The 141,434-nt window shown below is 54.3% G+C and overlaps 1 protein-coding gene across 1 annotated transcript; it reads left to right on the top strand.

Moving 5' to 3' along the window:
- Positions 1-41,377: 41,377 nt before the first annotated feature.
- On the top strand, positions 41,378-128,333 carry BMP7 (bone morphogenetic protein 7). Its single transcript, XM_070589620.1, has 7 exons — positions 41,378-42,347; positions 73,953-74,145; positions 98,244-98,392; positions 115,177-115,374; positions 121,999-122,075; positions 123,554-123,664; positions 126,313-128,333. Exons 1-7 carry the CDS (start codon positions 41,930-41,932, stop codon positions 126,460-126,462), a joined length of 1,296 nt encoding a protein of 431 aa, XP_070445721.1. The 5' UTR covers positions 41,378-41,929; the 3' UTR covers positions 126,463-128,333.
- The last annotated feature ends 13,101 nt before the right edge of the window (positions 128,334-141,434 follow it).

The raw sequence follows: 141,434 nt of genomic DNA, 5'->3' as shown, positions 1-141,434 counted from the left end.
ACGTTTTCCTATACACAGTAGGAAACTCTGCAAGCTGATGTGGCGAACAGAGTCCTGCCCCGGACACTGTGGGTGAAAAGCCCGGTGTCACATGAGCTCCCTTTAGTAGATCACATCTGGAGGGACTTCACCTTCTATCATGTATATTTCTGAAATGTGTGAATTGTTTGATAAGGCAGGGGATTATTTCGTAATCAGGAAAAAGGGAAAGAGAATTGAATCTCATGTAACGGAAGTCAACGGGGACATTCGTGTTTCTGTGACTTTGTCTCCCCCCACCCCGACTCAGCTTCGGAGAGTTTTGGGGTTCTTAAAGTGCAGGTCCCCATTCCTGGTGTTTTTTTGGAACTCTTGAGTGAAAACAGCTGCTGAGTGAAAGCAGAGTGGATGGGTCCTGTAGGTTTCGTTACGGCCGCCTTGTGAGCGTCGCCCATTTCTCTTCTCTCGCCCTGTGCCTTGCTCAGCCCCCTGTCTTTAAACAAGGTTAGGTGCCGCCTTATTTGGTCGGATAAGTGGGAGTCATCCCCTGGCCCCTGGTGGAGGTGGCAGCGCACAAGGACGTACCCTCTCTGCCTCGAAGACTGCTGACTCCGGGCTCCCTCGGAAAGCACCCCCACACGCTCTGGAACTGCGGCATGGGGCTGCATGTGGAGGCGGTGCTGGCAGCTGGACAACCCCTTGAACTAAATTATCCCAATGCCTCTTGTCACCCCTGCACCGTCCTGTCCCTCGGGTTCATTCACCAGTGCCAGCTTTTCTATCCAGCAAGTGCATTTCCTTAAGAAAGACCACCAGCAACTCAGACCTTCTCAGTTAACTCAGTAGCGTGTTGTCCAGGTGAGGTAAATCCTGAAAAGAAAAGAGCAGGGAGGCAGGCAGGCAGAGGGGACCAGTAACCCAGTCTGTGCTTGGGGAACCTCGAAGGTGACTGTCCCACCATCATGGGGCTCCCAATGGCCAATGGCTTCTATTTCCACTGCGTCTGAAGGGGAGTGGGTTTGGCATCTCTTTCAAGAGGTTGGTTCAGGGCTTAGTGGCCAGGACCAGAAGCAAGACAACCTCCCTGTGAGGAGCCCAGCCCCAGCTACAGGCTTCCGTGGTGGCTGTAGCATGTGCTCTATGGCCAGAATCCCTGGGTTCACACCCCAATTCTGCCAGTTATGTACTGTGTGAGCATGGGCCAATTATCAGTCTCTCTGGGCCTCAGTTTCTCTGTCTTTAAGATGGGGATGGTAAAGTACATTCCTCAGGTTGTCAGGATTAAATCAGTTAATACAAGTAAAGAGCTTAGAACAGGTCTTGGCACATGCGAGGCACTCAGTAAGTTTTAACCATCATCATTACTACCACTGCTTTTATTATGATGATAATGACCTTTCAGTTGTGATGAAAACGTAGGCCGATACAAGCACACGCTCAAACTCCGGTCACATCCTTTCTGCATCCATTTCCATAGATTTGATCACAAGATGTGTCTTTATTGGCTGAAGCTTGTATTCTGGCCTCCTTCAAGATCCTGAATTTTGCTGGCTGGAAAATCAGTCTTGCCTCCCGAGAATTCAGGAATCCCATGCGTTGATTTTGCTCCAACCATCCTGCGGTCTCCCCCATGGGGCTATTTCATCCTCACTCGGAGTGCACCTTGCTCCTCTGTTGGGCGTCACTGTCACCACTTCCTGGGCACAAGCTCCTCCAGGCGTCTTCCTTGCCCGCCCACCCCGCCCCACCCCGCTTCTCACTCCTGCAGCTCCCCGGGCCTCAGCACCACTCCTGTGGGGCTTAGATGGGGTCTTCTACAGAGACCCAACCACCTGCCCAGTCTCTGCTTTGTAAGTGGGGCCATCAGATCAGAGAACTTCTAAGATCCTTTTTACTCCAATGTGGATTTTTGGAATACAGCTAAGAAAATATTGGTGAGACCTTTACAGAGAAAATTACAAAACGTTATTTAAGGACATGAAAGAAGACCAGAATAGATGGAGATATATGGCATATTTGTGGATGGAAGATTCACTGTTATAAAGATAAGAACGTGTCCAAATTAACCTAAATCCAATGAAATTCCAATAATTATTTTTGGATTTCGCATTCTTTTTTTTGTGAGGAAGATTGGCCCTGAGCTAACATCTGTTGCCAATCTTCCTCTATTTTTTTTCTGTGGGACACCACGACAGCGTGGTCTGAAGAGTGATGCTAGGTCCAAGCCTGGAACCCAAACCTGTGAACCCTGGGCCACCAAAGCAGAGCACACCAACTTAACCGCTATGCCACTAGGCCGGCCCCTGGATTTTGCGGTCTTAATGGAACTTTACAAATTGGTTCTAAAACTCATGTGGAGAAGCAAAGGGCTAAGAGTAATTTAGACAATTTGGAAGAAGAAGTTGGGGGGACCTACCTTACGAGACATTGAGACATGTTACAAAGCTCTAGTTCTTGGGAGAGGCTGATTTTGAAACAGTGACGGAGACATTGGTGAACGAAACTTGCTCCGTGACTCAGGTGACCGTGAAGATGAGGGGAGAGGAGGAGCCGGCAAAAACACAGAGCTATGATGACCGTTTTTCCATATGTTAAAAGAAATTTGATTCCTCCCGTAGATCATACCCAAGACTCAATCCAAGATGGATTAGAGACCCGCGTATGAAAAACGAAACTTCGAAAAGAAGACGTTGGAGAAGCGGACTTCGGGTAGGGAGAGATTTCTTAAATACTCTGGGTGGGAAAGGTAAGAAAGACAAGCGGTTAGGCTGTGGGTCTGGAGTCCCCCCAGCTCTGCCACCTACCAGCAGTGTGACCCTGGGCACGTTGCTTGATCTCTCTGTGCCTCGATTTGCCCCTCCCGGAGGTGGCTGAGCACTTCCACAGGTGCTGTGAGCCTCCCCCCCCCCCCCCCCCCCGGCCCCGAGCTCTTCTCCTTGCTGGCAAAGCCCGGCCCCCAGCATGGAAGATGAGCGCTCTGGCTAACTCCTTGCTCGTGAATTGTGGGGCCAAGTGGAGGGCTTGTGCCCCAGTCCCGGCAGGTGAGACCCAGGGGCCCATGTGCTGTTGGCTTGGGGGAAAGGCCTCCCTCCCTACTACAGAGGTGGGCAGGAACAAACACCGTTCGTCAGGATGCTGTCACATCTGTGTGTGATGCCTGGAGCTGCAGCAGCATCTCGTGACTGTGAGGGGACACGCTGGTCTGCAATGATGGAGAAGAGCAAGAAGAGGGAAAGAGCCTGGGTCCTGGGATGCGGATCCCACCTGGGGCCACCTGCCAGTGGATGTCACCTGCTGAGAGAAAATCCATTTTCTTTATTTTTCAACCCACTTTTAACTGACTGACCTGTGACCCACTGTCAGATGTATTCTGACTGATGGAACTATTGTCCCTGTGTCCTGGGTTTGCTGTGAGGATTAAATAAGGTCACGGTGTTTGTAAAGCATTTAGCACAGAGCCTGGTGCCTGTGAGGGCTCGATCAACGTCAGCCCTCCAGCTGCGGGAGCACACAAGGCCCTCAGCACTGCAACTGCCGTAAAGCTGATGGTAAACAGAGACCCTCCTGCAGCACACAGCACGGCTAAGACTCTGGTTAGAATTCAGTGTGCACTATCTCACTGAGTCCTCATAAAGGTCATTTGAGGTTGGTGCTGTCACTTTCATTTTACAGATCAGGAAACTGAGGCTCAGAGAGGTTAATGATTTGCCCCAGGGCCCTTAGCAAGAAAGTGGCGGAGCTGGGACTTGAATCCAGGCCTGCCTCCTCAACTCTGGAGCTTATCTACCTTGCAAGACTGTTTGTCGTGGGACAGGAGTCCTGCCGTTTCCTGTCCCAGGTGGAGGCATTTTTGTGCAATCAACAAACTCAACACAGTGAAGTGCCCCTCCGCTCCGGGAGCTCCCGGCTCGGAGGCTTTAGTCATGTTCCTGCTACCCCGTGCGCTGCGGCTGGTCCTGATGCTCCCCAGAGACTCTGCAGCAAAGAGCCAGAAACCCCTGGCGCAGATGCCTCACTAATAGCATTAGAATGTTCTTGTCAAGATGGATTTCTTCGGGGATGGCCAAGCAAGCCACGTACTCAGCTGCTGCAGGCAAAGGACAGACGTGATGTATCATCAGGGTCTCGGCGACAGCAGCTGACACTTCTCCTTTGGTCTTTAGGGCCCAGCATGTGAAGAGGAGGCTGTCATTTGCATGCCAAATCCCACGACATTGGGGGAGTTTTGATCATTTTTGATCACTTTGGGCTTTCCTCCCAAGTTTCTGTCATTTCCTTTCTTCTACGGTCACTCTCAGCGTCAGCTTGTAAGACCTCAATCAGTGGGACATCACATGGTATGCTGGCCCCACCCTCTTTGGGGTCTTTTCATCTGATCAGCCCACAAAAGGGACAGAGAGGTGCTGATCTCTGGTGGTCTTCCACCAGGGGAGATCCCTGATGGTCTTCCCATCTCTTAACATCACCTGCTTGACGGAATCCCCCAGACCATGTGGAAACCCCGGGTCAGAAACTGCTGTTTCTATTTGCCTTTAAATTCGATCCCTGGCTCGCTTTGTGGATTTCCTTGGCTAACATCACCCTGGACACCGCACAGCCGATTCCCTCCAGAGCGCTGGAACTGGACACTAATGGAGTCACCAGCGAGCTCCCCGGGGGCTTCAAAGAAGCGAGAGAGGCTAAGAGGCAGCAGCTGAGCTCCATCAGCCTGCAGCCCGCAGATCGCAGCCTCCCTCGGGACCGGGCTCGTGCGCCTCATGACTCAGTGTTGGGAGATAATTGCACACAGATCTGTTTTCTCTTTTCTTCTTATCCAGTTATCTGCAACTCTAAAATACCCACCCTCTTTTGCATGACTTGCAAAAGCAAAGCCGTCCATATGGTCAGGTGCTTGTAAAGCGCCGTCTCGATTAGCTTCTCGCTGTGTCCAGCTGCAGTCACTGGGGGGACGGCATCTACCTTTTGACCCCGTCGAACATTCCATCTTGGGGTTCTAGGTTCTTATGTGCTGGTCACAGATGAATGACATCGTATTTTAGGTTGTGTTGATCTTTTTGCCACTCACCCAACAGGAGGCAAAATACGGTATTCGAGAGCCCCCTCCCCAGGTGGGCTGAGCCGGCTGGCGAGGCGCGCTCACGGTCTCTGCTGGGGCTCTGAAAACCGAGCCAGCAGTGTGGTACGAGGATTCCACCTCCAGGCCAACCTCATCAACCGTCTCTCTCTACCACCATTTTGAGACCCCTGTTATAACGTTCACTGCTGTGTGATGGCATTTACTTTGACCAAAGTGTGACAGAGTCACAAATATATTCCCTGTAGGACTTTTCTCACTGTCCCTTCCATCTGAAAGTTCCACATTTCCAAACAAACTGTAAATCATTCCCCTTTCAGCTCGTGTCCACCCCTTTCCCTTTGGGCTGCTTTGTTTTTCTTCCTGTCGCGTCTGACATCGTATCGTATCTCGTACCGTATCTCACTCCCGCTCTGCTGTCTGTCTCCTCCCGGCCGATGGAGGCCTCGCGCGTCTGTTGGCTGCTCCATTGCCCACGTCTAGCATAGTCCCTGGGCATTGCAGGAGCTCAGCCAGCACTTGATCAATTGCATTAATCCATTCGCTAAATATTAATTAGTGGATGTCCCACTGTGTGGGTGGAGTAAGGTGGAAGACACGAATATGGTCCAATGCTACCATTTATGGACGGCTGGGTGCAGACGCTGTGCCACGTGTGTGTTGCACATTCATTATTGTGTTGGACTAAGGAGCAGTGGGGCATGTGGTCATAAAGCTGGCCAACTGCCTGGGTCAGTGCTGGCCCTAGCGCTTACTAGATCCGGGACCTTGGGCAAGTTGCTCAGGCTCCCTCCGCGTCAATTTCCTCATCTGTAAATCTCCCTCATCTGGGGATAATATTGCTACCTGCCTCAAGTGGATGTTGCCCGGATTAAATGAGACAGTGCATGAAACACACATAGAAAGATGCCCTGGGTGGGATACGGGCTCAGCAAAGGCAGGCTTTACTAACACAGCAGCCCTACTCACATTAGAATCCCCATGTAGCAGACTAGGAAACTAAGCGAGCTTGTAAGCGGACAGAGCCAGACAGACCCCCGTCCTCAAGGATTTGCAGTTTAGTGTGGGAGAGGAGACAGATGCATAAAAACTCTGCTGTGCGTCACATTGCGCCTAAAAAACACGCAAACAGTGAGCTTCATTTCCACCACTCAGGCCCCACTCCTCCCAGGAGACTGGCTCCAGAGCCTGCGCCCGGGTTGCCAAACTATTCCATGACTTCTGGAATGGCTGGGACCATCTGTCGTTCCAAGAGAGTCCCCTGCAGTTCAAGGACACGGGCTGGGGGTGACCTCAGTATCAAGTGGTGTAAGCATTTTACGCAAAGAGCAGGAAGTTTGAAGAGGGTTCTGTGAAAGAAAAAGCTCCAGTAATACACATCCCAACCCAGTGGCCCCCCCCGGGGTTGGTTTAGGGTGGGCGTGCTGTTCCATTCCTTCATGGGCTGAGCTCAGTTATGGGGTTTCCTGGTGTCCTCCAGCTAATGTCTGTTCATCGACTGTGCTGCACGTCTGCCGTGAGAACGCCGAACCTGGGGACTGAGAAGACAGACGGCATACCTCCCACGCACGGAGTCCTTCAGCTGCGATGACGCGCTCCTTGCGGGGGAAGCAGTTTGCTACAGCCTCGCCTAAGAGATCTGCGTGCCCCGCAGAGCGAGCTGAGACCTGCCTTAGACGAAGGGCCTGTGAGGGGAGGCATCACTCGGGCCTGGCCTTTGAATCTCGCCGATGGTAGTGTTTATATTCTTAAAACCTGACTGAGCAGACAGGCGTCTCATCAGGTGGGCCTTGTTTGAAGAGTTACGTCATCAGCTAACAGTGTCTGCAGACGCCTTCCCGGAGACTGCTGGGGGGTGGCCAAGGGCTGGTCTCCTGTTTGTCTCAAGGTCGCTCACGGCGATAGGCATCAATGGGCCAGGCACTGGGGAGAGGAGAGAAAGGCTAGCGATAGTTGTCAACATTGATGAGTACTTCCTATGGGCCGTGCATTGTGCATGACTTATTTATAAGACTCCTTGTGAATAGGAATTGTTATCTCCGTCTACAGAAAAGCAAAGCAAGTCTCAGAGAGGCTAAGCAATCTGCTTAGATCACACAGCTGGGATGCTTGATGTCTGGGATGTCTGATTCCAAATTCCACACTCTGATCCTTCATTGGTCCACAATTCTTCCATTTGGAAAAGCAGGAAAGAAGGCAGCCTCTGAAGAGAAGAGGGAAAAGCGAATGAGGAGACAGGAGGATCAGAAGAAGAAAGAGTTGCAGGTATTAGGGAGTAAGGTTCGGTGGCCTTGATGATTTGCCCCAGGCCTCCCAGAGGAGCCCACACCTGTTGGGCAGGAGTGTCAGCCTGCAGCCAGCGGCAGACCTCCAAGGGGAAATCAGAGGTGTAGCCACAGAAGCAACTTCAAAAGCAACTGTGTGTGTCAGCAGGAGTTAGTTGCAAGTGACAGAAAACCTAATCAAACCAGCTTAACAGAAAAATAAATATTGGCTCACTTAACTTACAAGTGCAGAATAGATGGCTTCAGGCAAGGCTGTGTCCAGGGACTCCAGCAACACTTCTCCCCGTGTTGTCTCGTTTTTCAGGCAGGCACTTTCCAAAGACGATGGTGGTCATCAGCTCCAGGCTCAGGTCCAATGCTCTCAGCAACTCCAGTAGAAACAATTGCTTTTCTCTTGAGAGTTCCAACAGAATTTCTAGGACTGAGGGGTGCCGACTGACTAGCCTAGCCTGGGTCATGTGTCCATTCCTGAACCAATCACTTTGGCCACAGAGGGACACAGTGCTTTGATTGACTCACCATATACAGAGCCAGAGCCAGCCACACCTGAACTCCATGGACTGAGAGGAAGGTGGGCCTCCAAGGGAAATTTCCAGAAGAAAGTGTTAGGCATACTGAGGACAGAAGATGAAAACATCAAATGTCCTCTACAAAAATGTTTTATTAAATAAAAATCTCTGCTAGGGTCCGCTCTTTCCCATTTCTGTCATCACTGGCCTGGCTGCAGGATTCTGGTGTACCCTCTCGCTCACTGGCTCGCAGCCTCGTGTAAACGAACCGACCGAACACTCGTCCTGCACCTTCCCCTGTCCCACTTGAACAACATTTTCTCCTCTGTTTATAGAGTAATACATGACCACACTGGAAAAGATAAAGATGAAGAAAAAAACTGCCCACAATCTCACACTCAGAGGAAGCCATATGTCCTTCCAGTATTTCTATATGCACTGTAGATACTTTTTATACAATTACGGTCGTTGTATGTATTCAGTTGTGTGCACTGTGGCCTCCCTTTAGTAGCATAACCATTTCCCGGCACCAATAAAAGCTCTTTGTAAAGACCGTGGCGGCTGAGGCTGTGGGCTATGAGTCTTGTGCCCCACACCGTGGCCAGGAGATCTGGGTCCAAGGATTGGCAGCCCCCACTGGGGCCCTGTGGGATGAGCTGGTGAAGAGCGGCTCCCCAGATGAGGGGCGTGGTTCTGCTCTATGCAGACGAAAGAGTAGATGTTGCTGATGCGGGCTCCGTGAGCCAAGGAGTCAAAGGAAAGATTCCTCGGACTCTCAAGTTCTGATAGGAGTGCTCCTTTATTCAGAGAATAGCATGGGGACAGGACCCACCGGCAGCGAAGAGCTGCAGGCATGGGCTGAGGGGAGGGCTAAGTTTATAAGGCATAGGTATGTGAATTATCTCTTTACGGGACAAAGGAAAGATTATGTTAAAAATCATTAAAATGGTATCAGTGCAGGTGGGGTCTGGTTATCAGGTGGTCCTGTAACTTTGGATAGGAATCAGGTCGAATCCGGTCAGGACGCCGTATGCTCCCCAGAGGATGACATAGATCAATGTGCAGGACAGGACGCCTTGGGCTTCTCCCTGGGGCAGCCCTGATCCTCATCATAAACCCCCCAAACCCATTTGGCCCTGAAATCCTTTGGAGATATGAATGATGGTCCATCTTCTGGAACTACTTCCGGCTGTACAAGGTCATAGAGCTGTCCCTAAACGGGGCCATAGGGGTACAGGCAGGAAGTTCAGTGGACCGGAAGGCTGCGCCCACTGAATCCAAGGCTGACAGGGTATACAGAGCCTCCGGAGACGAGAGAATCATTTAGTGAGATGTGGTCCAGGAGCCGAAACTTTGTTGACATGTGGAAAACAAACAACGAAATAGACAACAAATTATAATAAGAAATCCAATCAATGTGATTAACCCAGTGAATCAGGCTTTGACAGTAGTCCCGAGACCTGTCCCTGACCAGGAGATCAACCAATCATTTAGGGATAAGGTGGGGTCAGACATGGATTTAATTTGGTGACTCATATCAGATAGGAAATTTGTTTACGGCTTCCGTGTGCCAGATGACACTTTCGATTCCTAATTGGGGAAGGAAGATTGAGGTAAGGTGGTCATACCAGTGGAGGACAGTGTGGGTCCAGCGTTGTCACAGGTTGGGTAGGTTAGCAGGAGGAGATATAGTAAATGTAGTTCTACCTTGCATCCAGACGAAACCTAGGGTGCGTTGTCCACTCCATCCAGGTAGCAGCCAAGGCCGTAAGTTGGAGCCACATAACCACTGAGTGCCGTTAGGAGCTAACCAACGCGTGCTGGGCCGTCTATCCCAGTCAGTCCCAAACCAATCAGTATTTCTTAAGGCTATGATATGAGACTACATGTAACGGGGAATTTGTCCCATAGGTCAGGTGCTGTTAGGCCCCGTATCACAGGTGTGATTAGTTTGTTCCCAACATAGAGTGGCCTTTTGACTGAGTTGACCACTGGTAGGAGTGAGCCAAATACATTCGTCCCAAATTTGATATAGTCCATTCTGTGTGTATCAATAGGTTGGGGACTTTACCTTTGGAACTTCTTGTTTATGATCCACCTGTGACAAGGCAAAACTCGTTAGTATTTGGGCAGTAGAGTTGAAGGAAAAGGTTTGATTGTGGCCAGGGAGCTCCCAAGTGTCGGAAACGAATGACCACAAAGAGACATTATGATTAGTAAGAGATGAATCTTGTAGAAGAGAAGAGCTAGAATCTAATATCCACAAATGTGTACTGTAGCTTGTACTGAAACATAAGTTTTCTCTCTAAACTCACCTTCATTTTTACAAAAGATAGCCAAATTAGGATTAAATGGTTTGCAAAATAAGTGTAGTTTCAATAAAACTTGGTCCGAGTATTTGCATAAGTGCAGGAAGAATAGCAATTGATCATATAGGCTCTTTAAAATCTGCTTTGCTGGAATTCTTTAATGAGGAATCTCAGACTGAACTTTAAAGGCCTCTTGAGGCCAGGAAAGCCAAGCCAAGGACTTGCCATCATTGCTACTTGATTCTCATTCCCTCAGGCCTGCCTCCACGTCCCAGCGTGGCCAGAAGACACGCTGTTCAGGTTCCCCGCTGCATGGCCCCTGCTGGCCGACCCCTGTCCTTCTCCAAGGCTGGGCTCACTGCGAAGTTCTCCGTCGATGTCACCCATGTTTCCTTCCCGGCTGCGAGCATCTCACCCTCTTCTCCCCCTCACTGCAGACATCATGTGTGGCCCCAGACTGCCGTGTCTTAGGGCTTATCTAGGCACGTGTCCCACCTTCCCCTTGAGGCTGTACCTTATGCAGTAGTTACTTGATGAGCGTTGGTGCTGGAGATATTGTGGAGAGCAAATAGACATGGTCCTGCCCTTGTGAAGCTTACAGTCTAGCTTGGTGGACAGACAATCATCAATCACACAAAGTAACAACGGCGTAAGTGTTCTGGACCTCAAGGGCATGTTTAAAGGAGGGAGGGAATGGGAGAAGGGTCTGATTTCCTCTGGGGAATCAGGGAAGGTTTCATGGAGGAGGTGACACCTTGGCTGATGTCTGAGGAGGAGTTACATGGTCCAAGAGGCAGAGAAGAGAACTCCAGGCAAAAGGAGCATGTGCAAATTCCCTGGGGTAGGCATGGTGACCTCGTAAGGTGGGAGAAGCTAGAGAGCTGAGAGCTGGGGCAAGGATGGGGGAAGGTGGGAGGTGGGACAGGAGGCTGGAAGGGACCATGGGCAAAGGTATGTGAGGATTTTGGTGCTTGTAAGCGCATTAGTGAGGTGGGGGTTGGAATGGTTAGAATTACATAGTATATCAGTAGAGTATCATAGTGTATCAACAGAGCATCAGCGTGTCACAGTGCATCTACAGAGTATCACAGTGTTCAGTCTTTTGTAGCCTAATCAGAAAGTGACATGCCAACATCTTTGCTGCAATCTATTGGTTAGAAGCAAGTCATAGGCCAGCCCACACTCCAGGGGAGGGAATCACGCAAGATCGTGAATATCAGAAGGCAGGGATCACTGGGGACCATCTTAGAGCCTGCCGTTCAGGCTCCAGCATTGAAGATTCGAGGGAGGCAAAGGATGAACTTCTTGGCTAAAGGGTTTTAATCTTGGGAAACGAGAGGTACAAGGACCTTTGGGGAGGAGTTTTAAAATCAGAAAAGGTGTTCACGCATCCTGTCGCTTCTGGTGGCTGGCCTGGAGGCAGGGAACTTTTGGCTGAGGGCCTCTCAAGGTCTTCCCCAGCTCTGGGATCCCAAATGAACATCCCTAGGCTGACACAGCTCGGGGACAGGCAAGGTGACCTATGCCAAATTCTCCACCATCCAACTGCCCCTCCTCCCTGTGGAAATGCAAAGAATTTACCAAGTCTCTACCAGCAGAACATTTCATTTTTCTTACATGAACGTTTGAAACTGGCTTTACTTGGCTCGATGGATTTCTTCATTTCATTTCATGTTCTCTTTTGAGTCACAAGATAAAAAGTAGATTTTATGATCAGTTAGCTCATTAAGAGATAGACATCAGCATGAGTAATTACAGAAACGCTCCTTAAGAGGAGGCTCCATAAGCAAGTCCAAATTATTTCCTTTTTATTAAGAACATTTTCAAAGATATAAAAAAGTAGAAAAAAATTGTACAGTATCCTGTATATCCCATATCCCCATGGCCTTGGCTCTATAATTAACATTTTACTAAACTTCCTTTTTCTCATATCTGTCCATCTTTCCATCCCTCTCTCCACCCATCATTTCATCTAATTTTTTGGAATTATTTCAAAGTAAGTTGCAGACGTTAGTATAAGGAAGTCCAATTTTATTACTTTTATTTTTATTTTTTTGAGGAAGATTAGCCCTGAGTTAACATCTGCTGCCAATCCTCCTCTTTTTGCTGAGGAAGACTGGCCCTGAGCTAACATCCGTGCCCATCTTTCTCTACTTTATATGTGGGACGCCTACCACAGCATGGCGTGCCAAGTGGTGCCATGTCTGCACCCAGAATCTGAGCCAGCGAACCCCGGGCCACGGAAGTGGGACATGCGAACTTAACCGATGCGCCACTGGGCTGGCCCCAGAAAGTCCAGTTTTAAAAGTTATTGTAAAAAGCTTTAGACAAATCCTGAAATTCAATAGATTGAGGTTTTATAGGATTAGGGTGAACAGTTATATTATTCACTCATTTACATTTTTTTTTTTTTAAGATTAGCACCTGGGCTAACAACTGTTGCCAGTCTTTTTTTTTTTTCTGCTTTATCTCCCCCAACCCCCCCGTACACAGTTGTATATCTTAGTTGCATGTCCTTCTAGTTGTGGGATGTGGGACGTCGCCTCAACATGGCCTGACGAGCGGTGCCATGTCCGCGCCCAGGATCCGAACCCTGGGCCGCTGCAGCGGAGCGCATGAACTTAACCACTCGGCCACGGAGCCAGCCCCTCATTTACATTTTTGAAAAATGTGTTGTCATTTTCTTCTAGGACGAGTCTCTCTCTTTCCCAACTTATCCAAAGAGTACATCTGCCAGATTTTTGACCCAGGAATTTCAGGGTGACTTTTCAATATTAAAAATGTATGCCAAAAATCGTCATTCACATTCATTCATTCACTCACTCACTCATCATTCATTCAAAACTACTCGTTGAGGTTTTTGTGGGTTTCAGGCACTGTTTGAAACACCAGCAGCCATCTCAGGACTAGAACAGTTGAACGGCGTCTTGTATGTAGAAGATGCTCGATAAATATTTGTTGGCCAATGTAATGAATCTCTAAAGAGCTTTCCAGCACTAACATTCTTGGGTATTGGTTGGTTTATTTATTGTTTTGCTTTGTGATGGTTTCGACACATAATGAATTGAAATTCCAGCTTTTACAATCTTTAAAAATAGTAATTTGTACAAAAAGATGTACACATTGCAAATTTGTAAATTGCACCATTTACGATTTGTGTCATTTGGGATAAACTATTTAAATCTCTGAGCCTCAGGTTCTTGACTATATATAATAATCTCACCCACAGGCTTGTTCAGGAGATGAAACAAAGTTAGCACACAGAGCCCACGAGAACACTCGCTCTAATTGTGCATGCGGCCTGGATAGCTCTGTGCCAGAATTCTTCTCATGAATTCTGAATGGCTGAGAGAGGAGCTGTGTCTGAGGGAGATGAGAAGGAGGCTTATGACCATGCTGGCCTTCCACCCCTCCGTCTGCTCTTTCCTCTCCCGCCTTGAAGCAGCCACATCCCAAGGTGGACGAAACTTGTCTGTCAGCCCTGAGCCCGAAGTCTCCCTGGTCTGAGCGGCCGTAGGTCTCTCTAAGTCGCCAGGGTGGCTGACACAGGTGCTGTGGTCCCTGCCTTGCCTGCCTGTGCCTCCCAATAGCAAAGCATCTCCTCGCCCCGCCCCCGGATCACCTGCGTCAAAGTCACACTTGACGCACTGAGGTTCCTTTTGCAAAGTGCGTGACAGCCCTTTCCAGGTCACTGGAGTGGAATTTGACCCCTGGAGCTGGCTCTCCCCCTTCCCAGAGTCAGACTGTTCCAGGCTCATTCCCCCCACCTCACAGCCGCTCGGCTCTGCCCTCCTCTGAGGAGCCAAAGATGGCCGTTCCGTTTCAACACTGCATCTTTGTTGTTATTTTATTATGGTTACATTACATGAGCCATGTAGTCTCATGGAAGGAATATCGAAATGTGAACGTCAGAGTAAATTCCTTTCCCTAGAAATGAGCAGTTTGTGAAAATTCCTTTAGGATTTTTTGTAGATTCTGACTATATATATTTATTTATTTATTTTTAAGATTGGCACCTGAGCTAACATCTGTTGCCAACCTTTTTTTTTTTTCCTTCTTCTTCTCCCCAAAGTCCCCCAGTACGTGGTTGTATATTCTAGTTGTAGCTCCCTCCGGTTGTGCCATTTGGGACGCTGCCTCAGTATGACCTGACGAGCGGTGCCATGTCTGCGCCCAGGATCCGAATTGCCAAAACCTGGGGCCACTGAAGTGGAGCGCACGACCTTAACCACTCGGCCACGGGGCCGCCCCTTGACAATATTGTGTAATCAACAGTGAAATAACGCTATGCATGTCGTTTAGTAATCTCTCTCTCTCTTTTTTTTTAACTTTAGGCCCATCTCAGACATTATTCCACATGGAGTCGTTCTTTTTTCACAGCTGCTGAGAATCCATTGTGTGGGGGACCCAGAGAATATTAGTCCCTCCCGAACCAGTAGGTGTTAGGTGGCGTCTCACTCTCTGTTATTACAAATACTGCCAAAAATGACAGCCTCCTGCATCAGCCGTAAGGCACTGGAGGAAGCACAAATTGAAAACTGGAATTAGAAATGGAAAAGCAGAATCCTTGCCTCAAATCATAGCCATGACATAAATCAGGCCCACCCTAGGTCCAGGCTTTATCTAACGTGCTCTCTGCTTATCAATGAATTTAATCCTCTTGGCCATCTACGAAACAGCCACGATAAGTCCCGTTTCCAGGTGTGAAAACTGAGGCACAGAGGGGTGAAGCAATTGAGATCACACAGCTAGTCAGACGTGTGTGTTAAATTTTGGCCCATATCCCAATATTGACCTCTAGAAAGACCGTAACCAGGGGTGCTCCTGCCAGCAAGCCCTTTCTCCCTCCAAACCAAAGCGGGGCACGGAGGACCCTCACTCACATTTCCGGGGCGCTCTGTAAACGCTTTATGTAGATCACCCCATTGTAATTCACAACCACCCCATGAAGTAGGGGCTATTATTACCCCATTTTACTGATGGGGAAACCAAGGCACAGAGGTTAAACGCTTGCTTAAGATCACTCAGCTGGCACAAGGGGATTTGGGATTATGACATCTGTTTGATTTTTGAATTAAAGAAAATTTACATGAAAATGGTTTTAAGAAGTCTACAGCCACCCATGGAGGTCCTGGACCCCTCGGGTGACCTCCGCTCTGTCATTCCCTGCATTATATGTCCTGGTGGATTTGTGTCGTTGGTGGATGGCAGTGACAGTGTCCGTGGACGTCTGTCGGGGCAGCTGGGGATGATTTGGGTCCAGAGCTGGGCGGGATTTCATGGAAGGGAAGACTCTCCCCAGGGCGGCAGTGGTGGCCCTTAGCGGGAAGGGGGGCAGAGAACACCTGAAAAGGTGAAGAAGCAAGACGGGAGTGACCTGCCACTTCCAGAGGACAACCGGGCGAGCCCCTTCTGGGATTTCTAGCACTCCTGGGGCAGCCACCTTTGTGCCCCTCCCTATCCGCGGTCCCCTCCACTGCACGCTGGTCCAGACACCTCAGCTTCCCCCTGTGGCCTGCAAATGTCCACCCCATGTGAGGCCAGCAGTCCTTCACACCCGGGTGTCAATCGCTTTACTCGGCTAATTAGATCAGCGCCCTGCTGCCTAGATGCCCAGACGTCCCCTGGGGGCTGAGCAGGAAGGAGACAGACTTATTTCTGAGGAAAGATGGCCCAAGGCGGACTGGGGGACACCAGGTGATGCATGTGGAAACCGAGACGCCTTCGCTTCAGGAATCCCAGGAGGAAGAGAGTAAGTGGGCGGAACAAGGGGAGAGGGGCTGTTTCCTGGCTGCTTCCCACGTGATTTGGCTGAAATCAGCCCGGGAAGGGTGGGCTGGAGGAAAGTGCGGGACCTGCGGATGGCTGGAGGGGACAGGGGACGGCTCGGGCCCCCCAGTGTCCTGCAAAGCCCTCAGGTGACAAGGTCTGCCTTCTCTGCATCAGGAGGCCTAGAGCCACCCCCCAGGGACTGACCCCAGCCCGTACGACGGGTCTTGTGCACCCAGCTTCTCCAGCGTCCGTGTCTCCCCTCTGGCACAGCTTGACCCACTCACAGCCCACTCCCTGCCCACCCTATTGGAGTGAAGACACAAGCTCTGGAGTCAGGGAGGGGAACTTAAGAAGCCACCAGGGTCCCCCTGTCTGCAGGATCAAGTGCAAACTGCTCAGTATGCTGGACCTGGGGCTGGTAGCCCTTTCTGCCTTGTGCCTCCTCCCACGATGCCTCGCACCCCAGCCTCTGGCTGCCCCCGAGGGGCCTTCTGCTTTCTGCTCTTCACCTTTGCAGAGCTGTTCCTTCCTCCTGGAACCTTTGCCCCCTGGGATAGGGTAGGGTCACCCCTTCCCGCAGAAGCACTTTCCCTGACTCGCCCACTCACTCGGGGTGGAGCACAGCCACCAGCATGGGTACTCTAGTGTGCATCTGTAAAAGGTGCCATGTGTTGTGACTGTGATTGATGTCGCATCGGGGAGGCTGGGGGAGGGGCATACCGGAACTCTCTACCGTTTGTGCAACTTCGCTTCGAGTCTAAAACTACTTCCAAAACAAAAAGTTAACAAGAAAAGATGCCCAGTCCTCATAGTGGGCTTGATTGCAGGCCCCACTTGTCCCACGGGCTGGACAACCTGTGCGAGCAGACCTACTGGTCCTGGGGGTCCAGGTCTCTCCTTTGTCAGCCGTCCCGCCCCGTGTGGCCCCACTAATCCAAGCGTGGCCTGTTGGGGAAGTTTCCCCAAATACATACCTGTTGACTTCCTGATAACCCTGGTTTTGGATTCTCAAAACTTTAACATAAGCAATTTGACCCCTAACCTGTGTTTGAAACCACTTTGTTAAACGTCTCTGTGTAGGTCGAGTCCCCTGAAGGAGACCCTGAGATGCTGATGCGGGCACACGTGACTTACCGAGGATGTGCGCACGGGGCGGGAAGAAGCTGAGCTTGGGGTGGTTTCAGGCACGAGGCCGGCTTGGCCTGATTCCCCCGGAGCTCTGGAGCCTGAAGGTGAACGAGGCTCGCGGCTGGCCTGCCGGAGGGGGCCTCCAGGGTGGCTGGCTATGGGCTGCTGGATGTCAACAGCCAGGTGCTCCTGCTCCTGCACCTGCAGGTGGGGCAGCCGCAGTAGCCCAGGTGCCTTTTGAAGAGAGCGGCAGGTGCAGGGGCCTTGGGGAGTCGGGAGGAGGGCCCCGAAGCAGAAAGGGGGATCCAAGGAGGCCTGGGCAGTGCTGGCACTCGGGGTGTGGAAGACAGACAGTCAGGAAGGTGGATGGAAAGTGGCGGAGAGCAGGAGCATGCCAGAACCCACAAGCACGAGCTGGAGCCCACAGAGATGGCCTGGAACCCACCTCAGTCCTTGTTCCCTCTGACCACGGTGACGGGGGTGTCCCGCAGGGGCCAGGCCCTTCGTCACAGAGCTGAACACATACCTGGCCTGGGAGTCAGAGAAGCTGAAGGAGGAGCCGAGTGGAGGGGGCATCACTGGCAAGCCCGGCTGTCCCCTCGTGCCAGTGAGGTGAGCCGGCGGGCGAGTGACAACGCACAGGAGCCACAAAAGTGCCGTAGCTCCCCGTCCCCTGCAAATCTCACAAGAGTCTCTCAGGGGCCCCTGTCACGGGTTGAATCGTGTGCCCCCGAAAGGTGTGTTGGAGTCCTTACCCCAGATCTCAGCATGTGACCTCACTTCAAACTAGGGTCAAGGCAGATGTAATTCGTTGAGGTCATAAGATGAAGTCGTACAGAGTGAGGTGGACCCCTAATCCAGCAGGATGGTGCCCTTAAACGGAGAGGGAAATTTGGACACCCACCGAGAAGGGAGATGAGCGAAGATGGAGGCAGACGGCATGGTGCGGCCACAAGCCGAGGAGAGCCTGGGGCCCCCAGAAGCCAGAGGAGGTGGGGGGCCCCCTCCCCCAGAGGGTTTGGAGGGAGCACAGCACTGCCCACACCCTGACTTTGGACTTCTAGCCTCCAGAACCGTGAAAGAATAAGTTCCTGTTGTTTAAGCCATCTGAGGTTTTGGTTGTTTATTATAGGGGCCCCAGGAAACTAACGCATCCCCTGCCCAGACACTCACAGAGAAGGGGGATCTGGGAAACACGGCTCAGCCTGGCCCTGTGGGTACTGAGAGCAGCCCCAGCCTCTTAGATAAACATCACCTCCTCCAGGAGGACGCCGAGCCCGGCCCCTGCCTAGCTCCGGCCTGGTGCCAACCGCGACCTGATTAAGTAGTGCGTCAGGTCACTAGGCACTCTTGTCCGGCTCCCCCAGGACCCCATTCATTCTGTGCAGACAGACGTGCCATCCAGCTCCTTCTCTTCGGTTGCCCCAGGCCCGACAAAGTGCTGACAGAAGAGAGCGGAGTTTGCAGGGAGAGACAGGCCACCCCCAGGTTGGCAGGTGGCCTCAGCGGGGGTGGGAGTGGGGGCTCATAGCTGGGAGCGGGGGCTTCTCTGACCAGGCCCACACTGGTCAGCAGATTAACCGTCTCAGAGAAAACCAGCTTTTCTTCCTTGCTCCTGTGGGACAGACACCCCAAACCCTGGCTGACCAGTTTCCCCCAAGTGTTAATTTATCGGGACAAGCATCATCTTCAGGTGGTCCTGGTTGCAGGAATCACCAGGCTGCAGTGGCAGAGCCGACGGGCGTTTATTACCTGCTTAATTCAAGCAAAAAAGCAAAGCGTTGTTGCACGAAGCATGATGAATGCTCCTGTTAAAGCACCCTCTTAAAATGATGCATTAACAGGACGGAGCCTCCGTGCCTGACCCCCTCCAGGAGGCTGGACCAGCCCCAGACGAGCCTGGGAGCTGTGGGAATTCGGGATTTGCTTCTGCTCTGCTTGGGGTGGGGATGGGGGTGGGGGGGTATATGCACAGGTTGCAGCCCCACTGCTTTGTGGGATTTGGGCTTTCTAAAGAACCCTGACCAATGTTCACCTCTGACAGCAACCCCACCAGCTGTATTGCTGAGGGAGATGCTATGGGAGCATCTCAGAGTTTTCCCCAAAGTCCGTTCCTTATCAAATCATTTCTAAATCATGAAGGGGTCAGGTAAGGATGTCATAACGGTGCTGTCTGATGATGGTCTTTGCTCAGTCAGCAGCTGACACAGAAGAGTGGATACTAAAGCTTTGATGAATAGAAGTGTGGCAGAGTAATGGCAGTGGAGTGATCGACAGTTGGGGGTGGGAGGTGGGGGGGTACTTCGGACTGGCCTGCGTTTACATTCTCGCTCTGCCATGCCCTTGCTGTGTGACCTTGAAGAAGTGACTTCCCCTCTCTGAGCCTCAGTTTCCCTGTCTGTAAAACAGAGCTCACCCCTGGACCTAGTTCCTAGAGCTGATGCGAGGATGAGATGAGCGAATCATAGCAGAGTTCTCGGGTCTGTCGATGGGCAGAGCTTACTCGGCATGTTGCCTGGCACAAAGCAAATGCTGAGTAGAGTAACTTTGGGGCTGTCTTCAGGCTGTATCACGAAATCCCTGTTTCAGCAAAGACACCATCTGGCCAGTGCTCTCCCGTACGTATCAGCCATCCTCCATGGTTCTGCCAGCTTATTCCTGTTTTTTAAAATATAGAAGACATTTATCCAGCATTCCCTCGTCTTTCTCCCGTGATCCTCCCACAGCCCCACGAGATGTGCACTGCCATTAGCTCCATTTTCCAGATGAGGAAAATTGAGGCTCAGAAAGGGTTAAGTGACTCACCCAATATCACGTGGCCAGTAAGGACGGTTGCCCAGCGAGAACCCTAATCTGTCTGCATCTTTGTCTTTGGTATTTATAATGTGCCTTGCCAGCTGGGAGAGGCAGGAAACGGGCGAATGTTTCTGAAGGAATCTCGTACCAGAATCTTCCATGCCCTTTATCTCATTGGAGCACCACGGCAGCACTTCGAAGTGGGTATTTTATTCATCTTGATTTACAGCTGCTTGCTCACAGTGTTACCACTTCGGTACTAGGAGTGCTTTGGGGAGCCAGGCAGGCTTTGGAGGGGAACCACGTTCAGGTTCAGCGTCACTGTAGAGCTGCGTGACCCAGGATAAGTTGCTTAACCTCTCTGTGCCTCAGCTTCTCCATCAGTAATCCTGGCACCTACTTTCTAGGGTGTTTTGAGGCTCAACGATTTTTTTCTCCTTAAAGATTGGCATCTGAGCTAACAACTGTTGCCAATCTTCTTTTTTTCTTCTTCTTCTTCTTCTTCTTCTCCCCCAAGCCACCAATACATGGTTGTATATTCTAGTTGTGAGTGTCTCTGGTTGTGCTGTGTGGGATGCTGCCTCAGCATGGCCTGACGAGCGGTGCCACGTCTGCACCCAGGATCTGAACCGGCGAAACCCTGGGCCCCCGAAGTAGAGCTCTCGAGCTTAACCACTCGGCCATGGGGCCAGCCCCAAAGCTCAATGATTTCATGTGTCCACGAGGGGCTCATGGTCAGGCTCAGTGCTTGCGTTCTGTGATTATGTGGCAGCGGTGGGCTGGTCTCTGGCAACGCTGGTCCCCCCGTCACTGCTCAGTGGGTTGCAATGATCTACGGTGTTTCCACCACTGGAGCCTGTCCACGCTGATCTGACCCCGCTGAGAACCGCTCCCAGCAGCCTCCCTACTTCTCTTTTATTTGAAGATAAAATTCATATTTCTACTATCTACTATAGGTGTGTCCCAGAGCAAAAAAACCCCAGTAATTTCAAAGCCTGGAATTCAAAACCCGCAAACCTTTGAAGCTGCAGCCAGCTGAAAAAAACTGCAGTCCACTGAAGTCACTCCTGTTTATGGGGGAGACGAGAAAGTTCACTGCAGACAAAGGCGCTCACGGGGAGAGGGAAACTATGAGAAGCATTTTCTCCTAGGCTTCACTTGCTCTGGAGCTGGCCTCTCAGCTGCTTAACCAGCAAGACATTTCACCCACGGGGGGCTCGGCCTCCCCCCGCCCCAGGAAGTTATTAAGTTGAAAATAATTAAGGTTGCTAAGTGATTTCACAACTTGTGAAACTGCTAGAAAGGAATCCTGTCATTGTTTAATTAAAAAATGAAGGAAAGAGGGAAGAGAAAAAAGGGAAAGAAGGGAGGGAAGAGAGGGAGGGAGGAAGGAAGGAAGGAAGGAAAAAAAGGAGGGGGGAGGTAGGGAAGGGGGGAAGGGAAAAAAGGAAAACATGCATATGCTTAGAGGATGGGCTCTCTGGGGGCTGGGGAGAAGCGTTATCTCAGATGATTCATTCCCGCTCAGCTGGAGTGGTCCCTGCCGTGGCCTTCCTCCTGTTGCTCCCCCCTTTCTGGCACCTCTGTTTTGGCAGTTGCCTCCTTTCTGTACCCAGGAGAGAACAAAGGGATTCTGAAGCTCTCGTGGCATCACATACCCACTTCGTCCAAAGGCACAAAGGGTCCCAGTTAGAACACGGAGCAGAAGTGCTGGATTCAGACCGGCTCCAGCATTTCCCAGCCGTGTGGCCTGGGGCAGGGGCCCTGGCTTTTGCTAAACTGTGATTTTGCTTACGTGCAAAACAGGGTCAGTCGTATACTTGTCCTGTCGACCTATTTAGACTGAACCCTAAGAAACTGCCATTTTTGTAGGTCAAAAATGGTCAAATATCAGTAATTCCGTAAGGTGGTACCTGAATTGGTTAAAAGGAAAGGGTGTGGGAGTGTTTTGACAATGGGTAAGTGTTGCACTAACACGAGCCATTGACTCATTCCTCGAGTGGCGCTGGATGTCTCTGAGATGCCGCCCTGGGCTAAGTCGGCCGGGACTGTGGACCCCACTCAGTCCTTGCAACAATGCGGAGGACGGATTCAACTGTTCCTCATTTTGTGGGTGAGGAAACTGAGGCCCATGTGGTCAAAATCACATCCCCTAGAACATTCGACGAAATGTGGAGCAGCCAGAGTTTGAACCCAAGTAGTCTGACTGCAGAACTCTTCATTGTTAATTAATCCAATCATCAATTATTTGACTCAGTCTATTCATTAGTTCAAAAAACGTCTGTTGAGTTTTTTAAAATGAGCCAGGCACGGTTCTAGGCATTAGGAACATGGTGACAAGGAAGATGAAGTCCCGGCCCCATGGGGAGAGGAAGTTACACACAGCAGATAGGTAAAGAGTATTACAGATAATGCAGTAACAGGAAGGACGATAGCAGGCCCCGGGGGGCTGTGATAGGATGGGGTACATACACTTTGTCTTCGTGCCCGGTTCCTCGCACAGAGCTCCTGAAACCTTTGGAATTTCTTGAGTAAGAGGGGTGATAGGAGCGTCTTTCATCACAGTATTTGGTCTTGGCTCCTGGTTCCCAGCAGAGAGCTTCTGAATCCCTTGGAATTTTGTGCGTGATAGGAATGTTTTTTGTTCTGATGGGGAGACTCTTGGGGATCCCTAAATAGCTTCGTGGTGTGGGCCAGTCACTAGAAAGACCAGATCTTGGTTAGAAGCTTGGAACTTTCAGCCCCTCACCCAATCTCGGGGGAAGGGAGAGGAAACGGAGATTAAATTAATTGATCGTGCCTATGTGATGAAACCTCCATAAAAGTCCCTAAGTGATGATGTTCAGGGGGCTTCCAGCTTAGTGAACACATCCACATGCTGGGAGGGTGGTGCACCCCAACCCCACAGGACCAGAAGCCCCCGGGTTTGGGACCCTTCTGGATCTTTCCCTAGGTACCTCTTCCTCTGGCTGCCCATTTTTATTCTTTATAATATCCTTTATAATAAACCGGTAAATGGAAGTAGTTTCCCTGAGTTCTGTGAGCAGTTAGAGCAAATTATTGGATCTGGGGAGGGGAGGTCATGGGAACCCCCAATTTACAGCTGGTTGGGCGGAAGTATGGGAGGCCCAGGACTTGAAGTTGGCATCGGATGTGGGGCCATCTTTTGGGACTGAGCCCTTCTCCTTTGGGGTCTATGCTAACACCAGGTAGTTAGTGTCAGAATTGAATTGAATTGTAAGGCACCCAATTGGTGTCCAGAGAATTGGAGAACTGGCTGGTGTGGGAAAAAAACCCATACACAGTTGGTGCCAGTGGTGTTGGGAGAAGAAACAGATCACAGCTGGTGTCAGAAGTGGGATTTGTTAGAGCCGCCCTGGCTCAGGGAAGCATGATTCCAGAAGAGAGAGGACAAGAGAAAGCATGGGGGATGAGAAACTCGATTAGAGGTGGCCGTACGGTCACCGTGGGGTGGACCTGCAGTGCTGCCATCAGTCACTAAAGGTGAAAGTGGTCAGGGGAATCCGGAGTTGGATCCAAGTGCTGGGGAGCTGGTTTGCTGGATGCATCAGGAAATGAAAACTGATAAGAGAAAAAGGAAAAATATATCATCCCTTGGTTATCATTGTCTGTAATACCCAAAATGAAACTAAAAGAGAATGCTGGATTGGACTTTGATGCTGGACAAGGCTCATTTTTCAGTCAGTCTGGGCTTGGCCACTAGCCTCAAAGCCACCCACAAAGGGAACCACAGAGGGTACCCCTAAGTCCTCTGGCCACCAAGAAGGTAGTCCACGTGAGGGGAGGGCAAAACCAAGGAAATTCTGAAGCCAGGGGCTACGGTCTGAAGGCTGTCTCATTTAGGGGGTGGGTACCATCAGCTTCCTGAAGAACCTTTGATCTGGGGAGTGGCTAACCTAGGGGCTGCATCCTTCGCCCCTCATGCTGCAGAGCAGAAGTGGCTGCTTTGATAGAGCGGTCTGGGCGGTGACAACTGAGGAGGAGGCAAGGGTGGCGGGAGCATCTGGAATGGAGCGAGAGTGATAAGGCAGGCAGAAGCCGGGGCAGTCGTGGACTGTGGCCTGGGCTTCTGGGGAGGCAGTCCGCGCAGAGGTGACGGTGGCCTGGGTCCCCGTGCAGGGGGAGAAGCGGTGGAATCGGAATCTGCCTTGAAGGTAGAGGCGGCAGGACCTGCTGGTAGATGAGATGAGCAGGAGGAAAAGAGAAGGCTGCTGTCTTTGTTATCGAAATCTACAGGTAATAAGTTGTAGAGAAAGGACGAGAAGTCCAGGCTCTCGATATCGGTCAAATGTTCTCTTCGCCATTCACTCGTTTCACAAGCATTTATTGAGTGCTTACTGTGTGCCAGGCACCGGGTCAGACCTGCTCTGCAGTCTTGGAGCTTACACTCTCCAGGGGAAGGCAGATTCCGCAACACCAACGCCTCAAGAGGCAATATAATTATGTGGGTGCAGAGAAGTGCGGTGCCCCAAGAATGCATGGCAGGGGCACCTTGTTACTCCAGGCTTCCCTGGAGAAACCTGCAGAGGGACAAAGCTGCACCGTAAAGACAGCTGACATCCCAGAGTCCGGGGACGTGCTGAAAAATTTACATCCACGGTCTCATTTCAGTCTTGATAAGAACCCCAGGGGGAAGGAACTGCTCTTATTCCCCTTTTACAGATGAGAAAACCCAAGGTTCAGAGAGGGGGCACAGGTTGCCCAAGGTCACACAGCTGGCTGAGCCAAGACTCCAACCTTGGGAGTCGGATCCTAAGTTTCACCTTCTTCTCTGTTCAGAGTTCTCTGATATTAGCCCCTTCCCACTACTTCTTGGAGAAAAAGAGACGTGATTAATAAATCAATATGTCAAATAATAAGCATGTTCTACCTGCAGACAGTCCCCCATGATAGGAGCAGGTGTGTTTTTTTTGGAGGGGGGTGAGCATGAGGAAAACTTGATGAAAGTCCAGAACTCTCCTCACGAGGTCCACATGACCTTTAATTACTTACAGATTTAACAGAATATCATTCCACATGATTTATTCCACTGAAAGATTGATTAGTAATATAACTTGAATTGTATTCCGTTTCCCCATGCAATTTACGATGATTTAGCGCCAAATAAAGACTAACCCATGGCCCCTGCTTCAAAGAGCCATGGCCCCTGGCTGTTCTAACACATTTCGAAGGCAGAAGTTGTGCCTCCCCCAGTCAGAAAGCAATTCGATCTTTCCTAACCTTGGACTAAATGAGGATCTGGATCCTTCCAACCTTGGCGGTGGGGGTGGGGCTTTTCTGGGCTCTGAGTCACTTTCTTCTAGCGCCCGGCTTCTCGGCTTCAGCACTGTAGACACTGGGCCGGAGCCTTCCCTGTGGAGGGAGACGGTCCTGGGCATTGCAGGATGTGGGTCAGCATCCCTGGCCTCTGCCCCTCAGCTGCCAGGAGCATCCCTTCCTGAGTTGTAACAACGGAAAGTGTCCCCGGACAGTGACACATCCCCTGGGGCCAGATTCGCCCTTGGCTGAGAACCACTCATCCGGAGGACTTCACTGACGTGGGGGAACCAAAATGTGTTCTTTAGAAGAAAAAAACAAGCACATTTAAAATCTCACCGACACACGTACAGGTGAAAGTGGGGAGACTTTCTCCAATGGGTCAATCACAGCTTTTGTGTCCTCGTCTCTTTGGTCCCTGTTGTTACACAGACAACGTCCTTCAAGTGCTGGCCCGGAGGCCCTCAGAGGATGGACGCTGTGGACCTCGGGTTTTGACGGGGGTGTCCAGCGGGTGGCACACTGTGCCCTGTGAGTGGTGGGGATCCTTCAGTCCATTGCTTCCCGTCTGTATTCTGGATTCCGTGTGAACCAAAGGGACTCGCGAGGCCTCCAGATGAAAAGCGAGGTGGTCAGCACAGCTCGCCTGGTGCCGTCCGAGCTCTCGGGCCAGGGGAACACATGCTGTTCTGTTTAGTGGACTTGCTCTACCAGCTTCTGGGTTTTCAGCTTTTGGGAACCCCCGTCCCTCGAGGATGACGTCTGACATTTCTCTGCGTGTGTGCGAGTCCCTAACACTTTGCAGGCACTAATTATGGAAATTTGTGGGACAGGCTGGCTCTGGCCAGCCCCTTCCCTTTTTCTGTCTTAGACAACAAGTAAAATAGCCCAGTTCTGCTTTGCGGCAGGACCACCAAGGCTGAGCAAAGGGCCTCCGGCCCCTCCCGAGGGTCCCCTGGCGCTCTGCTCCACTTGGCGCTTTCAAGGACGTCTCAATGAGCGGCCTTGTTGAGACTTCCACTAAGGCCTGGCCTAGAAGGGACCATTAAAAACAGTTTAATCAGAACAAAAGAAGTTCTGTTCTCATTGTCCCCCCGCTTGCAGTTCGGATGCGGCAGCTGAAAACCTACCTGCACCGAGTTACGAATCTGGACCCAGCCACGCCGCGGAGTGGCCTGCGCAGAGATTTCTGGATGGATCCTCAGAGCAGATAATCTACAGCTCAAGCAAACACAAGGAGAAGCCTTTTTGTTTGGCACAGACGTTTCCTATTAAAAGCCTTCAGAAGCCCCTGGTAATTGGAGCCCCCTTTTTCCTGCACAAGCTCAAGGTGATCATGTTCACGCACACGGGGCCCCTTGGAAGAACTCCTGGCTTGGATGCTGATCCCGTCTGCGGGGAACAGTATGGGATCAGACTACGAAAAGATATCCGAAGGAAGAGGCACATGGGTGGGAGTGAGTTTGAGCTGATTTTAAATGCTGCCCTGGAAGCTTTGCAGTTGGTGATTTTCTGCTGCTGAGAAGCTCCTAGCAGGCGGAGGCCTTTGTGGTGAGCCTCCAGAAGCTTCCAGAAACAGAGAGAATTGCCCCAAAGTGGAGCGGTTTGTGTGTCGTGGGGGATGGGAACTTGCGTGGCCAGCTTTCCGGGGCATCGAGTGAGTTCAGTCCCACCCGCTCTTTGAAATGGACCACGAAAAAGAAGTGATCTTTAAATTTTGGTGGGTTTTTTTTTTTTTCTGTATTGGCAAAATGGAATTTCTAGAGTGACTAGCTTCAGAAGCGCATCTCGTTTGCCCTCTGGATTCCTAGTCCAGATTTCCAGCACCGTCGGCCCGTGGGGCTGTGGGCTATTCTCGCTGTGCAGGGCCTGACGCAGCTCAGAACCATTGTCATCCAGCCTCGTGAGCAGATCTAAGCAAAAGGAGGCAAAGGACAAGTCTTACTGTTTTGGACTCAACGTGGGGGAAAACATGCTTGCCAAGGCCGAGGAAAGACCCTGAAGCGCAAACACACGCGAACTTGCCAGAAAGCTACGGGGGAACAGTCGGATCCAAGCTTTTCTGTGTGCAGTCGAACAAAAGCCCCAAAGAGCATTCAGGACCAGATTAATGTCACCAATGTTTCTCTCCCGGTGCCCAGCAACCAGGAGAGCACTGGAGCCTGTCCTGCTTTATCCCCCGAGGAATTCCTGAGTGCCCCCCTGGGGCAACGTGGATTACGAGGCTGAGGCTGAAGTGAAGACCAATACCAGCCAGTAGTCACCATTTCTTAAGTAATCATCGCATGTCAGGCACTTTCCACGGATTATCTCATAGATTCTCCCGGCAACACGAGGGAGATAAATGCGAGGATAATTCTGCCCGTTATACAGATGAGGAAATGGAGACTTGGACAAGCTTAGTAAACTGCAGGCTCCCACGGTGCGGGAGGGGTAGGTTCTGATCAGCGGGCCTGAGTGGACCTGAGATTCTGCTCCTGGTGATGCTGACGCTGACGGTCCACGCACCACACCTCGGGTAGCAAGGACGTAAGGCAGGAGTTGGTAAAGGTTTTCTGTAAAGGGTCAGATGGTAAATGCTTTTGACCCTGCAGACTGTGTGGTCTCTGTCACAGCTACAACTCTGGGGGTGTAGCATGAAAGCATCCGTGAATGACGTGTAGAGAAATGGCCACAGCTGTGTTCCAATGATACTTTATTAACTAGAACAGGTGACTGGATGTGGCCCGTGGGCCACAGTTTGCTGACCCCTGATCTATCGGATGCAAACGGTCTCTATCTCATAAGGATGTTGGGAAGATAAAATTAATTAAGCCTGTGATACGCTGACGCAGATGCTGCTGGTTGCTGACTCAGTATCCACTGTGTCCTCTGTCCTTTCTACAAGAACCAACATTGTGCCAGTTAAAAAAACTCCCTGGTTAGCCTCTTATGCAGCTAAGGGTGCCTATGTGGCCGTGTGCTGGCTGACGAGATGTGAGGAAGAGATGTGTTGATGTCAGGATAGGCTATGTTTCCCCTTTTCCTTCCTCCTTCTTCCCTCCATCTTGCCTGGAAGGCTGATGTGATGCCTGGAGCTGGAGCAGCCATACTACAACCATGAGAAAGAAAACTACAGGCTAGTGACAGCAGAGAAGGAAGCTTAAGAGGAGAGAGGTACTTGCAGTATTTTTGGAGAAGCTGTACCAGCCTTGGACTTCCTCTCTATACACCCCTGTATGAGAAAAAACACACCTCCTTTTTGGTCCAGCCATTATAGAGAAATGTCTGTTACATACAGCCAAATGCAATCCTAACAATTCAAATACCGAATCCAGAGCTGGGCGCGTGGTAAGTATCTAATAAGGGATCCATATTCAGTGCTGATAATGTCAGAAGTGAGCTCTCTGACCCCCTTGGCCATCTTGGGTGGGGTGGTAAGGTAACATGTTTTGCCATGAAATCAGTTTTAATGTCAACTTTTTTCCTTCGATTCAGTGTGCAGTTAGGAGGTGGGCAAAAAAGTGAAGAGAGCGATGCCTGAGTACTTTTCTGCTACAGAATCCTTCAGACTGTCATAATTGGGGCTGTTTCTCTCCGTGCACCACAGACATAGATGACTCTGAGTCACCCTGTGCCCCTGGGTCCTGGTACTCAACACTCACCCATCTCACGCCCGCAGACGTTTGCGGTGGAGCCTTCCCACCCACCGTGACGGTTAATTATACGTGTCACTTGGACTGGGCTAAGGGATGCCTGGATGCTGGTTAGAGATCTCTGCATCCATCTCAGAAGAGCCTGGCGTTGGAATTGGTAGCCCTCAGGAGGCAGAGCAGGGCGGTGCGGACAGCCCCAGGCCTTGGTGACTCTGTCAAATTCCTGAGCCAATGCTGCAACCATTTGCCTCCTCCCCTGTTATTTGAGATCATTTAATATCTTTGGTACATGAGACACCAGCCGGGGGTTCCCCGCAGCCAAGCACACCCCAGCTGGCGGCGCTTTCTACGCAGACGTTTGAAGGTGTAGTAGGCACCTCCCCCCGAGACCTCCTCTTCCTCTCATGTTCCCCACCTAGTGGACAGCACCACCCTCCGCCCAGCTGCTCAGGCCAAAATCTTGACGTCATCCTTTCTCTTTCTCCCACACCCTACATCGGGTCCGTCTGAAAACACTGTGGAGCTGCCTTCAAAAAGGATCCAGAATCCACCCACTTCTCCCCACCTGTGTGGCCCCGACCCGGGTCTAAAGGGCCACCATCTCCACCCCGAACGTCCCAGTGGCCTCCCAACTGATCCCCATGGTCCCTCTTGATCCCCCAAGACCTAGTCTCCTTTTGGCAACTTGGGTGAGCCTTTAAATCTTCTGATCTTGCTGCTCGTCCATGCAAACCGTCCGCTGGTTTCCGGATCTAAATGCAAAGTTCTTATCTGTGTTCACCATCTGTTGCGACACAACAATATTCTCACAAACTTAGTGACTTGAAACAACACACGTTTGTCATCTCAGCTCCTGGGGCTCAGGAGCCTGGCTGTCGGCTCAGCTGGTCCTCTGGACGGCCGCAGTGAGGGTGGTGGCCGGGGCTGAGCTCCCATCTGAGCTCAATCAAGGGAGGAGCCACGTTCAAGTCTGTGTGCTTGTCTGCGGGACGCAGTGCTTTGCTGACCGTTGGCCAGAGGCTGCCCTCGGTTTTTTGTCATGTCAGCTCACACAGCTTCATCACAGCCAGCGAGGAAGCGAGTCCAGCAGCAAGATAGAGATCATAATCGTATGCAACATCATCCTGGAAGCACATCCCGTCACCTTTGTCATATTCTACTGGTTAGAAGTAAGTCACGGTCACCCCTCCTCCACTCATGGGAAAGGGAGGTGTGGACACCAGGAGGTGGGAAATTAGGGGCCACCTAGAGTCTTTCTGCCACAGTGGCAATCAAGGTCCTCCATGATATGGCTGCTGATCAAACCTCTGAGCAAAGCTCCTAACTCTCTAATTTTGTTCCTAATGCTCCAGGCACAGGGACCTTTGGCTGTCCCTTGAACACACCATCATGTCCTGCCTCAGGGCCTTTGCACTTTCTGTTCTTTGCCCCAGAATGCTTTTCCCCAGTGATGTGAATGGCTCCTTCCCCACTGCCTCCGGGGGCCCCTGCTCAGACACCTCTCCTCCCGGAGGCTTTTCCTGGCTACTGTGGCTAAAGTAGCACCCTTGGCAGTGCGAAGCACTGGTTCCCCAGGGCAGCTAGCTGTCTGCAAAACCCCAGCTCAGCCGGAGAGTTGCCACAAAGGGAGTTCTTTGATCAAACCTGGTGCTGGTGTCTGCTGTTTCATTTTTGCCTTCCTGTTATCCCTTCCCTTCTTTTTCTGGTGACAGCAGCCCCTTGCTTTGCAGGAACTGCCCCGGCCCAATGGCATGGGTCTCTGGTGGGGCTGACCCACTGCCCTGACCCCCACCCTCACTCAGAGGTGGGCAGGTACCTAGATTGGGAAATCCAGGTGTTCCATTCCCTGGACCAAGAGGTGAGCCGAGACCTGGCCATCGTCTCCTGGAGCAAGAAGCTCCCCCCTGCCTCAGGGTCACCAGCCAACACTGTACGTCTGGAGCCATCAGTGGCCAAGTCCCCTGGCCACGCAGAGGAAGCCTGTCTGTGGCAGGAAATAACGAAGCCACCATTCCGACAGATGCCAGCTTGAACAATGGAGCTGGAGAGACAGAGAGAAACAGAGCCGCAGAGAAGAGGTCGCCCGCGAACCCCAGGACCCAGCGCTGCCCGGACGGGATCTCCCTCTTAGAGACACTGCTTCCATTCAGGCTCGTGTCACCGGCACTTCATGGACTCCTGACTCAATAACGACAGCTCGGGAAGACCCTTCGCTCTCATCAAAGACCCAGAAGTCTTGCCACGATGAGACCCGTTTATCCTTCTCGAGCTCGTTTCCTAAACTCACTTGCCCAGGACGTCCTTCTCCCACACGACATGCACGAACACTTGGATGACTGGGGAGAAAGAGACAGGACAGCAGAGGTGGGAGGTGACATTTGCATTATTAAACTCATCTGGAAAGTGGGCTTTGAGGTGGCCACTTGGAGCCAGATGTCAAGAATTATCTAGATCCCTTAAAACTTCCCGTCTGATGTGGGGCTCAGCTCCTGAGTGAGGCGATCTGTGTCCACACGGGGCCATTCTCACAAGATGCTTCTCTAAGTCACATTCTGCTGTTTTACCCATAAACATTCTGCCTCAGAGACAGACCCGCTTTTCCAACACAGGGTGGTTGTGTCTGCTTGGCCGGTTTACTGCTTTTTGCCCGGAGGGCTCTCTGAAGTCACAGATGTCTTGAACTAACCTCCAAGCAAGGGGCACTCAGTGTGGTCACACTCAACTGATTTTTTTTTCTCCTTCAAAAATGGAAATGAAGGAACCCAATGCCTGTAAATTAAATCTTCTGGTTATAATGAGGCTTTTGAACACTTGTAAATCATCCTTTTGTTTCTCTGGTTCCCACCCTCCACCCGCAGCAAATTCCCACAAGCCATTTGGGAATCAAAGAATATTACCCCATAAAACAAAATCAGGGCCCTAGTGCCAGAGACACAGAGGGACATGGGAGCCACTGCTTATGGAGGGGGCGGAGGCGGCGGCCGTAGCTTCTGCCCCTCCTCAGGAGCCCTGAGGAGCGAGCCTCGGACTTGGTGTCTACACAACAGCTGCAGGAAGAGGTCTGGGTCTGAGGCGACGCGATCTTGGCAGCCTCTTTGAGGTCTGGGAGCACCGCACTGCCTGGTTTTGCAGCTGCAGAGAGCTGACTGGGAGCACCGCCTGCGAGCTGACTGGGAGCACCGCCTGCAGGGGTGGCTGGGAGCACCGCCTGCGAGCTGACTGGGAGCACCGCCTGCAGGGGTGGCTGGGAGCACCGCCTGTGAGCTGACTGGGAGCACCGCCTGTGAGCTGACTGGGAGCACCGCCTGCAGGGGTGGCTGGGAGCACCGCCTGCGAGCTGACTGGGAGCACCGCCTGCAGGGGTGGCTGGGAGCACCGCCTTCGAGCTGACTGGGAGCACCGCCTGCAGGGGCGGCTGGGGATGGGTCTGGCTGAGCTTCCGACCAGAAGTGGATGAGCACCCAGCAACGCCCACGTCTGGATGCTGCTCGGGGGCAGAGGCCCCGGCGGGACTTGGCCCGAGTTCTTCTGGCTATAAGAATTAGGCACTCCTTCAAGCCACACCAAGGGAGGCAGTGGGACCACGAAGATGCCCGTGTCCGGGGATCTGGGCACAGGGAGCCATCAGGTCCCAGGCAACGCTGGAGTTAGAAAGTATTCCTGAAGCCAAGTCGCCAAGATGCTCTCGGGATTCACCCGGGGGTCTCTGCACCTGCGGTGCCTCCGCCAGGAGCCCCCTTTCCCTCTTTGTCACATGCCTGGCTTCTCAGACGTCGCCTTTTCAGAGCCGCTTCCCCCACCTGTCGCTCTCAGACTCTCTCTCAGCTTTCTTTTCCTCTGTGGCACTTGTCACCCATTCTTGTTTCTATCTATCTCCCCAACTAGAACATAAGGGATTTTGAATGTCTTTCCACTGATGCTGCCTTACGGCCTGACTAGGCTGTCACATGGTAGAAACTAAATAACTAGGTGTGGATGACAATGAATCGGTAAGGTCTCAGGGCTGTGCTGCACGGCCGGGGTGGCCATTGCCCTACAAGGCAGAGCCTAGGACACAGGTGACGCTTCCTGCTTTACCCAGAAGAGCCCCTCAGTGTAGAACTGCCAGAGATAAAACACAGATGCCCAGTTCAATGTGAATTTCAGACAAACAATGACTAAGTTTTTGTGTGAGTGTGTCCCACCTTATATTTAAAAATTAGTCATTGTTTGTCTGAAATTCAAAGTGAACTGGGTGTCGTATATTTTCGTTTGCTAAATCTGGCGAGCTTACTCAGGGGTCAGTCATCGTGAGAGCTGTGGAAATAGCAGTTGTGGGCTGGCTTCACGGAGAGGTGTGGCTGGATGAAATAAGACAGCCAGAATCATGTCGCCCAGGGTCTGAACGCTGGCCTGGCCCTTCATCAGCCACGTGGTCTTGGCCAAGTTCTCTGACCACTGTGCCTCTGTCTCTTCATCTGTGAAATGGGAGCTGCAGCATCTAACTTCAGGGCTGCTGGAAGATTCACGGTAATCTGCGGTGTGTTCCACACCGGACGGTTGTGTCACAAACACTAACTCGTACTAGTCTTCGCATCATTTGTAAGACAAACTCAAATCTGTTCATCTTCCCAAATTCTCTCTTCATCTGAATCAAGACTAACCTGTTTAGAGTGAAGGCTGACCAAGGGGAGGCAAGAAAGATAAAACCAGAAGTAAAAGAATGAATAATTTTTAAAAAACCGGGCAGAAATACAGTGAGGGAGGAATGAGAAGAAAGAAGAAACAGAGATGGAGGGAAGTGTGATGTGGGCCAGGGAAGAGCTCCTGGGACCCTGGGAACCCAGAGCCCAGATTCGAATCCCAGCTCTGCCCTGGCCCACTGGAAGACTTTGGGCCCCACAGTTTTCTCTGAGTCTCAATTTCTCTATTTCCAAGATGAAGGAATTGAACCACACATTGGCAGGACTTTGTTGGAACTGACTGGAAACTTAGTACACCGTGGCTTAAACTATCCAACATCTATTTCGACTCGTGTAACTGAAAAGTCTAGGGTGGGGCTGGCTTCAGGCACGGCAGGTTCCAGAGGCTCCCCGAGGCTGTCAGTCTCCCTCCTCCTCTTGCTTGGCTGTGCCCCCATGTGGCTTCTCTCTCAGGCAGGCTGTCCCTGAAGGGAGGCAGGATGGCTACAGCAGCCTCTGACCTAGAACTCCAGCAGAAGGAGAGACCCTCTTTCCTAGTAATTCCAGCAGAAGTTCTAGTTGAGTCTCGTTGGCCTGATTGAATCCCATGCCTTTCTCTGGGCCAGTCACGTAGGCTTGTCTGCTTGGCCAGGCCTGCTCGTGTGCCCACCCCTGAATCTGGGAGAGGGGGAAGTCTAACACGAAACACAGGGATGGAGAGTGAGGAAAGGGCAGTAGAGGTACTTTTGCCAGAAGAAGGAGGAAATGGCAGGGGAGGCCAAGGCAATGGGCATTTCCCAAAGTGTGTTCTGTGGAACCCTGGGGGGGGGGCAGGGAGGAGTGGTGTGAAAGGAGAGCAAACTCGGGGGCTTAGGGTCCCTGCTGGAGTTGCCAGGTAAAATGCAGAATGTCCAGTTAAATTTGAATTTCAGATAAGCAAAGACATAAATTTTTAATGTAAGTATATCCCAAATAACACATGGAACATACTTATACTAAAAATTATTCGTTGTTTATCTGAAACTCAGATCTAACTGGACATCCTATAGTTTCATTTGCTAAATGTAGCCCCCTTTCTTCTCTGTTTAACCAGAGAGGCTCTGTTTCTGTTTTCTGTGTCAGGTATCTGTGAAAACTATCTTGAAGAAAAGTTTCAGCTGTCAAGAAAAAGAGAAAGTCTGTGAACTTTTAACCGACGTGACTTCCACGGCCCTGTCAGCTCCCTGACACTGTATCCTGCGGGCTCTGCAGCTGTGGGCAACAGAACCATCTGGGGCTGGCTGGGGCAGGAAAAGAGTTCACCAAAGGACCTTGGGGGGCTCACAGACCCCCGGGAAGGCCAGAGACCAGGCTTGGGGGCTCTGCGGTGGAGAATGTGGCCCCAAATCGCTCTGCAGAATGGTCCGGGCCCAGACCAACAGCTTCTGGGGTGGATGCCTCAGACTGGCTGAGATCCGGTCACATACCACCGCTCTGGCCGCAGAGCAGGCTGGGACAGTGCATGTCCAGGACGTTCAGCTCCTATTGGAGGGGCGGGCTCTGCTTCCCAAGGTGGAGGGTTCCCTCAACATAAGAATGTCGCTGGGAGGAAGGAGACGCTTAGACGCAACAGCGAGGGACATGCCTGCTCCTGAGGAAAGAATTTTGGGTTTCCAGGTTTCTGGGTGAATTTTCTGAGCCGGAAGGAGGCAAGTTTATGGGAAAATCAGTTCCCAGGGCCAAAGAGCAGGAGTGTCAGTGGGAAGGGACCTCTGGAGGGGTGAGCGGTTAGTGTCCAATCTTGCCTGGGGGGTGGGAGTTTCTGTCTTTTCAACTTCCCAGTGTTCCCTGAAAAGTGAATGAAATGGAGTGGCTTTGAAATGCACCAGGCTTGGTGGCCCCTTGGTTTGGGGTGGGGGGAGGCTGGGCATACCCTCCAAGCCCACCAGAGTCCTTTATAAGGCCGGGGGCAAACTGGATTCCTGAATCTCACTGGCAGATGGGTTTTCTTTGGTCTAATGGTTCAAAGACCAAATTGCATTAGTTGCCTCAATACTCTCAAATACTCATTGAGAGCTGTCACGTACAAACCCAGACTTCCAGCTTCTCTGGAAAATCCGAACTACCTTGTAACACTGGAATCAAATTCTGGGACCGCATCACCCCCGGGAATGTGGTGTCTGGTCCCCCTGTCCCTGCCTGTCCCCGCTGCAGCTGGCCCCGTGGCCCTTGCCACCTGCCATCGTGTCAGTGCTCGTAGTGCCCTTTACTGGAATCAGGAGGGAGGTAAACATTCCTGGGGCCTCCCACCGCAGGCCCTGCATCTCTGTATTTCTGTTACCTGGCTGGTGGCTGCAGGCAATTTAAGTGCATAAAGGAGGACGTGAAGAGGAGCTCAGAGCTCCTCTGGGCGTGTGTGAATACAGATGGGGCCCCCGTGGTGTGCAACGCCTCCGCCAGCCCTGGCAGATACAGGCGGGACTACGACAATCCCTCTTTTTCGGCATGCCTCAGGGTTTAAGGACTCAGGCCCTGGATCCAGACAGCCTGCAATCAGAATTCTGATTTTATCACTCACTCATCAGGGTCATAGGCAGGTTCCCTCAAGTATTTGAGCCTCAATTTCCTCATCTGCAGAATGGGGATAATTATAATGAATATCTCATACATTGGTTAGAAAGAGTAACGTGTTAATAAAAAAAGCACTGCAATAGTAGCTGGCGGATCTTTAAGTTTTAATTGGGAGCCTCAGAAAATGTAAGTTAGTTGTAACTTGAGAAATTTAGTCTTGTTCCTCAACATCTCGTCCCGGGACCGGCAGCATCTGCAGCCTCTGGGAACTGGGCAGAAGGGCGGAATCAGGCCCCGCTCGGCCCGGCCGTTTGGGAATCTGCCCCCTGGGAACTCGTGCACGGTCAGGATGGAGAAGTGCTGCTTTAGGATCCAGCGAAGGGAAAGGTCTGCTCCCAGATCACTAAAGCACCAGCTGGTGAAGAGCCGGGCTGTGGAGACAGACGCCGCTTTGGAGAATGGTTCCCTCACGGGGGAGCCCTGTGGAGTTGGGCGTCACTCTCAGCATCTCGGTGTCTTTCTCTGCGGTCTGAGAAGCAGAACAGGCCCCTCCAAGTCCGAGGGCGACATGGGCTATGCCAGGGCAGGACTTAGCAGGTGCCTGGCGGAGGGACCTGCTTCGGGCTTGTCAGCCACTCTTCTTCATGTCTGAGAAAGAGGAAAGGGCCTCCTCTAAAGCTGAACCAAGAATAGTAAATGCTCAAAACCAAACCACATTTCCTCAAATTGAGGAAGAAATCATAGCCATGCTAGTGAGAAACAAAACCAAAGCTTCCCCTTGGCTGTTTGGGAGACTCTGGAAATCCCGCCCTGGGCATCAGCTTTCTCAGGAGCGTGTGCGTGTGCACGTGCGTGCATGTGCGTGTCTGTGTTTTCCATTTGGAACTGTGGCTACTGCCGAGTGTACTTAAGACTGATAGAAGCTGTTTGGTATCTTACCCCTCTGTTTAAAAAATTGTGCAAAGATAGCCCCAGCGCAGCCAGTCTGAGTCTGTACCTCCAGTGCAGCAAAACTTCGCATGGAAAGCAGCATTCTGTTACAGGTGTGCTAAAATCATTTCCTCTCCAGGCAGAGCTCTGCACACAAGCAGTTTAACGCCTGTGCAGGAGGAGGCTCTCGGCCCCCTATTCCCTGCTGGGGTCTGAGGCCCAGGTCATCTGGCCTTGGCCGGGTGGGTGGACAGAGGGAGCAGCCCCCAGGCCGGCTGAGCTCCCCCAGGCAGACGGGACAGAGTTCCACCCATGAAGATGGGGTCCCTACCTCCTGCTGAATGTATGTGTCAGCAGAATTCTTTTCTTCTTTTTATTGCCTTCGAGACAGATGCTGACTTGGTCAAAACTGCTTTGGCAAGATGTGACTGACGATGTATGAAATGAAAGCTCCTTGCCCAGTGCTGGGAGGCCAGCAAGCGAGGGGTGCGGACCCTCGGCCAGGGCTGGCCAGACACAATAACACCCCTCACATTTCCAGGCCATCTTTCATCCAAGTGAAGCGGGCCCCAGGTGTGGAGCAGACGGGCAGATCGGATTACGGCCCTGGGAGCCTGAAGCTGGGTGCCCCGGCTTTGGGAACCACAACTAGGGGTGGGTGGGTGGGGGGCTGGCTGCTGGGGAAACAAGATAGGCCCCAGGGCCGTTCCTGGGCCTGGATGGTGTGTGGGGGGGCGGGGGAGGGTGGCTGGGGGACAATAAGAGGATCGGAATGCGAGGATTATCCTCTCTCTCACACGGCTCTCCCGCTGGGCTCGCTGGGCTCCCGCTCTCTTGCTCCTGCTCTGGATCTCTCCAAGTCAGGATAAATTTGCTTTTCTCTGCTTGGCCGAAAAGCAGACCATGGTGAAAAGTTGCCTTGTTATTTTTAAACTTAGGAGGCTTTCCTGGTAACATAATTTTCTTTTCATCCAGATGGCAACTAACATTTATCAAGTCATTTCTCTGGGCCCCAGGCACCTTGCAGAGTCCTTCACGTGAACTGAATGAGCTCCTGAATCCTCACAGCACTGTAAGAGACAGGCGCCGTTAGTCCCCCATTATACAGATGGGCGAACCGAGGCACCCAGACGTCAAACCCCTCTGCCTGTGGTACCCGACTGGAAGCGGCAGAGCTGGGGTGTGAACCCAGGTGGGCAGGCTTCCAGAGTCCAGGCTGCCAGCTCGCACCCAAGACTTCCTCTAAACAATCTCGGCACCTCTGCCAGTGGCCTCCGCTCTCAGACAGCATCCCATGTCCTCTCAGGCAGCAATGTCTTGCCTGCGCGTTTGTTTGCATTCATTCCTTCAGCAGTCGAGCCAGCCCTCGCTGAGGCCAGGTGCAGTGGCTGGGACTGCTTTGGGGGAGAAAGCAGGGAAGATCAAGAGCCCATCCCCTCCCCCAGCACGGATCACAGGAAAGATAAGGCTAAATAGGGCTTATGGGAGTTCAGAGGGAGCCTTATCTCCTCCAGTTCTTGGATATGGAGAGCATGCGCTCTCTCCATCTTGCATGAGAAAAGATGGCATCCCAGAGCAGGACAGGCGGCGGAGCAGCCCGGGAGACGCCCAGCCCGGCGCCTGCGCCTGCGCCTGCGCAGTCAGCCCTACCTACAGCCCCTGCTCTGTAGGTATTGGCTGCGCTTTTTACTAGTCATGCAACAGGTACTTATTGAGCACCTGCTGTGTGCCAGGCTCAGGCGGGCTCAGGTGAGATGCTCAGAGGGGTAAACAATCCTTGCTTCAGGGCCTTCCCGTGGCTGAGGGGGGACAACTATTCGCAGACCAGTGTGTTGTTTTCATACACAAATTGCTAGCACGGATACCTGCTGCCCAGACCCGCAGCCTCACTTGCTTGTTAAAATCCCCCCAAAAGATCTGAGAGTGCATGGAAAAGCAGAGAAGGCTGGTGGCATTTTAGACTTTGGAAGAAAGCGACCTGCATCATCTCAGCTGGCGTTGAGGTGACCGAGCCGTGCGGTGGCTTTGCCCCTGGAAGGCCCGCCCTGGGGCCGCAGCAGCTCTGAGGAGACAGAGCCCAGTGTCTGTGGCTCGCTCTGCGGGGCCTGCGCACTTGCCCGGGGAAAGCCGTCTCCTTCTCATCCTTCCAGGACTCAGGTCAATGGCATTCCCTCCTGGAGATCCCGTTCCCACCTCCCCCCACCTCCCCCTGTTTATTTACTCCTGTCACTCATCACAGGCTAAGATGATGTGGGTCATACACTCTCCGATGGACACTGGAGGCCAGCCAGCACTCCTCCGACTGCCTCAGTGGGTCCCTGTGTTAGTCTCCCCCTCTCTGCAATGCCTGTCCCAGGTCTTTCTCCTTGACCCTCCTGCGTGCCCCTCTCCGCCTGGCTTGGGCAGTTGGGCGCACTGCATCCTTCTCTGAGGGGATGCACGGACAAGCACTGCACCCCCCCCCCCCGCCACCCCGAAACCGTAGGCAAGCTTCCTGCTTTGTCTCCCCCCCGGGCCTGAAGACCAGCTTCGGATGGAGGCCACCACGGGGCTCACGCACTGCTGCCCACTCCAGCCCAGCGCTCTGCTTGGCACCGGGATGGGCCACATAATTTGTAGGGCCCAGTACAAAATGAAAACAGAGGCCCTTTGTTCATAGATTATGAAGAATTGCAAGATGGCAACAGCAGAGCATTAAGCCAAGCATGAGGCCCTTCTGAGCACGGGAGCCTGGGCCCATGGAGCCCAGCCTGCCCAGGAAGTGCTCAGCAAGCCTTTGTTGAAGGAAGGAGGAGGGCAGGTGGAGGGGGTTTCAGAGTGCCTTGACTGACAGGTGGGCAGAGGCCCAGCCCTGGGTGAGGGGCTCAGGACCCGTTCCATCTCAGCCTGGGGCCCATGGACAGGATCAGAGGATGCCATACGAATGGCTGAGACCCGCAGGCTTGCATGTCTCTTCTCCTTGCCTGGCCTCTCGCCTCTCCTTTCTCCACCCATGTGGCCCCTCAGGCTGCTGTCTTGTCCAAAAGCCCCCAAATGGCTGCACGGCAGAGCCACCTCTGCTCCAGAAAACTCCAGAAGACCAGGTACCTCTTTACCAGCTCTTGGCGCTTTCTCTCGGCCCTTAGTGAGGCTTAGCCAGACCCCTCCCAAAGGAAAGCCCTGTCCCCACTGCCTGTGGCCATCCTGCCTGCAGCCCATCACGTGGGAAGCCCTGGTTTGTGGGTCTGCCTCTGAGGCGCAGCCCCAGAGGGGAAGGAGGCAAGGCGCAACCTTGATCGCAGGGTCCTCACTGCTGCTCCGGGCAAAGTGTTACTTTACTCCCATTTACACAGATGAAGAAACTGAGGCTCTGAAGAGCAGTAATTCACTTAAGGTCCCACAGCAGGTTCTCAGTTGTCTGGGGCGCCTATGTCCAGCCCCCGTGTGAGCTGGGCTCTGTGATATGGGGTAAAGGATGCCAGGAGGGGCTGTCTGTCTGGTGAGGTCCCAGGCGCAGACCCTCGGAGGTGAACTGGCTGCAAGGCCAGCTGCGTGCTCCTCAGACACTGCCCGGCAGGCCCCATGGGGAAGGTCCGAGGGTGGTGGGCAGGCGGTGTCTGGTCTCAGGCCGAGAAGTGCTTGGAAATAAATGGGGCCCCAAAGGGGAGGAGTGGGGAGGAACTCTCCAGCTCACACAATTTCATGTATTCATTCAATAAATAATGATTGTGCAGCCACCGTGGCTGCCAGGCCCAGGGGTCAAGGCATGGCGGCTGAAGGGGCAACGTGGGGAGGCCAGCCTGGGCCCCCAGGACACTCCATTTCCAGTGGGGACGACAAGACAATAAAGAAGGCACGGATGACTCAAACAGTAATTTCAGACTGTGAGAGGAGTTAAAAGGAAGAAAACAAGTGTGTTTCTTAAGGCGGGAAGCAACCTTAGCTTTGCTGGTCTGGGAAGGTTTCTGGGAGGAAGTGGCACCTGGAGGGGAGGGTCAGCCAACCTAGGCACTGATGGAGGTGGGGGCGGATGAAGGGAGTGGAGAGAGCTCCAGGCAGAGGGAATCGCAAGTGCAAAGACAAGCTGGCGACAAGTTTGGGCAGTCGCAGAGGGGTCGGCGTGGCTGCAGTAAAGGGCGGGGGCAGAGGGACGACAGGGGCCCGGGGGTCACCTCCCCAGGGAAGCCTTCTCCGATTCCTGCGCTTTCCCTCACTTCTTCCACCGCAGCCTGAATCCCACGGGTCCCGCTCAGGCCTCCTTCCCAATCCGGACTGCAGTCCGGAGAGGACAGGGTCGGCTCAGATTCCTGCCTCCGCATCCCCGCGGCGCCCGGCCCTGCGCTGGGCACCCTGTGGGCACTCGGTAAATATTTGTGGAGCGCACTAGAAGGAATGAATGAACCCATTGGGTGCAGCAGGGGGGAGGGCGGGGCCGAGGGCAGGTGGGAGGCCGCGGGCGCGGGAGGGGCCCCTGGAAGCCCGTCCTCCGCCTCCTCCTCCTCCCAGGCCCCAGCGCGTACCACTCTGGGGCTCCCGAGGCGGCCTCTCGTGCGATCAAGGGCGCGCAGAGCTGGGAGAGCGACCCCGGGCCCCTGCTCTCGGCGCCGGAGTTCGGAGGAGGGTGGGTCGCCGCCGCCCGAGGGCGAGAGCGCGAGAGGAGCGGGAAAAAGCCGCGCTCGCTCGGCGCCGCCTCACTGCCTCCCCGGCGCTCGCTCTCCCGGCTCCTGGGTGTGCTGGCTGCTCCTCCCACCCGCGCCCGCCTCCTTGCTCGCTCGCTCGCTCGCTCGCGCCGGTTTCCAAGCCCCGCGGTGCGCCCGGGCGAGTGCGGGGCGAGGGGCCCCGGGGCCAGAGCTGAGCCGGCGGTGGGGGTCCGCGCAGAGCGCAGCCGGCCGGGGAGGGGCCATGTCCGGCGCGGGCGCAGCGGGGCCCGTCTGCAGCAAGTGACCGAGCGGCGTGGACCGCCGCCTGCCCCCCTCCGCCACCTGGGGCCGCGCGGGCCCGGGTGCCGGGTGCCCGGAGCCCGGGTCGCGCGTAGATCCGGCGCGATGCACGTGCGCTCGCTGCGCACCGCGGCGCCCCACAGCTTTGTGGCGCTCTGGGCGCCCCTGTTCCTGCTGCGCTCCGCCCTGGCCGACTTCAGCCTGGACAACGAGGTGCACTCGAGCTTCATCCACCGGCGCCTCCGCAGCCAGGAGCGGCGGGAGATGCAGCGCGAGATCCTCTCCATCTTGGGTTTGCCCCATCGCCCGCGCCCCCACCTCCAGGGCAAGCACAACTCGGCGCCCATGTTCATGCTGGACCTGTACAATGCCATGGCGGTGGAGGAGAGCGGCGGGCCCGACGGCCAGGGCTTCTCCTACCCCCACAAGGCCGTCTCCAGTACCCAGGGCCCCCCTCTGGCCAGCCTGCAAGATAGCCACTTCCTCACCGACGCCGACATGGTCATGAGCTTCGTCAACCTTGGTGAGTGAGGGCAGGAGGGAGGGGGTGAGCGTCTCGGTCGGGAGGCGCTTTGGGACAGGGAGGGGGCCGCTTCTTACATCCAGCCCGCCCATCTTTCCACTCCTGGCCGTTTGTAAAACTGCAGTGCCTGGCCAAGGGTCTCCTACCCGAGGTCCTAGTGGACCCCAAGCTGTGCGCGCCCCAGGTAGGGCGAGGCGGGCTCATCTGGCCTCTGGGAGATTTGGGGAGGCAAGGACTGCTCCGAAGCCCCCTCGGGGTTAAGTCGGCGGCTGCACCTCTCGGGCAGGAGGCGCCTGGCCAGCCGCGGCTCAGTTCAAAGCGCGGGGCTCGGTCATGTGAGCTGTGCCCGGCCGGCGCGGCCCGCGCTACCTGGATTTAAAGGGCCCTGCTCGGAGAAGCTGCCTTCCCGCCCTTTCTGGGTCCCTCTCAGCCCCGCCTGGTACTGGCATCGCGGGCGTCGCGCCCCCTTCCCCGCCCTGGCAACCCTACCTGTCCCCTCGCGGTGCGCCCGCCTTAGCGTGCTGCGTGCCCGGAGCGCCTCGGGCCCCTCTCCCGGCCGCCGGGCGCCCCCCTAGCTCTCCGCTCTCCTGGCTGGAGCTGGGGAAGAAACGTTGCCATTGCGAGCTTTCTATTTTAAATATTTAATGATAGGTCCCGGGCGGGCAGAATCCATTTTCAGCGTTTATCACGTGTGGCGCGCAAACCGCGGCTTTTGGCGATTGGGTGGCGCGGGATCTCCAAGCATTCACCGCCGGGGGCGGCCGGGGGACCCGGCTCCCGACTGGAGCCGCGACAGACCCGGCGACCGGAGGCTGGCGCTGCGGCGGGGGCGCAGTGGCTCCCGCTCCATCTGTGCCCCCACATGGACCAGACTTGCTCAAACTAACCCCCGGCAGCGCGCGCAGTAGGGCTGATGGTCAAATATTTGGTTTCCGAGATAAAACGCCGCGATAGCGCTGTTTCCTGAGCCGCTTTCATTCTACATGTGTAACTTGCTGCGAAAATCCGAAGGGAGCAGGACGGCAAACACGCCCACGGGCGCTGTGTCAACACAGGAATAATGATACTGAAGCCCCCGCTGGGCCCTGGGGCGTGGATGGGGGCGCGGGGAAGCGGGATCCACCTTAATGCTTCCAGGTCCAGATAAGGTCCCTGGAGTGCTCAGGACGCCATTGTCTGTCCTTAATAATAGCCAAAAATCAAAGAGTGAAATGAGTTTCAGCGAGCAAAGGGTGGGAGGTTTAGATGCCAAAATAACTTCAAGAAAGTTTAAATTATACTACGCAGCCTGTTAGAACGAGGCCGCTCCATATGTCATCATTTAGAACCATCTCCGAGATGGACGAGGTGGAGAAATCAAGGTGCCGGTCAGTGAGATTTCCTATGTGCTTGTGGATGGTCCGGTCCCCATCCGTGAACTGGAAATAGATTTTATCGGGTGGGGGGAGGGGGCGGGCGGCACTGGGGCTGGGGCTTAGGGAGTGGGGGCTGGGGTCTGATCTTTCATTGTCAGCACTTTTGTCTATCTGTGTTTTTTTTTTACCTTGTGTATTTATAGCCTGTACCGGAGACTAAAGAAAAATTCTAAATACGTGCATGGAAACAAGTAAATTAAAGCAGGGCTCTGTCGCCATCCTGAAGAGGGGTTTAACACTGCCCTTTCTCTGGCGGAGATTTATGGCATCTTCGGGTCTGTTGGGTACCCAGGACTCCCAGTCAATGCAGCAGGTCCCAGTGGTGGCCTTCAGCGCCTGGCTGGGGTCATTAAAAAGGTATTTCTAAGCTCTGGCCTCTGTGGAAGGCTCTGCAAACCCAGTGTGAAAAGTGGCCTGCTTCTCATGGACCAGCCGCACCGTGGGACCTGGGGCTCCCCCACCCCAGAGAAGGACCAAGTTGCTGACTGGCTGTCTCTGGGGACCTTGGGGCAGGGCTCTTTGCTCCCCCTTGGTGGCAGGAGCAAGCAGGGGCTTGTATGAGAAGGCCACAGCTGGGTGGTTTTCCTCTGGCTCTACACACACCTTTCAACCCCGTTAGACCCATTTCTTTCATCTTGAAAGGACAAAGCCCGGCTTGTCTGAGCCTCTTAATCAGTCGGGCTGGCTTTGGGCTTTTGTGGGACGGCCCTGACTTTCTCGGGTCTTGCTTTCTGGAACATCGCTCCAAATTAGATGGCGCAGTGGCTTTGAACAGAGTGCACTGACCTTGTTTTCTTTCTCAATCTGTCCCCAAAACTCGAGGTAATGAGTTGGGTGAAGACTGGACAGCAGTTTGGCCAGTCTTCCTGCCTGTGCTTCTGAGGTTGGCCTTTGATTTCTACTCGGCACCAGCGCAGGAAGCAACTGCCTGTCCCTGCCATCCTGCCCGTGCCACCAGAGTTTCTCTGCAGGAGGAGCTTGGGGGTGGCAGTGGGGGTGGAGGGGAGTATGTAGGAGACTTGTCTAGAGGCTGATTTGCTGAGAAAGCCCACTCTTTTTCCTTGAATTGCAAATCATGATTGATCTGTAACTTACAAAGTTTTCCAGAGGTGCATTTAGTCTCACACTTTACCTGAGTGAGCAAATGTCACTTTTCCGAATCAAACCATTACTTGTTATCATTCGGGGGACGTGGGGGGACGTTGGGGGCCGTGGATGGAGAGCTCGAGGGGAGCCTGACTTTCTCCACCGCACCCTCTGCCCTCCGCGGCATTCCGTCGCTGTCCTGCAGTGCTTGGGGGATCTCTGCCTGAATTCTGACGGCTTTTGCAGACCTGGTGCGTTTAGTCTTCCTTCTGTCTGCAGCCAAACTGGTTTTTGTTCCTATAAGTCGTTCTCCTCGGAATTCAAGCTTTTTGCCAGGCTGAGCAGGATCTAAACTAGAGAGGGAACTAGAGGAGAATTTACGACAAAACCAGGTGCCGAGAATGAGGACTTCAGGCCGCACCTTATGACAAAGACCAGCCTGGACAATAAAGCCCCGTGTAATGCTAGTGGAGCTGCCAGAGGGGCCCCCATCTTCCCTGCCTGGGCCCCTTGAGTTCAATGGCGAGATTTGTAAACTGGTTTGGATTAACAAGCCCCCGACTCCTCTGTGTACTCTTAATGGAATTCAAAACAGGCTCCCCTCTCTTGACTTGTCCCCAGGCACTGTGAATCCTGCAGGCTGAATTGGGAGATCGTCCCCCACCGTGCTTTCTTTGGAGAAATCCAGCAGCTCCTTTTGGACTCTTCCAAAGAAGTCGGCTGGCATTAAGGGTGTGTGATGCATATTTATCTCCGTTCCAGGTTATGAAGGAACCGAATTTGTATAATCTTCAAAGCTAAATTAAAAAAAGGGAAAGTTGGAAACCTATCCTTATTAGACTCAGGGTCTAAAAGTGGCTTTTGTGAACGGAGCTGAAGAGCAGGGAGAAGGCTGTGCTGTGGGACTTTTATCCCATCTGGCTATCCTTTTTGTTGACAAGTGTTTGGCATTAAGATCTCTCCTTTTGCCCCTTAAGAACAGGCCCTACCACTGTAGAGTATTAGAAAAAGATTCTGTTACAGTTTAAAAATTTCCTTCGGGGAGGTGCTCCGCGAAGGGAGCCGGGCTGCAGGCGTTCGCAGCTGTAACCTGGCTTGTGTTAAAATTTGGAAGGGGCTGTTCCACATTCCAGCGCTGGAGCGCCGGCCCTCGCTGGTGAGCAGCCAGAGGTTAATATAGATGTCACACAGGCTTTTCTCCCTCCTTGCTTTCTTTCTGAGGAGCGCCTTCGCTATAGGAGTGCACCAACAGCTGTGTTTTCAGTAACCCTTTCAAAATCACTTCTTTTAAACCTCATTTTCCTGCTTGTGTAAATCAAAGGTCTTCTCCACCCCCCCCCACCCCCACCCCTCGTCTCCAAAGGATATCTGTGACCCAGATTTGAACTTTTTTGATCTTCTTTGTTTTTCCCTTCTGGAATCAAGGCAGGTTCAGGCCAAGCCCCGGATGCCAGCTTGGGTGGCTATTTTTGGTTTTGATCCCGGGGTTGTCATTCGGTTGTGGAGTGGCCCATCGAAGGGGTGGCGGCCCAGAGAGCAAGCGATGTGGGGGCCGCGAAGGGAGGAGTCTAGATGCACAGAGAGAAGAAACTGCTTCTCAGACGCAGCTCTGTGAGTGCTGGTTTGGGGGCTGACATCGCATAGTAGGCCATCAAGCCTCTGCTGAGCAAAGCAGCTGGTGTCGGGTCCCCTGACCACGGGGATGCCTGCGATATGAGCGAATGTCACATGTCCGCTGAACTCGGAGACGAGTAATGACTTCATTCCAGGGAGAGTCCCATCTAAGTTGATTGATCACCCCGATGGCTTTAATATCTTTTTTCCCTATTGGGTAAGGTCATCTTTGGCCCGGTGCAGGAATCGGAGAGTCCCAGCACTGCCCCAGCCCCACCCTCCCCGGCCTGCCCATCCGTGTGGCCAGCTGAATAGTTCACATGGACAGCCCTTTGCACTAAATGGCTGGCCACGTTGACTTTTCTGCGCTCACTCTTCAGACCTAGCTGGGGGCTGTCGACACGCTGGCTTCTTGGCAGGCCGCTTCAGTGCTTCGCCTCAATGCGCTCTGGCAGTGTCACTGGGGTTAGGGCACGGGCAGGGATGTGTGAGACCTGTCATGTTATTGTCAGAGGCATGCGAGGATTAGTCTTTAAAACGTGGTGGTGGGAGAGCGTTGCAGCTGTGTACACTTATTATAAAAGATTTAAGTCCCACTGGTAAAATCAATATATTGAATTGCATGACCCTCTGCTTTTAATTAGTTTAAATCAAATGCGTCAGTGCCATTTTGCCTCCTCTTGCCTTCCTGGGGTGAGGAAATACCAATATTTACAGAGAAACTGTTGATTTGTGGTGGAAATGATAACACATTTAGCTTTACACACCCAAATTGCTCCAACTTGATGGATCCCAGATCAACGTGGAGTGGAGGGGTGACGTCACCAGGGCGAGGGAGCAGGGCGGCGACATCCGTGACGCCGGTTGCCTGGACCCTTGGTGCCGCCGCAGGTGGGTATGTCTGTGTGACGTGCTGAGGATGCTGGCCTTTCAAGGAGCCAGCCAGTTCTTTCATTGCAAGGCAGAAATATCGAGACTCACCCTTATCATCTGAAATCTTTGCTCTTAAGCGTTCTTACAGAAGTGTTTAGCGGGCACTTGCCCGTTGGTTGTTTCGCGTCTCTTCTCCCAGCGCGCTGGGTCCTTTGTATGGGACAGCTCAAGGCACAGTCCTTTATTTATTCCAGAGCTTCAGATGCTATTCTTTCCAATTCCTGAAACAGCTTACGGAGGAAGGGGGGTTCTCTTGCTGCAGACGACCCCGTGCGCGACCGCGGTGATTATGTGAACCGTGTGGTATTAGCTGTGTGCTCAGCTGCAATTGAATTCTGGGTTTTGCAGCAAATGGCATTTGACAAATAATATTTGACAAAAATGTGACTCGGTATTTCTTAATGTGGAACAGATATTTCATAGTTAACCTTCCCCAGTGAAAAACTGCTGGAACCCAGTGTGCAGTGGCGGTGCCGATGGCCAGCAGGGCGCCCGCTGTCTGTTTTCCCCTCTCCCGAGTGGAGTGTTTATGATTTGGGGGGATGTTAGGAGCACATGAAGTTTGACACTTCCTTATGCGAAACTCAGAGTAGCATGTGCTGTGCTGTCCTTTCAACGTTCGTGTCGGAAGGCGTTGTTGGGAGCCGCGCAAAGCCTCGCTGATCCCAGTGGAGTGGATTGAATTAATGACAGCTCTGAGCGCACCAGTTCTAGGGTAATTGCTTCATTGTTTTGGAGCCAGGCTGCTTATAATCCGGTTCCTGTACAAACATGTTTAACGTGTGTTAATGCATTTCCAAACCAGAGCCTCTTAGCACAACCCTGCTTTTCATTAATTGATGTCGGTAGCATGGTACAGTATTTCAAAGGGCCGGCCAAGCATAAACTGTGTTTCCAATTTCCTTCCTTTCCTGTGTTTGGAATGCCAATGTTAATTTGTTCCCATGCAGGAGCGGGGGCTGCCAACTGCGGCTTTCTATAAAGGGCTTCCCAGTGAAGGCTTCCAGCCCTCGCTGATGCTCGGGGCTGCCTGGCCAAGTTTCCTGACACTTTGCAGCTAATTCTGGGTGATATATGGAGTGGGGGGCTGGGGGGCTTCACTGCCGTGTAACGGAAGTTCTTGGTGACAGCAGAGGGTGTGACTTGGCAAGGGAGGATGGAACGGCATCCACAGTGATTCTCTTTAGGCACAGCCTAAACCCATGTGTCTGTTTCCACTCTGGTTGCCTATTAGCTGTGTGACCTTGAGCAAATTTCTTAACATCTCTGAGTTTGTTTCCTCGTCTTATAAAGCTGGATGATAATCCCCTCCTCCACAGATCCTCATGAAGACAAGATCACATAACGCATGTGTGGCACACAGCTGGCGCACAATAGATGGTAACTGTTGGTTTTATTCTCGTGGCTGGATCACCATTCACTTTGGTATGTTCGTCCAAATTTCAGTTTTTGAGTATTTAATCTTAAAATACTGAGATTAAGCCACCCGTGTTATTTTAAAGATGCCGTGAAAATGGCACCAAAGATGTGTGTGTGCGCGTGCGCATGTGCACACCCTCCCCTTCTCTTTCAGAGATCGGGTAACTGAAGGAGCACACCAGCTTACACCAAGATAGAGTACACTGCAGACTCTTTCTCTCGATTTTGGCATCCATGGCTATTTAAAAATGTTACTCCTAGGGAAAACAGAAACTTGAGAGAGAAGTGTACAGGAACTCTACTATCTTTGCCACTTTTCTCTAAATGAAAAATTATTCCAAAATACAAAGTTTTAATTTCAAAACATCGCATTACTGGAGTATTTCTTCCTACGCCTTTCTGGAAGATGGTCAAAGTACAAATTGTCTTTTCTTTCAAGGGAGTGACAAGCTCAGAGCATTCATTAACAGAACAGCACAACTTCCCCACTTTTTATTGGAGCAGGTGCAAGCCTGCCCCCCCCAACCCCCGCCCCGCTCCCCCAGCTGGGGTCAAACTACAATAAAGCCCAGTGTGGATTCAGTGTATTTAGAAGCCTCTGGAGACCGGAGGAACGAAAGAGAATGTCTCCGGGGCCTGAGATGAGGGGTGGGCTGTCTCCCTCTCGGCCTCCCATAAATTCCCGTCAGCTCTTCCGAGACTGTGTGAAAAATCTGGCAGAGCGAGGATTGAGTTTCCCTGCATCTTTGCGGTCACGTGTTCTTTCACATCTTTATCTCCCCAGAGCAGCTTTCAAGTTTCAGTCTTTTGTTGTCTGGCTTAATTAAATTTGGCTGTGAATAAAAACTTGCACTGTTTCCAGAATCGAGGAGCTGCGTGCTTTTAAGCATTGGAGTTAGGCCTGTGCTGTCTTGTGATGCCAGCCTCTCTCTCTTGCTTTCATGTAGTTTCAAAAAAAAAAAAAAAAAGAAAATCTAAGCGCGTAGCTTGACAGTTGGCCTAGAATGGTCCCAGGGCTCATCTGCCCAGCACTTTAACAATGCACACAGAGGCAGGCACGTTATCCTGTGGTTTCAATGGCTTGTGTGTGTGTTGGCCTTTGATAAAGGACTCTTCTTGACTTTTTTCAGACATTCTTGCTAAGAAATCACGCTTTTGCACTGCCTCGCAGAGTTCTCCCAGCATCGAAGGTGCTCAGACCTTGGTGCCTGCGCGCGTGGATAGAGCGAAGACGTTCTTGGGCAGCGTCTTCCCAATGGTTTTCGATCTTGCATCCCCACTAGTGAATTTTCAAATATAGACCCTAAATAGAATTAAATCCTATAACTGCTACTGTTTTAGGCTAGGTTTTACTTTATAAAACAAAGACTAAAATAGACATGTAAGTAGGAGGCACTAGAGATAAAAAAAAATACAAAGTTCTCATGTGAATTCACATTTCATCTAATTATTATTAATTAATACAAAGATTGCAATTTTAATCAATTAGCAAGACAAATTTGATTAACTTCACTCTCCCTAAATCCTTCAATGTGATGGAATTTGATGTCTTTCAAAAATCATAGTTCAACAGTTTGGGATCAGTGAGCTAAAGGTCTGGTCCTGAATTTTGGTTATTTTGATCCTTCGCCTGTCTAGTCAGCATGAATGAAGTCGTCACGTGATAACAAAGAACCCCAGGATCTCAGGAGCTTTTAACCCACAGAGGTTTGTCCTCTTGTCTTAGGTTTTAGCTCCATCACAGGTGGGTAGGGGGCTCTGCACATTGGCCAGGCAGGAGGGGGCTCAGGTCCCCAGGCTGATAGAATTGTCACCCCCTCAGATGTCACCAATTACGGTGCCAGAGGGAAAGGCCATGTGAATTGTGCACCTGGAATGTGGAATTTCCACCTGGAGGTGGCGTGGCCCTCTGCTTCCATTTCATTGGCCAGAGCTAGTCACCTGGTCAAACCTGACCCACCGTGGGCAGAAAATTACAATTCCACCCTTGCTTGGAAAGGTGGGCAGCAGAAAGTGTCTGGGAAATGCACTAGCGACTACCCGCCTGTCGTAGGCGAGAGACTGTCTCCCAAGATGCAGAGATGGAGATGGAACCAGTGAGTGTTTGGCTGTGTTATTAAAACAAGCCCCTTAGTTTTCCATCTCGTCTCCCAGTTACGCAGAGAATTTTGTTGAAGCTCAGCTGGTAAATTTCTATCTTCCCCCGTGTCCGCCAGTTCTTGAAATTTACCTAAGTGTGATTGTCATATTTTCCCCCTGTATCCCAAGGGTCCCCTCCTGCCTCCCCCAAGTGCTTGCACCCCATTTTGGAGACCAGCGTTTCTAGAAGCTTCTGCATCACTGAGGTACTCACTTGGGTCGGCAAGAATAACCCTTCTCTCCGGTCCCACTTGTAAAAGCACTCGCCTCTTCAGGACCTGTCTCTCAGCCACTTTACTACCCAGAGAACTGAGGAGCCTGACGCTGGTCCCAGCTGAAGAGGCGTTTGTCCGGGCTGCGAGGTTGCTGCCTCATCGTGAAGTCGGACCTGGAGCCGGAGAGCTGCTTTTTCTTTCTGGGTCTCGGAGGCACTTCTAGTCCAGGCAGGATCCTGCATGGCTGAATCCAGGAAAGGACTTCAGAGACTCCTTCGTTATCTAAATGCATCGCTGAAATGATTCACAGTGAGCGGGGGGACGGTCGAGATCTCTCTGTGGCAGGAATGGATGGATAATAACCTTCTTGATCAGGCTCATCCTTGAGTTCTCTCAGCATTCAGCAAAGCAAGTGATATCCCCCTTGGAGGGAGGAGGAAGCCGAAGGGACTCAAACTTGTGTGGCTAGGAAGTGGCGGGGCTGGTGTTTGAATCCAGCTCTCGCTCATGGAGAGCCAGCCACTGTTCCTGGCCCCCTGGGGGTGTGGGAATGGGGGGCTGGGCCACAAGAAGAGTGGTGTTGAGACCACCAAAGCAGACGCCGAGCTCTTGACCTTGACTGTGGATCTGTGCCCTGCAGAGTGAGATAAAGATGCACAGCACACGTCTTCCCCTTTCGGAGCATCCTGCTTGTGAGAACTCCTCTCTCCTCTGTCTCTATGGCTTAAAAACAATTGTCAGGGCAAAGGGCCCCGAGTGTCCGTGTGCCAGGGCTCCATACTCCCTTGATGGGGAAATTCCAGAGGCAGCTGGAGGTTGGCATTTTGGTAGCAATACCTCATGACACTATAGAAAAGACCGTCTTTACCACGTGAACCAGAATAAATACTGCATATTGTTTGTAAGAGCATAAAATCACCAACAGTTCTAAATGTCCACGAGCAGGGCATTGGAGACATAAATCTGTAATAAATTTCTGTATAAATTTGTAATAAACCAGAAGGGAATGCAAGGACTTGTTTTTTATGTATCATCGTAGAATCGAAACAGAATGTCAGGAGGGAGAAAGCAAGTTGCAGAAGGCTGTAACCGTTTGTCATTGTGTCAGAACACACCCAGACAAGGGCACCAGATAACAGTATATATCATTTGTGGGTTATTCCTATGTAGTAACACCGTGAAAACGTGGGCAGAGGACCCGCACCAGCCACCTCGGGGAGGCAGGAAGGGGTGACATGGGGGGAACTTTGAAATAAACTCCAAGTGCTCCTGTCAAGTTTTCTTCCTTTTAATAATTAAGAAACTGTTAGGAAGTGCGACGTGGTACCCGGATTGGATCTTGAAACGGAACAAGGACATCAGTGGAAAACTGCTGCAACCTGAAAAAACCTGGAGTTGAGTTACTAGTGACACACCGATGTTAATTTCTTTTTTTTTTTTTTTTTAAAGATTTTATTTTTTCCTTTTTCTCCCCAAAGCCCCCCGGTACATAGTTGTGTATTCTTCGTTGTGGGTTCCTCTAGTTGTGGCATGTGGGACGCTGCCTCAGCGTGGTCTGACGAGCAGTGCCATGTCCGCGCCCAGGATTTGAACCGACGAAACACTGGGCCGCCTGCAGCGGAGCGCGCGAACTTAACCACTCGGCCACGGGGCCAGCCCCCGATGTTAATTTCTTAGTTGTGACGCGTGTCCCGTGGTTGTGGAAGATGTTACGTTGCGGCAAGCTGAGTAAGGGTGAGCAGGAACGCTACAGTCTGCAACTTTTCTCTAAAACTAAAGTTCTTCTAAAATAAAAAGTTTATTTAAAAAAAAAGGAAGAAACCACAATACTAACTCTTGTTACCTCTCAGTTGTGGGTACCTGGATATTTGTTACATTTTTCTCTTCACTCTTCTTTGTGATTACATTTTTTCCAACCCCAGCAAACCAGAAAACCCTCCTACTGGAGACGCGGTGTGGCGGCTCTTGGTGGTGTCGCTGTTTCCAGAGCTTGGGTCCCGGAGAGCCGGGCTGTTTTCAGGGCGTTACACCCCAAAGGCCAATAACTAGTCAAGCTACAGACCCACTAACATGACGAGGCTCAGCCGGCGAATGAAAACCCCGTGTGGCTGGGCCCCGAGACCTTTAAAACTCTGTCTGCCTCCGTTCATGGGACGCCTGGTATAAAGCAGTCATTTGTTTATGAGCAAGAAAGAGGGGATGGGGAGGTCGTTTTAGGTCTTTCAATTTTCCTCTTGGTCCTGAACTTTGTAAAATGCCCCCCGCCATCTTCCCCCTTCTCAGGTTCCATTTTCTGACTGATTTGACCCAACATTTGTTGAGAGAGAAGCCCTTAAAAATGGCAGTGGGGCCTCCGAACCTTCCAGGGCTAGTAAATGTTTATAGGGTGGAGGCACCGGTTGGTCATTTCCTTTAGGAGGAAACAATAAATGAAGCAGCTTGCCTTATACCTACTCAAACCCTGAGCTTCTCATTGTCTTGATATACTGAGGGGGGGATAGGATGGGAAAGGAGATCCAGAAATCTCTGGGACTCTTGTGGCTCAAATGCCCTAGGAAGTTGAACGTGCCTTTTTAAGGAAGGTTTGGGGTGAGGTCCCAGCCCCTCCCTGTTGATATTTTCAGCCGCACGGTGCTCTGCTGTGGCCCGTCCCGGGCACTGCAGGATGCTGAGCGGCGTCCCTGGCCTCTGCCCCCAGGTGCCAGTGGCGCCCCTCCCCAAAGCTGTGACAGCCAAAAGTGTTTCCAGACATTGCCAGTGTCCCCTGGCGGGCAAAATCACCACCAGTTGAGAACCACTGGTTTTAGGAGGACTTTCTTCAAACTTGGAAATTGGTTTGAGAGCCTTTCCCGCAAACCCATCGGCCCGTGGGGCGAGCGGGGGAAGCGGCATTTCTAGACTGACGGACGATTTTCCGGTTGAAAGGAGCGCAGATTGCAATCAAAACGTGAGCCCTCTCCTGGGAACCCAGCTCTGCCTGGGTCTGAAACACCCTGGAGACGAAAATGGAGGTCAAATCTCTAAAGAGCAGGCATTGTCTCCTGGGAACCAAAATATTTGCACAGCGCCTTTTGTCCGATGATACCAAAAGGTTATGAAACACACGCTTAAAACTGCTCCCTCTTTTCTTTTTTTTTTCTCCTCCAACTTCCCTCAGGAGGAAACAGAGAAATAGGGCAAGTCTCTCTCACCTTGGTCCCCTCTCAGCAGGTAACTTACTGGGGGGCTCGGGGAGCAGGGAAGCTGCGTACCCCCTCTTCCTGCCCCTCGACAACCCGTAGAGCCTTAGGGCACAGCCCGCGGGCCAGGGCTGCCTGCTGTCTGTGTTTGTGCAGCCCGTGAGCGAGAATGGTTTTCACATTTTGTGAAAGCCTGATAAATAATCAAAGAAGAATGATATTTCATGACAGGTGAAAGTTAGGTGGGATGCACACTCCGGGGTCGGTGAAGCTTTACTGGCACGTGAGCGTTCGTTCCCACGTTGTCTGGGGCTCCTGGCACACAGCAGCCACAGAGCTGAGTTGTTGTGACAGAGGCTGTGTGTTCGCAGGGCCTATATCAGTGATGATCTGGGCCATGATGGAAGTCATGACTCCTGCTTCAGGCTGTGTGTACCTTCCACCTGAGAAAGGGTAAAGGATAAAAAAGCTTAAGCGGCATCTGCCTCGTCCTCTGCGGATGTCCAGCGACACACAGACACCGCCCTCCTCCTGGATTTTCGGAGGGGCCCCTCCTAGGTTTTTAGTGGGGGGGGAGGAAGATTGTCACTGAGCTGACATATGTGCCCATCTTCCTCTATTTTATGTGGGACACACCCACAGCATAGCCTGACGAGCAATGTGAGGTCCAAGCCCGGGATCCGGGCCTGTGAACCCCGAGCTGCCCAAGCCAGTGCACGAACCTAACCACTATGCCACCAGGCCAGCCCTGAGGGCTCCTAGTTTGAGGAAACTCTGATTTAAGCAGCTTTCTCCTCTGAAGCCTTCCCAGCGTCTTTGCCGTGAGGGGTGTGCTATGAGTCCCCACCAAGGCGATGGAGCACACTGTGCGCCCCTTCCTCAGTTTGCTTCATCCCAGCAGCCCCCCCGTTTTCTGTTTTTTAAAAGGCCCCCTAATATGTCTCAGGAGGTAGTTAAGACGTTGGCTCTGGGGTCGAGCTGCACGAGTCCAAATCCCGCCTCTGCCACTTGTCAGCTTTGTGACCTTGGGCAGGTAATTCCCTGGGTCCCCATGACCTCCTCGGGGTTGGCGCTGGCGCCTGCCTCCTGGGCTGCTGGGAGGTGCGCTGTGCGGGGGCAGGAGGAGAGCTGAGCACGGGCCACATGGCAGCAGGTGCCGGGCACATTAGCTGCTGGCAGCGACGCTGTCACTCGGCCGGCTCTGGAGCTGGCCTGCCTGCACACGTCCTGTGTGAGCTCGCCTCAGCTCCGGGGCAGTGGCGGGCGCTGCCCGGCTTCTGTCACGAGAGCAGGGTGTACGCGGGTCCCACGCCCTGAGCCATGCGGGATGGGGTCGGTGGTCCTTCCTTAGCTGTGATCCCCTGTGCAAGGGGCAGCTAGTCTGTTGTGGACTGGGCACAGACGAACCAGGAAGCTGATTTTCTTATTACGAATCCTGTTATACTAGAAAGTCGCCCCTTGCTGATTACAGTCTGTGTTTATTGATGCAGTTTCAAGGAAACACCTAACTGTCAGGGCCAGCAATCCGCGAGCCTGCCAGCTTAGGGCACAAACAAGGCCTCAGATTCATACACTCGACTGGGGGCCGGCCTCATCTGTAAAAAGAGAAATAAAATAAAAACTTCACGGGAGAATTGTACCTTTTCCTCTTTGTTTTCTGAACTCTGTTTGTGCCAGACTACGTGGGGTGGCACTTCCTGTGCCCTAGTTTTTTGCTGTGGACGACTAATGTTTCTCCATCTTAAGTGAGGTCCCGCCCACACCGGCTGCTCATCCAACAGCACAGTTCCCACATTTGCTTTGACGTGTGAGGACACTGGGGCTTGGGGATGACAGGTCACCTGCCCAACTTTGGGGACAGCGGGGTGTCTGGCTTTGAGTCCCAGGTCCCTGGCGCATGATGTCAGGCAGGTTTCTGAAGGTACTCACTGCCCCAGGCCTCCGTTTCTGCCTTGTGGGCCTGGGCTGCCCAAACACAACACACGCAAGCCGCTTAGACGGCAGACGTTTATTTCTCGCAGTTCCGGGGGCTGGAGGTCCGGGATCCGCGCGGGCCAGCGTGGCGGGGTCTGGTCCTCTCCCTGGCCTTGGGGCGGCTGCCTTCTGGCTGTGTCCTCACAGTGCTCAGGCCCAGGTCGCTCCCTCTTTCTCAGGGCACTGATCCCATCGTGAGGTCCCCAGGACGTTGTGTAAGCCCAGGGTCTCCCGGAGGCCCCACTCCTGAGAATATCATGTTGGGGGTTGCAGCTCCAACACATGAATTTGGGGGGACGCCATTCAGTCCGTAGCAGTGTCCCTCTCATGTGGGGCGGCTCGGGGCCGTGGGACTAAACGAGGAATGGCAGGTGCTCTCCGTGGATGGGGCCGTTCCTCAGGCCGCCTCGGGAGCCCAGCCTGGTTGCGGAGTCTCTTCGGGGCCCTTCTGTGAACATACGGTGGCCTGTGGCCAGATGTCCTGGTTAGTCTGCCAGCTGCCACTCACTGGGGACACCTGTAGGTCCCTCTCTGAGTCCAGTTGAGCCCTTATATCCAAGACTGTGCGTTTCTGTGGGTGGCTTCACATTTTCAGAGTTATACTTATGTTTTTTACTCAAGTCCCGTTATAGATTTTGAAGAGGCCTGGACATTTGGAAAAAAGTGTGATGCTGCAGTCGCGCCTTCCACGGGGCTCGGTGGAAGGCAGTGGGTAGGACGGAAATTGGGCAGAATGAAGTTACCCTCGAAATCCCTTAGGAAGCTGCCACATTGGAGATGGACGCGCCCCCTCTCTGCGTGGAAGACCCCACTGCTGTTTCTTCTTCCTGTGTTGGGGCCGATTGCCGCTCGGTTGTTGCACATGAGATGTAATAATTAGCTTAAGTTTAGGGCCCATAGTGTACAAAATACTTATCTTTAAACATGAGCACCACCCTCAGAGACAGGAGAGGCTACAAGATACGTATCTCCCAGAGCCTGCTCCCTGCTCCTGTGGAGAGGAAGGATGTCTCATTTGGGACTTGTTCTAAGTCACAGAACACCTGCCTAACAGTAGTGTCAGCACTAAAAACATGTCATTATCTCCCATAACAGCAAGTCTTCAGGAAAGTGATTCCAAGTTTGCCGTAGCAGCTCAGTGATGTCATCCAGGTATACATGAAATTTGCACCACCTTCCCTCTACCATCCTCAAATTCCTCATGCCTGTTACCTCATGGTTACAAGATGGCTGCTGCAGCTCCAGAGATCACATCGTCTGACAGGAGAAAGGGGAAGGGTCCAAAGAGCTCTCCTTGGTTGCCTATCTCTTGGTCTCCTGGAAGTTCCCCAGAAGACTTCTCCTTAGGTCTCATGGGCCAAACTGATTCATAAGGCCAGCTCTTGCTGCAAGAGAGGATGGGAAGGTATGAAACTGGCCTCTAGCCAGCACAGTGGGAGGTGGGTAAGGGAAAAGTGTGTCTGAAGGGGTGGTTGGGTAGCCACATTCAAATGATTTCAGTGGTTTCTCTCTCCCTTTGTGGTGGTTGTCTATGTGCTACATAGTTGCATTTACTTAAGTTATTTGCACTTGTGATTTGTCTCTGCTATGTGCACAGATAAACAGAGGCCCTGAGCTGGTTTTCCGACTCCAGACAGTGCGCGGCTGTGAATGTCCGCAGAAGGTTGGCTGTGGGTCGACGTTAATCGGCCAGGCCCTCTGCAGCGGTGGAGAGACCCCCGTTTCTCTTTAAACTCAAACCTATCAGGAGCTACAACTTCCGCCCTAACTTTGCAGGCTGCGTAAGACTCCAGCCAACAGCCAGTTGTTTGCTGAAAACAGACTTTATTTTATCAGCTGAACCCTCCTGATGGCCTTAGACAAGGGTCACAAGTTCTTGAAAATGACCCGAGGAGGTCAGGAATCGTCCCCTGGGAGGAAGCGGAGGCCGGGTGGAGCTTCGTCTGCGTTCTGCAGGTGGGACAGGTGGCTCCTGTTTCCCTCTGGGTAGGGGATGAACGGATCAAGATGCTCGCGGCATTTTAAGAATCCGTGTCATTGTTTGCTGGCCGGGTGGAGCGCTGCGCGGAGCAGAGGCCTGCCCATCCTGGTGGAACCTCCTGTGTACGCTGAGAGTCTGAACTCAGAGTTCTCCAGTGTGCGGGTCTGGGGCGCCTGGGTTTCTTCTGCTTGTTTCCAAGAGAGAGTGATCCAGAGGGTCCGAGTGTACCCTTGGGCCCGCCAGCTGGAGGGGACGGCCGGGGAAAGGAGGTAGAAGGTGTTTTCAGGGTTACTTCTAGGCAGTGTGTGTTGGGTGTGAACAAAAGTACATGCAACCGAATTCTTTGGTTGCAGGCAAAAGAAATCTGTTTGCACTACCTTGAGCAAAAAAAAAAAGAAATCTCTGTATTCCCCAAGCCTTGAGAAGGACACTAGGCCCTTCGAGAATCGGGGGGTTATTCTCTCCACGTCCCTCATCCCTGTCACTGGACAGCTTCCCTCTTACCTCTCTGCCTCACTGGACCCCTCTGCTAGCCTGCCTGTTGGGACAAAGATGGCCACCCACGGCAACTTGTAGTTACAGCTCTCTGACTAGCCACATGCTTGCCTCCTCAGCTTCCTTGGCAGGTTGGAATGGCCAGAGGATGCTGTCCTAACCAGTGAGACACAAGAGGAAATTGGCTAGGGGTAGAATAGGGTAGGATGTGGTTCTGAAAAATATTTTGCTTCCTGATAAGTGACAGCTGAGCAAACAGAACTTTCTGTCCTCTTCTTCCTTTTTCTGCCTTGAATGTGGTTCTGTGAAAACATGGTGTTTGGAGTCATGGCAGCCATCTTGTGACCATGAGGCAACAAGTCTAAGGATTGAAAGTCAATGTGTAGACAATGGCAGAGCAAAAAGACAGAAGAAACTTGGGTTCTTGATGACGTGGTCGAACTACTGCACTCAACTGAAATTCCTGAGGAGAGACTCTTGGGCAGCTCGAATCGCATGTTCATTCATGAATCAGTTGGGTCTAGAAGACAGGTCATGTGACATAAACAAAGTTGATTTATGGAGAAGGCGAGGAGGGACGGTCTGGTCACGGAGCCCTCCCTCTTGCACTTGATCCTGGACTGCTCCTCAGGCTCAAAGGAGGGGTTTGGAGCAGGTTAATGAACAGTCTTGCCAATGGGAGGGTCACACATGAGGGTGGCAGGAAGCCATATAAACGTTTTACAATGATGTGCTTCAGGCTTAATATCCCATTTCTTTGAATATCGTTGTCTCTGAAACCAAGATGTCTTAAAGTTGGTAAAGGTGTTGGCATCTTTTCTCGAGAGCTGTCGTTGAACTGGTCGCCCCTCTCACAGTAGAGGAAATACGGCACAGACACTCTTGGGGAGGACGGGACGCGGATGAAGCCAGCCAGCGCTGATGGTTAGTCTCACTGTTCACCGAAGTGTGACGTGCACAGAACGCTGCACAGATCGAGAACACTTAGGAATTTTCTGGAAGTCAGAACCCTGGGGACCCAGGGCCCAGATCGAGAGACAGGACGTGCCCAGCTCCCAGAACTCCCTCGCGCCCTCACCCCAGGCGACTGCTGTCCTGTCTTCTAACGACGTAGATTCATCTCGCCTGTTTTTAACCTTTATATAAATTTAATTGTGAGGAATTCTGTGAAATCACTCCTGAGGATTGCCCGTGATCTGGGACGATGCCCCATTTGGAGCCGTCCCGTGTGCCCAGAGCCCCCTTGGGAAGGCTGTTTGTAGCTCCACCGGTCACATCCAACAGGGGATCCCGAATGTCCTCTGTGCTCTTTGGTTTGGTCTCGGGTTCTGCTTCCCTCACTGGAAATAGTGCAGAGGACGGCGACGCAGTTCTAAGATGTTCGATAGTTCAGCTCGGGCATCCAAGTTCCGCGGGTTAAAGTGCGGGCCTGAGACGGATGAGGCTGTTGCAGATGCCGGCTTCCACAACCCCCCTCTGCCAGCCCTGGTGCAGCCTTTGAGCAGCTTGGTGCCGTCCTGTTTGCAGAAATGAAGGCTGATGGCTCTGCGGTGTTTTGGTCCAAGTATGGGGCTTTGGAGAAGACTCTTACTTTGAAAGGGAGATGGGAGCCCAGCGTGAAGGAAACGCAGAACAATCTCTTCCTTAGCTGCACCTGCGCGGCCAGGGCCTAATGAGTTTAGGTTGATGGAACCCAGACCTCAGGAAGGATTATAAATTCTCATTTGATTTGATTTGCTTCTAAAATACCTTAAACCAGCTGTGCCTGCCCAGCTGACCCAGGAGGTTCTGGCTGCTCTGGGGGAAGGTCTGGGGAGGCACCCTCCTGTCCTGGGGGGGATGGGGGGGCGCACAGCAGCTCCTGGCCTGCCCCCTGCTGCTCCTGGCCTGCTTTGCTCTGGCACGTGTCCCGCCGTGCCCCGGCACTGCCAGCCTCTATCTCCTTGCATTCCCACCACGGCCCCAGAACTGGGGGCCTCTTAGGGCCCCCCTGTTACCGAGGGGGAAGTGGCCCTCCCAGAGATGGGCTAACTTGTCCTGAGTCACTGCTGGCGATCGGCAGAGCCTGCGTTCGAACCCAGGCCGTCGGGCCCCCTGGCCCATCCCAACCCCTGTTGTTTCTGGCCATTTGAGCTGAGTGAGGCCAAGAGGGGGTTTCTGTCCTGAGGGAGCCCGTGGAGAAGGTTTCCAGACGCTCCCCTCTGAGATTTGAGCACCTGCCGGGTGCCAGGTGAGGGAGTGCGGTGGACAGACAGTAGGGACCAAGAAGAGTCACACCAGCCTCCTGCAGCTTTCCTGCGCGCCAGCGCCACAGACGGGCTCTGTTCCAGCCCTTCTCAAAGTGCGGTCCCCGGACCGGCAGCCGCATCTCCTGAGAATGCGTTAGAAATGCAGGTTCCTGGTCCCCACCGCAGACCTCCCGGGTTGAAAACGCCGAGAGTTGGCCCGGCGGTGTGCCTGTGAATAAGCTCCCAGGTGATTCTGGAGCGCGGCGGCGTTGGAGGGTCCCTGGTCTGTTTTCATCCTGCAACAGCCCAATGAAGCCAGTGTTGTCATTGTCCTCCCATCTCACAGATGAGGAGAAACTTGCTGCTCGCCCCGTGGGTGGTGGAGCCGGCACTCACCCCCCAGCCAGGCCCCACGGTCAAAAGCTCTTGTGTTCCTGCTCTCTTGGAGTTAAAGTCTAGAAGAGGAGACAGCTAATGGACAGGTCAACAGGCCAATCAATAAAATCATTGGAGCAGTTAAAAGTTCTAGCAACGAAATGAAAGGGGCTGGGAGGGGAGGGGGTTCTCAGGGAGGGGAAGGGCTGTGGTGCCGGGTGGGCCGGAGCAAAGCCCCTGCCTCGTGCCCTGAACTTGGTGTGTCTGATTATCCGGCGTGATGTCGCTCACCAAGTGACGAGCTCCCCCGTGGCCCTGTGACCGGAGCAGGGGCTGTCTTGCCTGTTTTACAGACAGAACCCAGAGCCCCCAAGCTGCCACCGTCCATTCCAGCCTCTCACACAACTCCGGAACCACATTCTCCCCGTTCCATGGAATTTCTCACACTGGGAACCTCTTTTTTTAAAATTTTTTTGAGGAAGATTAGCCCTGAGCTAACTGCTGCCAATCCTCCTCTTTTTGCTGAGGAAGATTGGCCCTGAGCTAACATCCATGCCCATCTTCCTCTACTTTATACGTGGGATACCTACCACAGCATGGCGTGCCAAGCCATGCCTTGTCCGTACCCGGGGTCCAAACTGGTGAACCCCAGGCCACAGAGAAGTGGAACATGCGAACTTAACCGCTGCGCCACCAGGCCGGCCCCCTAGGAACCTCTTTTTGAGGAAGAACCCTCTTCCATATTCTGAGAACATGTATTTGGACCCTTTTTTGCATTGAGCTTGTTGCTGTAGAAAGCCAGCGCATCCATGCTCCAGAGCGGTGCCGTTCGATTGAACTTTCTTCGATGATGGAAATGCTGTCCAGTAGGGGAGCCACCAGCCACATGTGGTTATTTAAGTCTAAATTAATTACACAGAAATAAATGGAAATGTCCAGTTCCCACCCCACCAGCCACATCTCAGTGCTCAGTAGACACGTGTGGTTAGCGGCCGCCATCCTGGAGAGCGCAGAGGCAGAATTCAAGTTCAGAGGTATCAGCTTGAACCATGTATAGGTCAAAATTGGCAGAATGTTGGCAACTTTATACAGTACAACCTAAGAGAAGTGAAAGGGGGACTTCAGACCAGTTAAATCCATTCCTTTGTTAGAGAGGGCGGAACCGAGGCCCAGCGAGCCTGGGGTCTCACCCAGCCAGCTGAGAGCCCGGAGGGGGCCAAAACCCAGGTTTCCTGACTCTCTTGAGGTTCGTCTGTCTGTTAGCTCAGGGATTCTCAGATGACAGTTGGGGCTGGACCGTGCCCTGTAGTGTGTGTGCGTCTGGAGGGTGGGGGAGGATGTCTAGTGCACTGTAGGATGTTTAGCAATGCCCTGGGCCTCTGCCCACTGGATGCCAGTAGCACACGCCCCCTGATTCGTGGCAAACAAAATGGCTCCAGACGTTGCCCAGTGTTCTTTGGCGGGCGTGGGGGGAGCACAAAATCGCCCCTCATGGGCAATCACTAGTTTTGCTGAAAATAGTGACTAGTTTCCGGTCTTTTCCCTCCTTTTCAATTAGCCAAGGATGGAGTTGGGACCCAAAGATCCTGGGGGCTGGGTCCTCCCTCTGAGCTGATGGGATGCCCATGGGTGAAGGGTGGCCGCCTCAGCTTACGGTGGGAAGATTGACAGATGCTTACAGCCCATTTTTCTTTCCGGCTCTGCCAGCGTCTGGGTCTTTTTAGGCAAACGACTGGCTTCAGCCCTAGAGATAATTAAACCCATCTTTTCTCCCTCTCTCCGCCCCATCCCCTAAACGCTTGGTCCATTCAATTCACAATGATAACATTGTTCGAGCAGCGCTGCACACATGTTGACACTGAAGTGTTTAATCTTGCAGTACAGTAATGCTCCCCGCCCCCCACCCCCACCCCACATCTGTGCGGGCTGCAGGGCCGGTGACAAAGAGCCTGGCCTGCCCGTGGTCTCGCCTGCGCGCCCCGCGTCTTGGGACGCAGCCCTCTGCGTCTAACAAGGAGGCAGTGTCTCTGAAGAGCCTCTCAGAGCGCCCGGCGCTGGGGCTCCAGGTGGTCGTGTTGGCAGCCGAAGCATTTGGTGGAAAGTTCGAGAGTTGAAGCGGCAGTTCAGGGGCGGGGAGACAATGCTGCTTGTGTGCCCTCCGCCAGGCGAGGCCCTGCCCCCAATTCGGGGGGCGAGGGAGGGATGATGGGGAGACGGGTTCGTGCTACAAAGTCTTCAAGCTGTCAGCCCCTCTTAAGGCGACGCTGGCCTTGGGCAGGAGCAAAATTTACCACCCAGCGGGGGAGCTGAGTCGGTGCAGAGCCTTCACCCTCTGAGCTTAGCTTTTAAGGGGAGTAACATGGTGACCACGTCGTGTGTGCCGAGAGCGTGGTATCCTTCAGAGCTGTCCTTGTTTAGTCGTCTCCACAGCCACAAAGTCCGTGGTGGTTCCCAGTGTTAGGGGAAGTAGGGCCATGTTGGGAGGAAGACCATGTGGGTACTCAGCCCAGCTGTGCGGCTGTGGGCAGGTGACTTCACGTCTCTGTGCCTCCGTCTCCTCGCTTGTAAAATGGACATAATGCGTGTGTCTACCTCTGAGCACGACTCAGTGAGATGATGTGTGTGACACGTGTGAGGCGGCATCCGGGCCAGTGGGAGGGCTTGTATGACGGTTAGGATGGCCACTATCAACACCAAACACCAGAATGTGGGGAAACGGGAACCCGTGTGGGCCGGTGGCGGGAACGTAAAACAGTGCTGCTGCCGTAGACAACAGTATAATAGTTCCTCAGAAAATTAAATATATAATCACGATCTGATCCAGCAATTCCACTTCTGGGTATACACCCCAAAGAACTGAAAGCTGAGTTTCAAAGAGATATTTGCACACCTGTGTTCACAGCAGGGTTATTCACAATAGCCAAAAGGTGGAAGCAAGCTGCGTGTCCGTTGACAGAGGAATGGCTAAACAAAATGTGGTCTACCCATACAGTGGAATATTATTCAGCCTTGAAAAGGAAAGAAACTCTGACACATGCTGCAACATGGAGGAGGGTATTATGCTAAGTGAAATAAGTTAGCCACGAAAGGACAAATACGGTATGATTACACTTCTTTGCGGTCCCTCGAGCAGTCAGATTCACAGAGACAGCAGGATGCGGTGCCAGGGGTCGGGGTGGGTGGGGGACAGAGAGTTAGAGTTTAATGGATATGGAGTTCTCGGTTTGCAAGATTAAATTATTTCTGGATGTTTGGTCACACAACAACGTACTTAACCCTCCTGGACTACACTTAGAATGGTTAAGATGGGAAATGTTATGTTCTGTGTATTTTACCACAATTAAAAATAAAAATTTAAAAATCGTGGCCATTACCTAGCTTAGGGCTTAGGCAGGTGACAGCTGCAGTCTAACCGGGCTTCTGTTAACTGCTGTCCCACAGCAGGACACTGAGGGTCCCTCACTCTCGAATGGGGCAGGAGGAAATACTTGGGTGAGCACAGTGGATGCGAGGAGACACCACAGTATCCTGCTGGCAGCCTGGCTCGTTTTAGACTCTGACGCGACGTTCCTCTTTTCTGGGTTTCACTCCGCCCCTGCCTTCTCCCATAAGAGCTGTGCAGCTGGGTGCATCTGCGCTCATGTTATTAGGAGAACGTTCTCCTCTTAGAGTAGTTGGGTCTGTCTGTTCCATTTCCCAGGACTCCCAATTTATGGCGTGCCTCTGGCGGCTTTTTCAAGCTCCCTAATCTGGCCACGTAAATCTTCAAATGAATGAAGAGCCGTCATCTAATTTCACGTCCCCGAAGCTGCGGGGCCATAAATCGCCCACTGACAGCAGCGTTGGTAGCAGTCATCTCTGGTGAATTCTGGCGTGTGCCAGAACCTTCCGGATGAACTGTATCCCTGTGGGAAAGGAGGGAGTCTGGATTGGAAGTTTCAGAGTTAAATCAGGATGGGGGAGGTCCTGGCCGTGGCGTCCTCAGCCGTCAAGGTCCTTGAAAACTCGGCTCTGGCTTCTGGTTACACTGTGGGCTTCGGTCGGTTCTGTCGGTTCCCAGAGCCTCGTCCTCATCAAAGGGGCTCAGGGGTCTGTCCCCAGCCCGGGACTGGCCTCCTCGGTCCAGTGGCAGCTCACGGGACCCAGCCTCCAAGTGAGGAGCAGAGTCCTAATCTGGCCTTGCAGTTTTTGCCTGGGAAGTGTCCCTTTGCTCATAAAATATTTGGTCCTATCGCATAGCTTGGTGGCATCTTTGGGGACAGCAAGAGAGCTGTACAATCTGGAAGCTTAACCAAACTTTTTCTGAAAACCGTAAAGTTTTGGAAGGAGGTGCTGGGCAGTTAACTTGGTTACTGCCCGTTTATCAGCCCTTCCTCGCCCTGGGCGGGAGAGCGGCTTACAGAGAGAGTGAAGACCACTGAGGATGGGCCGACACTTCCCCTCCACGGTGCCACATCTCTCATCTGCCACTGGCCACAGCCTTGCCCTGCAGGTGTCTTTTCTGCACGGCTGTCCCCACAAAGCTCCTCACTGAGGCCTCTGAGCAGCCGAGGACCAAATCCAGTGGAGGGTCTCCCTGTCCCTTTTATCTGAGTCTGGCCACCATCCGGTCATCTTAAATTCCAGTCTTATCGTCTGGTCATTCCATCTCTCCTGTAGTCCAGACCAGGGGTGAGAGAGACGGTCATTTTCTCTCGTGAGCCAGCCAGGATTGGTAGTGGCTGCCTGAGTGCTGGTTGAAGCAAAGAGCATTGTGGTTGTTTAGTGATGCCTACCTTGGGCGCAGGAAGGGAGAAAGGGGGCGCATGGCATCTATGCATCATCCCTGGACAGGACCCTCCTGAGCTCCCTGTCTCTGTTCTCACCCCCTGCTATCCACTTTCCACAGTGTCGCCAGCCCTCTGTCTGAAATAGATTTGATCAAAGCCTGACCCAGCGTAACAGTGGACCAAACCAATCGTGGTTGATGGGGTCACTGAGTGACCCCTTAGCATGCTCTTCAGAACCTTCCCAATGAGGAACTAACTTGCCTTTTTCTGGCTATTCCCAACGGACTCTACCAGTCACCAGCATGCTCTGTGGCTCGTTTCTCAGGCCTTCGATCATATTCAGCATCTCTCCGTGAAGAACTCCCACCGCCCTCACACCTAAACAAAAGCACTTGGACTTATAAAATAAATGAAAACGAACTATCCCTTTAGGGACCGTGTCTCATCTCATTTGGCCCCATGCCCGGTTACACCCAAATTCTTGGCGTGGAAACAGATGCATATGCTAAAGCTGAGCACGCTCAACCCTCTGACCCAGCAGTCCCACTGCAGCATGTTCCCCCAGTGGACACGTGTTGACCAAAAGGCATGTACGAGGATGTCCGTGGTAGCGCAGTTTGTCATAGTCTCACACCGGAAACCACCCAAATGCCCATCAAAAAATAAACTGTGGCCTGTTCATACCGCGGGCTCCTATACAGCAGTGAAATGAGTGAGTGAACCCCGCTGGGCACGCCCACGGGGGGACGTCGAGTGAGGGAGGCAGACGTGGAAGGGGAGGTACCAGGCAGGCGGAGGGGGCTGTGGTGCCGGGGCCTGGGGTGGCGGTCGCCTTTGGGGAGGAGCGGCTGGTGCGTGGGAGGGCCCTGTGGGGATGTCCTTGGTGCCGGTAACGCATGTGCTGTGTCCTGCGCTGGGTGTGTTTGCGTTGAGAAAGTTCATGGCGCTTCGTGGATGCTTACGGTCTGTGTGCTTTACCATATGCACACCATGAATAAAATCGTTTACCTAAAGACTAGGTGGGAATTCTGAAAATAGTAATATATTCAATCCAGTAGACTCATGGAGCCCTACTAAGCGTGAGGCCGTGCTGGGCACTGGGGGTGCAGGATTGAGTCAGTCCTTGTCCCTGTTTTCTGTGGAGCTCGGTCAGGGGGTCACCTTGTACTTGGAAATTATCCAAGTCGGAGGAAAGCAGCCTTCAGGGCAGACGGTCACCTGGAGACGACCACGTGCATGAGCCTGTGTCTGGTGGGTCCTCTGTGGGTGTGCATGTAACTGGCTCATGAGTGTTTGCACAGAACTGCCTTGGCTACAGGTGGTGGCAGCCTGACTCGAATTAGCTTAAAGGGGACTTGTTTGAAGGGCCTGGAAGAACTGAAAACCCAACTTCAGGAAGGACGGGGACCACCAGACCCGGAGATCAAGCCTGGAGGGCTTCCCTCCTCAATCCCGGTGTCCTGGAATCTTCTTTCTCACAGACCGGCTTTCTCTGCACAGTGGGGCCGGTGGTGGAATTACATCCTTCCAGTTCAAGGCAGAGAAAGCAAACACGGCCTCTTTCTCACCAGATTCCAGTAAAAATAAAAGAAATCCTGTGTTTGGCCCAGGTTGGGGCTTGTTCCCTCCCATCCCTCAGTTTGGGAGAACGCGGTCATGGGACAAGATGGCAGCTCCCTTGGGCCCACGTGGCTTGACTGGGAGAGAGATGATGAGGCTCTCCGCGAGACACAGATGGCACGGGTGTGGCACCTACTTGTGACGTCACACTGAGCTGTGGCCTGGCACGAAATAATCCACAAGGGAGCAGGAGAGATGTCATATCTTCTATATCTATTTTCTCGTGCTTCTAAGGATTTATTGTATTCATTTACCTGGGTGTATTATTATGTATCATGTAAGTATGTATATAGTGGGGGGTGCATACCCCTGGTTTTCAGGGTGTTAAATACAGTTCTATGAAGCGTGGTTCTGAATACCTACGCTTGGGTGCCTTTAATACGTGCTGCCCTTTGCCAGTCTCTCTGGTGACTTGCATTTGGTATCCTTGTCCCCCTGTTCAGAGGACACCAGCTCAGCGAGGGGTCTGCCTGTACATTTCGTGCAACTGTAAGTTGGGGGAGGAACCCCAGACGCTGCGAGGAGGCGGGATGCTCCTGAGTGATGCTGGGGAGCAGGCTTGACTCGTATGGTGCAGAGGTCTCCCCTGGCCCGTCAGAGGATCAGGAGAGGGGACGCCCAGGTGGGTGGCTTCCTGTTTCCACCTGCTTCTACCCTTTATTGACACCCTCCAGCCCAGAATTTCCCCTCCCAGGGCCAGCTTTGGGGATATTATTTCAGGCTTTTGTAAAAGAAGGACACTAGAATCGGCTTTGGGGACAGCCATGGGGCTGGCTGCTGTCAGGGTGGTGTTTTCCGGAATCCATTTTCTTTGGACTTATCTTTCGGTCCTGCGGATTTGGGCTCTTTAATCTCGTGAAGATGAAAGTCTTTGTTAATGCCTGTGAGCTCTCTGAGCCGGTGGGGCGCTGGAATGTAAAGAGCGGCAGGAGAAAAAGCTGGATTCCTGGGCTCTGGTTTCCTTAGCAAGCGTTTCGTATGGGCATAGGCCGCTATCAGCTCTAGACATTTATTTTAAAATCCAAGGCTTGAGTAATCAACTGTGGTAACTTAAGAAGAAAGTAGAAAGACATATTTTCTCCCTAAAAGTACACGTGTGTCTCTGTCTACTTTAGTGGTGACTGTTAGACAACCTTGATCTCTGGGATTAAAGTGGGGTAGATGCCACGCCATGGAGTGGCGTCCGTATCAGATGAAAACCTCGGGCAGACGAGACTCGGAATTCGGTTTGAACTTTGAATTATTCCCTGCTTTTCCCAAAAAAATGACTATTTTTTTCTTTGATACATCACAAAATTATTTTCAGAACGTGTGATGATGTGGGTTTGGGGAAGAACAGAATGGTGACGTGGCTCATGCCTGTCATTGTCCCAAAATAACTGATGAAGGAAATTCACTCAGAAACATCCCAAAGAGCCTGCAAATGTTTGCAAGAAATTTAGTTGGACACTTCCTCCATTTTTCTTTTTTTTAAAAAAACATCTTATAACCCTGATATATTTAATCTCATACGTTAAAAAACGTTATACGTACCCCTGCTGCAATAAACTTTCTATTTGTGATTATGTACCAATGTTTTCTTTCTTCGTTGGGTGCAACTTTGGCGATTGGACCTGTGTTAATGTCATGCTTTTTCAAACATTTCTTTATTGTTCGATCCATTGCAGTTTTTTTTCAAAGTTATCGTAGCTGAATGATGTAAATACCCACATGCGCATGTTGCTTCTTCCTCATCAACTGCCTTTCTCCCGGCTCCTTGTTTCAGAGGCCCAGTCACAACGGCAGACACGAATTGCTTTCCGTTTGCCGGGCGCTGCTGTAAGTGCCGACTCTGTGATCCTCCCAGGAACTCTGTGAGAAAGGGCCACTGTTATTATCCCCTGCGGGAGGGGAGGCACACCGAGGTTAAGTAACTTGGCCAAGACCACACAGCTGGTAAGTGGCACAGCTGAGCTTCGAACTCAGGCCACCTGGTTCTAGCAACCGTAAAGGTCAAGATTGTGGGTTTTGGAGTTTAGCCACTCACCTAACTTGTGACCTTGGGCAGGCTACCTGACCTCCCTGAGCCTTGGTTTCTTATCTGTAAAGTGGGGATCAGTCCTGCTTCGTCGGGGTCCATCAGATGATGCTCAGCGCGGGAGCCCATTGCAGAGCACGCTTTTGGTCAGCATGCTTTTTTGCACTTCTGGGTTCTTCAGACATCTTCATTGTAACAGGGGCTTGGCACCCCCTTTGTCTGCTGGGGTTGATTGCTGTACTGGCCAGGAGGAGCTGTTCTGAGGTGTGGTCAGTCCCAGTGCTGGGAACACGGGAACTGAGGTTTGTCGGGGGTGTTACTGCGTCCCCGCACCGTGCTGGGGGCTCCTGTGCATGACGGCGTGCAGCAGCCCCCGCTGCTGGATGTTGCTCCTGCCCTTTGGAGGTTTGCTCTGCTGGGGGAGGAGAAAGGAAGACGGCTGGAAATGGAGACTGTCTGTGTGTCTGTCAGCATGGGGGAGGGGCAGTGGCCTGTGGAATGCTCTCCTGATACTCCGCAGCCCCACGGTAACGCCCCTAAATGGGAATATCCATGGGAATGGTTCAGGGAGTGGCAGAGTCCCCAGGGAGACCTAAGAGTTCCCAGTGAAGGGAGCCACAGGAAGGCGAGGTGTGCAAAGGCAGGAGGGGCCAAGTGATGAATGCTGCTACCTGGAGGGCCAGGAAGATGATGACCATAGAATGTCCTTTCCATGTAGTCATGGAGTGGTGGCCTTGGTGGCCTCGGATTGGGTGGGAGGTGGGGCTGAGGGGCAGCATAGGCTGTGCACTGGGAGCTAACTCACTGGGGGTGCGGGGTGGGGTGCCTGGGCGCGCACGCTGACTGCTCCCTGGGGGTGGGGGTTGGGGGTTCCTGGGCACACACACTGACTGCTCCCTACGGGTGGGGGTTGGGGGTACCTGGGCACACACACTGACTGCTCCCTGCGGGTGGGGGTTGGGGGTGCCTGGGCGCACACACTGACTGCTCCCTGGGAGTGGGGGTGGGGGTGCCTGGGCGCACACACTGACTGCTCCCTGGGGTGCAGAGTGGGGGTGCCTGGGTGCACACACTGATCACTCCCTGGGGTGTGGGGTGGGGTGCCTGGGCGCACACACTGACTGCTCCCTGGGGTGCAGAGTGGGGGTGCCTGGGCACACACTAACTGCTCCCTGGGGTGCGTAGTGGGGGTGCCTGGGTGCACACACTGACTGCTCCCTAGGGGTTGGGTGCCTGGGCGCACACACTGATTGCTTCCCGGAGATGCAGAGTAGGGGTGCCTGGGCGCACACACTGACTGCTCCCTGGGAGGTCAGGATTTTCCCCAGGAGTTGTTGCCTCACGTCCCTCTCGGTCTCCTGCAGAAAAGCACTTGAGGCCATGAGTCATCCGCAGCCTGTGCCCATCTCCTTCGTAGGACAGGCTCGTCTCCCTCCGCCACTCCTCCTGGCATAGCCTTAACAGGCTCCCTGGTGCAGTGCTCTGGGAGAACAGCTTGGCGGTATTACTAACACTGAACGCAATCCCGCTTCTAGGTCTGCCTCCCCCATTCACCAAAGCACAGGCACCAGAATGTTCACAGCAGCACTGCTTTAAGAGCCCCCAGTTGGAAACGGCCAAACGCCCCTGAGCTGTAGAAAGGATAAATGGATCATCGTATCATCAAACTGTGGAATATTATACAGCAATGAGGATGAGTGGACATGGCAGCAGTATGGATGAATTGCAGAAACTCTGCTGAAGTAAAGAAGCCAGCTACAAAAGAACGCGTACTGTATTGTTCGAAAACAAGCAAAGCCAACTCATGGTTTGAGACTGGGAGAGAGAAGGGGCGCAGGTGGTCTTCTTCTTCTTGGTCTGGGAGGGGCTGCCATGGGTGGGTCACTTTGTGACAGTCCGCTGAGCTCTACACACGTGGTCTGTGTACATACTACACGCATGCTGTAACACGATGAGAAAGTTCCGGCAAACGAACGAACTCTTCCTGCTGAGCTGTCAGCCCTGCCACCGAGACGCATGGTTAAGGTCTCCAATTTGGGTGGGACCTGGGTTGAGCCCCAGCTCTTTGACCCTGGGCAAGCCCCTCAGCACCTCTGGGGTCTCCCGTGCATCCCCCACCAGTGTGGCATGGTGCTCACCTCCTAGGGTGACGGGAAGGCTGAATGAGCTAGAAGGGTGACAGAGGACTGGCCCAGGGCATTTCCACAGTGAGAGAGTCTGGACTCTTTGCCATGCTGCCTCACCCTGGGGTCCCCTCCCCAGGGTCGCCTGATTCCCAGTGGACTGCACTTCCTAGAGCCTGCCACAAAACGTCTTCCCTCCTCGCCTTCTCTACAAATCACACTGGGGACCAGCGACGTCCCCGTCGCCATTCTTGGCCATTGCATCTGCTGCAGGCTTTCAAATAGGTCGGGTCGGAAGAGAAGTGTCCTATGTGGGCACACGCCGGGGCCGGGCGGGCGGTGTGTGAGGACAGCCATATCGGAGGGACCGGGGAAGGCTTCTGGAGAGTCCTTTCCTCCGGCCAGCCCTCCACACGTGGCCCAGCTTCCAGCAGGTGCAGTTCAGAGGTCACCTTCCCGAGGTCTCTCCAGGGGCAGGGTCACTCCTGTGCCCAGAGTCCCCTGACCTCGAGGACTTCACCTGCCCCCTCTGCCCTCACCCCGATGTGTTTTGGAACTATTATTAAGGTTTAAAACAGAATTTCTTTTTTCTAAAGGGAGACCTGTAGGAAGGGCCCTCGGGCCGCCAGTGACGGGGACCTCTTCCTGGAAGGCAGTTCCATCCTGCCTGGAGCCGCCCAGCCAACCCAGCCCCAGAGCTTCCTGGGCTCATGAAGCTGAGGCTCGCTGGTCCGGTTTCTCCTCTCTTCTGGCTGAGCTGGTCCGCCGTCTCTCACTATCTCTCGGGTTCCGCACCCCACAGGCAGGAAGTGGAGATGGAGCTGTATCTCCCAGGAGATGAAAGGCCCTACAGATGCTGCAGACCTCCCTGAGCTCAGCCCTTCTACCTCTTTCCAGGACTTGATGCTCCCGGCTTCATCCCTGCTCCATTTGGTCCAAAGGATATGTGATCCTTGGGAAGCGCAGGTCCCCTCCCAGAAACTCTGTTCTTCGGCTTTTATCCACGCAGGTGTTTATCGTCTATGAAATGAGCGTGATGTCTTAGTGTAGTATCTGCCAGTGTCAGGGAGGAGGGCTGAGGCCCTTGCCTTATTTTGTCCTGAAGTCGTTTTCAGAAGCATCCCTGACTCTGCCATTCACTTCTTTTTCTGCTTTTAGTTCCAAGACTGTGATTGTAAACCCTGGCTGCTATTAGAGATACCTGGGGTGTGTTGAAAAGACAGGTTTCTGGGCCCCCTCCCCACAGAGGCTGATTCAGTTGGTTCAGAGGGATAAGAAGAGCAGGATGCTGGAGCTCCTGTGTGCCCATCTTCCCACCTCCGTCTTCAGCAACGTTGCTTTGGTAGCTTGAGATCTGCCACGATGGGAACTGGCAAACACCACAATCAGGTCCCAGAGAGGGTTATTAACATTTACCGGCCCCCCACTGGCCCAGGGCACCAGTGTTCTTTCAAAACTCCCACGGTGATCTTCTCATGTGGCCAGGGCTGGGCGCTGGCCTCGGATACCCCACGATGGGACAGTAAGGTCTGTGTTCTCACAGTTGTCCGGCCTTACGGGAGGCGAAGCCGTTTGCATGAATGACATCACGTAACTCACTTCAACACGTGAAGGAGGATTATTATCCCCATTGTTTAGATGAGGAAACCGAGGGCCAGATAGGTTCCCTGACACCTCGTCTGGGCCTCACATCTGGTTAGTGGCTGAGCCTGGGTTTGAACCCAGGCCTGAGCTCCCGGAACCTAGTCTGTCCAGGGCCTCTGGGATGGCTCGGTCTGTGCCGTGCTCTTCCCGGCAGGCCAGATGCAGAGTCCTTGCCCTTGTTATTCAAGGTGACTGTGGGGTCTGAGCCTGTGGCCTCTGGTCTGCAGCAGGTCAGCGTGAGATGGGCAGTTGGCACCAGGGTTGCCGGCAGTGGCACGTCTCTGTTTCGCGTGGGCAAGGTGCTTGGACTCGGAGGCAGGGGAGTGAAACCTAGTTCCTAATGAGCTTTTGGTGCCCGTGTGCTCTCTTCCCCTTTCAGTGGAGCACGACAAAGAGTTCTTTCACCCGCGCTACCACCATCGGGAGTTCCGGTTTGATCTTTCCAAGATCCCAGAAGGGGAGGCCGTGACTGCGGCCGAGTTCCGGATCTACAAGGATTACGTCCGGGAGCGCTTCGATAACGAGACGTTCCGCATCAGCGTGTACCAAGTGCTGCAGGAGCACCTGGCCAGGTGGGTGCTGGTGCCGGGAGGGCTGCTGAGCCTCCCCCGGCTACAGAGGGGAGGCAGGGCTGGTGGAGGGCGGGCCCCTTTGGGACAGGGGCAATCACAGAGTCTCCCACCCAGGAGCGCCAACCCTGTGCCAGGCCCTGTATGAATGTCTGTTCTAAATAAGGCGTATGGTGTGTGTGCTGTTTCCTAAAGCTATCACCCTCAGCGGATCCAGTTAGGGATAGGGGTTGGCCGGGGGAGCCGAGGCTATGTGGGTGTCTGTGGGTGGTCTGGGTCTGGCTTGTTTTGGGGGGCATGGAAGAGAGGGGGATGGGGAAGAGGAAGAACATTTTATGGGTCTGTTCCGTCCCATTCATCACTCTCAAACCCAGCGCGTGATGTCAGGCAGCCAATGACAGTGGCCATTTGTAATACAACGTGAGGCGATTAAAACCCCCAAACCAAAAAGAAACAGGCTGAGAACTCTCAGCCTTCCAGAAATCATGAGGTCAGGAACCACACGCTCATGTTGAAAGACTTTAATTTCTTGAGACCCTTTGATTTCAACGTCTTCTGAAAGGCCAGAAGGCTAAGAGAATGTGCTGGAACATCTTACAAGCACATTCTAAAGTCCCGAGGTGGACGTGACCACGTGGCCGTCCCGGGTGGCTGGGATTTTGGACGTATCAGGCTGATGGTATTCCTTGGTGATTAATGGAAGAAAGGTGGTGTGGGCACCTCCTTCTGTGGGGAAGTTCTAGCATCTTCGGCTGGACCGGGCACCTGTTACCACATCTGGGGCCACAGGAGCCCTGACCACCTCCTTTGCTAAGCACGCCATTTTGGAGGTCTCCTTAAATACTAAGAAAACCAGACTCTCCTTGGGTGTTTCTGACACTCGCATCCGTCACCTCGTTTCACGTTCACTACAGCCCCCCGAGGTGGTGCCTCCTTTGTGAAATGGAGAGAATTAAGGCCTAAACGCAAAAGGTGTGTCACTTCCTGAGGCCACCCAGAGCGAGCATGGCCAAAGCAGGATTTGAGCCCAGGCTTATAAAATATATTTCGTCTAAAAACTCGTTTTTGAATAGTAAGACACGTTCACGGTATAAAATTCAAAAGAGAGAAAAGCAGCGACAGTGGAAGTGGGCTTCTCCCCACGCTGCGCCCAGCGCCCACCCCTCGGGCAGCCTCTGCCACTGGCGTCTTGATTGCAAATGTGTTTGTGCTTCTGCATTTTCACAAAGGGTGTCTCGTCGTACGCTCTCGCCCGCACCTCGAGACGGTGAACCCGGACGGTCCTTCCATGTCACTTTCAAAGGCTCCCTGCTCTGTGAATTACCCACTTCACTGTGTGGGTTGCCGGGTGCTTCTCCAGTTTCCTGCGAGCACTTGGTGGGTCTCCATTATTGACCGCGGGGTAGGAGGGGGATAACTTTGTCGGCCCGTTATCTCACACTTGGCCTGTCTATCAGTCGGATACGGTTCTAGAAATAGAATTGTGGGGTCAGAGGGCGCACACGGCAGTAAGTGTTGGATTTTGCTGAACTGCTCTCCTTGGAGGTTATGTCAGTCTATGCTCCCTCCAGTGACATACAGAAGGCCTGTTTCCTGTGTGTTCTCCCAACACCGTCTCTTATCAGACTGATTTGATTGCTGTCAGTCTGATGGGCAACAAATGGCAGCTCAGCGTGGATGAAATTTGCATTTCAGAGCCCCACGTGAATGCGCTGCCCTGTTCTGCTTTCCGCTAGAGAGGATGGCAGGCCCTCTGGAAGGGGTGGTACGGGAAGGAAAGAGGCTGGGGCCCAGGGGAGGTGACAGACAGCCTTGGCAGTCACCTCTGAATCTTACTAACGGCACCCAGCTGCCCCAGTTAACCCTGGCGGGCTGTGCCCTGACCCCCAGGCCCAATTACAATAAGCAGCATGGAGTTCATCCTCGGGGGGCGGGGGGTGACATATTTTTGCTCTGAATGCTGACAGATCCCCCAGACTCTCGAACAGGAACGTATGTTTGACTTTTCTCCTGAGGGCTGATTAACTGGGGTGAGGTGGGTACCCAGAGCCTGTCAGTAGGACTCGATCGGCCCATTGGTGCAAACCCCGCCTCCTGCTCACGCCCTGGGCCTCTAGGTAGGCTCCCCAAACCTGCTCCGAAATCTCCATGATGAGGTTCAGCCTCAGGAACGCAGCTGCCCCGAGAGGTTTGGCTGAACTGAACTGGAGGGGTTGGCTCAGTGTCACCTCCGCGGCTCTTCCTCCGAGTTCTCGGTGCAGGAATGTGTCCACCCTCCCTGGCTGGTGGCCATTGGGGTCGGCTGGGATGCTTCCAATGCTGGCCCCTCCTTCCCATGAGCGAGAGCTTGCTGCAGGACTGCCAGCATCCTCAGGCACTGCCCTTGATGCGAGAGGTGTACCCACGTATTGGTGCGACACCTCCTGTGCAGGCCCACTCTACTCCAGGCATTGGGAACAGACTGGAGACCCTGCCATGAACATGGGGGGCACGGCGCCTCCTTCATGGCCCTGGGAGGGAGATGGGAGCCCAGCGGTTCATTTACTCTGCCAGCACTGAGCACCTCTGTGCCAGGCGCTGGTCTCTGAGCTGGACTATGGGAGCAAGCCGGATCGGGTCACGAGAGCAGGGACCTCGTCTAAAATGTCGGCAGAGGGGTGTACTAGTGTCCTGGGGCTGCCCTAACAAAGTGCCACACACTGGGTGGTTTAAGACAATAGCCCTTTATTCTCTCCCAGTTCTGGAGGCTGGAAGTCTGAAATCAGGATGTTGGCAGGGCCCTGCTCCCTCTGCACCTGTGGGGGTGGGGCTGGGGGTCCTTCCTGCCTCTTCCAGCCACTGCTGTTCTCGTGGATTATCGGCATTCCTGGCTTCCAGCTGCGTCGCTCCAGTCTCTGCCTCTGTTGTCACACGGCTCTGCCATCTCAGGGCTTTCTCTTCTTGCACCTCTTCTTAGAAGGAAACCAGTCATCTTGGATTAGGGGCCCACCCTGCTCCAGTGTGACCTCATCTTATTTAACTAATTACATCTTCGAAGACTTGGTTTCCTAATAAGGTCACAGTCACAGGTACCAGGAGGACTTGAGCACATCTTTTTAGGGGATACAATTCAACCCAGAAGAGGGGGTGAAGAAGACAGGCAGTAACCAAGTAAGCGAGGAAATCAACCGATGGCCTGATGAGGTGATGGGTGGTTGAGCCAGGGACGTTTGAATGATAACAAGGACCTGCAATTTTGCGGGGGGGAGTGTCTCGGGGACTGCGAGGGGCGCCACCATCCTAAGGCGGGGCATGCTTGGGTCCTAGGAAGGAAAGAAGGGAGCTGATGGTGACCACTTGGTTCTTCCTTAGATGAAGCACGGCCTTTGGCTTCCCCGCCAGGCTGCCAGCAGCTGCTCCTGTTTGTGCCTATGTCAGCCTGCTGACTTTGTGGGTGCTTGGCTCCATCATGGCTTGAGATGGCTACCTCCTCCACTCTGCCTTAGATCCATGCGGTGGATGCAGAAGTCCTGGGCAGGGGAGAAGGCCTGAGTCACTGTGGTTGGAAGAGGGAGGGGCAGGACAGCTGTCCACGGCTCCCTGGCAGGCAGCCCAGGCGGGTTAACACAGTGCCCCCCGCGAGCAGCGTGGCCGCGGGAGATCTCTGGGGATGCCCCTTCTGGCTTGCTGGGAGACTAAGTCCCTTGTCAGTGACCCTCTGAGCACCTGCTGTGTGCCGTGCACCAGTGGAAGTCACCAGACCCAAGTCCCTGCCCTCTAGGAACCGACATGGGCTGACATGGCAGGTGCAAAGTGTGGAGCAGGGCAGGGAGTGGAGTGAGAGGCAGGGGAGGGGGTAAGGGACTGCTGTCTTGAGATTTCTGAATTTCCGTTCTATATTTGAAAGAAGGAAGCAAGGTCCTCATTCTCCAGAAGTTAAAAGGTTATAATTTTTGTTAAAAAATTATTTATTGGCTTTTTTTCTGGGTGAGTTGTTTTGTTTTTGATTCCAGAAGCAAAATGAGCCTATTATGTAATTCCCCAAGTGGGATAACCCAGTTACTAAGAGTGTGGATTCGAATACCAACACCATGTACCAGTGTGGCCTTGGGAAGTAGGAACCCTCAGAACCTCAGTTTCCTCCTCCATAGCATGAGGGTCATAACTGAATCTGCCTCCCAAGGTTGTGGTGAGGATAAAAGGAGTTGACATACCTTCTTAGAACATAGTAAGTGCTCAATACAAGTTCACTAATATTATCATCATCACCACCATCACTGTCACCACCATCACCATCACATCATTACCACCACCCCATCATCATTATCACCATCATGCACCATCACCATCATCATCCACCACTACCTTCATCCATCATCCACCATCACCATCATCATCACCACCATCATCCACCATCACCATCATCCACCATCACCATCACCATCATCCACCATCACCATCACCATCATCCACCATCACCATCACCATCACCATCATCCACCATCACCTTCACCATCATCCACCATCACCATCACCATCATCCACCATCACCATCATCACCATCACCATCATCACCATCACCATCACCATCATCCACCATCACCATCACCATCACCATCATCCACCATCACCATCACCATCACCATCATCCACCATCACCATCACCATCACCATCATCCACCATCACCATCACCATCATCCACCATCACCATCACCATCATCCACCATCACCATCATCCACCATCACCATCACCATCACCATCATCCACCATCACCATCACCCACCATCACCATCACCATCACCATCATCCACCATCACCATCATCTACCATCACCATCACCATCACCATCATCCACCATCACCATCACCCACAATCACCATCACCATCACCATCATCCACCATCACCTTCACCATCATCCACCATCACCTTCACCATCATCCACCATCACCATCATCCACCATCACCATCATCCACCATCACCATCATCCACCATCACCTTCACCATCATCCACCATCACCATCATCCACCATCACCATCATCCACCATCACCATCATCCACCATCACCTTCACCATCATCCACCATCACCATCATCCACCATCACCATCACCATCACCATCATCCACCATCACCATCACCCACAATCACCATCACCATCACCATCATCCACCATCACCTTCACCATCATCCACCATCACCATCACCATCACCATCATCCACCATCACCTTCACCATCATCCACCATCACCATCACCATCACCATCATCCACCATCACCATCATCCACCATCACCATCACCATCACCATCATCCACCATCACCTTCACCATCATCCACCATCACCATCATCCACCATCACCCACCATCACCATCATCCACCATCACCATCACCATCATCCACCATCACCATCATCCACCATCACCCACCATCACCATCATCCACCATCACCGTCATCACCATCACCACTATCATCATCGTCACCATCATCCACCATCACCATCGCCATCATCCACCACCACCATCACCATTGCATCACCATCATCATCATCATCATCCTCATTGCAGAGACTGGAGAGAGCCCTTCTTAGGAAAGCGGGGAGCTCCGGGTCCAGCTGTGGCACCGCCGTCCCCCTCTCTGCTAACTCGCTAATTTTGCCATCTCAGCTGGGATGAAGGCCTGAGCTTGTGTGGGGGTGGGGGTGGAGCTCTTGTTTGCGTTTTCCCAACCTGGGGCCATGCATCTTCTGCGAGCTGCAGGCCTGGCCTGATCTGATGCCCTGGATAAGCCCACATCTGGCCCCTGCTGCCCGCCCTGCTGGTTGGCCAGCCTGCTTCCCCTGCTAGGGGAGCCCTGGCCTCTCTGCTGCTGGCTGCCCAGCTGTGCAGAGCTGGGACATCTGGCTCCCTGGCGAGCCTCTGCCTGAGCTCCAGGAAAGCCCTGAGGGTGCCGGGGATTAGCCGGCTTTGGGTTGGCCTCGGTGTCTCTCCCCTTGTGGCAGCCACTTTCCACCGAGTCCTCTTGATCTCTCGGAATCCAGATTAAATTCCGATAATGAGCCGAGCTGGAGGCCTTCCACGGCCCTTGGGCCCTGCTTGCAGCACGGCCCCAGACAGCTGGAGAGGCATGCTGATGGGCTGTGGGGTGGGTGGGACCTGAGAGGCAGGTCTGGGGATGGTGGTCTTGGCTCCAGGGGCCTTGCTAGGAGGATCGTGGTGGGGCCGAGGGATCAGAGTCTTTCCCTCCTTTTCTGAACCCCAGGCCCAGGGCCAGACCAGCTGGGGCCCGGCTTCCCGGAGCTACACTCATGTCTGTCCCCCTTGGCTCAGACTCCAGTTCCAGCTGAAAAAGAGGGTGTTGGAGTGGTGGTTGTACTAGTTAACCGGTTTCATTTGTGGAACCTGGACTGAGCATTTTCCATCCTCACTTCGCTACCTCCCCCCGTGGGTCCCAAGCTTGCTCCCTGCAGCGCTGCCCCATCTGTAGGGGACGTGGTTGCTGTGTGAGTCACCCCTGGGGGCTGCAGGCCAGCCAGGACAGCAGAACCTGCAGAGGGAGTCAGTCATGGCCAAGGCTGAGATGATGTTGGCAGCTGGATGCAAAATATCCCTTGGTCCGTCTCAGGGACTTTGATTGCCAGGAGGGTGACCTCAGAGTGGTCTCTGGGGCCAAGATTGGATCAGCTGCTGCCTGAGTCACTCTGTGGAAGGGGGAGCTGTCCCCATGACGGGCCAGAGGGGAAGGCTGCTCGCCAGCCTCCTTCAGCCCGAGGCAGCCCGCGGGGCAATGAGGAGGGAGGGGGCGAGCACTGTGCCCCGTGCTGCCCGGCTTGTGGGCGCACCTGTTGCCCACAGCCCCATGAGCGGCCCTCCCCAGGGCTCCCAGCCCCCCGCGTTGGGGAGATGTCGAGGGTCTCAACAGCCCGCGCCCCCGGCCCAGCAGGAGCACACACGGCTGCTGCGACTCCCGCCTTCTCTGGAGAAGGAAGCTCGCTCAGAGCTGCCTGGACCCGAGCCCAGCCGATCTGTGCCCTTTACTGGCTCAGCTCAGTAACACGGCTCCCCGCGGTCAGGGGAGAACTGGGGTACCCGGTCAGCCAGCTGGGGTGGGCCTTGAGCTCCTGCGTTTCTGATGAGCTCCCAGGGGTGCATTATGATTGCGATCTGTGGAGGCGGGTGAGAAGGTGCGGGGGTGCTGGGTGTTGAGGTCATCTGGGTGGGAGGGCATTGCAGTCCCTGTACCCGGGGCCCCAGGACAGCGGGTCATTGGACGCCTCCCCATCTTCATCGGGTGAAAGGTTAGGGGCTTGGTAACACGACTCTGACTTTTATCTGACTTCGTTCACCGTGAGCGTGTCTGGGCAGAGGGACACGGTCACACTCCAGAGCGCGTCCCCACCCCATGCTCCAGGCTCCCTGTCGTTGGGCGCTTACTGGATGTGACTGCGCGCCAGCACTTCAGCTTCTTCTTGTACCTTGAAACCATCCTACAGAAGACTTCCTATCCCCTTCTCCAGGTGGTAGAGACAGGCTCAGAGAGGTGAAGTAACTTACCGGAGATCACACAGCTAGAAACTGGCAGAGTTGGGACTTGAACTCGGGTCTTAGACTCCAGTGCTCACGTCCCTGGCCCCGGCCGGACCCCAGTGCTTCTCGTGTGTACTGTTTCCTCACTGGGGGTCAGGCAGGGCGATGTGAGTCCCGGGCTGTGGTCCTCGCCCTTGGCTGTGCAGTAGTATCACCTGCAGGGTTTTTACAGCTGTGGAAACATCAGAGTCTGGGGGTGGGGCTGTCCATCAGGATTTCTTTAGAGCTCCTAGGCGATTCCCTGTGCAGCCAGGGCCGTGAGCAGCTGGCTGACATCTCTCTTCTCTCTCACCTGTGAGCCGTCTTATGAGCCGAGAGAAGAGAGGGGAGAGATCGCCCCTAGTCCAGGCCCCCAGGTTCCCCTTGGCTTGATCTCTCAGGGACAACTGTTTTTCTCCCACAGGACGGAGCCCAAAGTGTGGTCCAGGCCCCGACTGACAGTCCGAGGCACAGGGAAAGGGCTGGCTGAGGGTGGAGATCTCTGGGCTCTGACTCCTAAGGCTTCTGGAGCCTTCTTGCTGCTCTGGAGGCCTACGTGCCTGATTCTGCGTCTCCTGGCTTCCAGCTCTCCCACTACACCCCAGCCCCAGGCTGTGAGCTCTGGTTTTGAGCTGCGTTCTCAGGAGGTGCCGGTTCAGCTCCCCGGTCGCCTTTTCAGAGGGCACGGGGGAGCAGCTAGCTGCCAGGGCACGGCCGGAAGGGCCCAGAAGGTCAGAGGAGAGCAGACCAGAGCGCGGCCCGGTCAAGGAGGCCTTGGCACTTTTCCCTGCTGCCTTTCTCTAGCCCCCGTCCAAATCCAGGCAGAGCTGCTGGAGTGTGAGCGAAGGGTCCTGAAGGCCTCTCCGTTTCTCTGGGGGTCCACTTCCATGTCCACAGGACACTCTGGGAAAGCCTCTTTGCCTTCAGCGACACCCCGATGGGCAGGGGCGGCAGGCTGCTGGTGCCGTACAGTCGGTGCGGGTCGAAGCACCGTCGGCCTGCCCTGCTCAGCATCCTGGGACCAGATGGCCCGCTGGCTTCCTGTCCTGCAGGCCAAGGCCATCTGGTGGACCTGGTGGCTTTTTGATCTTTGTGTCTTCTGTTTCCTTCCATAATTCATCCCCAAACTGGCTTTGCAGGGAGGACGTGGGCCGCAGTCGGGGCGTTCGTGGTGATGGATTCTGTCTGTTGAGCACTGGAGTGTCGAGGGTGCGAAGCAAGTCACGGGCAGCCTCTAGTGCTCCTCGTGACAACCTCGAGGCGTCTGTGTCCTCCCGTCTTGTGGATGAGGTCACTGGGGTACAGAGCGGTCCATGACCCTCCCAAGGTGACACACTAGAGGCGGAATTCAAAGCCAGGTAATAAGTAAAATGTCAGGTGCTGTGGCCCCAGCCCCAGGATTCCGACGCTGTTGGTCCTGGTATCTCCTCGGCACGGATATTTTTAGCTCCTCAGAGTGGACTTGCCTGCTCCTTTGAGGATCTCAGGGACCTTGGACGAGTCACTTCATCCATTCAACGGGGGGAGACTCGTCTCCTGCTCCCCTCCTGAGGACAGTGCTGGGGACGTGCTGGTGGGGCAGTGTCGGGTCCCCCAGTTGAGTGGATGGGAGCTGGATGCCTTTCCGGGAGAGGAGCGTGCAGGTGACGACATCAAGGAGCCTTACAAGGTGCCTCGTCTGCGTCCAGCCATTGGGTCACTCCACGTGGACTCGGCGCTCGCTGCCTCTGAAGGTCGGGTTGAGCAGATGTCCCCGTAAAGCGGCCACTCCGCTCCCCTTGCAGACCTGCCTGTGGGCAAGGCTGCTCGCTTGGCATCTCCATCCCTTTGGCCTATGCCTTCCAAATTCGCAGCGTCACCTGCTCGCTCAGGTTGTCAGATGCCTCCCCTTCGATGTCACCTCCCTGAATTGAGAGAAGAGATGGCTGCCTTCGTGAGCAGCAGTGATGACAAAGCAGATTGTCTTGGGCGCTTACCATGCAATGGACGCTCTGTACTACTTCCTGTCGCAGCCCCAAGGGAGGGGCCGTCACCCGCCCAGTTTTACAGACAAGGAGACTGAGGCACGTGCCAGGTTGGGATTAAAGAAAGGAAGCTTGCGTCGGTTCCTGTCACATTTGTTTTTCTTCTTTGACTAGTGGATACACATGTTCCTTTCTCTTCATGGCAATCCTGAGAATTGAGCAGTGGTGGGGAAACTGTATTTTCCACACAAGGAAACTGAGGCAGAGAAGACAAAAGACCCGCCAGCTTGTCCCCGCAATGCCGCGCAGCGAGAAGGTCAAGGCCGCTGGCTTTGGAGACACCTGGATCCGCCTCTTGCGCCACCACTTGGAAGCTGCGTGAACTTGGGCAGGTTGGGGACCCTCGCTGAGCCTCATGGAGTGTCAGCGGAGGTCGCAATGGAGCTGCGTTGACCGTGTGGGTGCTCAGCGGCACGGGCAGCGATGGACACTCCGGGAGGGTGGGAGTTTGCCCTGTTCTGCTCACTGTCGTTTCCTTTGCACCTGGAGCCTGGCACACCGTAGGCTCTCAGTAAAGCATGTGTGCAGGGGCAGATGGAAGAACCATCGGGCCTTCCTCTAGGGCGCCGTCCTCCTCAGTCGACAGATCCTCTTGCAGCGAGTGAGGCGTTTCCAGCACCTGCGCAGTGCCTGCACGAGGCGGTGCGTGGCAGGTACCGGTCGGCTGAGTGTGTGCCAGCCAGGGAGCTCTGGTCCCTCTTCTCACTCTCCCAGCATCTCTAGCCGTGGGCCGGTCCTCCCAACAAACCTTCCAGCGTGTTCTCTCTTCCAGAACTGAAACCCGAGAACGCCTCGTTTGCAATCTTCCTTCAGCATCTGAGCCCAATTTCCAAAAAGTGAAAATTGCCCATAATTATAATACTTCTCGATCTCAGGGAAGTTTCCCTCTGATGATTGTAATTATATTATTTAGAACTTGTATGCCAGTGGGCACCCAAGGGTGGACTGGTTCTCATCTGCGAATGGGGGGCTGTCAGCGTGGGTGCCAGGGCCCAGGTTCCCTGTGCTGGAATGAGTTCGGGGAGAACCGGCTTCAGTGTTGGGGGCTGGCTGTAGCACTTGATCCGGCGATTTAATTCCAAGAGCACTTCATGCTTGGGCGTCTGCTCGCCTATAGGAGCCTCTTTTTCCAAATGTATGAACATCTGTGTTTCATATCAGGGCTGTAATTGCTTTAGCCTTTTTGGCAGGAGACAAAGAGAAGGACTATTCTTCAGTTTGGTCGTGAGCGGTCATCTGTAGCTGGGAAGAAGAGCGTCTGCTCAGACATGAACCCGGTAACGATGGGGAGGCAGGCTCGCCGGGAAGATACGTTTTAGAGGAGTCAACCGTGGTAGGGAAGTGCTTGGCTAGTGCACGTTCCAGAGGAAGTAGGCATCTGCTAAAAGCCCGAGGTTCCTCCGAACGCTGGTTCTTCCTCTGTCTTCTGGTCGCCAGCCCCCCGTCACTGCCATTTTCTCCTTATTCCTCCACAGTGCCGTGGCTTTGCGTTTTGCCACTCTGAGAATGGAGGCAGGAAAGCTGACAGCTGGCCTGTGTTCCAGCACGCAGGCCGCCACTCCCCTTCCGCACCCAGGGCAGGCATTGCCAATGGAGCCCCGCACTCCTTCCTGTGAACCTGGACTTGGCCTGAACCCTTGTGCAGCTCCCCCGCGTGAGCAGCCACTGCTAGTGGAGGGAAGTGGCCATCGAGTGAAGCCTGCTGGTCACTGGTCTCAGGGTTTCCCTGAAGCCCAAGGTGGAGGCATGGGGGAAGAGTGCCCAGGAAGGTGGGCGACTGGGCCAGGGGGCAGTGCCACGCAGAGTCCCGCAGAGGGTGACTTTGTCTCCCTCCTCCTGCAGGGGACAGAGTTGCACCCCTCACCCCAGGCAGGGGTCCAGGAGCTGAAGTGTTTGTACGTCCACATCCGCCAGTATCATCTAAGGCGGGTTTCTCAATCCTGGTACTCCTGACGTTTGAGGGGGACTGTTCTGTGTGGTGGGGCTTCCTGTGGGCTGTGGGGTGCTGGCAGCATCCCTGGCCTCTACCCACGAGATGACAAGTCACGACAACCCAAAACGTCTCGAGATGTTGTCACAGGTCCCCTGGGGGGCAGAATTGCCCCTGGGTGAGAAGCTCTGGGAAGGAGGGGAGGGATGTCAATGCCTGGGCACTTCCACTCTGATGCTCACAGGTGAAGTGGGCATGGCAGCTGGGAGGGAAAGCCCACTGGACAAGCCCCAGGGCATGCTGCTGGCCCTGGCCACTGGCCTCTCCCAGAGGGCTTTCTCTGCCCTTGCTCACGGCTTGGGAAACACCACGCTGAGCTGTGTTCCGCAGCATCCCCGAGGGCCTGGCAGGTGTGAGCCCCAGATGTCCCTGTTTCGGCTTCTTTCCAACCCTGCCTCACTTCCTGCCCTCCTCCAGGTGGTTCCTGGGGTCACCTCTCAGACAAACTACTGGTGTTCAGCCCTTGACTCGGATCTGCTTCTGGGGGTTCCCAAAGTATGACGGGAGATGAGGGCATCCACGTGGCCGGGCTGTCGGGGTTCAGTGGCATGAGGTGCATGTGGCATCTGGCCCAGCAGGTGCCTTCCAAGTGCCGGCCCTCTCCTCTGCCTCCCCCCTTCCTCCCAGCGCTCTGATTGAGGATCCAGTCAGAGGGGAGCCTTAGGCACCCCCGACTCCACGTTGTTCTGACCTGGCCTTTCTGTTGAAAATCTTGGAGTTGTCATCGCAGCACTTGCTTCTGGCTGCAGACTCCTCTGTCAGGGTCATTTCCTCCCTCCGTCATCTGCCCGATGCCCTGAACTTTTTTGCCTCCAGGTTGGGAACCTTAAAACAGCCTGTGGTTCTGTAAAAAAAAAAAGGGCGGAAAGATGACCCAGCATGAACACTGTGTTTGCGTTGGTTTGTTTATTCCTTGAGTGTGCGTGAAAGAGGCTGCATTTACCTCATTCTATTTTGGTCTGGAGCTGGAGGCTGGAGGAAATGGGGCAAGCAGGGAAAGTCTCGAAAGATGAGTCTCCCCTCCCTGGCGTCTCGCCCGCCCACCTCCAGGATGCCAGACGCTCTCAGCCGCCCAGCAGCGTGGGATTTCCAGGGCTGCTTCCGAGGCTGCTCGGGGCTCCCCGCTGGCCTGGCTTTTCTGGGGGCACTGCAGAGGTCCTTATGTGTCATCACAGTGTCTGAGCAGGGAAGACACCAGCACGGCTCACCCTGCAGCATTTGGTTTCCGTACGGATGGCACCGAGGTCGAGCTGCAATGACAGGTCTCCAGTTTTCCAGAAATTCTGGGGCCCAAATCCTGGAATCTTAAGCAAGAGGGAACAGAGTTGGGTTCAGAAGTACATCTGAGATTGGCTTTCTTGCCCCCTGTGGCTCCCTGCCCATCTGTGGCCTCTGGTTCCCCCTGACGCATGCGGATAAAGCCACAGGCCCTGGTGACATGAGGAGGGTGCAGAAGTGGAGGCAGAGAAGGCCGAACAGCCGGGCAGCCTCCAACGGGGGGCTCGGCTGGGGGTGACTTGGCAAACCTCTGATTACACCGGTGGGCCTGGGCAGGTGCCCAGGGCCTGACCAGTGTGTGTGACCAGGCAGCCTGGGCTCCCGTGGGCACAGGGCACGGCTGGTTCTGGAGGTGCCTGAGTATTTGAAAAAAACATTCACTCTTTTTCTTTTAATAACACAAACTGCAGAAAGTGACACCAGAAAACCTCCTTGGCTGATAAGAATGTGCCAAAGGTGCTCGCACATCCATTCAGCGTGTGTTTGAGACCTACTACGCGCTATGCTGTTCGCTCGGTGCTGGGGCGACGACAGTGTTGAGCAAAGTAGGACCGGTTCTTGCCCACAAGAGCTTAAACTCTGGTGAAGAGAGAAGAAAACCCAAAGTGCCGTAGGAACAAATGTGAACTCCAGCCTGAGTGCTGGAAGGAGAGGTACTGAGGGTGTCTAACGAGATGCGCCTCTTGGGGCTTCTGTGGCCCTTCCCCGGGGAGCTGAGGATGAGCAGCCGAAGGAGGCAAAGGATAAGGAACCGTGTTCCAGGCAGCGGGAACAGCATGTGCGAAGGCTGAGAGCCTGAAAGCAGGCTGGGGTGGCTGGAACAGTGGGGGCCAGGTGGGAGGAGGGTGGTGTGAGAGGGGGTGCTTGGGAGATGGGGGGCTGGACACCCAGGGCCTCATAGGTAGTGATTAAACGCCCATCTGGAGTTATTAATGGTGCCTCTTTTCTCTCCCCAAAGTCCCCCAGTTTGGACCATCGGTCACATGGTCTCTCTTATGAAGGAACACATTAAGGAATTTTGGCTTTTTATGCTAAGAGCTAATAAAGGGGTTAAGGGAGGGCAGCTGTGTGTTCAGATTCGGGTTGTGAAAGCCCATGCAGGTGGCTGGGGATGCGTCATGGGGCGCGGGCAGGGTGGGAGGAGGACCCCCGAGGTCCCTCCGGGCGCAGCCCTCCCTCCACAGTGGGAGTGTTGCAGGCTTCCCTGAGCCTCGGTGTCCTCCTGTGACGGGGTGACAGCACTGCCTCGCAGGCTTCACAAGCTCTCGCGGTGTCATGGAGCCAGGCCTGGTCCAAGATCCTTGCGCCTCGAATCAGGGTCAGGATGATGTGGTTGTGAGTGGGGTCTGCCCCAGCCTGGGGTGTGAGCCGCTGCTCTGTGCTGGCATCCTGACTGTGTCATCCCGTTTAACCCATCCTGAGAACCATCATCATTGTTATCCCGCTTTACAAACAAGAGAAACTGAAGGACAGAGCTTGGCTTCCGGGGTCACTCCACAGGGATTTCACTGTAGCTTTCCTAGGACCCAAAGCCTTGTGTGTTAATGCCTACATCCTTGACCACCAAAGTGTGACTCAAGGACCACCCTGGGGACCTCATTGCAAAGAAGATCCTGGGTTCCACTCAGACCTCCTGACTCTTTTCTCCCGCTGGTAGGTGGCTCTCTGATGGGGGAAGAGCGTTCTGTGTTTAGCTCCTCCGCCTCCACCTTCTGGCCCTGTGGCCCGCATGTACACACACATTCCAGAGCCTCTTTAGCGCACCCCATTGCTGGAGCAGACGCCACTGTGGGGACGACACAGGAGTGTTCTTGACCCTCCGGCGAAGGCCCAGGCGGGGAGTGGGGTCCGGAGAAGGGAGAGAGACAGACAGACGGAGGGTCCTGGGGTGGGGACGCCGTGGGCTGGCAACTCGTGCTCTGGCTGGGGGGAGGGTCTCGGGCTTCTTTGTGTGTTTTCCACCTTTCTCCCAAATGACTTAATTTTAGCCTTCCTGGATATGAGAGTCTTAAAGAAAGTGTGTTTAAAAAGCCTTGGACCTTCCTGACCTTGTCCTCCCATCCGCGGATGCCAGCGAATGTTGGGTGACTTGGAGGAGGCAGGGCGTTCCCTGCAGCCCGAGGTGGGGTGCCAGGGACCTGGGTCGGTCCTGCCCAGCTTGGGGCTCGGGAGGGCGACGCCCGCCTCCCTCTGTGGGCTGCTTTGATGTGCGTGCGGGCCTCCCTGCAGGGCTGTGTCTCCAGCTGGGCTGGCTCCAGGTGCGCAGCGGGCTGCTGGCCCCGAGCCTGCCTCGTCCTGCGCAGCAACATGCCCGCTCTCCTCCCTGACATCACGTCAGCCCGGGACAACTCTCGCTCCTGCCCTTCGCCTTCTGAGGAATGTTCTTGAGGCCCAGCAGCAATTCATAACATGCAGGGCTTTAAAATGTCCAGCCCTGCAGCTTTCCTAAGAGCGGCAGGGTGAGGGTGAGGGTCAGAGCAGGGGTGAGGGAGAGAGGCTGGGGTCACCGCTAGTGGTGAAACCCATTCTCTCCATCCCCTGCTTAAAACCCCTCCCAGACTCCCAGTTGTCTTAGGACCAGAATGTTCCTGGGGCCAGAGGCCCTGCAGGTTCCGGCCACCGCCCACCTCTGTGCTTTCCTTGCACCCACACCCTCTCCTCCCTAGCCTCTTTAATCAGGCTTTGCACACTCTGTTCCCTCTGCTGGAACACCCTTCCTGCCCTTCTGGATGCCTTAGCCTTGCTCATCCCTCTGGCCTCCCTGGGCAGACGCTTCCCGAGGACATCCTCCCTGAGCACCCTCGCCCCCATGTGTAGTCCTGTCCTTCGTCTGCGCCCCTGGAGGACACTTCCTCTCCTTCGTGCCGCCTCGTCAGGGTTTAATTACGCCCTGTGTGATGCGCTCACAGCCCCGGCCCCCGAGCCCGGCTGGCTGCTGCGTCTGGGTCCGAGCAGAGCGCCTGAGACACGGGAGGGGTCAGAGTGGGTTTCAGGAGTGTGAGCTGGCTGCTGTCACCACAGATCACCACAAATTTAGAGGCTTAAAATGACAGATTTATTCTCTGACAGTCCTGGGGGTCAGGGTTCTGAAACGAGTCCCGCTGGGCTAATAATCAAGGTGTCCCCCGGGCTGCCTTCCTTCTGGGGGCTCCAGGGGAGAATCCAGTCCCTCGCCGTTTCCCACTTGTAGCGGCGTGGCTTCCCTGGCCCGTGGCCCGGCCAGCATTTGCATCGCTCTGGCCTCACATCTCCTTCTCAGACTCTCCTGCCTCCTTCTTTCACGTCTAAGGACACGTGTGATGACATGGGGCCCACCTGGACAATCCAGGATCATCTCCCATCTCAAAAACCCTTAACTCCATCAGGTCGGCGAAGTCCCTTTTGCCGGGTGAGTTGGCAGACGCAGAGGTTCTGCACAGCAGGATGTGGACCTCCTCGAGGAGGTTACGCTGCCTCCACATGGTCTGCAGTTCGTTTCCCTTTCTGTGATGGGGGGCCCCGTGGCCCTGGGCCAGCCACGCTCTCTCCTGGATTCTCTCCTCCCCTAACGTGGGAAGCATTCCTGGCGGGGCGCCGATGTGAAGGATGGCTCCGTGTGCTGTCCCGTCGCTTCCCGTCCGGGGCAGCCGCTCGCTGGCTGAGGATGCTTCTCAGCTCCGCTGCTCCTCAGTCGTCTCGTCCGTGAAGTGGGGATCGGGACTGTGTGATGAAGGATTAGGTGAGAGAGGGTCGCTCTGGAGCTCGGCACACAGTAGGTGCCCGGGACACGGCGTTGGGGTGTTGAGGCCACCAGGCACGAGCCAGGCGCCTGGAGAGACCTTGGATGACCTCGACTGTGGCCCTTCCAAACCCAGCTCGCCTCTGCTCCCTGGAGGTGACGGGCTGGGTCTGAGGGACCGCGGGGGAGTCTGGCTGGGCCTTGGGCTGTGACGGCAGTAGTGTTTTCCATCACACCACCCTGGACGGAGGCCCAGCCCGGAGTTCTAATCCCCATACAGCAACCAGTGACTTGCACGTAAGACAGAGACTGCTCTCCTGAGCAGAGTTAAAGCAGCCGGAGTAGATTTCCAAGGTCCTGTTTAGCACTTAAGACCCTGGACGGCTGGGACCCACAGGCAGGAGGTGGAAGGAGGTGTCTTCCCCTCAGTTCCACGGGGTAAGAGGGAAGGAGAGTGAAACTGGGTCCTGAGACTGTACAGGGACGTCCTGGGTGAGGCAGTGGGCGCTGGGTCACCCAGGTGGCTCCTGCTCCAGCCTGGGGTGCCCCAGGGCCGGCAGAACCCTCAGACCCCCATCCTGGCGCCGTTTGGCCTGTCTCAGGGCTGTCTTCCCTGGAGCTGTGTTTGTGCAGAGCGTGGACGGTTTCTCCAAGGCCCTCCTCCAAGGGGTGGCATCCTGCCTCCCACACGGGAATCTGATGCTCCGGGAGTGGGTCGTGGGTGAAGGCCCTTGAGATCACAGTCTCTAAATAGTCTCTGGGGAGCCAGAGGGCAAAAAAAGGACTTTCCACCTTCCCACGCTGGAGACTTTAAAATACCTACTTTTCCACTGTGGTGGAACTTTCCAGGGGCACAGGGCTGAGAGCTGTTGGTGGCGGTGTGGTTCATCCCGCATCTCCTGCGGGTTAGGTTTTCCCTGGAGGAGGAGGCCACAGGCCCCAGCAACACTCTCTCCCGAGGCTGGTGGTTAAACATTAACATCCTTGCCGCCTCGGAGCTGGGGTCAGCGGCCGTTCACGCCTCCCAGAGAGCAGAGCTTTGGGGGGGCCTGGGTCTCCGGAGGGGAGACGTCGACCTTCAGAGTCTTGCTGCTGTTTCTTTAATCAGCAGATCAAGTAGAACATGGGAATATGTTGCCCCCTGTGGATCTCGCTTCTTCCAGAAATAGGAGGAGCTTGCTACGTGGGGACAATATTGCCGTCCGTGCGTAGAGGGAGCAGCATAGTTCAAAGCGAGCTGTTGCTGGAGCTCTGGAGGGTGTGCACGGGCTCTCCATGCACAGGTGTGTACACCTTGAAAATATTGTTCCCATGATGGCACCAGGCTCTCTATTTTGGGCTTATGTTGGCCTTGTCCATTTTCGAAAATATAGCTTTACAGAGAGATAATTCACCGACCGTACAATCCCCCTTGTACAGAGGACAGTTAAGGGCTTTTAGTATATTCAGAGTTGTGGGACCGACACCACTGTTCAACGTTAGAACATTTTCATCACCCCAGAAGGAAGCTCTCTACCTGTTAGCAGCCACCGCCCCCATTTCCCTCACTCCAGCTATTGGCAACTACTAATCTTTCTGTCTCTGTAAATTTGCTTCTTCTGGACGTTTCATATAAGTGGAACCATATGATGTGTGGTTGTTTGTGCCTGCCTTCTTTCACTCACCATCCTGCTTTCACAGTTCATCGTGTTGTAGCGTGTGTCAATACGTCATTCTTTTTTGTTACCAAATAGTACTCCTTTGTGTGGTCCTCCCTTGTTTTGTGTATCCATTCATCAGTTGATGGAGATTTGACTTGTCTCCACTTATTTGGCTATGGTGAATAATGCTGCTATGAAGATTTGTGTATGAGATTTTGTCTGGATGTATTTTCATCTCTCTTGAGGAGCAGAATTACTGGGGCTCATGGTAACTCTACATTTCATCTTTTGAAAGGCTGCCAGACTGTTTTCCACCCCAGCCGCGCCGTTCCCCATTGCCACCGGCAGCGTAGGCGGCCTGGGCTTTCCCCACCCCCTCGGCAACGCTTGTTATTCTCTGTTTTGGGTTTTAGCCATCCTGGTGGGTGTGCAGTGCAATCTGATCGTGGTTTTGATTTGCACTTCCCTAATGGCTAGTGATACTGATCATCTTTGCAGGTGTTTGCCGGCCGTTCTCTTCAAATTGGCCTCAGCCGTTTTTGGAATCAATGGCATGTCAGCTTTACAACATGGTTTTGCAACTCACCCTCTTCCATTTTCTTCATCAGCTTGTATAAGAAGGAATTATTATTGATAATGTGGTTAATTTGGTAAAAATACAGTATAAAACTATCTGGGGTGTAGGGGTGGGAGAGGCCTTTTATTCCCATTTCAATTCTTTAATGCATATGGAAGGACTCGAATTCTGTTTCTTTTTTTTCACCAGTTTTAGCATTTTGATTTTCCCAGACATTTACATCCTACACACTCTGCTTTATGACACCTTTTTCCTTAACACCCCATTTCCCCTTGTCAAGAAGCATAGGTTTATGGTCCCTCGAAGCTGCTATGCAGCCCTTGGATGTGCCACAAGGTCTTACTAGTCCCTGTCAGTGAGTTTTCAGTTTTTCTGTTGTAAACAGTGTGACTGTTGTTGAGTTCTGTGTCTGTGGGAACAAGCCACCCACAATGCAGCGGCTAAAACAACAAGCATTTTATCGCTGAGGAGCTCGGGCAGGGCTCAGTCAGGTGGTTCTTCTCCTCTGTGGTGTCTGCTGTGGTCACTGATGAAGCCCGGAGCTCCACTGGGGCTGGAACGCCCAACGTGGCACCTCATCTTGGGGCTGGCTTGGTTTCTCCCTCTGCCTCCCTTCATGGATCCTCCTCCTGCTCGGCCACTGCTCCCTCCCCCTGCCATGGGATCTCTCTCTTCAGCCAACAGTCAGATTTCTAGATCCCATGTCTAGCTTCCCAGAGAGCGAAACTGAACTGCTAAGCCCCTTACGTCTTAGCCCTGGACGCAGAAGGGCCTCACTTCCGCTGGGTCCTGCTGGTCCCAGCAAGGCACGCGCTCAGCCCAGACTTCAGAGGTGGGGAACAGACCCCACCGGTTTATGGGAGAGCTGCCTGTGGGCACAGACATGGGAGGAGCTGTTGGTCGCCATGTTTGCAGAAAATCTAGCACAGCTGTGAGCATCCTGATGCACTCATCCGATGAATTTTGGAGTCAGAGTGAATATTCTTTGAATGGATCTGTGGTCTGTTGACTCGTGGATCTTGGGACGTTACATAACGCTGGGGCCGAGACAGATAAAGACGCCATCGTAGAATTTCCCACAGGCCAGCAGGGAATGTACACCGACACTTACATGACTTGTAGTAACTCTAGAGATGCTCCAGGAGCCTTGAGAATTTGTGACAGCCTAGTCTTCACTGGGCTTTCCCCAATGGCAAAGAAGATGGCATTAGCCCCATTTGGCAGAGGAGAAAACTGAGGCTCAGGAATTAGCTGGCTTGACCTACTTTCCTTCTCCATTCCCTGCCACCTAGGCTCATCCCTCTCTGTTCTCTCCGCCCTACTCAATGTTGTGACAATAAAGTGCGTCATTCATGTTCAACAACTTCCTGTGTCTCTTGTCCCTTGGTGAGAGGGTGTGTCCCATGTCAGGTCTACCCATGAGGACCCTTGGCGTCCCCACTCTGAACCCCACTTTCCTCATCTGTAAAAAGAGAACACTAACCTTACTGTTGGGGAGATTCAGAAAACTGACACAAGGAAAGCACCTAGATTTTCCGCAGAGGTAGAGGTGAAAGAATACGATTAGTTTCCCTGGGGCCCTTCACCCTGAGCCTTCCCCACCTCTGCTCGCACCTGGGCTGGGTCAGGGGGCCAGTATGTTCAAGGTAAATAAAGGTATCACAAAAGGCTTGTTCAGTTCCCCCTGGTTGTAAGAACCATTGTGTTCTAATAAGATGCTCCAGGTGGCAGCTAGCAATTTCCCACTTTCCCAGCTGTCAGTCTGATCTTGGCTGCTGAGTAGTTCCTCATTGTCCCTTCCATGGGGGCCAACCTCATACCTGGCCCTTCAGTCAGAAAGCAAAGCCTGTGTTAGCACCTCTCTGGTCCCATCTCAACAAGACTGACCTGTTCCGAAGCCTTCGAATGCAGGTTCGGCTCTTCCCGGCAACCCTGGGACAAACTGCAAACTACGATTTGGGGGAGGGAAGCCGGTGCGTCCACGTTGATTCACAGATGACTCAACGCCAGCCTGTGACATCTGGCGCTCAGTGCCACGGCCTGTAATAAGAGAATGTTTAATGTTGTTTGGCAAGACATGTACTCTTCAAAGGCCTAATTCGGTTCCCTAAGTTACTGTTCTTTGTTTTACTGTCCATAAGGGCCTATCCAGATATCTGGTCACATTTTCCTCCAAAGAACAGTTTTCCAGCAAAGTCACCACCCAGGTTTGTGACTCCGTGCCGTGGTGTGGAGTTTCATACGGGCCCCGGGAGCCTGACTAAGTGGGGCTTGTTCCGATTCGGCGTGGTGTTTCTTCTCTCATCTGTTAACTGTTGAGAACAGCTCGCTGGTTCACTGACAATCTTGGTAGCTCTCCATGGCCAGGAAAGCCATCAAAGCAAACTGGAGGAGAAGGCAGCAGGAAATTCTTGTTTGTAAGTTTAAAAGCTGCATGGACGTCCCCCAAGTCAGTTCTGAGGCCGCCTCCAGAGGGACACGGGGAAGAAGCAGGAGTCGGGGAAGAGCGTCCCATTATTTTTATTCAGTTTGGACGTGAAAGCCAAAGTTAGGGTCTCCAGAATCCTCTGTGGCTCTCAAAAGACCACCTTGCTTGTGTAATGTCTCTGTTTCAGAGGCGGTGAGTTTCTTACAGGTCGTGAGGAGCTTCCGTGTGCCTGGCTGGGAGGCAATGTGCTGTCTCGTATTGCAGCTACATTTGGTTGGTCATAAGATCCGAAGTCATATTCCGTCACATGCGTTGCATAATTCAACATTTTCTGAATCGGGTCCTGGCGATTGTTGAGTATTACTTAGAAAGTGGGTTCTGGGGGCACATGGGAGGGGACAGCCCTGGTTTCCACCTTGTGGTCCTGTGGATGCTGTCCATCACTGTGGAGTGTCCTGCCCTCCCAAGGCCAAGGGCTGGGCACAGACTTGGCGAGGCCAATTAGATTCTGTGTCCCCAGACTTTTGGATGGAGAGATGCAAACAGGGCAATACAGCTCAAGTTCATTCCTCCAACACCTGTGTCGGACACGGCAGCCCAGCCCCTCCCGCCTGCCTTGGCTCCTGTCTGTTTCTGAGCCTGGTTGTCCATCCCTGTGTAGGCTTCTCTGTGTGACCTCTTAACCTCCCAAAACATTTCCAGTGGGTTCTGAGTCAAAGTAAATTGCAGACACTGGCTAACATAATCAGTTTATTTCCTGCATGCCTTCCCAGAGTCTTGTACATATTAACGTGCCTGGTAGATGTCTAATGTGTTATGGCATGCCACAGAATTAAAAATTGGCCAACTCACAAACTTGGAGGTCTCCAGGCCACACAGGAAAGGTTAGCGGGATGGCTGGCAGCAGTTTCAGAAGGGAGCGTTGGGCACCGGCCCAGTGGGAGACGTGTGCCTTACTAAAGGGCTATCTTCTCCTCGGCTCCAGCAGATGGTTAACGGCTTATATTACAGTGAGTATGATTTGCCAGAGCCTCTGAAATGATGGCAACCACCCTGAGCAAAGGTAGTGTCCAGAAGAACTGTCTTCATGGATGGTTGCAAGTTTGGGCTAGCAGCCTGGTTGGGTCCCAGCAGTGTAACTCCAGGCCAGTAACTTCGCCTTTCTGAGCCTCAATTTCGAGATCTGCACAACAGTGCCGGTAGCGTTACCCGCTTCAGAGAGTTACTGTAAGGACTTAGTGACACGAGCCTGGTCAGGCATTTCAAACCAGGCCCTGGCATGTAGTACGTGCTCAATAAAGAGCTGCTGCGTCTGATGTCTTTGTCTGTGAGCAGAGAAAATTCACCTTAATTCCCAGAAAAATTAGATCACTCCAGGTACAATAGAGATTGTTATTGCCCTTGGGTGGGAGCTGGTTGGGTGTTGTTCATATCGTACCCTAGTGCCTGGCACAACATAGGGGCTCAAATATTGTAATTGACTATTGAAGGACTCAAAATATTGAAACTTTGAATCCTGACAATCAAAAGTGCAAAAGAGACCTTACGATACCTTTTATACTAGAATTATACTATCTAGGAATGTAGAAATCCATCCATTCATCTGCCAACTCATCCATCCATCCAGGCATCCATTCACCCATCCATTCACCCATCCATGCATCCATTCACCCACCCATTCATCCATCTACCCACCCACCCATCCATCCATCCATCTACCCACCCACCCATCTATCCATCCATCCATCCACCCACCCATCCATTCATCCACCCACCCACCCATCCATCCATCTTCCATCCACTACAAGGTCATTTGTGGTTTTATCCGTCCATCCATCCACCCACCCACCCACCCATCCATCCATCCATCCATTCATCCATCCATCCACTCACCCACCCATCCATCCATCCATCCACCCACCCACCCACCCATCTATCCATCCATCCATTCATCCATCCATCCACTCACCCACCCATCCATCCATCCATCCACCCACCCACCCACCCATCTATCCATCCATCCATCCACCCACCCATCCATCCATCCATCCACCCACCCATCCATCCATCTTCCATCCACTACGAGGTCATTTGTGGTTTTATCCGTCCATCCACCCACCCACCCACCCATCCATCCATCCGTCCATTCATCCATCCATCCACCCACCCATCCATCCATCCACCCACCCACCCATCCATCCTCCATCCACTACAAGGTCATTTGTGGTTTTATCCATTTTGCTACTGCAAAATCTGAGGAAGAGAGAATTAAAGGGCTACCTCTATGAATAATGTCAGACTAGAAGTCCATCTCCTAACACCTGGTGGACTCATGAAGAAGTTGCACAGCATGGAAATGAAGAGCATTTGGACTGGTGCTCGATTGCCTGCGCTCAAGCCCCAGCCTGGCAATTTCCTGGCTACATGACCTTGGGCAAGTGATGGTTTTACCATGTCGTCAGCGGAGATGATAATATCCGTACAGCTTAGGGTTGTGAGAATTGAATGAGGTGACATGTGTACACACTTGGGACAGTGCCTGGCAAATGTGAATAACCCAACAAATGTGAACTTCTGTTCCCTGAGACTCCCCGCCTTGTGAAGGCTGCATAACACCTGCCTTCCTGGACTCTGTCCCCTTGGCACCCCCTAACAAGTGTGAAGGGTGACTTGGCCTTGTGGCAGCTCCCTGTCCTGTGTGTATCTCTTTATACCTCTTCTGCACTCCCTTTCCCCATCATAGCTACTAAGGGGTCTCCATGCCTGGCTCATGGTCTAAGGAATCCTTTTGGGGGACCAGCGAACGCCTTCCTGCCTCCCCTACCTCCTCTCCATCAGTGTGGCTCACTGAGCCATGACCTGCTGACCTGGGGCCTGCATCTCTTTCCTCCTCTTTTGCAGGGAGTCGGACCTGTTCCTGCTTGACAGCCGCACCCTCTGGGCCTCAGAGGAGGGCTGGCTGGTGTTCGACATCACAGCCACCAGCAACCACTGGGTGGTCAACCCACGGCACAATCTGGGCCTGCAGCTCTCGGTGGAGACCTTGGACGGTAAGTTCCCGGCCACCACTCCAGCCGGTTCTGATGCAGCCCCCACTCCAGCCGGTTCTGATGCAGCCCCCACTCCTGGACTTGAGGAGGATCTTAGCAGCACGAGTGCCTGTTTCCATCAAGAACAGACTGCCCCCGCCCCGTGCCGAGTCGGTACTCAAGGTCCAGCCTTTTGATCCAAACCCAAAGCAGCCTCACCCACTTTGCACAAGACGATCACACAGTTGGCCAGCTGCACTGGGTAAGGCCTCGTTGCTCAGTGTGTGGTCCCACCCCAGCAGGGTAGCACCCCCCCCCCATTATAAATGCAGCATCTCTGCCCATCCCTGGCTTGCTGCATGGGCCAGAAGCTGCGCTTGGCCTGGAGCCCCTGGTGACATCTGAACACACAGCAGTCCTGGACATGCTGATGCATGCTCCTCCCCCGCAGGACAGGACATTCCGGTGGTCCTGTGCTCTGCAGGCTGTTTAATGGTGTCCCTGGCCTCTCCCCACTAGAAGCCAGTAGCATCTCCCAATGGGGACACCCAGACTGTCTCCAGACGTTGCCAAATGTCCCCCGCAGGGCACAGCTGGCCCTGGGTAAGCACCAGCACACTGGTGCAAGGCGTCAGCCCCTCCCAAGAGTCTGAACGTGGTTCTGAGTCCCAAACACTCGGAGGAGCCTGTTGGCCTGCCCTCCCCGGCACCGTCCCTCCCCCCTACTCGCCCATCTTTCCTCCAGAAGGGCAGACGGGATGGTGAGTGGGGATCCAGGGTGGACCTGGCTGTGCCCATTTCTCCCTCCCAAAGTGTGTTTCTTATTAAGTGGGGATGGTTTGGGGGTGGGTGTAGCTTCTTCCTTACACCAGTTTCAAGAAAAACAATAATTTTAGAATAGGTGATCCGTGCCAAGGCTCAAAATTCTAATCTTATGGATGTGTGCAACGTGAATAGTCTCCCCCCACTTGCTTCCCGCAGCTCCTGGGTTCCGCCTCCCAGAGGCCACTGTCCCTCCCGTGTTATTGGACATCTTTGCAGAGATGCTGTCCGGGCATCTAAGCAGTTACATAGAGACTCTGCCTTCCTTTTGTTTTCCTTCCACAAGCAGTGGCGTTATCTCCAGTGCGCTTCACCTTGCTTTTCTTCACCTGACAGACCGTCTTAGAGCTTGGTCCTTTGCAGCCATTAAAGAGCTTGCTCGTGCGTTTAAAGGCTGCTGTGTGTTTGTGAACGTGCGGAGTGGGTGTGGCTCTGCCATGTGGCTCTATGCCTGTCAGAGCCTCGGCTCCTCATCTCCAACATGCCGGAAACCAGAGGGCCTGGCCATTGGGCTGTCCTGAGATTGGAGCTGTTACAGGAAGAGTTTGAAAATGATGCCTCCCTGTGCCTGGGACCCCTGGGCCGCTCGTTAAAATGCAGATGCTGATTCAGCGGGTCTGGGGTGGAGGGGAGCCTGCGTTCCCGACCAGCCCCCAGTGGTGCGAAGGCTCCTGGCCGCTGGACCCTGTTTGCGTGGCCAGGGCGAGAACAAGACCTGGCTCATCGCACACATGCCTTCAGTGAGAGCAGCTGCTGCTGGTGTTATTATTATTGTTGTTGTTGTTGTTGTTCTTACCACCCAAAGTGACTTACCCAGCCCCCTGGGATGGATGTCTCCGTGTCTTCGGTCCGTTGCTCTCACGACCAGGGCAGCAGGGGTCACCTCGGTGCATGCGTCATTGTGTGTGAGTGGGTGGAGTTCTAGGATAAAATTCCTGAAGGTGACCTTGTCTAGCTGTACAGTTGATGGATATTGTCAGTTTGTCCTCCCTAGGGGTCATTCCGTGCGCACCCCCCGGGAATACACGCGGGCACCTGCTTCCCCTTCTCAGTCGGCACCAGCTCTCCACCTGCCCGTCTCAGCCCACCTACCGGAGGACGAGCGGGTCCCACAGTTGCGTCTGCTTTTCTCTCTCCTGTGCGGCTGGAGCCCTGCTCCCGCGCCCTTGGCGGTTTCTCCCCTGTGCCCCCTCCCTTCACACCCTCTGCCCACTGTTCGGACAGGGTCTCGCTCTTTCTTTCTTTATATTTTAGCGACACTTGCCCTTGTGAATTGAGCAGCAAATATTTCCCCAGTTTTTAGTTTCTCTTTCTACTGTGGTTAATGCTGGGTTTTGCCAAGTGGATTTAGACCATGTAGCTGAATTCTACGGCCTTTCCTCTGCTGCTCCCAGGCTTCTCCTCTGCTCCTTCCTGTCGGAGGCCTCTGCTTCCATCTGGAGCTGCCCCCTCGAGTTTCAGAAAACCAGAATTACTCGCCTAAGGCCACAGGCCACGTGGGAGAGGCCACGTGGGAGGGGCCACGGGGCTTAGGACCACACTTGTCTGGTTTTCAGGCCAGTCTTCTCTCTCCTGATGGTGTCCCCACCCCACCCCCCTGCCCTGTCCACGCCCCGGACACTTACAGGGGGTCCCAAAAGGGCCTGGAGTTTCCCATTGCTCTGTATCAAGATGGCAAACTCTGCCCGGTGGACCCAATTCAGCCTGCGGCCTGTTTGTGGGTGGCCTATGAGCTAAGAATAGTTTTTATATTTTTAAATGGTTGAGAAAAGTCGAAGGAAGAAGAATATTTCGTGATGCATAAAATTATATGAAACTCACATTTCCTCTATGGCCCATAATAAATAAATAAAATATTTATTATTTTCAGAAAAATTATTTACAGAAAAAGTTGGCAACCCCTGCTCTAGACCGGCATTTCTCAAACTGTGTTCCATGAAATGTCAATGAGTGTCCCAGGGAAAAGGGAAGGGGTTTGTGACCAGTTAAGTAAGAAATGCTATATTGGATAAACAAAACGGATTTCTCTGCAGGACTTATTAGAGCCTTTATTTTGCCGACGTCCATTGTGAATCTGCTGATGGGGAATACGGCACAGAGGAATAGCAAACTTATTTGGCAATAGCATCATTCAACTCTTCTTTTTCTTTAAAAGCCCCTGTGGAACATACTGGGGATGAGGTAAAGCTGAGGCCAAGGTAGACGTGATTCCCCTCTTCAGGGTGACCCTTTCCCTGGGCTTGTGGTTACTGGCTAGACCTTTCAGCTTACCCCAGCGGGTCCTGTGCTCCTCTGTCTTGCCTGCCCTGCTGGCTCGGGGGGCCCAGATTTGTTTTTTCTCTTAAGTGGCGCTCAACTTGGTTCCCCTGCTGTCAGGCCTGCCATCATCTTTCTCCCCCAAAGTCAGGGTCTCTGTGCTCCTGTCACCACAGCTTCTCCCCAGGCTGTGGATAAGGCTTCCCATTATCGAGGTGGCACAGCCTGATGGTTAGAGCCTGGGCTTGGGAGCCAGCCAGACTCCCTGGGTTCAAATCCCAGCTGGGCTGCTTCTGGCCGTGTGACCCAGCGGGAGTCACGTGCTGTCCCTCCTCTGGACAGGGGCTGACTAACAGTTTCCACCTCCCAGCGCGGTCGTCAGGACCAGATGAGCTCATGCAAGTGCAGAGCTGCACTGCTCCACTTGCGGTAGCTCCTAAGCACGAAGAAGGCACCTCTTCTCCTGTGATCCTCACAATCACACAGCGGCGTGGATGCTGTCGCTAACATGCCACGGCACAGGCAAGGAGACAGCCCGAGAGCTGCCAGGGGACCCCTCTCCATCTGTGTGCGGTGTGACCTTGAGATGCTGCTGAGAGTCAGCACAAGGACCAGATGCTGCACCTCTGACTTGGTGCCATGTCCCCCCTCCCAGCCGGGGCGCTGGGGGCCGGGTGTGGGTGTCGCCGCCCTGGGACTCGGCTTGTCCGGGCGCCGTGTGCACCAAGTTTGGTGTGGCGGCCGGGGTCAGGGAAGGACCACCCACTCAGACCCCCAGGGAGGGTCAAAGTGTATAATGGCCAACTGGGCATGTGGGTTTTCGGATCTTTGGGGGATAAGATAAGACGCATGTGAGCCCAGCATTTCTGAGACCGCAGGCTTCTGGCTAGGAAATTCTTTTCTCCCGGCAGCGGTGGTTCTCCAGCGTGGTGTCCCTCAGAGGCCCCTGGGAGGCACACTGAGCGTATGATTCCCAGGCCGCATCCCCAGACCCCTGATGGGCCCAGAAATCTGCCTTTTCTCACAAGCCCCATGGATCCCTCAGGGCCCGGACCAGTGACCACACACTGGCAAAGTCACGCCCCGTGTTTTAGGGTCCGCTGTTAATAAGACGGTATCCAGGTTGACCAGCCTCATTCAGGTCCTGGGTCTAAACCTTTTCCTGTTAGATGTTGACACCGGTGAAAGACCAGACGAGCTACTGGGGAGTCCATGGATTCTGGGGTCCGTTTGCTGGGCAGCCTGGTGCACACCTACTGTGTGCCATCCCGGGCTGTCTGCAGAGACAGCCTGGTCCCTAACCTGGGATCTCCCACCAACTTCAGCATAAACTCAGTGAGATGGCACCCGGACAAGCTGAGTCCCAGCGCGGTGGGTGGCCCCCATGTCCAGCTCCCAGGACCCCGTCGGGGAGAGGAGGAGACGAGGTACCGGGTCAGGGGTGCAGCACCTCATCCTCGCCCTGACTCTCGACAGCATCTTGGCGCCACCAGGCTACACCCGCCATGGGTGGAGAGGGGTCTCCAGGCCACCACGGGAATATGGAGGCTTGTCCTCTCTCAGGGGCCTTGGTTTCCTCACCCACACGATGGGCGTGTTGGTGACAGCTTCCATCCCAGCGAGGCACAGATGTCCCCCACCTTCTCTCAGAAGCCTTGTGTTTGGCCAGTGTGGGCCGCCTGCTCTCTCAGCCTCTAAATGTCACCCGAGGCCACCCAGGAAGCCTGCGTCTGTTCCGTCTTCCTCCAGCTGCGGCCCTCCTGTTAGTCACCCCTCGGAGCTGCACAGCTGGCGCCCTTCCTGGCCTGCCTGTGGGGGAGAAGCCCGTCACTCCCCAGGCACCTGTGGCTCGTCAGGAGTCCCTGGGGAGCATCCATCATCTGTGTGGGACCGGATGCTGCAGGAAGGAGGGCTGGCGGCTGCTTGTCTTTCCTTTTGTGCAGAAGAGAGGCGGGCAGGCGGCCCCTCCCCTCCCAGCCACACAGGCTGCTGTCCACCCCCTCCCCCTAGGGCGGGTGGAGAGGTGAGAAGAGGCACCCTGAGCGAAGGGGGCCCTCCACATTCTGGCCCCACCGAGTAAGGGCTTGCCCGCCGACGAGGGGGCTGTCCAGGGGGTGCGGGCGATTGCTGAGCACCCCCTGCAGGACAGGCCCTGTGCAAGACCAGAAACTGGACAGGCTCGCAGCTCCCGCACAGACTCCGGAGCGCCCAGCCCCGTCACATGGCAGCTCCTCGGGGCAGCCTCGCATGATCTTAGGCAGCTGGCCCAGCCTCTCGGTGCCTTGTCCCTGATCTGTTCCATGGGCACAATAATGTCACCCACACTGTAGATGGTTGGGAGGAAGACAGGAGTGAATTCATGCAAAATGCTGCGCCCTGGCCTGGCGCCCTGTCCGTGCCCATGAGTGCTAGATATTATTATTATGTTGTTGTTGTTGTTAGTGATGTGTTTAATTCCCACAATGACGCTGCCCAAGTAGCGTGATTGTTATTGCCAGCATCTTACAGATGAGGAAACTGAGGCCAAGATGGCCAAGCAACTTGACTAGAGTCACTTGGCTCCTGGGGTGGCCCTGGGCTTCACCGCGGATCTGGACTCCGGCCCCTCACTCTTTGCTGAAAAGCCTTCCAGGGAGTGTGGTCGCCCGGGACCAGACTTGTGGGCCTGGTGTGTGATCGCTGAGCCCCTGCTGGGTGCCTGGCTGGCCATCCAGACAGAGCCCCGGACCCACAGCATCTCAGTTCCTGCCTGGCTCTTCCTGCCACGTCCCCTTTCCTGCGCAGGAAAGAGTCTGAAGAAGAACCCAGAAGACAGCGAGCTTCCCGCAGGGCTAACTGAAGGAGCCTGTGGAACACAAGCGGCCAGGGCTCCTCCCTCCATTAAAAAAAATATTAAAAATTATGTTTTATGACCATGTTGGTATGAAGACAAATATAATCCTGGCAGGATTAAAAATTGACATTTTCTCCCACCCTAAAAAGTTCCTGTTTTGTCTTCTGATTTTAAGAGACATTAAAATGTTTTCATGGGCCCTAAAGTGCCGTGGGGCTGGGCACGGTGCCTGATGGACGAGTTGGCCCTCAGCCTGCATCCCAGGCCGGAGAACGATGCTGAACTCTCCCTTCTCCAGCACCTGGTTGTTAGAACCAGCTTCCTGCAGTCAAGAGCCTCTTTTCCACTTGGGAAGTACAATTCACTCAACAAACATTCGTGTGTACCTGTGATGTGGTACAGACTGTTGTAGGCTATGGGGCCATGTCCTGAACAGGACAAGGATTTTGCCATCGTGTTGCTCACATTCTCGTAGAAAGAGACAGACAGTGAAGGGGCCATAGGCTGAAGGTCAAGGACGAGACCTTGAAGACAAGTTCTGTGGTTCTGAGGACGGCTCACGAGGGCCTGTTGCTGCTCTCCACATGAGTACATACGGTTCCGGTGCCGCCTGCCATCCCAGAGCTGCAGGCAGATGGAGACCATTTGGGGCTGGAGACCCTTCAGTCTTTGCAGACGTGGAAGCCCCTGGTCATTTGTTCCCTGAACAAGGATTCCAGCTTCTTGTCCTAGTTTGTGGGGTCCCCCCTCCACTGTCCACAGAAGAAACCACTTGGAGGCTCAGCAGTGCAGCACCGATCCGCCCGGCCTCTCTGATCCAGGAAGACGATCCGGCAGCCTCAGTTCCCCATCTCACACTTCCTTGTCAGGAGCCTCCAGCTACCGCTCGACACCCACTGAGCTCTCAGACCAAGAGGGCCCTTCTCCTGCCGCCCACCCTGTCTCTGCCTGCTCGAGTCAGATGCACACAGTTCCGGACATCTGTGTGCACGGACAGCCCCGGGCTTCTCTCCCGGGCGCGAGAGCACGTGTCCCCTTCTTGATCGCCCCAGATGCAATCGAATGGGATGGCAAGGCGTTTAAAGGATTGAGGGCGGATGCTGTCCGAGTGTGGTGCTCAGCCGAGGCAGCTGGGGTCCGGACGCGGGAGGTGACCCACTCGCCCACCGCAGCTGCAGAGACTAAGCTCGGTAAGGCTGGGGCTGGTGAGCGACGGATCCCGCCCACAGCGCAGCTGGCTCCAAGCTGCCTTCGCCCATGCGATTGCCTCACATCCTGTTTGTCCAGAAGCCGGAGTGAGAGAGAAGAGAAGAGGCCTCTATGGCCCAGAGGCTGGGACTGGTCCTTCCAGGGCTGGGCTGGCAGTGGTGGCGGGGATGGCTTTGGGTAATTGGGGCCAGGCGGATGTCACAAGTGTTAACTACATGCTCACTTGTCACTCAGGCCTGGGTCCATCAAGAGAAGTGGCTGGAATTAATGTTCTGCACAATTAATGAGGAACGTTCTTATGCTGTGGGCCTCCAAGGGGCAGCCGGTGGCCCTGGGCCTGGAAAACAAAGAAGCCACGAGAAAACCAAGATGCCGCCTCTGCCGTGGGCGGGTGGCAGCCCCTCCTTTCCCGAGAGGCCCTATCTGTGCTCTGTGCTTGCTCCCCGGGAGCTGCTTCTGGGCTGAAAATACTGATTCCGCTCGGGCCACCCGGAGCCTGCAGGTGGTGGCCTGATGCACAGGCATGTTCCTGTCCTCAACTCACTTCCCAGAGTCCTGTGTCCACACCACTGCCCACCTGGCTCGCCTCTTGGAAGGCGTTAGCTACTCTGAGCCTCAGTGAATTCCTCTTACCATTGGAGGCCCCGTAGGTGGCCCACATCCATGCGCGGGCGAGCTTTCCTTTCCGCATGTCCCCCAACATCCACCTGGACTTGGCGATGGTTCGGTGATTAAGAGCTTGGCTCGAGTCAGCTGGACCGGGGTGTGGACTCCTTCTCTGCCATCCCTGGTGGTGGGTCCCAGAGAGGTGACTTCACGCCTGTGACCTCACTTTCCTCCTCTGTGAATATGGGCTTGAGAGTCCTACGAGGAATGGGCTCAGCACGGTGCTGGCGAGCCCTCAGTGACGGGTCGTTTCTCATCTTTGTCGAGAACCAACAAGATGGAACCGACGCTATCAGGAATACTTTCATTGGCAAGTAATAGACCATAAAAGTGTCTTATCTCACGGGGACCTTTACGGTTTCTCCACAAGTCTGGAAGTAAGTGGATCTAGGGGAGGGGAGGGCAGAGGTCAGCACTTTTTCTGTTGAGTACCAGATAGGAACGGTTCCAGGCTTTTGGGTCAGACATTCTCTGTTGCAGCTCCTCGACCCCCCATTGTAGCGTGAAAGCAGACGGATGGTCTGTGCATGCATGCACGCGGCTGTGCTCCAATGAAACTTTATTTGACAAACAGGTGGCTGGGCCGGCCCCATGGCCGAGTGGTTAAGTTAGCGCGCTCCGCTTCGGTGGCCCAGGGTTTTCACCGGTTCGGATCCTGGGCATGGACATGGCACCGCTCATCAGGCCATGCTGAGGTGGCATCCCACATGCCACAACTAGAAGGACCCACAACTAGAAATACACAACTATGTACTGGGGGGGTTTGGGGAGAAGCAGCAGGAGGGCAAAAAAAGAAAGAAACAAAATTGGCAACAGATGTTAGCTCAGGTGCCAATCTTTAAGAAAAAAACAGGCGGGGGCTGGATTTGCCCCCAGGCTGTAGTGTGCAGACCCCGGAGTTCGAGTACCCACAGCAGTCAAGGCTCCCCCCAGCCCCGCCCCCTTGAGTGGGCTGATGGGTCCTGAGGCTGATCACATTGCGGCTGGCAAGACGGCGGCCTCCACGTTGCCCGGCCCGGAGGAAGGAAGCAGGTGGGCTGGATGAAGGATGCTCTCACGTCTGCCTTTTTGGGGAGGCAGATGTATCTGAGAAGCCTACAGCCCCCAACCTCGAGGGGCTGCGAATGAGGCTGGGGAAGGGTCTCGTGGAGAGGGGCTGGGCACGGCCGTGGGCTCTGCAGCCGGCCGCCTCTGCCTCACGGCACACCCCCTGGCCGGGCTTTCTGCACTCGGCTCTGACGGGAGCAGGGCCTGCTCAGACAGCTGCCCGGCCTCCTCGGGTAGCAGGTGTGAGGACTCAGGAACGGATGGGCACGTAGCGTGTGCAGGGACTGTGGGAAACGGGCCGCACGAGGGGCTTCACTTCTTCACATCACAGGAACGGGAACATAGATCCACGCCAAGACCTGTCCTCGAAGCTTATTCCGGAGGTTCATGAGCCCCCAAAGTGGAAGCAGCGCAAGGGCCCCTCCCCAGGTGATGGATGAATGAACTGGTACATCTGTCCTTGGAGTACTACTCAGCCACGAAAAGGAGCGAGCTACAGAAACACGCAGCACTGCCGGTGCCTCCCAAAGATGCAGGCTGAAATAAGCCACAGCAAGAGACCGTGGGAGTCCCTTTATATGAAATGTCTGGAAGGTGCAAAGTCAGAGTGACAAGAACAGGTCGGCAGTGGCCAGAGGCTGGGGTCGAGGGAGGGCATGATGGGAAAGCAGAGCTTCCTCGGCACTTGTGACGTTTGGGACTGGATCATGCTTGGCTGTGGGGCCGTCCTGGGCACCGTGGGGTGTTCGGCAGCATCTCTGGCCTCTGCCCACTCAATGCCAGCAGCACCATTTATAAAAACCCCAAATGTCTGCAGACTGCCACATGTCCTGGGGCGCAGAATCACCCCTGATTGCAACCCACTGAGATGAAAGGCAGCTCGGGGAGCTCTCCGGGGGGCTGGGCCCGCCCTGAACCCTGACAGTAGCAGTGATACATGCATTACAGCTTACAGATCTGTACATCAAAACAGCTCCATTTTACTATGTCAATTTTCAAACTAAACTTTTAAAAAGCCAAGAAACAAAAAACAGAAGCAAACCCCCCCACGGAGGCCAGCGATGAGTTCTACTAAAGAAGTGGAACCCAGCGAAGTCTTGCCCCGGGCCCGCTGACCTGTCCGTCGAGTGGCCCAGCGGCCCCATCACGTTTGCTGCAGCCCGCGGACAAACCAGTTCCAATCGCACATTGGGAAGACCTTTCTATCCTCACTTAAGGGGCACCTCTTGGCAGATAAAATACAGGACTCGCCCTGAAATTTGAATTTGGGATAAACGACAAATAACTGCTTAAGATAAGTATGTCCCACATATTGCAAATATTATTCATTTATCTGAAATTCAAATTTAACCAGGCAGCCTGTATTTTTATTTGCAAAATCTGGCAACCCTCTTCTTGGGCAAATCTTCAGCTGTTTTTATTTTAACCTATTAACCCTTGGCTAGAATAGAAATCCTTTTCAACTTGCCCGAAGATATAGACCTATATTAAAATATCATGTATCTTTTCTCCCTGGATCAATCAATTCGGAAACCTCAGGCCCTCTGCCTAAGACATTTTGGCCCGGCTCCCTGCCCAGTGTGACTTGCCCTGGACACTTAAATACAAATAGTCAAATACTTGATGTGCTGAGTGAAGCCTGTATATTGTAACGTCGTAAATGCAGCGGAATTCCCCTCCAGCCAACCCCCACTTCCTCTCCCTCTATAGAACCTTTCTCGGCCCTTTTTGGGAGCATTAAAACAAAAATAAGCTTTGTATGTGAACATACCTACATATGTTGGTAAATACTTTAAATTTCTTTTCTCCCAGGTGGAGTCACACTGTGTCATGTTCTGCCTCTCACTTAGCGGCCGATGTAGGGACCTTCTGTCTCTGGGCCCCCGGGGGGCCTGTGCCTGGCTTCCTCCGGTTGCCCACCCCAGGCCCGGAGCAGTGCTGGTAAATAGATGAATGAATTGTGCAGGGAGCTGCTCGGTGCTCCGTGCATGCCCCCTAATTTAACCATCCTGTCTTGATAAAGCACCAGCTGGCTCTAGGGTCTTGACTTAAAAACTTGCCTTGGTGCCTTCTCTCTGCACGGCTCTCTTGCCTGGCTGCCCTTAGGGAGGGCAGGTAAAACCGGGCCTCTCAACCTGGGGTGTTTTGCCCCCAGGTGACACTTGACCACGTCTGGAAACATTTTGGGGATGCATTTTTGGGAGCCTCCTGGGACGCTGCTACAATCCCGCAGTGCCCACGACAGCACCCACCGAGGATTGTCTCGCCACGGTGCCCAGTGCCGGTGGAGAAGCCGGCTATGGACGTGTGTTGGGCTCAGTGCTGGAGCTCCTCCTGTGCTGGGACGGGGTGAAGGGACCGTCCCTGCCCTGAGGTGCTGAGCTTGTTGGAGCAGGACAGGAACAAGTGTGCAGGGCCCAGCGAGGCCACCCAGAGCGCCGTGGGGGTCGGGAGGAGGGCATGGTGACCGGGGCTCCTTTCTGGACCGCCACTCGGCTTCCTCTCTCCCTGCCCCACGTGTTCCCCACACACCAGCCCTAGTGCACCTCTCGCCACAGAACTCTGGCAACGTCTCCACCGCCAAACCCTCTGTGGCTGCTGTCACACCTAGAACACGACCTAGAACATGACCCAAAGCCCCTGCAGAGGCCCCACGTGACCTAATCCCTGCCCTCCTCCTGGCCTCATTGCCATCACCCCCTCCCTTCCCCTTCCCCAGACACACCGCATACATTCCCGTCTCCTGGACTTGGCATCTGCGGTTCCGTCTGCTGGGACTGCTCCTCGCCCAGGACCCCCGTGGCTGAGAAGCCTTCCCTGACCCGTCCTGCCTTGTCCCTGAGCGTATGTGCTCAGCTCTGGGCAGCTGTAGCCCTGTCCTGGCTTTCCGCGGTACCCGACCCCAGCACAGTGCTGGACACCTGGTGAGTGCTTCTGAAAGAGTTGTTGAACGGACTAGTAAACGAATAAACGAGGTGGTTGTTCAGGCCTGGGACACATACTCAAATGTCCACCAGCAGGAGAGGACGAGGCGGAGGAACTTCCAGCTGGGAGGCTCTTCTGTGGCCACGAGGGGTGAAGTCAGTGTGTGTTTCACTGACGTGGACAGACATCCACCATATATAGTGTAAAAACCAGGTGTATAGGGAACAGCAGTGACAGCACAATCGCAATGGTGAGGAATCACACACGTGTTTCTGTGTCTGTCCGTGCATGCCGGGGCTGGCTTCACTGTGTGACCGCACGGCATCCTGAGCTAGGGCCCCCTGTGTGGTTTGATGCTCTGCTCTCCCCATCCTGAAATTCTTAATAACTTCTGGACAAGGTGTCCTGCGTTTTCATTTTGCACTGGGCCCTGCAGATTCCGAGCCGGTCCTGGTGCCCGAGGATGCTGGAAGGTTGATCCATCTTCCAGAACCCCAAATGGGCTCCGTGCAGGAGGTTCCAGGGGACCCTGGAACTGTGTTCTGTTTGCGGACAGCAGGTAGTGCTTCTGTAATCCCACTGCTGCAGGGAAAAGCCAGGGCGATGAACCCAGTTCAGAGTCTTTCGTTCCCAATTCTTCCAATGACCATTGGTCCCACATTTGATATTTCAGGGAATACCAGGGAGGACCTGCCGCTGGGAGAAGTCGTCTCCTCCCCACCCCCAGGTGCCCATTTCGGATGTGGCCCTGGGCCAAGGGGCCTCCAAACTCGCGTGAAGCCCCCTCCCCATCTTGGGGAACCCCGAACCCTATTTAGCATCAGCATGTGGGATGGCCGAGGAGGAAGGTCTGGGCGTGTTTGCAGCACAAGGACATGCTGGTGTGTGGCTGAGAGCACTGGTGTTGGCTTCCAACAGACCAGGGTTCGAATCCTGCCTGCGCCACTGACCAGCTGCAAGGCTGTAGTCACACGGCCTTGTTTCTCTTTGTACGGTGAGGTCGCGGTGTCTGCCTGGCGGCTGCATTGACACTGCAGTAAGCTATGAGTGCTCCGTCCACTGTTGACATGGACCCACCGGTTCATCTAGTAAACTGACGGCAGGAGCCCAGGAGGGCCAGGCGCTTGTTATAAAACCTGGGCCCCAGGGTGCCGTGGGTGGATCATTCCTAGCCTTGGGTTTTTTTTTTTTTTTGCACTTTTTTTTTGTTGAAGATTTGCCCTGAGCTAACGTCTGTTGTCGATCTTTCTCTGTATCGTACGTGGGATGCCACCACAGACGCCTATGCACGAGTGGTGTCAGTCCGCGCCTGGGAACTAAAGCCAGGCTGGCAAAGCGAAGTGTGCTGAACTTACCCGCTAGGCCACCGGAGCCAGGCCCTGCACTTTTTAAAAACTGAGACATAACTCACATAACACAAAATTCACCATTTTAAAGTGTACAATTCAGTGATTTTTAGTATATTCACATTGTTGTGCAACCATCCCACTAATTCCAAAGTGTTTCCATCACCCCAGAAAGAAGCTGCCTGTCCCTTTAGCTCCTGCCCCCCCCCCACCTCCAGCCCCTGTCAGCCTCTCATCTACTTTCTGCTCCTATGAAAACACATGGAACACATCCTGCACATTTCACACGCGTGGAATCGGGCAACATGTGATGTCCCGTGACTCACTCTCTCACGCAGCAGGATGTTCATCCGTGTGGTAGCAAGTAGGGAACTTCATTTCTTTTTGTGGTGACTGATCTTGTGCTGCATGGACGTGCCACGTTTTCTTTATCCACCCGTTAGCTGATGGATGTCTGGTCTGTTTCCCTTTTTTGACTATTGGGAATGCTGCTGCTGTGAACGTTTCTGCATAAGTTTTTGTGGGAACCTATGTTTTCCGTTCTCTTGGGAATGTACCTAGGAGTGGAAGTGCCGGGTCATATGGGAACTCGATGTTTAACTTTTTTGAGGAACCGCCAGACTGTTTTCCAAACATTTGCACCATTTTCCCGCCAGCAGCGTCTGAGGGTTCCTTCTCCAAAACTTGTGTCCAGCCTGCCATGGTTGTGGCCATCTGAGACGGAGGGAAGTGTTTTCCATAGCCCTGGGTTTTTGCTGAAGGTAAATGTCCGCTGTGGTGTTGCTAGCCTTTAGGTTGAAAACCTTAATCTCTTCTCAGATGTGGTGACGGAAGGGGAATGATTCATACCTGCCCTCTGAGTGTCGTCCAGGATGGCTTGTTGCCCTGTTCTCTAGTCCTCAAGCCTCTAAGAAAAGGGCAAGAACAACCCCAAAATGGCAGCTCAGACTAAACAATCAAGGAGGTTTATTAGTCTTGGTGATTGGGGCAAGCCACGAGCTTCAGGACGGGTTTGACCCAGTGGCTCAGTGACGTCACTAGAGACCCTGTGTCTGTCTGTCTCTCTGCTCTTCCTTCCACCAGATCAGCCCCATTTGAAAACGTGGTCCACTTGTGGTCACCAGATGGTGACTGTTTCTGGTGCTACCTCGGTCCCTCCTCCCTCAGTCCTGTCCAGGGAGAGAGAAGGTTGCTCTGGACACTAGACTGGGCCGTTTCTTTCCCAGAAGCTCTCAGGAGACCCCTCTTCCATTTATGGGCTGCACCAGGTCACGTGTGATCCCTGAACCAATCACTGTAGCCGGAGGATTAGTCACCACATGTTAGACCACAGGCCCCTCCGCTGTGGCCAGCGTGGGGTCAGCCAAGGCACAGCTGCAGAAATGAACACTGGCTTGGGTACCAAGGAAAGGGCGGCGTGGGTAAGACATGCGACATCACTCCCAGTTTACAGGTGAGGAAACCGAGGCCCCAGGGCGCAGCCTCACCTCCGTCAGCCCACACAGGCTGGTCCGAGGTGGACATGGGTTCAAACCCCGAGAGACCCTCTTCTCTCACCTCTGTCCGCCCGTTTCCCGGATGAGGCTGTGGGTCCCCAGACCCGACCATCCTGACAGCTGTGAGAGCCAGCCGGACGCCCTCCAAGGGGCGCAGGGGCTGCTGCAGCGCCTGGACGCGCTGTCTCTGCAACAGCGTCAGCTTTCCAGGCGAGGCATTTTTATTTCGCCCTAAAAGCCTTCCAGGGGGGAACGCAACTCCTAGGGGCACAGCTTTAATGGGTTCTTTTATAGGATTCTTCAAATTATAGACGCGTGAACTCGCGGAAACCCCGGTAAAGAATGCAGGCAGCGGAGCGTGGACGGGAGTCAGGGTGACACAGTGCTGCGCGCGGAGGTGTGCTCTTTAAACGCTGGTCGTTAAAGAACCAAAGCGGAGCCGCTGGTGCTCGTCCGGCCCTCGGGGGGCTGGGTTCTTGACTTCCAGTCGGTCCGGAGCTCCAGGTGACGTTTGTTCCAGATGTGGATGGGCCTCCAGAGCCTGCTCTGGCCTCCGACCCCTCTGGCCTAACTTCAGGGCATCTGTCACGGTCACGCAGCCTGACCTGGGTTCAAATTCGGCTCTGTTGCTTCCAAGCTGGGTGTCTTTGGGTCAAGGGGGCCGGCCCATAGCCGAGTGGTTAAGTCCGCGTGCTCCACTTTGGCCGGCCATGGTTTTGCCGGTTGGGATCCTGAGCACGGACGTGGCACTGCTCATCAGGCCACGCTGAGGCGGTGTCCCACATGCCACAACTAGAAGGACCCACAACTAAAACATACACAGCTATGTACTGGGACCTTTCGGGAGAAAAAGAAAAGATTGGCAACAGATGTTAGCTCAGGTGCCAGTCTTTAAAAAAAGAAGAACAATCAAGGATCTGCCCATTCCTGGCCACCTGGGCTGCCAGCACCAGGTCCAGGCCCCACCTCTCCCTGGACTGGGCAGCCGCCTCCGCCTCCTCTCTGCTTCCAACCTTGACCCCACAGTCCAGTCTCCAGGGGCGGCCTGAGGTGGTTTTACAAACAACTCAAGCTGCCACTTCTCAGCTCACACAGCCCGTGGTCTTCGTTCTTAACGTGTGTGAGTGTCCTGGGGTGACCCTAACAAAGGACCTTGGACTGGGGGCTTAAAACAACCAGCTTTATTCTCCCGCAGCCTGGAGGCCCGAAATCCAGGCTCCAGGGCTGCCCTCCTTCCGAGGGCTCCAGGAGAGGCCTTCCTTGTCTCTTCCAGCCTCCGCTGGCTCTCGGCGTTCCTTGGCCTCCGTGTTCAGATGGCCGGCTTCCGTGTGTGTGTGCGCGTGCAAGCGCGTGTGTGCACCTCTGTGTCTTCACGTGGCCTTCTTCTAAGGACATCAGTCATTGGGTTGGTGTCCAGTATGACCTCATCTTAATTAATTACATCTGCAAAGACGCTATTCTTTAATAAGGCCACATCCTGAGGTTCCAGGACGTGAGTCTGGGGGACACCAACCCTGTACACAGGAAAGCCTCCTGATGCCCAAAGGACCCTGTGTTATTTGTGTCCCCTGCCATCCCCCACCATTTATCTCTCTGACCCCACCAGCCCTCTGGCCCCCAGTCTGCTCTGCTGCTGGAACACACCCCCCTCGCTCCCACCTCGGGTCACGTGCCTCTGCAGCGCCCTCCGCCTGGAACGCCCTCTCCCCAGCTATCTCCAGGCTTCCTCCCCGTTACCCGGTTCTCCGCAGAGGGTGGCCTTCAGTCACCAGGGCTGCTTGCAACTGTTCCCACACCCCTTGGCACCCAGCAGGATTGCCCACCCCTTGGATGTGGGTGGATCACGTGACCTGCCCCGGCCAGTAAAATGTGAGTGGAACTTGCGCCAGCCCGGTCCTTCCGCGAACCTCGGCCGCCGCTCTGCTCTCCGCCGTTCTCCCCATAGTGTCACCAGGGGCTACTGTGGTGTGTGTTTCGTGCCCCTGCCCCGCCAGCACGCACGCCCAGAGGACAGGGGCTCCTCTCTGTGGGGTTGCTGCTGTGATGCAAGCTCCTAAAACAGCCTGGCACAGAATGAGTGTGCATACACGCGTGCTCGCGGACGAATAACAGAAGTCTGAGTGCATCGGAAGACGTGGATGAAGTCGCCCGCTCACCGCCCCTCCTCTAACTGCTCTTCTCTGCGTTTGGCTGCTTCCCGTCTAGGGCAGAGCGTGAACCCCAAGCTGGCGGGCCTGATCGGGCGGCACGGCCCCCAGACCAAGCAGCCTTTCATGGTGGCCTTCTTCAAGGCCACCGAGGTCCACCTTCGCAGCACCCGCTCCACAGGCGGCAAGCAGCGCAGCCAGAACCGCTCCAAGACGCCCAAGAACCAGGAGGCCCTGCGGGTGGCCAATGTCGCAGGTACGCCCGGGGCGGGGGGATTAACTCACAGACCCCAAGGGACCCACGGGGGCCCCTGCAGGACCCCAGCGGGGGCGACTCACACTCCCCTCACGTGCTCAACAGATGGTTCTGGAACCAGTGCGGCGGGAAGCAAACGCACCAATCCCGACCTGTACGGAGCTCCCCGTCTTCATTGTGTGAAAGTAGTAAATGCGTTTAGAAACGCAAGCAGCAAAACAGTAATAGAAAGAGATGCCAATCGTGTAAATTTCTAAAGAGGCAAAATAATGGCTACAGATAAATGAGAGAGAACTGACAGCTTGCAAGGGAAGGCTCCCTGCCCGCGGAGGGAGCCGCTGCCTGGGGAGGGGGAGGAGGAAAAATGGGGGCGTTTGTTTTCTCTTCAATTTTATTTCTTAAAGGGAAAAACGTTTGAAACTCATGGCAGATTCTAATATTTGTTGAATGTCAGTGGTAGGGTTTTCTGGGGGAGACTTCATGGCTCTGGGTTGGTCGTGAGCAGTGTTTCTAAGAGCAGGGCTCCGGCCCCCAGGCCCGGATGGACTTTGGGGGGTGTGTGCCGGAACTGTAGGGGTTCCTTCTGGCAGGGGCATCCGTTCCTTCTTAGGCTTCTCAAAGGGATCTGGGGGCTCCCAGTGGAAAGCCAGCTGACTGTCTTAATTCGCTCTGGGAGCCTGCTCTGTGCTGGGCTCTTGGGGGCTGCCTTCAAGGTGGAAAGCCCGGCCACGGTCTGCCCTCGTGGATCTCGTCGGGACGGGCAGGAGGCGGCCGGTGTCCACAGCCACACTAACAGTCCTGAGAGTCGGCACACAGTGACTGGGGACTCACCCAGTCACCCAGGGAGGGGCGGTTCAGAGACGACGTCCCGGCCGAGTGCTGTGGGCTGAGCGAGGCCGCAGGCCAGGCCAGATCGGCTCCAGGCAGTGGGCCCTGTGGCATGGAGGCCGTGACAGGAGGTTGCATGGTACCTTCAAGGGGAGAGGGGAGGTTGCGTGGCTGGGATGGGGGGCGGGGGCTTGGGGAGGTGAGCAGAGTCACGTGTCCTCTTGGAGCCACGTCTCCACTTTGAACTTCATCCATAGCAGCTCTGGAAGCCTTTGCAGAGTCCCTGCTATGGTGCCGGGTGGGGGTGATAAGATCGTTCCAGATGCTCTGAGAATCGAGAATAGGGCTAGCCGAGTGGGGCCTTGGGGGAGGGTCAGACCAGGAGACTTGCTGGAGGCATGCCCCGGTCAACCAGGCAGGAAGTGCTGGCACATTCCGTCCTAGCAGAGACTCCTGAGTCTTGGACTCTACCAGCTGTATGTTGGTTATAAAAGGGGAGGGCCCAGGTCTCAGAGTCTTAGAATTCAACACCCGATTTCCCCCATGCATCCTCACCAAACCCCCATCGTCTTCATTTACATAACCCCCAGGACTGGGCTCTCACTACCTCACGTGGCAGCTGGTCTGCCTTGCCTGGCATCTGCCTCCTTCCTGTGGATTTCTACTTCCTGGCACTGTTTGAAGTTCATCCAAACCCTGCCTGGAAGTTTAGTAATAAAAAAAATACTGGGGGCTGGGGCTGGCCCCGTGGCCGAGTGGTTAAGTTCGCGCACTCCGCTGCAGGCGGCCCAGTGTTTCGTTGGTTTGAATCCTGGGTGCGGACATGGCACCACTTGGCAAGCCATGCTTTGGTAGGCGTCCCACATATAAAGTAGAGGAAGATGGGCATGGATGTCAGCTCAGGGCCAGTCTTCCTCAGCAAAAAGAAGAGGATTGGCAGCAGATGTTAGCTCAGGGCTAATCTTTCTAAAAATAAAAAACAAAAACAAAAACAAAATATATATATATATACACTGAGGCCTGAGCGCCCCTGCAGGTTTGTAAACCAGAATCTCTCAGTGTGTGTGTGTGGGTGTGTGGGCATGTACATGCCCGTTCGAAGTGCTTTACCTCACGTGATGGGCCGGGAGTCCTGCTGTGGGGCCACACAAGTCGGGTGCCCTCTTACAGGCAGCTCTTTGTGTGTTGGGGGGACACACGCTCCAGCCGGCCGCGGGCCACGAAGCTCTCTCTCCTGCAGCCTAACCACCCCGGGGTCTTCGGCTGCTCTTCAGACGGCATGGTTTGGGGTTGAGAAACTGGGTCCCTGGCTCCCTTGCACTTCCTTCTCCCCACCCACGTTTGGACCCAGCTCCCTGGTCATGAGCCGTCTTCTCCAGATGACCCTGTGGGGGGCCAGCTGAGTCCCAGCAGCCGTTGTAACTTGTGAGCTGCTCCGGCGGGGGCTCCTGCTCGCCGGCCTGCTGCGGGTGGCTGGGTAGGGCAGGACCGGACGGACAGGGGAGCTGGGAGACCACCTCCTGAGCATCTCTCTCCTCCCCCCTCCTTGCCTTTCTGCTATAAGTGGTCATGGTGAAACAGGACTTCTGACCACTTCTCCCAGAGTAGCCACAGCCTGAGGGGGCCTGGAGGCACAGTGCAGGTGGCTGGGGTCCCTGATGGCAGGACTAGTGCCCACCTCACACTTGCACATCCACGGCTAGCTTCGTGAGCTGCTCGCAGCCTCGGTTTCAGCCTTAAGCCAGATGTCATTGCTTTGCTTTAAGACAGAGCTGGGGAAAGTGGCATTCAGCCGATGCTTGCCCTTGCTCTGCTTATGGCAGACATTGCTAATCAATGCGGAGCCCTCACATAACATCAGATCCTTCTTCACTTGGGGCACCCAGCAGCCGGCCATGCTGGCCCTCGGCACGAAGCTTCTTTGCCACGTCTGGCCCGAGCTAACGTGCTCAGACCTTTGTGTTGTTCACTCTGCTTCGCACAACATCACGGGGCTGAGGGACGCCCCGCCTGCCTCCCCTCCATCTTCCACCTCCCTGCAGGGAAGAGGGAGAAGAAGTCTCGGGTGTTGACGTTGCCACCTGTGGCCATGGGCATTGCCACGGCAATGGAGGCCATCATGGATTTCCATACAGTTCCTTCAGGACAGTACAGTGAATGGTCCAGTAGATTTCCCAGGCTCTTCTCTGAGGATGCCCTTGACCTTGACCTTCACATGTTAATGACCACCTGGCCTTCCAGAGGCCTGGCTGCCCCTGCAGCTGCTTCTGTCCCTCACAGCCCTCGGGCTACCAGGCCCAGAGGTGGGGTCCCCACGGCTGCTCCGTCCTCCCTAACCTCCCCCGACCCCCAGCCTTGGAGCTCAGCTGGCAAAGCAGACCATCCCCCATCCACACCGGTGCCTGGCTCTCTGTCCCCCTCTCGCCTGCTCCTCCTTTCCGACTGCTGACTTCCTCCTTGTGGAGGGCGCCTTCCTCTCCACTCCATATCCTCTGGTGCTCCTCCCTTGGAGACCTCCCCGGCCTGCTATCTCACCTCCTTTCGGTTCTTACGCGGACAGCACTTCCGCAGAAAGGCCTCCTGTGTGCCCCTGCGCCACAGAGCTCCCTGGCAGCGTGCCCTTCCTGTCCTCCTGCCCTGCCTGCCTTTTCCCCATAGTGCTCATCTCGACAGCATGACTGATCAGCCGATCATCGGCCTTTCTCGCTAGAAGAGAAGCCCTTGCTGGCGCGGCTTTGTTTTGTTCACACCTGTAGCTCTAACGCCTAAAACAGTAGGCACTCAACACCAGTTCGTATGAATGAATGAATGAATGGTATGCCAGGCACCAAGGTCGTGGGGGCCAAAGACATTGGAAGGCGAGTGCTCCCTGCCCCCCAGCCTGGGGGGTTGACTGGGCCCCATTGGGTCAGCCCACGCTGAGGTCATCTCACTGGTTTTGAGTGTCTCCTGGGAGCCAGGATCCCTCCTATAAAGACACGTCAAATTCAGTTGTGTTCAGTGAAATGTAATTTTCTCATTGGTTTGTATATCCGTAAAAATTGCTTTTCTGAACTATGGATATAAAGATCTGTATAAAATTGGAGATATTCAACAAAGCTGGTGAAAGTAGAAGCAGCCTGAGACCAAAGCCCCCAGCTAGGAACGCCTGTCTCTCCCGGACCTAAGCGTTTCGGGAACACCAGTGGGAGGCCATCTTCTGGTCACCGCTGTGCCCCTCCGCTCTCCTCGCTCCCTGCCCTCTTCTCCACATCCCTGTTCTTGTTTCTCTTTCTTTTTCCTTCCCACCCTCACTCCCCTTTCCTCTATTTCATTTCAAAGTCGTTCTCGGCCACCGCGCGGCCCAGGTGGCTGGACGTCGAGGGTTTCCAGGACGACGTAATGTCCAGTGTGTGTCCGAGGAGGCTTTCTGGTCTGTAGTGGATGGTCACCGGGTTTATGGATACAGAGTGAGTTCCCTACACAGCTCCTGTCACACCCATTTTACACTGAGGAAATTGAGGCCCCGGGAGGGGAAGTCAGCGATGTCCTTCTTATCTGACTGTTTCTCGTGAACCTGGAAGCTGTGCAGATAGAGTCCCTGTGAATCAGGGGAAAGCGGAACACGGAGGGTGTTTCAGCTTTTGCCAAACACGTGGGTGACGTGTCACTGAGTTTGGGGGAGACAGTCATGAACTCCGAATGGTCAAAGGGGGTGCGTGTAAATGGAGGAGGTGTATGCCTTTAAACTTCCCTAATGAGGGGCTGGCAGATGATACTAAATAGCCAGACGCTATGAGCTGAGCGCGGTGCTAATCCGACTTGGAGACACAAGGCTGCTCTGGGAGGTGTCAGACCCCCTCCCCACTCTGCAGATGAGGAGCCCAGGGTCTCGGAGACCCAGGGTTTGACTCCAGAGCTGGAGTGGCCCCCTTGCCCGGTCCTCACTCACTGCTCAGACTTCGCTCGGGCTGGTGTACTCCAGGGTCAGCACTCCAGGGTCTACACCTCAGCTCAAGCCAACTGGCACTCCCACATCAGGATGAGCCCTCACGGGAAACTTCAGAGGTAGGACCTGTTGGGATGGTCTGGCTGCAAGTAAGAGAGACCCAAATCAAAGGGGCTCCCAGCCTCAGGAACATCGTTGGCCCCCAGATCCGAGATTGGGTGGGCATGTGGGCTGGTTGACCCAGAAGCTCTGCGGCCTGGCTCTTTGCGTCCCCACGCCGCCACCTTCATGTTGGCTTCATCCCAAGGCTACGGCTGTAGCCATTGGAACCTCACTCCTTCTCTGTTCCTGGGCAATGGAGGGAAGCCAGTGAGCCGCTCTTCCCCTGGGTCCTTCTGAGGAATGAGGGAACTTTTCCAGAAGCCCCTGTGTGCGTCCACCTGTGTCCTGTTGGCCTGGGCTGGATTACTTGGCCTTTCGGAAGCAACCGTTACTCTAAGGACAGGGTGTGAGCTGGAGAGCTCAGCCTGGGTTCTAAGCCAGTCACTGGCAAGGGGTGGGGTTGCCCTGACGGCCCCCGACCCGAGTCCGGGAGGGCCCCCCACCAGGCCATCTGAGACAGCCAACCAGGCAGTGGGAGCCAGGTGCGCCCGGACGTCTCTCAAGCTCAGGTCAGGTGAGCAGGCAGCCCCATTCATCTCCGGGGTCTTTCCTCTCCATCCTGCGAGTTCTTTCTGTGCCCCTCACCCATTCAGTACCTTCTGGGACACTTATTCCTTGAGGGGATCAGAGCAGTGGACAGAAACTAAGGTGTTAACCACTCATTTATTTGTATGTTGATCCCACAAATATTGGTGGACACCGGACCCTGCCTCACAGGGCCTTTTTGAAAAGGTGACATTCGAGCCAAGGCTTGAATATCCAGTAGGAGCCAGACATACAAAGATTATGGGAAGGAGCGTTCCAGGTAGAGGAAACAGCAGGTGCAAAGGCCCTGAGGTGGGAGCGGGCAGCACATTCACGGCACAGAAAGACGGCTGGTGTGACTGAAGGTTGGTAGCTGATAGTTCAGGAGTCAGGGCCACACAGGGCCTTACAGGCGAAGGACAGGAGTACAGACATTGCTCTAAGTAAGATAGAAAGCCCCGGGAAAGTTTTAGGTGTAGATGAGACAGGTTGTGGGTAAGAAAAAAACCAATCCCTTCAGCTGCAGGGTGGAGGGAAGATTGTGCAGTGGCAGCACGGAGTGTGTGTGCGCGCGTGTGAGAGAGAGAGGGAGAGAGACAGACATTTCCACATGTTTACCAGTGTGCAGGCCCTAACCCAGTGCCTGCAAACCTTACATACTTCTGGAAAACCCCACTGCAGATTTTTCGCTCTTCAAACAAAACCTCAGGAGTGTGCTTTTCCGGAAGGTCAGTGGGATTTGACCTTCTAGCCTCTGTTTTCTTCGTGGTGGTGGTGGTGCTGGGGGCTCTGTCCCGGGCCCTGTCTCTGCCCTTGCATGGGCTCCAGCGGCCGGCCCTGTGGGATGCAGATGGGGTTGTTCCCTTAGTAATCCAGGCAGATGTCAGTATCCAAACAACACGTGTGTGCAAGAGAAACGAGGGTCCGCAGAAGGATCCAGAAGGTGCCGTGACTGAGACCGCGTGCGAGAGGGACGCGGTGCTGGCACCTCCCTTACTGAGGCTAGGGGCTGGGGACCAAATGCGTTTTAAGCTCCAGGCGCTGGAGCGGCTCTTGTGTCAGAAACTGGCCCCCAGTTTGCGAGTCCGCCTGCGCTCGCCCCGCCGCCTTAGACCAAGGGAGAGTAACACGTGCTGTCCTTCTCGTCCCCCCGCCCCCTCCGCCCGTCGTCGTCTACGCAGAGAACAGCAGCAGCGACCAGAGGCAGGCCTGTAAGAAGCACGAGCTGTACGTCAGCTTCCGCGACCTGGGCTGGCAGGTGAGGCGCGGGCTGCGGCCACCGGGATGCTGGGGCCTCTGGGGTGGGCTCCCCCCCAGGCAGTGGGGCTGCGTCCCAAGTGCGCAGTGAGCTGTTTCCCGTCTGTGTCAGTTGAGACCTGTGTCAGGTGTCCTCGCTGGGGCCAAGGGTCCAGGTCGAGGTTGGGGATGCCTCCTGAAGCCCCAGCGCAGGACTGTGGTTGAGACTCAAAGTGGAAGCAGGGCCCCAAACACGGTGGACTCTGAGCCTCATTCCCCCGTGAGCCCCGTGTGCATCCCACGGCTTCTCTCAGACTTGGCCGAGCGCCGGCTCCCACCCTCTGCCCCGTCGGTGCCTCCTTCCCCCTCCCATGACTCAGGTCCCCAGGGAATGGGCTGAAGCGTCCAGCTCGGGGCAGGTGCTTGCTCCTGAACCCGTCAGCTGTTTTAGGGGTGAGGTCCTGTCGTAGGAACGTGGCTGCCCCGTGGAACCGTTCTGGTGGGGTGGGACAGAGGACAGGGCATGAGTCCTAGAAAGGGAGTCAGGATCGTCCCGTCTCCCAGCTGTTTATGAGCCTGTGTGGCATCCTGGGCCTCTCCTAGGCACTGGGGGTGCAGCAGTAACATTGCAATGTCCCTGCCCTCGGGGAGCTCAGGTATCCCCTACAGAGCATTGTCACAGGGTCACCAGGCCACGGGTTTTGTTGTCCTCTGAGTGAGCTTATAGCTCAGTGGGAGAGTCCAGATTCTTCCCTGGGGATCTTCCCAAATACACTCTCAGGGTCTTGCACACACAGCCAGCATGGGGCCCTCTGGCGACTGTGTCCTCGCGTTTAGGACGACATCCACGCCTGAAGGGGCTCCAGGCAGTGCTTGGTTCTAGTGCTGGAACAGAGCCGCGAACTCCAGGGGCCTCTGCTGGAAAAGTCTATGGCCTTGAGTCAGTGAGGGGGATATTTATTGCTAGAATGATATTTCTGTGCTCACCGACCCTAAAGGCAGGCATGGCTATGCGCATCCTTTACAAGCAGCACAGTATACCAGGCGCTGTGCTGGGTGGTCCACACTTCATTGAATTCACACCATTTGGGTTATTGGTCTTTCTCCCAGGCAGGTGGACTGAGGTTTTGTTTAAAGCAAACTGCCAATGTGTTACCACCTAGGAGGGGTGAAATTGATGCCACCCTGATCACCCCTCTCCATGCCACCTTCCGACAAAGCCACGCAAGTGTCCGTTCTGGGCTCAGCCCAGCCCTGCGGTGGTCTCTGAGGACATTGTGCATTCTGCTGGGACCTGGAAATGCTGCCACCCGTTGCTCCTGCCTCTGCGGGACCCCCGGCTGCTCAGGGGGCTGTGGGCCCTGCCTTTGACTCCTGGCAGCACCAGAGTCTGGCCCACAGGAGGAGGGTTTTGTCATGGAAGGTGGGACCCCATGGCCCACACTTTCCGTGTGGTTCTGGACACGGCCCTTGTGCTGCACTCTCTTCTGTCTCCCCCAGGACTGGATCATCGCACCCGAAGGCTATGCCGCCTACTACTGCGAGGGAGAGTGCGCCTTCCCGCTGAACTCCTACATGAACGCCACCAACCACGCCATCGTGCAGACACTGGTGAGTGCGGCCTGCGTGCCAGCTGGGGCGTGGTCAGCGGGGGAGCAGGGCCGCCAGAGCCTGCCCTGCGCCTGCACGCTGGGGCCAGAGGAGCCCTCTGCCCCAGGCCGCGCCGTGACTTTCGTGGGCCTTGGGCACCTCTGCTTTTGTGGGTCCCTCCCTCCATAAAAAAAAAGATAAAAAATTATACCTTATAACTGTGTGGTCCCTGCCCCGGCCTCATTTTCCAGGGAGGAAACAGTCAAGTGAAGAAATGAGCAAATGAGAGATGGAGAGTGTTGGGGAGACGGCCGCTGGATGGTAGGATAGAGAGATGGGGGTCGCCCTGGAGGGTTCAGCGAGGTAATGAGATGAAAGCTCGTAGGGGGTGCCCAGCGTGGTGACTCTCGCTCACAGATGTCATTTTTACTACTCTACCAACAACAGCAGCGATAAGAGTTAGGGACTTTGTTCTTTAGTTTAGAATCTGAGGTTCGGGGACCTCGGTTTTCTAGCTCCCCGCCATGAACATTATCTGGGCCTTTCCTGACAACTGGTCATCCTCCCTGGCTTGAATGCTTCTGGTGATGGGCTGCTCACTCCCCAGGGCCATCCCCTCTGTCCTGCAGTTGTTTCTTACGGAGCTTTCTGCTGCTTTTGCTCAGTAATCCTCGTCCCTCGTCCCTGCCCCATGTGTTTCTTCTTAGAGGAAAAGCTCCTCTGTTCCTTTCCCTTTGGGGGAAGGCTCTCTGTTTAGCACTGCTTTTCCAGGGCCCTGTTCCCCCGACAGTGAGCTCTGAAGCCCTGTTCAGGCTGGAAAGTCCTTGGGCTGGAAGCGGTTAGTCCCCCCTCTGCGTTCCTCGGCCTGGACCTACTCCCTGTGCCAGTGTCCCCCATAAGGTCCCGCTCCGAGGACGCTGGGAGGTGACGGGGCCTCCCTCAGACTGCCAGAGGCACACCTCTGCCTTCCTGTGACCCCTGCCCTGTGCCCACCCACTCACTCCGTGTTTCACCAGTGAGCTCCAGGATCTGCGTGACCGCTCCGATTATCTGGAAATGAGGGGTCTGTGGTCACGTTTCAGAGGGGAGTGAGCCCTTGCCTTCTGGAGAGTCCTAGAGAGATCCTTACAGAGGAAATGAGCTGACACCTGGGATTTGCCGTAAGATTATTCAAGGGTGAAGGACATGGGGGAAGGTTTAGATTTGTCGGGTTTGAAATTGTCCACAATAAGAAGTTTAAAAAGTGTGCTGGCCTATGTCAGAGGTCATAGACCGGAACCTTGTGAACAGAGGGCCATCCACAGACTGCTTTCGCTTGGTGAGCATGGTGTGTTGGAAATCTGGAAGTTTCACATAAAAACAAAACAGAACCAAATCTCTGGCCTGTCCTGAACACTCAGCACATCTGACCACATCGCCTTCACTTGGCTACAGTTGGCTTGTGGCCATCTCCCTTTACTTTGCCCCAGTCCTCACTCTTCCCTATTGTCTTACTTCTGGGCTGCTCACTCATCAACACTGCTTGTGTGGCCCCTGCAGGCACTTGAGTTTCTTTGCCCTCTGATGCTCGTTCTCCGTAAAATTCACAGAAGCCCAGGAACAAGAAGGAGCAGTAAACCTGAGCAGCTGGACTGCTTCTTTCTTCATTCTTACTTTCTGGACTCTCTGCTTTCCTGTTGATGTCCACCCAAGTGTTTGCCCAAATTCTTTCCTCCTTCTTTTGATTGCTCAAGAGGCAGAATCATCTAGTATAGTCCCGTCCTGCACCCTCCAGTACAGTAACCACTTTTATATGTGGCTCTTGAGCACTTGAAATGTGGCCAGGCTGACTCAGGAGGTTCTGTTAAGTATAAAATACACTCGGGTTTTGAGGACTTAGTACAAAGAAAGTAAAATAGCTCATTAATAATTTTTTATTTTCAGTACATGTTGAAATGATAATATTTTGGAAATGTTGGGTTAAATTAATTTCACCTGTTTCTTTTCCATCTCTTTAAACGTGGATACAAGAACACTTTAAATTCTGTGTGCGACTTGCAGTATGTTTCTTGGACAGGACTGGTCTAGCCCAGAGGTCAGGACTTTTCTCTGGAAAGGGCCAGATAGTAAATATTTTCGACTTTGAGAGTCATAAGGTCTCTGTTGCAACTCTTCAAGAGCAGCCGTAGACACTGGGTAAACGGACGGGCGCGGCCATACGCCAGCAGAGCTCTGCTCGCAGAGACAGGTGAAGGAAAGAGTTGGCCGCAGGCCGACCCTGCCAGCCCAGTTAGTCTTGACTTGGGGCCGTCTTGCCTCCTGGGGCAGAGATGACGTCTGGGGACATTTTTGGTTGTCACAGTTGGGGGGTGGGGGTGGAGTGCTTTGGCCTTCTAGTGGGTGGAGCCCAGGGATGCTGTTAAATGTCCTACAATGCACAAGACAGCCTCTCGATGGAGTGATCATCTGGCCCCAAATGTCTGGTCTGGCCACGAACTTCCCAGCTGGGTGCTGTGTAAACCTCTGTGCTCTGGTTCCCTTGTCTGTAAAACAGGATAACCCCAGAAACGGGAGTGCTCAGTGACGGTCACCTACCGTCATTTAGCCAAGGGAGCACGTGTTCCTTCTGGAATAAGGAGGCCGGGGAGGTACCACTGCTGACCCCTGCTGACGTTTGCTGTGTGTTCCAGGTCCACTTCATCAACCCAGAGACGGTGCCCAAGCCTTGCTGTGCACCCACGCAGCTGAACGCCATCTCCGTCCTCTACTTTGACGACAGCTCCAACGTCATCCTGAAGAAATACAGAAACATGGTCGTCCGGGCCTGTGGCTGCCACTAGCTCCTCCTGGAAGTCAGACCCTCTGGGGCCACCTTCTCCTGGATCCCCGTCTCCCGCCGCCCACGGTCCCCCGCCGCCACGCCTCGGTGACGCTCAGCAGGCCCAGCGCCTCTTTTGAGACCATCACGCCCTCCCCGACTTGAAAAGGGCGGGAGCGTTCAGGAATTTGAGAGGCTTTGATCAGTTTTCGTCGGTATCCCGTGGGCAAGCTCCCACAGGTTGCTGCGGGCAAAACCCAACAGGAAAAAAAATGTAAAGAAAACGGCCCGGCCACGATCGCTGGCTGCAAAGTCTCAGCCGTGCACTGACTCGTCCCCGGGGGTTGGGAGCGCCCTTCCGCCAGGCCACCCAGCAGCGGGCAGTGGGCGGCTCGGCGAGGGGTGGGCACACATGTGTCTGGGCTGAAGGAAAGCTGAGCAGGAAGTCCCTGTAATAAACGTCACAATAAAATGAATGAATGAAAATGGTTAGGATGTTACAGATATATTTTCCTAAACAGTTTATCCCCATTTCTTGGTTTACTCTGATTTCATAAACAGAAGTCGCGGCCAGCGGAGGGCGGGAGGCCCCCTCCACCCCATCCCGTGTTCAGCCTGAGGCCCGCGGTTTGCGCAGACCTGCCCAAACGCAGGATTGGGCTGGGAGGGGAGACAGCAGATTTCTGCTCCGAGGAGGGGGCGTGTTGACCTTGAAGGAAAAATGTGTCCCGTCCTCCAGCTGGGTGTGTGATGGCAAGAATTCAAGTAGGCCTGTGCAGCCCCAGGAGATGCTCGCAATTGGTTTTCCAGCTCTCCCCGGGGTAGGAAATCAGTGAAATGGCCGAGAGGAGGGGGCAACATTCAGAGCAGAACCCGGACTTGACCCTGGACTCGGCCACTGTGGCCCCGTTTCCAGAAGCACCGAGGGAGCCTAGCCCTCGACAGGGGTGGGTGGGCAGGGGACTGTCCATCCCCCAGGTGGGCCCCTCCATTGTTCATTGATAGCGTCCTGAAGTCTGGGTTCTGACGAGGGCCTCCGTGGCCCCTTCTTCTCATTTGCAGACCCCTATTGAGGGCCCTGCAAATGATCGGCTCCTTGAAGTAAGGGAAAGATGGAGTGGTGGGAGGTCTGCTGGGGGCAGGGTGTGCTGGACACGAATCTCAAATGAAAGGCTCTAGAAGCTGTTTTGAAAGTGACACCCTAGTCAAGTGTCCTGACTATAGGTGCCATTTCTGAGATGACGCTTGATGCCAGGCTCCCTTGCCTTGGCCAGCAGTTCCCGTCAGTGGTGCGCACCCAGCCTCCAGCCGCACACCAGGCCTTGGGGAGGCCCCGGGCCGTCTGTTGCCTGGGTGAGGCCCGTGGCCCCTGCAATCCAGTCCGGTGGGGAACTGTTTCTCTCCCTTGATTAAGTTGGTTCCTGGAAACACTGGGCCCTGCTTTCATTTTCTTTTATCTTTTTCTTCTGTAGTAGCTTGGGCTGCAGCCTTTGCCTGGTCCATGAGGAAGTGTCGCGGTTTCTGTTATATTTCATTTTGTCTGTTGGCAGATCTGGGGATTTTTGTGTGATTCCCTCTTGGTGCGAGTTTTTTCACCACGCAGGCCCCAACTAGCCTCTGGTTAGCATCATTTGTACATTGAAACATGTAAATAGTTGTTACAAAACAGAGAAATTATTTATGTCCATCTGAAGCTGTTAGGGCCTCCTCAACCCCGTGTCCAGGACGACGAGCTCGCTTCCTCCAATCTGTTGTTTTCTTATTTAAGACTATTTATTAACGGTCGGACCCATGTACCTTCAACTGTTGCCTAGAGCCGTCCTCAGCACAAATTCTGTATAAATAGACAAAGGGTTTTGACTTTGCAATAAAAGGAGACATTTGGTTCTGGTTCTTGGGCCTGTGTGTGTCTGTGTGTGTTGTTTTTTCCTCTCCACTCCTGGATGCTGGCATTCTGGAGCTGCTAAGAACGCTCCGTCTTGGCCCCACCGTGAACAGGCTGTTGCTGGTCCAGCCCTGGGGAGAGAGGCGCTCGTCAGTGTTTGGTGCAGCTGTGTGGGCTCAGGCAGGAGAGGTGGAATCAAGCAACAAATGTGAATTTGGTAGGCTCGACTACAAAGATCCTTGATTGAATTACAGTGCAGCTGTCAGCAGCTGTTTCAAAGAGGCGAGGGGTAAATTAGTTGTGTTTACTGCTCACATAGTTGAAAGATTTCATCATCCCAATAAAAGAGGCACAAGAAAGAAAAAATGGCTGAGGGGAGTGTACACCCCGAAGCCCTCAGGCCCCGGCGCCGGCACGGTCCAGGGTTACGTCGGTGGTTTGGGGGCCACTGTTGGCTCCCGGCTCCAGCCGTAGACGGCCTGCAGCGGCTGGAGACTGCGCACAGAGCACGCTCACCGAGCAGCAGGGAACAGCATCTCCGTCCCCTTTCGCGTTGAACTCCGCCCTCGGATCACCTGATGGATGTTAGAATCCAGGCCGGGCCTCGGCAAGGCTGCTCGCTCTTCCCCCATTGCCTTGTATCCTAACAAGTTCCAACCCCTGTGGTTTCTAAACCCTCCTGTCATTGTCCTGACGTGCGACTCCTCTTTTGTTCTCTTTCCAGGCCAAAGACCGAGCCACGAACCGGAGGGCCAGAGGTGGCCTGCAGACGTGTCTTATTCCCTCTGCACACTGTTTACACATTTTTTTAAAATGTGAATTTATTGCCAACATGTTTTTGAAAATCAGAAGGTTGGGATGAAAAATCTTAGATTCTGGCTTCTCTGGAGAAATCAGTAGATCTGGCCACTCTGGGCTCCATTCCTGCCTGGAAGCTCTTGGCTGGAGCCAGAGGGCAATTGTTGCTGCAGTCTCCACTACTCCCTATTGCCTTCTCAGAAGGGGCGAATCTCAGTTGCTGTTTCAAAAATTGTAGATAGCTATTTATCTGTACCCATGTCTCTGTTAAGAGTAGGCAAGTAAAAGCTGAGAGGCCACACGCTTGGGGAAGAAGAGAGAGGACAAACAGTCTTTTGTTCACCCCCGGCTCCTGGTTGGGCCCCTGCAGGCAGGTGTGTTTGTGGCTGCAGCACCACAGATGGCCTAGCTTTTGCCCCCGCCTTTCCCCCTCCTAGTTTCCACCTCTCTTGCTAATTTTCACCCTATAGCAACTCCTGGTCGCATCTCCCAGTCCTGCTCGCTGGGCACCTGTGTCTGGTGCCGTTCTTCCCACCGCTTGCCCTGATGTCACCACCGGCCATGCTGAGAGGGCACAGAGAGGTGAAGCAATTTACTCAAAGTCACCAGCTAAGAATTACTGGAACTGGAATTTGAACGCAAGTCCTGGGCTCGACCCCAGGCTCCCCTGAGTTCGAATCTCCTGGGGCTTCTCATGAAATGTGAGGATTCCTGGCCCCCAGCCCCAGCCCCCCAGCGTCTTTCCCCAATCCCGTATGTCGGTCCCTGCATCCATGCCGAGTTCCTGCAGCACAAGGTCAGGCCTGGGGTCCCCTCATGCTGCTGGGCTGCTCAGGTCCTTCCTTTGTGGGCGTGATGCTGAACTCGGCTTCCCCCGGCTGGGGCTGGTGGCCTCACCTCTTCTCCAGCGCACCTGCCAAGCCTCTGACTGCTGCTCCGTTGCCTGGCAACAACAGTGCGTGGACCTGGCTGGGAGGCTGGGAGGGTCAGCAGCGGTCACTGGGGCCACCTGCTCAGAAAATTCTCACGTGCCATTTTGAGGGCGTCCCTCCACTCTGGTCTTTCTGAGGTGAGTGTATCAGTGTCCTGCGGCTGCCATGACGAATTACGGCCGAATTATGGCTTAAAACAACAGAAATTTATTCTCACGGTTCTGGAGGCCAGAAGTCCAAAGTCAGGGTGTTGGCAGGGCTGTGCCCCTCCCGGAGGCTCGGGTTGGGGAGCCTGCTGTGTCTGTTTCAGCTCCGGGTGGCCGCCAGCTTCCTTGGCTTGTGGCTGCATCTCCCCGGTGTCTGCTGTCGTCTTCACATGGCTCTCTCCATTTTTCTGTGTCTCCTTTGCGTGTCTCTGATAAGCCACGTGCCCCTGGTTTAGGGTTTACCATATAGTCCAGGAGGATCGCCTCATCTCGAGATTCCTAATTACATCTGCAAAGACCTTCCCAAGTGAGGTCACCTTCATGGGTACTAGGGCTTAGGATGGGGACCCCTATGGAGGGGCCACCATTTGACACCCGACGGTGAGGTTGCACGTCACCTCCCGAGGACTTGTCCTCCTGTCCCACTGCAGAGTTTGGGGGGTATAACAGAACTTCCTGTCCAGCCTCAGCTGGTCCTCAACGCCCCTGGCCGCCGTCCGTGCTGGTGGTGCGAGCTCTGCAGCTCCTTGCCCGTCCCACAGCTGGAGGAGGGGCCGGGAGAGCCCAGCGTCAGCTTCTTCCCCGTTCCGCCCCTTCACCCACGCTCTGCCAGAGCAGGGCCTCCAGGCTCGGTCAACCCTGGAGGAGCAGGAGCGGGCAGACCATAAGTGAGGGTGGCCGTAGCCAATGGCCACACCATAGCGTCCTCTACAGGCGCGGGGATGCTCAGAGGACAGCACGGGCTTCCTCTTTGTCAGGTAGCGCTCCCTTGCTCATTGGCTCCTTCGCTGTGTGTCCACGGTGTGCCAGCACTGCTGTGGGCCCTGGAGACGCAGAGGGACGAGGCGAGACACCTGCACCTGGGAGCTCACGTACGGGGCACAGTGAACAGGAGATCTGGCACCACCCATGGCTGCGTGGGCCCCTCCTCCATACAAAATAATACTAATTCCATTTTATGACTGCGCTGGTATAAAGATGAGATAAACCGGGCTGAATTATATTCGCTTCTTATCTTCTGATTTTAAAAGACATTGAAATAGTTCTGTGGGCCCCTAAAAGCAACGAGGACTCCGTGCCCACCGTGCCTGGTGGAGAAGCCGGCCCAGCAGCAAGCAATTCAGTGGCTAAGGATGACTAGTGCTAGGGAGAGGCAGCGAGCAGGGGGTGGGAGGGTGGAGTCAGAGGCCAAGCTCTTCGGAAAGATTCGTCAGGGAAGGACTCCAAGGAAAAGGTGAGGGAGTCACCACTGGGAAGAGCACTTCCACCTGAGGGATCAGCACGTGCAAAGGCCCTGAGATGGGGCTTGCTCAGCAGGTTGGAGGAACAGCAAGGAGGCCCGTGTGGCTGGAGTAAGGTGAGTCAGGCAGGAATGAGAACAGCCGGACGTGAATGGCTTTGAGGGCCACAGAGGGACTTTTTGATGGGGTCACAGGAAGTGCCGAGAGTGGGAGAGGACGTGTGATGAGAAGAGCTGGGGAACGGGGTTGGGGCTTCAAGGAGAGAGTGGCATTTTACTCTGTCCTGTCCGGTTAAGCCTCTCCCTGCTCCTCATTTTAGGAGGTAGCCCGGCAGAGGCTGGAGGCGGGTGAGCGCTCAGACCCCTCTCCGCAGTGTTTGGTGGGAATGGTGCTGGTCAAGTCCACGCATGGAGGCAGCTGAGAGGATGCTCCATCACTCCCCTGGGACCCTCTTACAGATATTTATTCAGGATGGAGGGGAGTTCTGACGCCAGAAAGCCAGAGGCAATGCCTGCTGGGCAGAGGGGCCAGGATCAGCTCCAACTGAAAACCAACTCAGTTACTTAGTTGGCTGTGGGACCTCCACTTTGGGCAACTTACTACCCTCTTGTGCCTCAGTTTCCTCATCTGTGAGATGATTTGGTGTCCACCTAGATTACTTAGGATCAGGATCAGCTGTATATAACAGAAAAACCCCAAATAACAGTGGCTTCAACAAGATAAAAAGTTTATTTCTCTCTCACTTAAAAAAGTCTGAAGGTAAGCTGTCCAAGGTCAAGATGGGAACTCCACTGTGCCATTTGGGATCTAGTCTCTTCCCATCTTTTTGCTCTGCCATCCTAATTAATGACTTCCATGTTCACAATCCACCTCATGGTCCAAAATAGCTGCTGGAGCACCAGCCATCATGTCTACAGCCATCATACAGGCTGTAGGCTGTATGCTCCCTTTAAGCAGCCATCCTAAGGATCAGACACAAAATATCTACTCCCCTCTTATTAGGAAAAATACAGTCACATGGCCACATCTGGCTGCAGGAGAGACTGAGAACTATACGATCATGTGTCACTCAATGACAGGGATACGTTCTGAGAAACGCATCATTAGGCGATTTCATCATTGTGCAAACATCATAGAGTGCACATACACAAACCTAGATAGTACAGCCTCCTACACACCTAGGCCGTATGATGCTAATCTTATGGGACCACCGTCACATATGCGGTCTGCCATTGACAGAAATGTCGTTCTGTGGCGCATGACTGTAATCTTTGATTCTGGGTGGCAGTGTACACAGTCAGAAATCAGCAGTCAGGGTGCTGCTGCTGTCAGGATTTTGTGACTGCTGGAGATCAGTAATTCCCTGCCGGGATTAGTTTTCTGTGGCTGCATAACAATTACCACAAACTCGGCTTAAATCATCACCCATCTGTCGTCTTCCGTCTTCCGCGGATCGGAAGTTCGGGCAGGGCGGAGCTGGGTTCACTGCTCAGGATCTCACCCGGGTGAATGCACGGTGCCAGCGGCTGCGCCCTCACCTGAAGTGGCTGCGTCCTCTTCCGAGCTCGTTCAGGTCGTTGGCCAAACTCAATTCCTTGCAGTTGTGGAACTGAGGTCCCCATTTTCTTGGTGGCTGTCTCTCTCCACTCCGAGAGGCCACTGGCTGTCAAGCACGGGTCACTCTCCGCTCTGAGAGGCCACTGCCAGGTCCTGTCCGTGTGGTCCTCTCACAACACGGCAGCCTAGTTCTTCGAAGCCAGCAGGAAAACGGCTCTTACTTCTTTTAAGGATTCACCTGATTAGGCCAGACCCTCTCAGGATAATCTCCCTTTGATTAACTGAGAATCAATTGATTGGGGGCCTTAATTATATCTGCAAATTCCCTTCACCTTTGGGAGTGATAATCACAGATCAGGCAGAAATCTCTGGGGCCGTCGTGGAATTCTGCCCCGCACACTATCTAAACTCACTACGTAATTCGACTAATATAGAGGGTATAGGAGACAGCAGGCGCATGGAAACGTGCGCTGGCCTACAGCCCCACACAAGAAGGTAACAGCGACTGCCACTGGATACAGGGTCCCCCCACCCAGAGTTCCCTCTCCACCAAATGATTTGAACAATTTGAGTTGCAACCCTCACGCGCCTGGAATCCTTACCTGGAGTTCCAAAATTGTTGATAAAGTCACTCGTCACCCCAGCTGCTGTCGGATGTGCCTGGGAAGGATGGTAGGATGACCCGTCTGGATCTTTGCAAACACGCTCCAAGCTCCAGAGCCCTCGCTTCGGCCGGGGCCCCTGCCCAAGGACACGGAGGGCTGCCGCGTTGAGCTCACTTCCTGGGGAGAAGCTGAGAAGCCGCACGCTGCAGCTGCCATTCCCAGTTTAGGCTAAGGCGCAGGCAGTGAAAACGGCCCCGTGAGATGCTTGCTGGATGTTAGTGGGCGGGCCCTGCACACCTCCAGGGGGCGCTATCCACCCAGGTGTCCACGAAAACGCCACCCGTCATGCTGGGGCTCTGCAGAGGCAGCCCCGCCCCAGCTTAAGTCGGGGGCATCGGGTCGCTGGACAGACCCTGTCTCAGGGCCCCAGCCCTGCACTCAGGTTGGAGTCCGTCCATCCCTTCCACAGACACTCACTGTGACCTTTTGCAGACATTTTTTCCTTGGCCCGTGGATCGATTCCTCCTGGCTCAGACCCCCTTCAGGACTCTGGCCCTCGCTGCTCTTGGTCTTAGATTTGAGGAAATAAAAATAGAAGAGGAAAAACACAGGCCGCTCCAAAGCCTTCGGAGCTCGCCACGGCTGGATGGAGCAGCAAGCACCTGCGCTGGGAGCACTCCTCCCTTGCCTGCTTGCAGTCCTTCCGCCAGCCCGCCCGCCCCTTGGACACGCTCCCCAGCAGGGAGGGGGCGGCCGAGCTGGGGCAGGGTCTCAAGCCCCGACCGCATGGAATCAGGCCCAGAGTCAGCTCGCTTTCTGTGCTATGAGCCCTGCGGTGTGGCCACAAATCCTGTCACAGGCCGGCAGCCAGTGTTGCGAGATGACAAGCCATCCCCGGCTTCGGGCCATGCGCCGGGCAGCCCACAGCTCTGTGCTCGAGCGGCCTGAGTTTGGCTGAACGCCCTGCAGTTGCTGTCTTGAAATTCTTACGGCCCCTTGGGCCTCCCGTGTTCCTTTTGCACCAGCCCACAGACTCGCGTCCTGCTCCCAGTGCCCAGAACAAGGGCTCGGTCCAGGTCAGGCCCAGGGTCCAAGACGGTTGCTGTCACATTCACCATTCGACAGGGACACGTTGAGCATCTGCATGCTGTGGACAGTGTCTTGGGCACCGAGGATACGCTGTGAACCCAGGGAGCAGGCCCCTCTCCTGGGTGGTGCATCCACGGCAGAGAGAGCCAGAGAGAAGGGGGAGCAGGTAAAGAGTCAGGGGAAGGTGGGACATGGCGGGTGTGGGGGAGGGTAGCACAGGCCCCAAGGGAACAGAAGGCACTCAAGCCAGGGCCAGTTGAGGGTGCGTAAGACAGGGCGGAACAGAAGGGTGCAAGGATAGTGTACAGAAACCCCCTGTGTAACGCCCAAGTCTGCAGGGCCAAGGGCAGACCCCGGGGCCCGGGCCAAGGCCAGCAGGAGCCCTGTGACCAGGAAGGCGGGGTCCCAGCCTCGGCACCCCTGACGCTGGGGCCTGAAAATTCTCTGTTGCAGGGCTGTCCTGTGCATTGTGGGGCGCTCAGCAGCCTCCCTGGCCCCCACCCTCTGGACGCCAGGAGCACCGCCTACTGCGACAACCACTCATGTCCCCTGAGTACACAGTCGCTCCCAGCTGAGAACCATCGAATTACTAAATCTGAGGTCAAGCCAACAGGCGGGAGGCTGAGAGCTGTGGGGAGTTTGGAGGGGTGGGGTCCACGTGCGTAAGGACCCACAGCCCAATAAGGGGAGGAATGGGGGTTGGAGCCCCCTGCTGCCTCCTGGAGAGCCCGGTGATGTCAGCCGGCTGGGCTGGTGCTCTTGCGTCTGCTCTCTGGCGTCCTCTGCCTCTTGGGGAGGCCGTAGGGACCTGCAGGAGGGAGTGGGCAGGGGAAGAGTAGAGAGCTGGGCATTTATTTTAGGGGGCACTTGAAGGAAAACTCCTACAGCAAGTGAGGCCACTGGACGAAGGACCCTGTATGCCCCATTAAAGGATGATGTGGAGCCTCTTATGAGCTGAGCCACCTTGGGCACAGCACGTAATTCCTTGAAGCCTCAGTTTCCTCTTCTGTAAAGTGGGCACAGTAATAATAAACTCTTAGGGTTGTTGGGGGCGTTAAATGAGACGATGAAGGCAGACCATTGTCGCGGTGCCCGGCTTGTTGCAGCAGCCGGAGTGACCCTGTTCCCCAAGCGTCCTCTGCTCAGAACCCCCCACGCTCCCACCTGCTCAGAGCAAAACAACCCAAAGGCCCCACAGGACGTGCGCCCGCCGTTTCCAGCGACAGTGTCGCACATCACCATGAACTTGGTGCCTCCAAGGCCCATAGACCTATCCCAGACGGTTCTGGAGGTCAGAAGTCTAGAGGGGGCTGCTTCCTTCTGGCGGCTCTGAGGGGGGCCCTGCCTTTTCCAGTCCCCCCACACCCTGGCTTGTGGCCCCTCCACCATCTTCAGGGCCAGCAGCATCTCCACTCTCTTCGCATCTCCTTCTCTGACGCTCCCACTGCCCCCTTACAGGGACCCTGGGGGGTCCACTGGGCGCACCCACAGCGTCAGGATGCTCCCCGTCTCAGGACGGCTGACAATCACATCTGAAAGGCCCTTTTGCAAAGTGGGGTATAATGAGATAAATATTTGGTCTTTGTCCCCGGTTCCTGGCACAGAGCTTCAAAAACCCTTGGAATTTCCTGAGTGATGGAAAGAAGAGGCGTTTTAGAAGCATCTTCTGTTTTTCATAGCCAGCTCCTTTCAACCAGACCTGGGTTTATGCTCATAAGGTGCCTCCTGACTGCCCAGAGGAACAGACCATGCCACTGGACCCTGAAGTTGATCACCAACGGTCAGTGATGCACTCAGTCACGCCCGCGGAGGGGAACGTCATCCATCCATCCCCTAAGGAGGGAGTTCCGGAGCCTCCAGGTTGGTGAACACGCAGAGGCGCTGGGAGGACCCCACGCCCAGAGAGGGCTGGAGGCTCCACCCTTCCCCCACGCCTGGGCCTGTGCGTCCTTCCATTTGGCTGTCCTGAGTCGCAGCCTTTCTAATAAACCAGTAACAGGAAGTAAAGTGTCTTCATGAGTTCCGTGAGCTGTTCTAGCAGATTCCCAGGCCTGAGGTCGGAGTCACAGGAACCCCCGACTTACTGCCAGGTGCTCAGAGGGACAGGTGTCGAGCTGGGACTCGGGACTGGCGTCTGCAGTGGGGCAGACTTGTGGGCTGAGCCCCTAACCCGCGGGGTCTGCACTACCTCCAGGCAGTTAGTGTCGGAACCGAACTCGATTGTAGGACGTCCAGCTGCTGTCTGGAGATTTGGAGAACTGGCTTGTGTTGGGGAGAAACCCACACATTTGGCGTCAGAAGTGTTGTGACTGAAAACAGTTGATACAAAGTAAGATATGTCACCTTTTCTTTGTTTGTTTGTTTGTTTTGAGGAAGATTAGCCCTGAGCTAACATCTGCCAATCCTCCTGTTTTTGCTGAGGAAGACTGGCCCTGAGCTAACATCCGTGCCCATCTTCCTCTACGTTATACGTGGGATACCTACCACAGCATGGCTTGCCAAGTGGTTCCATGTCCGCACCCGGAATCTGAACCGGCAAACCCCGGGCCGCTGAGAAGCAGAACGTGCGAACTTAACCACTGTGCCACCAGGCCGGCCCCTATGTCACCTTCTGTAACATAACATGTTCAAGGTTCCAGGGTTAGGATATGGACATCTTTGAGGGCCTTCCGCACCTGCACCCTTTCTCTCCCCTCACATACTCTGCTCCAGCTGCACCACTCTCCTTGCTGTTTCCACACCCCAGCTGCTCTTCTGCCTCAGGGCCTTTGCACTGGCTCTGCCCCAGGCCAGGAACGCTGTTCCTCCAGACAGCTGCAGGCTGTCCCTTAAGCTCCTTCAGATCTCTGCCCCAAGTCACCTTGTGTGTGAGCCTCCTCTTACCCCTGATGGTTATGCACTCTCCCCACCGCCCCACCCTGCCAACCTCCTCCTTGCCTCTTCTGTCCATAATACTCATTGCCACCTGGCAAAACAAATGTTTTACTTATGTATGTGGCTGTTGTCTATCCCCCCCCGGGGGGCAAGGGCTGCTGTCTGTCTGGGTCACTATGGTCCCCAGTGTCCAGTCCAGGGCTTGGTACAAGGCAGAGCTCCCTTGACACGTTTTGATGGTAAATGTCGCGATTGTTGCTAACAGGCCTGGATCAGGAGGCTGGGGGCCTGCTTCAGAGCTCATGAACTTGGAGGGGCTCCACCCGGCCCTCTGGGTGTCTCCTCTCAGACCGAGGACAGAGAGGGGCTCTCGGTCGGTTCCAGCTCCGTGGATGGGCTCGCTGGGTGGCGGGAGAGCGTCAGGTTCCTGGGTACGTGGTCTCCTCAGGGTGCCCAGGAGGGAGCCCCACGGAGCGGCGGACCAACCCGCTGGCTCTCACCCCGAACCCTGGAGCTGTCTTTGCCCCCTTTCCCGCTCCAGGAAAGGAAGTGGCTGGGGAATTAGGAGTCATGAATCTGACCGTAGGTCCGTGTTCTCCCAAACTCGCGTCAGTATTTAAGACCACAAGCCAGCTGCCGAGTAACAGACTGCATAATTCCCAGGAGAAGCGTGTGTATGTGTGTCGGGTTGCGGGCGACAGTGGGGGTGAAGGCGGAGGTGGGCGGGGGGCCGACACGTTAGCCAGTTTGCTCAGAGGCCGCGCCCCTGTGCTTGACCCTCGGTGGGGCACATCCAACTTCATTAAGTTACAGACATGCTGCATAAAAGTGGCTCCAATTGCTGAAGCCAACAGAGAAATTGCGTGTTTGAGCCCTGACCCTTTCTAACCGAATCCAGACCCAGAATCCCTCTATTTAGGAAGTTTTAGCAGAAATCATCTTGTGCATTCTGTGCAGCCCAGAGTTGGAGACACTGGCCTCGCTGCCCTGCCGCCCCGGCACTGCCCCTGGGCCTGCGGGTGGGCGCGTCACCCAGAGGTGCTATGAGGGGGATGGAAACAGTTGCTCCGAGCGGATTCCTTCCCCAGCTGCCTTTGGGGAGGAGGATTTTCCGCTCAGTGGAGCCTCTCCAGCCCCTAAACGGGCGCTGGTCTTTGTTCCGCCGTCGTTTAGCATGTCGATGAAGGAAAGGATGACAGATGATCTGGGCTCCCTCCCGTCCTGTCCTCTGAGTGGTGCCTAAAATAATGCCATCAGTGGGGCCAAGTGGAAGCTCCTTATCTTCGGAGCGGGCCTGCTGATAATGCTGAGCGGGTGCTCGTGGAAGCCCAGGGCCCAGACAGGGTGGCGGCCGTGCACTTGGTGCGTTACAAGGGTCTGAGCTTCCCAGCCGGCCTGGTGACATTCCAGAGGTATAAATAGTCCAGTGGGCTCTGAGCCTGACTGCGCAGGCGTGACGTCGCGGTGGGGCCTGGCCATGACAGCCACCGAGAGTTGTGTGGGCACAGAGAGATGCCGCTGCTTTGCCCACGTGTCCTCAGCCAGAACAGGGCCTGTGAGCACCGGGCATGTGGGGTGGACTCATCCTGGACGGCCTTCCTCCCAGCCTCTGCCCAGCTGTCACCTCCTGTCCCCACCATCGGCTGTGGGTGCTCACTGTCACCGTCCTGCCTGGCACCTTGGTCTGGCTGCCTGGGGCTCATTATCTGAATGCCCCTTTGGTCAACACTGATTATTCCTGACCCTGGAGGTGGCAATAAACAACAGCCCCCAGGAAAAGGTAAAAAAAATCACTCACAAATCAACTTTCTCCTCTCACTGGATGTAAAACACTGCTCACATTTCTACAACTCTGTCCTGCTGACAAATGTCTGAATGGTCCATTCAACATCCAGCGCTTACGAGGACGTCCTCAGCTCCGACTCCACGCCAGGCACTGTCCTAGAAACAGGATGTGCAGCAGGGAGAGAGGGGGACAGGACCCCACCTTCCACGCTTGCAGGCTGGGAGGCAGACAGAAAAGAAACAACCAACCACTGGAACCAAACAAGTGAGTGACAACCCACCGACCCGAGCAAGTGGCCCACAAGAGAAACAGCGGCCAGAGAAGGGCAGAGTTTCTGGGGCTGTGGGGGTACCCATGGCTGGTCAGGACAGGTTTTCAGAGATGGCTCCTCTGAAAAGGTGACGTTTCAGCTGAGACACGGTAACAAGGGGAGTCACCCAGTCCCCATAACCCCCTGAACAAGGGAAACACTGTGAAGAGTGTGTGATTGCATTTATTTTTAGTTTTCTACTGAAGTGTGATATCCATGCAGAAAAGGGCATCAACTTGTCAGAGTGAATATTCACAAAGTGAACAGAGTGATGGGCTCTGCACCTGCAGGAAATCAAGAACCAGCGTCCCAGTCCCTGGAGTCCCCTTCTAGCCATCGCCCTGCCCCCAGGGAAGCCACTGCCCTGAATTCTCACTCCGTGGATCAGTTTGGCCTGTTTTAGAAAGTTATGCAAACAAAATAGTATAACCCATATTTGTTCCTGTGTGTCTGGCCTCTTTCTCTCAACATTATGTTTATAAGATTTACCCAGTGTGTCGTGTTTGTAGCTGTTCATTTTCATTGCTGTGTAATATTCCATATGTGAATGTAGCATATTTGTTTATCTGTTCTGCTATTGATGGGCACATGGTAGTTTCCACTTTCTGGCTGATAAGAAAATGCCTCTGTGAACATTCTCCGTCTGTCTCTTGTGAACACATGCATGAGCCTCTGTGAGTCTAGTCCCAGGAAGGGAAGAACAGAGGTGGGTCACAGGATTTGCAAACCGTCTGCTCTAGTCAATTCTGCCAAACTGCCCTCCAGGGCGGCCACCGCCGCATCCTCGCCAGCAGCACAGGACGGTCCCGTTTGCTCGACATCCTCACCAACACTCGATATGTCCGTCTTTTTCATTTTACGTATTCTGGGGAATTACTCCCTTGAATTTTGAATTTTCTGCTCTGAATTAATTTTTTCGAGGGGGATTCACAACCTCACAAAACTATTTAGGGGCAGGACCAGAAGAGAGGAAAGCTCTCTGCTAGTTGCTGCTCCAGCATTGAAACCTCCTGCGGGCCTGCTGCCGGTCTGGGCATTTCCCCCCATCGTCCCAGTCCAGCTGGTCAGGGAGATGCTGTGCTTGGCTCCCCAAGCTGTGCAGAGGGCCACATCCACCCAAAGGCGCCTTCTTCTCTGCTCACACAAAGGCGCTGGGCAGGCCCAGAAACAGCCCCGGAGAAAAGGAGTTTGGCCCAGAGAGTCAGTAACTTGCCCCCTTCACACAGCCGGGAGCAGGGCTTTGAACCCAGGTCTGTCCCACTCCAGACCGGGTTCCTCTCCCCATCGCTATTCCCCCCATCAAGGTGCTCCCCCTGCTGAGTGAGGGAGACCAGGACGACTCTGCTCCCACAGACCAACGATTGTTTCTTGGTTCTCTTGTCATCTGCCCCCAGCCTTGAACGTCCCAAGCGTGGAGACCACCATCTGAGAACTTGAACTGGAATCCAGGAAAACAGCTTCTTGCTCAAACCTGTATGTGGATGCATTGAAACAAAAACTAGGGACCTCACTGGTCATCTAGTGAGCACAGCCAAAGAGGGGACTTGGCAATCATTCTGCTCACTGACCACTCAGATGAGCAAACCCCACAATTCAGGCTGAAGAATTCTCCGGTCTCCGACGGTCCCAGCCCATCAGGAAGCCGGGCAGGTCCACTGTGGACGCCGCTCTGGTCAGGACAGCTGTGGAAAGGAGAGTGATGCATTTAATT

Source organism: Equus przewalskii, chromosome 21 (genome assembly GCF_037783145.1).
Source record: "Equus przewalskii isolate Varuska chromosome 21, EquPr2, whole genome shotgun sequence".
NCBI classification, from domain to species: domain Eukaryota; kingdom Metazoa; phylum Chordata; class Mammalia; order Perissodactyla; family Equidae; genus Equus; species Equus przewalskii.
Note: the sequence above shows the minus strand (reverse complement) of the source record. Positions and strands in the feature narration are given on the sequence as shown.

Bases quoted from the DNA above. Each gene is read 5' to 3' on its own strand.
- BMP7 (XM_070589620.1), top strand. From the start codon at position 41,930: ATGCACGTGCGCTCGCTGCGCACCGCGGCGCCCCACAGCTTTGTGGCG. The intron at 74,146-98,243 runs GTGGGTGCTGGT...CCTCTTTTGCAG, and splicing joins CTGCAGGAGCACCTGGCCAG to GGAGTCGGACCTGTTCCTGC. The intron at 123,665-126,312 runs GTGAGTGCGGCC...TGTGTGTTCCAG, and splicing joins ACGCCATCGTGCAGACACTG to GTCCACTTCATCAACCCAGA.